Below are 121896 nucleotides of genomic sequence, written 5' to 3'. Positions count from 1 at the left end.
AACCCGAGAAAGAAAAATTGCTTCAGTGATTGAACGATGTGGAATCTTTAGTAAATCCAGATTGAGCAGGTGGAGTGTAGCCAAGAGTCTGGGGTTAATACCCCTACACTTACCAACAGTGCCATTGGGGTCTTTAATGACCTAATAATCCAGTACAACCCAATGGCGGGCACCTCCTACAACAGTGTCCTCTGTCAACATCCAGTGGCTTTGGATTGGAAATTCTGGCCCAGGGGGAGGAGCACCACCTACTGGTCCACCAGCACTACTTACAGCAATATCCTGATTTTCTTTAGAGCTCTATCCCAGCCCTGACCAGCAGTGCAGAAGGTAGAAACACATCTGTCTTGTCCTTCCCTTTCTAAACGCACGTTGGCCGGCTCTTAAAATGCTAGCCACCTTTTAAGTATTCTTCAAATTCAGCTCCTGACTTTGCTAAATCGCTTCCTGACTTTGCTAGTAAGAGAATAAGACTGACCAATGCTTTCCCAGTTTGGCTGTGCACTTTAGGGAGTCAAGTACTCTTCAGACAAATTAAGCGATCATTAACTTACAAATGTTCTCCATCTTTAGATGGTGTAGGTTTATGGATCAGATCAGATTTGGACTCTTATGAGACACAGCAAAAGAGACCCCTTATCATAAACTTTAGTGTGGGACCTTTTCTTTTGTGTACAAATCAATATTGAGTGAAAACAAAAAAAAACTTTTCAGTTTTAATTTATTTATAGAAGCCTTTTTTAAAACAAAACATATAAATGAACCTTTTAGCACAATACTTTTTTTGTGTTCATGCTCTGAGAATTATAACAAGGTTTACAAGCAAAATAAAGCATAACTTGATCCACTCTGACTTGCCCGCATCAAAGCTCTTTTTAAAATAGTGGAATATAAATTTGCATAGGTGAACAACTAAGGATAAAAATACAAAAATATAAAAAATGAACAAAATAATCAACATGCATACCACTCAATCTCTTGAACACAGATTGCAGAAGAGTCCTGGGACTAGCCCATTTCTTTCTCATAATAATGTTTATAAAGCAAAAGAAGCAATTATTATAAAGATTATATATAAAGAAAAACTACACATTTAGCTGAACTACTTCTCATCAGTGGTAACGCTTTGAACTTTGAACCTTCAGTAAAAAACAATATTATTGTAACTGTAATATTTTGAATAGAATCAGTGGTTATGTGATATAAAAGATTTTGATACCATGTATATGTACTGTGCTTGTATGGCTTGAGTGTGGGGTCTATGCATCAAGAACTTATTAGTATCATAATGTGCATACTCGGCATTTCATAGCTGATGAATTATAAACCACAACAAAAAAGTATTTAAAACAGCGAGGAAAAAAATCTCAACTATTTAAAACATGTTTTCACTAGATGTATGTGTAGCATTCTGTGGTTGATTTTTAAAAATAGAGTCTACCTAGAACAGCAGTATTGCTGTGACAATCCTGTGGGATTATGTGTACGCAGAACGTTGTAAAAAGTAGAAAACAGACCTATCAGGTTGCATTTCAAACTTTAATTCACTTCTAAGGGTGAATTAAGAACCAGTTCTGAAAAAGTACATCAATGTGCTTCAAAATGGTCGCTCTTGAAGGTAGTTATTGCTGTGGTAGAAACGCTGGAACCCAAAAGAAAATATGTGTTTTTTTTATTTTAACCATAAAAAAGTTATAGATCAAGCTTTGAAACCATTTCCTTTCCACTGGCACTTCACATGTAGAGTGAGAAAAACATTTAAAGGTAAGGCACTGTGGTGAAAGTACATCTTTGGCGTTTCTTGACCATTATCCTCACAGATTTTGTTTTTGGTTTAACGTTTAACAGTTTATCTGTCAGTCCATTCACTCTCAGAACTTGCCCACCATTGTTCCACTGTGCATCCCAAAGCCCGCATTGTAGTTTATGTAGTTAGTGAATGATGTTTGGTCTCCAGGGCGCCCGCCGGGGCCTGTGGTTTATAAATCGCTGTTGCAGTCGCGGCACAAGATCTCGTCGTTCTCCGGGAAGAAGCCTTTCCCCACAAGCGAGACGGAGCACCGCGAGCACGTGAAGCAGGTCTGGTGCCACTGCCGCTCCTCAAATGAGATGTATTTCCCCCCACCGAAACCTGGGGCAGGGGAAAAAAAAGGAACAGGAGCGCTTCAGGATCGAGCCGCAGAGCTGCATCGACGTGGAGGCAGTTAAGGAACTGGCGCGTTCCACGCAAGTGAATGTCAGGCCCTCAGATTTCCATTCGTTTGGACACTCCTTCTCACTTTCTTTGCACCCTGTCTGCACACCCTTTCTCTCTCTACCTCATTCCTGTTGTGTTCATTCTCCATCCATCCATTTTCTAACCGCCTCATACAGTTCAAGGTCTCGGGGGAGCTGGAGCCTATCCCAGCAAGCAACGGGTGCAAGGCGGGGCATGCTCTGGACAGGACTTCACTGCAGGGCACACACAGACACAAACCCCACACTCACACCAGAGCCACTTTTCCCAGAAGCCAATTAACCTACCAGTATGCTTTTGGACTGTGGGAAGAAACCTATACGACAATGGGGAAAACACTCGAGGAAATAAAAGGTTTTCAAGGCAAATTCTCACAATGGAAAATATGTATCCTTTGCCGACTGCAAGCCTTATGGCTCCTAAAGGTTGCATGCAAATTCACATGGCTATCTTGTATGTACTGGTAGTGACAACAGGGTGCCAGGGCATAGCTGGCTGGGCAGTAGGTACCTGTAATGGGTTTGGTGCAGGCCTCACACTTCTTGGCGTAGAGATTGCCGAAGCACTTGAGACAGAAGGGGCTGTCGTCACGAGAGGTGAAGTGCTGACCAGCCAGCTGGGCTTTGCAGCCGGTGCACACAAAGCATTCCTTGTGCCATGGCTCGTCCCGATAGGTCACTCCGCCTTTAGCTAGTGTCTGTGCAGGAAAAACAACGCAGTCATTTCTTTTCGAAAAGAAACCTGTATCTGCTTTTCAGTTCCGCCTTTTTTACATTGATGACTGTACGCTTAACCACAAATGCTTGGTTGATGAGTGTGTCTTCTGTCGTTAGTGGTTACAAAATGTGTCTTTCGTGGTCTGCAGTACTGTGTTGTTACAATGATGTACTGTGCATTGGTATATAATGATTTTATACCGATCTATCCTGATTTGAGTCTTGATTTTGCTAGTAGTTTTGACAGAGACTGTATTGAAGGAAGCAACACTTCTTTTTAAGAGGTTTTGACTGATAAACCTCCCCCATCTCTCATGAAATATGATCTTATGCAAATAATTGCTGAAGATCTCTCAGATGATAACTATTTTTAATTTCTCCAGGAGGCTGCTTGCCTAAGAAATATGTAGGGGCTTGCTACTTTGTTGTCTCTATGTGTAAAGCCTCAAATCTTCCTCAGAATGTCTGCTTCTCCCTAATCACCATGAAAATCAGGGAAAAAGGGGAGGGGTAATATGAAAATTAGTTATGTGTTTGCCTCACTTGGATTCTCTCTTATAAACCTTATGTGGATCTATATTAATATATAGTAATCTGTGTATGGTGTATGTTCCACCCCACCCATAAACAGAATCAGTGAATGAAATCTGTGTTTACATAAGTAACCAGGGTTTAGTTTCACGTAAATATCAAGGCGGTCTTGTCGGGACCATAGTTACACCAGCTTTTGCCCCATGCAAACTGCCCTAATGTCTCTAGTGCACATGACCCTATATTATTGTATGCTTAGCCAACATTCCATCAAATATCACTTCATAATGGGTTCAGACAGAAAGCACAGAGCCAAACTTTCACTTGTCAGATCCTATAAATCTCATCAGTAAGGGAAAAAATAATAATAACAACCATGACCAGCTGAAGTCCCTGTTGAACAGTGAACACCCTGAATGTATGCAGAACAAACCTCTCTGTTGCCAAGGAGCCTTTGGTGTACAGAACTGTCCTGCACTAGATCTGTCCCTTGGGTTCCATCCTTGCCCCTGTCACCAGTATGTTTTTTAAAAGCAACTGACATTTAAATGTTCAATAATATAGCAACCACTCCATTGAGGCAGTGGATGGTTCCAAATGGCCTTGCAGACCAAAAGAAAAGTCACAGCCATGAAAACGTTTAAGTTTTTGGGTGTGGATTACGTGGCCCTGTGGCCGCTGTCTCTATTCACATCTCGTTTGTCTCTCGGCCCGGGTCTTGCAGAGCCCCTGAAGGTTTCGTGTGATAAATAAATCACTGCTCCGTAAAAAGAACCTTGACCCAGGTGGTCTCTCAGATGATAACTATTTTTAATTTCTCCAGGGGGCTGCTTGCCTGACCCAGAAGGACCCAGAAGGCGGTCTGGCACATTTCTGATGAGCTTGGTTAATATGGAGCCCAGCCCAGAATAAACCAGAGCTTCTCACCAAGGGAGATGAGTGGTACCTGCAGGTGAGGAGTGACACAGTAATCTGCCTGTCTGCCCGTCTGCCTGTCTGTCTGTCTCTGGCGCAGCGTACCTGCTTACAGCGCGTGCACCGTGGGGCGAACTTGCTCTCGTAACAGGGCACGCAGTAGTAATCCTCTTTGTCCGGGATGAAAGCCTTCGAACCGATGGGCTGCTCGCAGCTGTGGCAGATGAAGCAGCTCTCGTGCCAGGTGTTGCCTCCGTACTCCAGCTTCCGCGTTCCTGAGGGAGAGGCGTGAGGGAGAGGTAGGTTGCAGCTGTGGGAGACCCACGTTTTTTTGTGACGAGATTTGATTTGAGACCCTGTATTTAAATGGGCTTAATTGTTCATATAGGTAGCTTTTAAAGACTGTGATTGCTGGTACCTTGCCATTCACAGCAGCAAAACATCGTTTCCTACAAAGGGGGAAACATGACTGATCCCCACCGCCGTAGTGATGACAGATGTGCTCACAGCTGTATTGTGTTGTAGTAGTTTCTGCTTGACATTGCACGGCTGATAGCAGCACTCCTCAGCACTGTGGTCATTCCAAAAGGCCAAATCTCACTTTGTTAAATACATTTCCTATTAACTTTTTAACTTATTACTGCATCCTCTGATTGGGAAGATTTAAAAGGACAAGATAAGACTGCAGCACTACCCACAGTACTTATACTGGAATACTGGTCTGTCTCTAGCCTCTGCTCCTGTGTAGCTGTTCACATTCTGATGTCTGTCAATGCACAAATACAGAATTATTAATCAATTGCTAGGATCATGCAGCACCTGCCACAATACGGCACTGCATCCATCTCTTTCCCTGTAGCTTTAGGTTGTTTTTTTGTTCCCCAACATGATGTGGCCTCCTTCTATGTCACACTCTCCAGCTTGTGTTACAAAGCCCCTTTGTGAAGGCTCATGCATTTCATATTTGTAATTAATCAGAGACCCATGTGGAATGCTTTTGAATTTAGATAAGTGCACTAGAACCCAGAGGAACTAAATACAGTAACATAGCTGACATAGAAATGGTTATGTTTTTTTTGATAGTCCTGGCTAAAACGTTAAGTTGCTGTTAGACTGCTTAAGACTAAACAGGATAAGTGGTGACCTTCTACCACTTATACTGTTTAGTCTTAAGCAGTCCAACAGGTCTGTTAAGAACTAAAAAGTCTTTCTTAAAGCATTAAGAATGCAATTGAAGGCTGAACACTTGCATTGAAAGAGCCAAAGCCAAAGGGTGGGTTATCACTGGCTGCTGGGGTTTGGGATTGACTGCAGTGCTAAAAGGATTTGCTCTTTACACTTTGAATTCCAGATCATGTTAAACCATTCTGAACTGCTGATCTAATTGGCATGAAGATGTGAATGCACCTGCGCTTTTCTGCTTGACAGAATTTCAGTGTCTTCATACCTTTTTCCACCTACACAAAAATGCAACTCCTCCTGTTTCCTAGAAAACGTAAAGAACTTACTGCAGTTTCGTACAAATGGGTGTGTGTAGCGATGAATCACTTTTGGTTTATGTGTGTGGAGTTAAAATTGCCCTAAGGATACATACAGAAGAAATCATTTGGTAAATTTTCACGAGCATGTGCACTTTCTACTTCTAGAAAAAAAAAAAGACAAACCTTCTACAAACTCCTATCGTACTGTTTAACAGTGTGCTGCTCAAATAGTTTATAGTGTAATCCACTGTCATCAGCTCCTGGCTGGCTACCAGAGGTAGGATTTAGCTGAGAGACAGTCATACAAGCAAACCAACAATTACTTTGTCACATCCAGCATGAGAAATGTTTATTAACTCTTCATCTCTCTCAGCACATGTAACTCCACAGCAACACTTCTTTTCCTAGCTCTTGTCAAGCCTAGCCTTGTCTGAGGTCTCGGATAAGTGGGGCTCTTTTAAAAGTATGGTGGCTTTAAAAGGAGATATCAATTAAAGACTGCACTGCTCAAATCAGTGACGTTCAGGAAGGGCCCCTGGCTCTGGTGTACAGTACATGCTAGCAGGGACAATACCATTAGTTGAAAGCCGCAGTGCACTAAACATTTACAAAAACATTTTTCTGGAGTGAAATAAATTGAAGGTTTATTTCACTCCAGAAAAGGTGTTTTAACAGATCAGATCGAAGGTGCATTTCTTGGGTTCTTTCATGTTCTGTGAGACTCCACATGCATGCCCTGCTGGTTCTACAAGCGTTCAGTAGGACTGAGATCGGAGAGCTGTTCTGGCCAGAAAAGGTGATGGAAATCAGTCTTAGGTGGCTCGAGGCAACAACACATTGTTACTAAGGGAGTCTATTCATTTGACTGGGAGTTTCCTAATATTTAAAGGGGGACTGCAAAGCTATTTTTATATTTCAGGGTTGCATCACAAAATTTCCAAGTATGTGCAGCGCCATAATGGTGTCTTTGTCTGTGATTCAGAAAGAAGCAACTAAACCTCCAGTGACTAGAAGAGGCTCTATCAAATTGTAAACCGGCAGGCTTGTGAATACATCTCTTTTAATCCAATAGAAATATTGCTCTTGACATTGAGATGGTTTTGCTGACAAAAACTATGTGCTTGTTATCTCTGCGTGCATATCACGTTATGGATATCATGCAGTGAAATATTTGCTGCACAACCTGTACTTATTTGCTTGCATATTGTATTACATTCATCATTACAGTGACTAGTGAGCAGGAAGGGCTGCATCACGTCACAATTCTCACAAACTCTCGGTCACACCCATGGGACAAAAATGGTGATCATACAGTACTTTTGCTTGATTCGGAATTGGGAAAACCTTGCGGTACCTTCAATTTATTTTGTTGCCAAGATCGAACAGATAATAAGATCTCATTATGCAGACCGTTACTCCAGTTAAGGGTGCAGTTTTAATTTGATGGAGAGCTCAGCAGCACAGGACACCGGCAGACCCTGGACTGACAAGAGCCAGGACCCGCGCTGGGAGGCCCTGCTATGAACAGGCGCGACGCACCTGGCATGACCGTCTTGTTGCAGGCGACGCACTTGGAGGAGAACTCGTTGCAGTAGCAGTCGTTGCACAGCAGCTCCTCCTCCTGGCTGGTGAAGGGCTCGTCGGCCAGCGAGCGGTCGCAGCGGAAGCAGCGGAAGCAGTGCTCGTGGTAATGCCGGTCCTCGTAGAACAGCTCCTGGGGGCGACAGAAGACGGAGCCGCTGAGCCGCCGGGTTTTCACGCAGCGCGGCGTGGCTGCCACTCGCCAGCCGCCTTTTTCAACCGTTCACAATACTCGTTTTCAACTGGTGTGCTGCGGGACCTTCTCAAATGGACCATTTCCCCTGTTTTGGGTCATGGAAATCAACGTGAAACAGACATTATACCATTTTAATGTTCAGCACTGTGCACTGTGTTGCACACCTCTCTAATAAGACCATGAGCACTTATGTAAATAAATGTGATGATCATGAGCAGTCATTCTCAGTGGAAAAAAGAGGGTATGCTGTGGAATTAAACTAGTTGTCCCATTAAAATCCATTTTGTTGCAGAAAAGGTTGGAAACTTATTCTATAATCCTGACGTTTTTTAATTATTCCACTATGCAATATACATTTCTGCATTGTTCATATTTTGCAGTTCATGGACTGTTTTGCATGTAAGCTACTGTGGCCTTAGCTAAAATAAAAAAAAAATGATAATCATGCAATCATAGCCTCTTTTCTGTACAAAAAGACCTTACCCAGATTCTGCATTTTTGTAACATGCAGTTCAAAACTTTTTGCTTCACGGCCAGCAAAATATCACCCATTGAAATGGCAGTAGTTCAGATCTAGCAATGCCGGTAAGGAAAAGAGAAAAGAAAATGATATTCTTCACCCTTCAACTTTGAGTGCTAGAAAGTGCTTCAAATCTGAAGTCAGAGAAAATGGAGGAAGTGTGGAGTGGGTCACAACAGCCTTGAAAAGCATCCTGTTATTGTGCCATTTATACTATAACCTTTAAAACTGTGTGCAAAACATGATTATTAAAATAAAAAAGAGCAGCGAGTGGAACCCGGATACAATGAATGACAATGGGAAATAAAACCTGTGAGACTATGGTAAACTGATACAGTTTAAATAACAGCTGTTTGTGCTTAAAACAATACGTGGTGCGGTTCATTCCAAAAAGGAACTTTTATTTCCAACACTGAGAGACTCAGTTCCCACATGCTCAGCTATGGAAACACTGGGCACATGAAAGAGCTCAAGAACAGCGTATGAAAAGGAGCACGCACTACAGTACAAAAATAACGACACACAAGCTCTCTGCGAATTATTGACACTTGTGGAGTCAGGCTGAATAAACCGCTGTTTGAATTGGCCACCATCTCTCAGACAATAAACATTGTGCTCTACGATCGCCCCTGCAGCACTGCCTGTCCCATTAGTGGAGTTGTTTTATTTCACAACACATGACCTAGACATATTATTTTTTCTTGAACCTTTAATGAGAAACTAATGCACTTGGTCAAGCACTGAATGGATCTCATTCCAAGATGTTACACAAAGTCTGCTGACAAGAAGCAGTTACAGCGTAGCAAAGACTTATCTTACACTGAACTGACTGCTCAATTTATCTTAATTGCCATAATGTGACCTCTGGGTTACCAAGAAGGCAAAACAGAAGAGAATTAGGGAAAACCAGCTCACTTCTGATCTGTGAAGAGAGGGGAGACTTATTTCACACAGTCAGTAATGAAAAAGAAATGAAATACTTTTGCCAAAGCTCAGTTATGTTGCTTTCTGACACGTTGTTGCAACTTGTCAAGTTGGACGTTGGTTTTAAACCACTCTCATCACTCATTAGAGTATCTATGTAGACAAGGGGACAAGGCCACTATACCAATTATCTGGCTTCATGACACCAAGGAGCTGGAATAATTCTGGCAGCCCAGGAGAGAGATGTTACTGTTACAGAAGTCTTCTGTTACATAAGAAAAGCTACCAGCAAAAGGAGGCCATCAGATTCTGTCTAAATACTCCACTTGGTATTATATATACTTGCTTTGGCTCCTTTCATCTGTATGCATAGATCCTGAAACCAGGAATCATTCCTGTTCTTCTTTGTACTCTAAACAATTTAATCTTTGTCGTGGTATGATGACCAAAACCTGAACAAGTCCTGATGACAATGTTTGCTGTGGATCTGTGGGATGAAACTGGTTGTGAAGATGATGAAGCTTCAGTCCTTTCTTACTGTCGAGAGGGGTACCAGGACGAGTGCAATCACTAACACTACCACATCTTAACATGGTCTAACAGATCAGAATAATAGCTGGGTGACCTGTAACCAGCACTCACCACCTCGAGTGCCCGTTTGGTTTTGCAACCTTTGGTCAAGGAATTTTGGTAAAACACATCAATGTAGTCCTTCCAGAGGGCTTGGGTGTGCGTCTTGACAACACATGAAACGAAATTTAATCTGAGCTCTTGTGTCACCAATTAGGAATCAATGCTGATAAAAAACTATTTTTGTAAAATACTATTTCTGAAGAGGCTGTTGAGGCAGCTACTGCCTCTTGGTACAGACAAGACTAACACAAGAGTTTGGTTCCAAAAACCATCCCACAGGCTGAATCTTCCGTCAGCCAAGATTCACTTTGAGCTATATACACATTATATACACATTTATCATTTTGTAACAAGATGGTAGTAGGTTCCTGTCTTGAAGATATTCTGTCATATAATGTGTGTTGTACACTGCAATAGAATGAAGAGAAGAGAAGGATTCAACAGAACCCATTAAACAGTGCTTAAGGAAGCACAATTTAATTCAATAATATACAGCCTTAAGTAGCTCCAAATTATTTATACGTATCAAAATTGTATACATAATTGTAAAGATTGACCCAAATCTTAATTTAGAAATAAATTTAGAGCATTTTTATGTAAAGTTCAATTTGCATAACCAGGGCAGTGTCAGTATAGGCAGAAGGACCAATGCTTTTCTTCTGCGTCATCAGTGCCCATAGCTCATACCAAACCTGAAGAAACACATCCAAAAACTTTGTTCCATTTCCATTCCGACATGAGATGTATAAACAGAATCACAAAATCCCGTTTAGCTCTATCAGCCCTAAGCCAGGGTCTTTAGTCTTGCCTGGGCACCCGGTATTGTTATGAACTGCAAAGGAACAGGTAGAGGTTTATTTCATGCTGAAAAGAAAAGTGGCACAACGTTTCGGCTGCAGAGGAACGCGGGGGCGGGCGTCTCACCCTGGCGTCGTGGCCGATCAGCTCCTTGCACTCATCGCAGGTGTTGGCGAACAGGCTGTCGTAGCAGGGGATGCAGTAGGGGTTGTCCTCCGCCTGGATGTACTTCCGGCCGTACAGTGACTCCTTGCAGTTGTCGCAGTCGAAACGCTCACTCATGGTGTCGTCCGAGTCCAAACCTGCTGGAACAAGTTCACCAGAAAGGGCTTGTTATTGGAGAGAATCGAGAGCAGGGAGTGGGAGTGAGATGTTGTGTTGACAGGGCCCGTTTCATCCTCATCTTAGTCTAGTCTACTTCGTCTCCACACTATTAAAACAACAAAAAAAACGCATTTACCACTTTTAATGTCACTTACTACTTACAATCCACTAGCGCACACACTACACATCCTGTAAATTATGAGATTGTAATATATTGAAATTCTATGCCTTGTAGAAAACATCTTGGTAGTGGTCTTAACTCAGTGTAGGTTTTGATTGCATTTTAATAAGATTTTGCAAAGTCTTTTTAATATGATATTGCACCGATGATGTCTTTTCTCTCTATAAAATACCACATTATGTATTTCTCCAGATAATATATTACACTTAAAAGTTGCTTGAACCAAGCTGCCAAACATCTAAATGAATAATAATCATTAACATCCATTACCACCAGTTGCCACAAAGGACATGAACTAAAAGTGACAGTGACAGTTCCATAAAGACAGAAAACAAATAGGTCAATAAAACCGGCATAAATACATGGATTGATATTACATTTTTTTAACAAGAACTTTTTTAAAAATAAAACTGCTATAAAATCTGTAGTGTTATCACGGCCTTTCTTCACTGTCTATTTTGCAGGTAATATTGCAACCCTGCTGAGACATTCTGTGGTGCCCTGGAATGACTTGGACATTCCAGCCTGAAGGTGGCAGTATTGCTGCTATATTTCAAAGTACTCACAGACGAAGTGAACTTTCGCTCTAGTTTGACAATTGTGTCTGATTTTCTAAACGTAACTACAAAAACCGAACTGAGGTTTTGTGCATACAGCAGTAGTGCTAGGCTCACTTCAGGAACAAATAAAGTTTTCAAATATTTTTTTTCTGAATTTCGTTTTAAGAAGGAAAGAGTTGGCTTTGTACTTAATTAAAAGCTTCTATAGTTGCTGTGCTCTGTTAAATCAGCTGGTATATTTTGTTTTTTCTGAAATAAAGTCAGAGAGGAAGTTTAGGAATATGCAGCAACAACAAAGGTCAGTTTTGTCTTTGATAGAAAATCTTGAAAATGTCCTGCCTAGAATATTCAACACCAAAATCAGGCATAAACAAGATTTGAAAACATCCTAGAATCTGGAGTTTATGGTGCATCAGTGATGAGTGCAAGTTATTTATACTATGGGATTAAAAATATAACTACTACGAAGATCCTTCAGTTCATTTCAATGATTCTTACTTCACACAATTCAGATATCCAACCTGCATCTCTTATACATTTACTGGAGATTTTAAAAAACACCTCATCTGGATGCAACTCGAAATATCAATGTGGATTAAGAGTGTGTTATGGGGACAAGGAGAACAGATCTACATCTGCATCATTCCACCTGAAAATATTTACAGTACTGACTAGCAGAAACAGACCACCTACTGAGAAATCCACCATGGCAGCCTAAGTATCAGTGCTAGGGTCCAAACACCATGGCCTCTCAAAGCTTTTCTTTACCATGCCTTCAGAGTGACACTCGCACATAAATAAAGAGTGCTGTGAGCCAATTCGGTTATATAACACTCTTTAAAGCACTGTTGGTTAAAAGGGAAAAAAAATCCCTCATTCAGGCACAACTCATTTTCCAATAAATAGAAAATCCGATAGAGAATTGTTTGACAGTGTTTCTCAACATGTTATATTAATTTTAAATCTAGTCGTAAGTAGTATGCGTGCTACTCGGATCTATTTCTTCTATCACTCCAGGGCATACAATCCATTGTACTGAAAGTTTAAATGTACAGTACACAGCTATATAAATAGCCAGTCAGAATAACATTTCCTTAAAGGATAGCATTTACATTTCCAGGCTTGTGTTAGAAAATGTGAACAAGAGGACGCAAGTGGGAGACAACTTGTTATCCAAAAGTGTGGAACAAGCTTCCCAGCTGGAGCTGATGCCCCCATTGCAGAAAAGGCTCAATGTTTAATTGCTAGTAGCTAACACAATCTATATGGGCTCCCGGCACTCATAACCTTTTCTTAAGACTGAGTTTATAATGGAACATGCAAGCCTTCTGATAGATTTACAATAGTAAGCACAGCGGTTGCTTTACTATCCATTTTCTAAACATGTCTAAACAACCATACATTATCCAATGCAGGGTCATGGGGGAGCCAGCGACTAACCCAGCCAGTAACAGGCAGAAGGCAGGATACTCGCTGGATAGGATGCCAGTCCATCGCAGGGCACAGATACCCACTCACTCTAGGGACAATCTTCCCAGAAGCCAACTAATCTACCAGTATGTCTTTGGACTGCGGGAGAAAGCCCAAACAAACATGTGAAGAACATAAAATCCCCATGCAGATAGCACCCCAGGTCTGGAATTGAACCAAGGGCCCTAGCACTGCCACCATGCTACCCTAAGTTACTTTACCATGCCAGGTAAATTTGGGCTTCTTGCTTGTCTGCAGTGCCAGTCATGTGGGCTTGATCCTGCCCTCCAACACCTCGTTATTATACAGTACATCTTCACTTCCCAGGCACTTCAGGCACAGAGTTTACACATTGACCTTTACAACTCAAATGGCTAAAGAACACCTTGAAAGAATAAAATTCATTTCATTTTAATTTGAATAATGATGACTTGTTTTTTTTTTTTACTTGTCACTCCCAAGAAAGGCACAACGGACTTTGGTTTATGAAGCACACAGTGTGAAGTGCCTGCAGCAAACAGACTCAATAACAGTTAAATTATACCTCTTACACATTGGTAGTTGGTTATGATTCTTTCAAGCAGCTTTCAAAAATAAATTTAAACATATTAGTTTCAAAAAGCAAAAAAAAGAAACTACCTCTGAAACCTTTGTTTACCCAGACATACTGATGGCACCATTAATGGAGGATCATTGACTACAAATAAGGTTATTCTAGCTGTCTGCCTTGGGCAATGGGGTTGAATTTCACTTTGCATCTTCTTGAGCAGAAGAAACCCGTCAGTAAGAATCCTAATTATAAGCTACAGTATGTACATACTTCAGACAGCCCTCAACCAAGTGTCCAGACACTGAGAAACAGCAGTGTTAGGCTGCATAAGCTACAGACTTGAAACAGAACCATGTACTTTTTCATGACAGACAAAACCCAGTTTCTTTAGGGCAGCCTTTCTGAATTCCATTTTCCCAGTAGCCATAATCATTCCAAGGTTTTTCTTTTATCTTTAAACTTGGAATTTCCAGTTATTAATAAATCCCCCTCACTGCTAATGCTCTGGTATCTGCATTTGAGGGAGTGATGACATGGGGCTTTGATTTGAAATGTGATAATAGATGTTATTTACTGTACACCTACGCACACTGGCTTTGTTAAGAGTACATGCAGCATTTTCCACACCACAAGAGACCCAGAAAAACACTCTGGCTCAGTGTCACCAGGTACCTCAGCACGGCGCAGGAATTCAGCCACAAGCACACTCAAGCCCACTTAACCCAACTGGCTGTCACGCAGATGTGCTGCTCAGGAAGTCTTGGTCACAGTCTGCTTATGGCAGCACCTACAGTATGACTTCATGGCGGCTTTTGGAGCCTTCTAGCTTCTACCCAATGGAAGATCGACAACAAGGCCCGAGTCTGTAATTAGCTACTGGCTGATGGGTTTTTACTTAATTCTGGCCTTAGACAGAATAACTACCACATACCAAAACCTTAAAACATAAAATTGTATTTTATGGTCTTTAATGGAAATCATTCCAGACTTAACAAACAAAAAATCTGGCAAACACAATCCTGAACTGCCGGAGATCTAATGGTTCAAGGGTTCACACATACAGAGAAATTTATTAGGCATACAAACTTATTAGGCTTTCAAACAAGAATATGGGGATTTTTAATGTTTTTTTTAAGTTTTACTAAAAGGTTTAAAAGGCCACAAGAACTCCTGGACAAAAGCTCTTGAAATGTCATAGGACTGTAGAGGCCTATGGGTTGTGTCCGAGTTTCACTGGGGTTGTCCACCATTTTGGATTCGTATAAAATTGATGAATTTTCATAGATAGAACACTTTAAAAATCAAAAATCTTTTTTGAACCCAATTAAGGTAGAGATCTGAAAGACAATCTCAGCCTCCGTGAGCCAGTGAAGTGCCTGATATCATAACATCCTGTATTGCTAACTGCTCCTCTCACACACAAACCTTGGAAACGGACTAGGCATCATTTTCGTTACAGTGCAATTACTATATAGTGAAATAGTGCAACTGCCTAAACTTGAGGAGGTTACCCGACTGCTAATGAGTTCTGAAAGCACTGCTGTCTTATGGGCTGCTGTACAAATTAACCCAAAATCTTGCATGTTTCATAGGATAAAAATCTGTTTCAGATATGCACCTCACATGTTGCAGTGATGCCTTTTACACCCGTAATGGGTCATAACCTGCTTGGCGAAATGCTCACCATAAAGCTAACTGCTCTTCTTGAATAATGATTTAACCAATTAAATCCAAACTCGATATGCATCATTGAAGTGACAATGCCATCACAACATGTCAAAATCAGACTGTGACAAACACAAGGATGGCCAACTGGTTGCTATTCTGTTTTCTGGTGGACATGTACCACAGATCAAACTGCTCCTGCAGAAACAATACTGATTTTATGAGAACTGGACCTATAGAAAAAGCATTTGACTGATTCATTCTAAGACTGGTGTTATTAAAGCTACAACAAAACTACATTACAAAGAAATGGGATTTTGGTGCGAACCGAGACCTTTTTTCTGTTGTCAATATGCGGGCAATATTGCAAACTGCTACTTTACTACAGTATTTCACGACCGTGGAACTTGCTCAGAAGTTTTTGAAACTGCATTTGGTTTTCTAGTCCGATTTTGGTTTCTGAATTCATGGTGCAACTGCAGAACATTAAATTACTGTATCAGCAGGGCAGTATTCTCCAGACACAGACTGACAGCTTTGATAGACGAATGAAACCTGCTGAAGCAGGAACTTAGTGCTTTGAAAAAAGAGACACTTTGAGGCAAGAAGCCTTACAGCAGCAAAAGGCAGGTTGCTCTGTGTCATGGATGAGTAAAGACTGAAAAATGACTCATTAACAGGTCCCGCCATATTTGTCATTTTTTTGGTGCAGGGAAGGAAGAAGATTCAACGAACATCCTCTGTCCTTCACAGTTCAGAATTTCCAAACACAGAACGTCTGTACGGCACAGCAGTTCATGAAATTACAAACGTGGCCTAAATGGTTAAATGGAGACGTTACAAAAAACAAAGGAAGAGAAAGCTTGGCAGACTTTACAGGCTGCGTAAATGGGCCTATGATTCCAAAGACTGTAAGAGTATATCAAGCTTCAGGTGCAGCTGAGAAAAAAATATTAGCACTGCCAAGGAGACAAAGAAGAATACTGCAACAGAAGCAAAGCATTTTTCTAGTGCTACAACAGTAAAAGAATGGCAAAAGAGGGAGTAACAGTTTATGAGATAATAGAGGACTAATAATTGATGGTTAACAAACTATTTTACAGAGTTTTATGAGAGACAATGTCGGTAACATGCCCCATGTCATAAAACATGATCCATCAAGATTGGATCTTTTGAACATAATTGACATTGTTCTAGGTTTTGGTCACCATATCACAAAGATGATAATACAGCCTTAGAAACAGTTACTTGGTAAAAAAAAAATGATTCCTGACAGAGGAGTGTCATATATGATCTGGAACAAAGAAAACCCAAGCTTATCAAACCCAAAGGGGTACAGACAGGGTCAACTCAGGGGACCGTTTCACATTCAGGAGCAAAATAAGAACACGGGGAACCTAAAGGGGAATTTATTTAGGACAGAGAACAGGAAACCCTGTTAAGAATTGTGGGTGTCTGGAATAGCCTTTCCAGTCAGGTACAAGCCCTGGGCACATGTGAGAAATGGCAGTTTGAAATTTTAGTTTCATTTTGCTACTGAACTACCAAACGAGCAAGATGAGCTCCAAGTGTCTCTTCTCATTTACATCCTTTCTTATTTTCCTAAACAACCCAATGAGGGCTGCACAGTGGTGCGGTGGTCAGCATTGCTGCCATCGCTGCCAATGCTGGGGCCCTGGGTTCAATTCCAGTCTTGGGGTGCTGTCTGTATGGAATTTGTATGTTCTCCCTGCATTTGCTGGGGTTTTCTCCCACAGTTAACTGACTTTTGGGAAAACTGACCCTGGTGTGTGAGTATGTGTGTTTATGTCTGTGTGTGCCCTGCGAAGGACTGGCATCCCATCCAGGGTGTATCCTGCCTTGCGCCTGTTGGTTGCTGGAATAGGCTCTGGCTCCCCTCCAACCCCGAATTGGTTGACATAGTTGCAAAACGCCTGGATGGATGATATCCTGATAATGAACATTACTACATTGAAATTGCATTTTGTTAAAATGCAAGCTAAAAGTATAGTAGTCATTTCAGGACACTATCCCTTTACCAATTAGCAAAAAGATTTTAGCAAGTACTGACTGGACCTGATTGGTCCCGATTGGACTGATTGGAAGCAAGTACTGAAAAGTACTGAAAAGACGCCACCTTGTCATGACAGAAGAACAGTACCTCAGAACAGAACAACATAGCAGTAACCTAAACACATGGTGCACGCTGGCTGATTTAAGTGCTGCTGACCAGAACCACAGAAATGGTCACAGACTGTGAAAAAAATCCCTCTTCAAATGTGGGTCATGCTCTGTTTCACATCAAAGGCCTGCTGCTTACTTTAGACGAGGAATCGCGCTCTTATTTTGAAAGTGTTCAAAGGGAGTGACTTGTAAAATTGTTTGCGAAGGGGCGGACACCGAAAACAAGTCCAATATGTTGGTTATAAAAGGACACTTTCCACCACATTGCATAATCAACAATAATCAGTACTGCTGTGTAGCTTCACAAATAAAGAAAGCTTATCACAATTTTCTTTAATATAAATAGGAAATATTAACCACCTATGATGTGTTCCAACAAATATGGAAAAAAAGCATTGGCACTGACAGATCCAAATGTAACTTATCTAATTTTTCCCACCCACTTAAGTCTTCAGTCACTCAGCCCACAATTCTCTGGCATTTGCCCTTTGACCCCAGGCAGAAGGTGATTTAGGAACACACTAAACATGGGTACTACTTGGCGTCACCAGTTCAAGGATTCTAGTCAACAACCACAAAGTGCAAGAAGGGTCAGCTATGGACTGGACCCAGCAGAGACGGTCGGTCCACTCATGAAAATAAGTATATAGTTCACTAAAACCCCCTTGATCATTCTTGATTAAAGAAACAGATTTACCTTACTGTATATTGGGTGACCAGCTAAACCGAATATTGATTTTTTTTTTCCTTTAAGGGAATAAGGGACACATTCTTCCACAAATGATGCCAAGCACTTGTAGTTTTCTTTAAGCATTCTTCTAGAAAGGGTTGAAAAGCTCAATGCTCATTGCCAAGAATCTTTTACTGTGAAGCTGTTTGGGGAAGTTAATTATGCTGAAGAACTACATACAGTTATTGTACTTACAACTGCTACAACTACAACTTACAACAGAGCAAAATGAACATCATTTAAATTGTATTTCTAGTCTGTGGCTGTGAGTCTGACAAAGTCACTACAAAAAAAAACATTGATACAAAAACGGAAAAGGCATCCTGCTGCGGTTGTCACAAGTATTTGGCTTTTAACACAATTTTGATTACAATTATGAATCAGAATTTTACATGTGTACCAGACAGTAAATATATTTAAATCTGAACTTATTTTGGAACCGATCATTTCTGAGGAAATTAAAAAAACTTTTAAGACTGCACAGAATGTCTTCTTGGTCGAATCTCTTAGAACACCCAGTTCATATACAGGACAGGCGTGTTAAGAAATGAGATGCTACTATTCATGTTTTGATGTCCGTGCTGCTGTGTTTATAATCACATGTTCTCAGCTCTCTATTGTGCTTACAACAGTATTTGGGCATGACAGATTTAAACACAGTGCTTGCCCTGGATTTAAATGTTAAAAGCTCAGTGTATACTTAACAAGACAGGTGTGCTTTGTAACCCTTCAGCTCAAGACAAGCATCTGTGCAGGAAAACTTGCACAGACTGCCTTTTTATTCTATAAACAAAGCTTGAATCAGCTGAAAACAAAATATTATGCTGCTAATATTACATAAACGTCTACATTTCTACAGGGACAACCTGACCAATTATTTTGCTTCAAAGGCAGATAAATTCAAACCTAAAAAGGCTTGAAAATTTTTCTGTCTGGAAAGAAAATGTATTTAAAACTTGAAGTGTCAAAATGAGGCAGTTTTATTGAGGTACCATTCTAAGTACTTTTCACCTTTTGATAGATTTACCTCATCCTTTACCATAAAGGCCAGTGGCACTTTGGTGAAAAAAACAGTAATGATGATTCACTCCCAAAGTCAATTCTTTCTCCTCCTCTTGAGAAAAACAGGAGTCCATTTCTGAGTGAATCGCTCCAGAGCGTTCTCCGCTGCACTAAGCTAATCTGGTATAATAAAAACCATGTGCAAATATTGTAACACAGTTTCCTGTTATGCAAACAATATAACCATCTCCCTCCCCTTACTGTATCATCAGTTTCACCAGGCTATAATCCAGCAGCCAAATGGAATATATTACACATCCAGAGTGTCCACCCTGATAGCACTCTCAGCTCTTTGCTGTGCAGTACAGCTGTTTCGCCGGCCAGACTCAAGGAAGGATCTGGCCTGAGATCACAGGCAGGCCTATTCTTATGGAGCTGGCCCTCCTGGAAACAGCACCTTTGTGAACAACAATGGTTTTCCTTTAAAAGCAACTCATAATCTGAGCCCAGCTGTATCAGAAGCTGGCCACCTGTGTCCACGTCTGGCTGAAAGACAGTCCATTGTGTCCTTTATTTAGCTAGCAAAGCTTTTATTAATTATCCAGTGGGTAAAGACACTACACATAGCAAAGACTTCAATTCCTTTGATTATAACGGAGTTACCAAACAAAAACATTTCTTCAGAGTGTTAACAGATGGGTTTCTGAAGTAAAGAAATGTTCAAATATTAATATGTTATATACTATATTTTATTATCTGCATCAAATATTGCTATACATTTCTCTCTGCAAAAGTTCAAGGTGCTCAAACACCTTGAATTACATTTTCCCCAGTTATCTTCAGAATTAATAGTTTACAATTATGTAAAACCTTCTTGCTTTACCATGGACTGATATATTTTACTGCTGGCCATGATGTTACTTGGTAGGAGTCTTACTACTAACTACTATTAATACCCGAGTAGTCCAACTAAGGCAGCAAAGAGCATTCAACCAACAATTTCCAAAATGACATTCAAAACATTTCCTCAAATATAAAAACGGTAACAGGAAACTATGTTCTCATGTGGTGAGCTGAAGTGCAGCTGAAATGAGCTGATTGTGGGAGAAATACTTCTGGACTCTTACCTTTGCTAAGGTACAGCACAACCCTTGACAACTGTAAGAGCATGAACCTACAGTGAGCCAGTCCACGCTTTCACAGCTAAGGGACGAGTTTCTCCTGCTTCTTTTTGCTCTCCTGCCAACTCAAACTGTCTCTACTGAGCAACCTGCTAATCTAGAAGCATGATCAAAACCAAGAACTTGAGTCTTAAATCAAAGCAAAAATAAACAAATCTAAACACTGCTGTAGTATAAATGTATTTCACATTGTGTTTAATGTTTCCTCTTAACTGGGCTGTTTTCAGGTTCAGAATCTTCAGGCCTGAGTCAACAACTGATTTATTTTAACATAGAACATCACACCAGGGCACTGAACCCTTCAAGTATATAATTTAAGAAAAGTAAAAGAAATCCTAGAAAAAACACACCTAGCACACGGGCTTAAAAGAAAAGTTGCCTGCATTTTTTCCCAGCTGCCCAAAAACATTTAATGCCGCATGCTCAAAATCTGAGTGGGGAACACAGTGGGAAAAATCTGATACTGTAATCGAAGAGTACACACATTCCTCAGAAGACAGCCCTCACAATCAGTCTTCTGTACTCGAGAGGCGGGGGGGCTGGCGTTTGTTTGAAGAAACAGCAGAAGAAGGTGTTGGAAAATATTGTTTTTTAGATACCACAGTCCCAGAAGAGGGTTATCAAAGGAAGTGGAAAGCAATTGCTCATGAAAGTCCAAACGACAGCAGCTTCCGCAGGGCTGCCAGGCACTGTGGCTGGACTTTTCGAGTTTCCTATGTACGTTTGCGAAAGGAAGACTATGACCGTGATGGTCTCTGCCATGAGTCAGACTTCTGTCAGCTGAACTCGCATGTTTCCACCCAGCTCCTGCTGTTTCTGACCTGGTGTTACCACTTTTCTGTTGAAGCCCAACTTGGAGGCCTAAGGTCCCCTCGAGGTTTTGCCCTTGGGGTCTCGAAGACGAACTCCGTCTGCATGTAGACTCCAAAAGAGATGTCAGGCCCCGCACTGAAGAAGACTCACTTCCACAGATGGTCATGCTCAAAGCTGCTCCATTTTGTGCTTCGAAGTTACTGTATAGTTGGAATATTTCCAAATTAAGGCTCCTCATTTTAATATTACTTTTCAGTTTTGAGTGTGGGGATCTGTGCGATGGCAGTGCTATGCATTAAAAACAGTGATCCCTTGAATCATCCTTGTATGTGGATGTTTTTCCCTTTGTGACGGCCTATGTTCTCCAAGTTTCCATACGTTAAACATTTGGATTTTTTCTGAAAGCGATTAATGTCCAAATGCACTCAATACAAAATTAAGAAATACCTATTCTAACTAATAGATGCTGTGTATGAATAAATGCACAACTGTAATGTAATTTAAGCTAATTTAAGCTGAAATACTTATAAATATGGCCACACGCCCACCCCCCATCCCTGCCCCCTCTGTGTAAAAAGCTCCAGATTCACACAGTGGCACACGCAGGTGGGATGTACAAAAGACAAGAGCAACAAAACCCACTGAAGAACCCACAGTAAAAAACCTGCACACAACTAAGAACAAAATGCTCAAAAGAGCCATTTCGCCAAATTCTATAGCCACACAGCACAAGTTTCCATGAGCCCTGCGGAATGTGGACATTCCAAAGGTGGAAGACCAGCTCAAACGCATAGTTACCTCACCACTGGAAATCAGTCTGAAATAGCCCGTGGCTTGAAGAACCTGGTGGTGGTGTGGGGTTTGTGGGTGGTCCAGAGGAAAAAGAAGGACAGTATACATTAACATGGCAGTATTTATTTACACCACGCCCAGTACCTAACCATTCCTGGGCTTCCACAGGAAACAGACATTAGACTGCACAAGTCCCCGCGAGTTCAGACCCACAGTGCATCGGCAGAACATATAGGTGCCCACCTGCAGCACATTTTCACTAGGAATGCTGGCAGTGGTCCACTGAAAGGAGAGATCTTTAATACTTGGGGTGAGCTTTCACATGCTGTAATTACGTATGACAAATCTGTGTATAGCAAACCTAAATTCTTTAGTACTTAATCTTAACCAGGATTACATTTAAATGCTAAGCAAACAGTCTGATTCTCAGAAAGCCTCTTCTGCCCTTTTTCATTGGTCCAAGACCAGGTTTGTTAACATGCAGTGAAAATCCTTTATGTAGAATGTCAATGTACCTACTGACTCTTCAGTGGGCTAAGACCTTTGTCTATTTTTGTATACAATGTGTTACATAAAGCAATCAAATAAAATAAAATATTACATAAATATTCTTCTAAAGGGGTAGTTATTAACTTTCACACATTGCAGTATGACATACTATTATTCATTGGAAAGAGCCATGCAATTCATAGCTATCCCAGTCGATAGTAGTGCCCTTAATCAGAATGAATGTGAATGAATGAAACTAAGCATCCAGGTGTTCTAGCAACTTTAACATAGAGAACACAACACTAAAAAAAATCTCTCTGTTTACCTCATATTCAGATCCACAAACACAGAGAGAGACTTGTGTTACAGTTTGGTCTTAGTGATATGTTAATGTAGTGTTATGTGATGTTACAATAGCTAAATGATGCATTTAGAGTTTTGCAGAGATGGGGACTAATGCGATTCACACATTACAACATGAAAGCAAGGCTACGTGCAGAGAAACAAAAGGTTTTCACCATAAACATTGTGGTTAATCATTCTATAGCATTCTGATCAAACTACCAAAACACCACCTTTAATAAACTATGACTCCTTAAAATCAAGTCAAGTCAAGTGAGTGGCATTTAAAGTACTAGTACTTTAGTCATTCACTGTGGTCAATAAAATTCTCTCCATAAATGACATATTAATGGCATCCATGATATGTTAATGTTCACTATAGTTGTTCAGTTATATTGCTATGATCATTTTTTTTACCGACATTCCTTGGTTAGGGAGAGTTTGAGCCTTTCTTTACCCAAATGGATTCCAGGGTATCTCCAAATGAAATCTGTGATACACATTCTCCTCTTTCCACTCTAGCCTCTCCCCTCTGAAAGAATATTGCTGTATTTATTTAGACCTCACTCACAGCACTGTTTGTTTTACAGCCATCACAGAGGGTTACACGTCTCTGTGGGACTATCAGAACAGGCTGGCTTCTTTCCAGATGTTTCCTTTTTATTTCTTAAGATCGCCCCTTTCTTAAAGACCTCCATGCTACAAAATTCTTCAACTTTGAAGTGCACAAGTCAAGCTGCGAAACTGCAAAGTTTTTTTTGTCCGTTTACCTTATACCTTTTAACAAAGTCATTCCCAACTGTCCACATTTTCACTACGTTTATACCAAACAGCCAAAGACCACATCTTACAACCTCCATTCTTTTCTTCCACACACAACAGAGGCACCATTAAACACAACCAAAGAATACAAAGTTCAGCAATGCCATCTTTTGCACTGTCCACACTAGTCACAGATCTGCTGGAGCATTGCTTTTTTTCCCAGAAAACCTTAGAAAAAGGAAATGACGGAGAATCTTCTGGGATATTATCACGTGCAAAACAGTACTAGGCAATTGTTAAACACAGCAGATGGATTATGTTTCAAATCTATGATGAGAAACACTTTACAGCCAACCTCAAAGATCTAGAAAAAACACAAAGACAGGCAGAAACAGATCTTAGTGAAGCACTCAAAGTAGACATACACTACGTCAGAACCTTCCTATTTATTTGCTCAGTGTGCCTGTCAACTCATTAAAGGACACCTTTGATTGCACAGAAGGATGTTAGGACATTCGTCTACAAATATAGCGTTGTGACCAGTTACATCAAATAAGTCAAAACACTGCCTCCTGTGAGAGATGACACTCAATGTCTCTAGAGTAACTTTAAAATGAGCGCTTAGAATCAATCAGAAAACTTTACTGCTTTTGATCTTGTGACAGTGCAGACATCACACTAACACAAACCAGGTGCTCTGCCCACCCTGATGGGGCGGGGTCTACTCCAGGCACACAATAAATGTACAGTTTAACGAGTGAAACATACACGGGGGCAGACTGTCAAGCCTATCATTCACATAAGCACATAAACAAGCTTTACTATGAAAGGAGCCTTGCTTCAAATGAAGATGTACATCTGCCTTAACACTTTAATTCATATCTTCTACAGGAAAGACACAGAGCCTTTATAATTTGCTCTGTTTGGGTTTAAAGAGTGCAGGCATGGCAGGAAAGCCCTTGGGTCTGTTCTTAAACTGCAGCTCATCTTTCAGGCCCGAGCTCTTTAAACACATGCCACTAGAGCCTCAGCCCGAGAAAGGACATGATCTGTTACACATCGTGCTGTGTTAAGGCCCTGCTCCTTCAAGGAAATTCAAGAAAGATGACTCAGGAATGCTATTGCATCTCTTTTCACAATATGCCAGAGTGCACAATGTAGACCAAGCAGTAAGAATGAAGAAATGGCCAGTCACATGGCCAAAAATGACCAGGCACCTCCTCTCTACAGCTATGAAAAACGTCAGTCCTGAAAAACAGCATTCAACACGCTGCAGACGATCACCATCATTCTTCACAATTCAGGCTCGCATACAAACAAGATCAAAAAGTGCAAATGGTTTGTGTACAAGAATTTGTTTTGGGAGTTTACAGGGCTGTAAAATGTGTCTAGTTTTAATGAAAACCCTCCCTGGTCCTTCTTATACTGGATTAAAATGGATAGGATGGTTTTGTAGATACATTTCACTTAAGGTCTGGAATTCCTAAAAAAAAAACCCTTCATATTGCCAGTACCTGGATAGTATTTCACTAGGCTCCAATCAAATATCTGACTGTGACAAAAGGAACATTTAGTTTTTAGTTTGTGCTGTTTAAAAGGAATTCATCTCCCTAAAGAATACTAAAAGTGGCTACAGTGGTCAAAAGCATCTCAGTTTAAAAAAAAAAAATCACTGTGACAGCTTGAAAGGTAAACAATAGCATTTTCCAATCCCAAACGCTTACTTAATCAACCAAAGGCCATTACTGCAATTGTCTCTTCACCACACAGTTTAAAAATGCTGGTTATCAGTGGTGGCAGACATAATAACCAAGATACTCAAAAGAGGCGGTGTGGCAAATCTGCAGTGTTGAACTGGCAATTATTTCTGGTTTAGTGCTGTAGCTGTAATGACAGCACTCATGCTGTGACCTCTGATAGCACATGGAGCTGTGGCTAGGTGTCCTAGCAGTTTAAAGCAAAGCAAAAAAAAAAACATAGCACGGCCTTTCAATTTAAAACACAGAAAACAATAATTACAGTCATCATCTCTCCCCACCGTGACCCCTCTTCTCTAATACAGACACACATCAGCACTCTCCATAACCCTCCCGGTTTAACCAGTAATTTATCAGGAATTGTTGACTAACACTATTATTTAAAAAGGAGCGAGGTCTTGCCTACACTTTGTGACCATCATACGTTACAATTTCACATCTGGTACACATTCCCAAAACTATGCAGTCAGCTTTGGCAGGCCAAAGGAGATTTGGAGAGGAGTCTGCATCCTAGGAAATGTGCAGAAGGAGCTTCGATTTGCTGTGCTGCAAGACTGGGCCTTGTCAGAGTTCAGAGTTTGTGCTTGCAGGAGGTCTCCTCTCCCCCTCAGGGATTTCCAGCCGCCGTTCGATTTCATTTGGAGTTTATTATTTGACCCAGAGCAAACAAACAGTAACCTAATCCCAAGAGCCAGCCAGCTTTAACTTTTCCCACTGATGCTGCTTAGATTTATTACCAAAAATGGCAATTTACATTATTGTCCTGATTTCAGATAGTTTCTGGACAGCACGTATTATTTGTTTTATAAAAAAAACGTTTGACAATATAAAAAAAAAACACTCCTTGCTTGCTATTGCCTTCTGGCTTTTTTTTTTTTTTGAGAGAGAGAAAGAACAGTAAATTCAATTTGGAAAATAATTCCAGAAAAGAACAAAGTACACAAGGTCAGTTATGGTGACGTTAGCAAACTTATCATCTGTCGCAACAAGGGCTACAAGAACAAATAAGAAACTGGATCTTCTCAGTGTAAAAAAATGCAACCTGAAGCACTGTATTAGGTAGTCTAGATCTGTGTGAAATCACATCAGTTCATTCCCTATTAAGCATTCACTGTAAACTCTATGAACACATGCTTTTTAATTTACCACTATGAAGAACCAAGTTACCTTTGAAAACAAGGTCTGCTACTCTTTTTTGAAACAAAAAAGCTTCAGTTAGACACAGAACATATGCAGCTGCTCTAGATCTGCCTTGCAGACCTAGTGGGTTTGGTCTTGAGCCAGATCTGGTCACACCTCCAGGTCCTGTCCTGCTTGCCTTACAGTTAATTGTGAACCCTGTTGACATGATCCAGTCAAGGTTTGGCTAGGCTTTTTAGAATGAAGCCACCACATTCCTAAAGACCAATGCCACTTGAGAGGATAGTCAGAGGAGGGTGGGCGAAAGGTTTTTGTACTAGATTTTCAGGTTGTTGCATGTGCGTCAGGAGTTCAGTTCAAGAGGACATTGCCTTTGTCTGTATGCTCACTCCAGTTTATGACACCAGCACCCTTTTTCCAGCTTGTGTTTCATCATATCGCTCCCTTGTCCCCCATAGTAGGGAGGTGGGCTCCCAATAGTCTTTTCCACTTGGCAGCCTGGCCCTTAGATAAAATAGTATCTCAAACTGCTCACCCAGCTTTGTGAATGCATGAGTGAAAGTAAGAAATGTTAGAAATTACACTTGAGAGGAGCCCATGAAGCCCATCTAGTTTGTTGTGTTGCTGGTTACTAACACACATATATATATCTACCCATTTATTGAAGGATGTCAGGGGATTCAACAAAATAGCTGAGCAGCTCATTGTAGACTTCCACAGGCCTCTGGGTGGAAAAAAAAAGCTTCTTATTCTTATTCTCTATTTTAAAAGCATTTCTCCAGTTTCCACATGCGTCCTCTGGTTCGTGATTCTGAAGAAATCCAATGGGTTAATTCATAGTCTCATAGTCTTCTCTATTCAAAACAAGATGTAGTTATTTTAGCCCTTAAGCCCTGAAATGTATCTGGTTGCTCTTCTCTGGACTGATTCCAGAGCAGCAATATATTGTTTAGATGTATTCGAAATTACGTACTGTAAAGTTTTAACATCTCAATTTATTTTTACTCAATTTTAAGTATATACTTTTAACTTTATATCCAAACTATCCTAGCCTTCTGTTTGCTTTTTTATTTTTCCCCACACTGTCTAGAAGATAAAAATGAAAAGAACAATCAACTTCTTCATACAACATTTCTTTCAGGTTTATGGTATTGCATTTTCTATCTATAGTTTGTTTTTGCTACCTGCACATAACACTGCATTTCTTAACATTAAATGACATTTATCAGATGTTTACCCAGAAGCTGAGGTCTATCTAAATATTGTTTCATTTATTTTCTTCTACAGTGTTTTGCTAAGTCTCCTGTATTGGTATCTTTTGCGTTTGACTAGATGAATCTAGAAAATTAATATAGTTTAGGGTATTTGTGGTCGCAACAGAGATCCCTGTGGTACTCCACTGTAAACTACTCCTGTGTATCCCTACATTCTGTCCATTAACCAGTTCTCAACCAGAAATGATGCACCATCATGTGAATCGCCAGCAATTTGAAAATTGTTCTGCGAGGAGAAACTTTAAGAGCCTTATGAAAATCGGAACATCTACCTTGCCCTATGCTGTTTGTATTATGAGAATGGGGGAAAGGGTTCCCCAGGGCAGCTCATGGCCATCTTCTTCAAAAGCAGTGCAGTGCAGACAGAACCTCTGAGAAAATCACTCATTTAGTCCAGTGTATTCCCAAGGGATTAGAAATTATTCCACACGAAAAGTGTTCTGTTTATACCAGTGTCATGTGTCTCAACATGAACACTAAGTAGAACATTTTTGTTGCAAGACAGCTTTTTGATTATGTCAGAAAAGGGGTTTTCGTGTTTGTACGTGCTTGCTTGTGACACACTGTTGCCTTTCTCCACTTACAAAAAAAAAATGTTCAACTCACAAAAGCTGAAGTAAAATTAACATTTTGTATGGGTGAGTCAGGACATAAAGGGACAAACTGGGAATTCAAATCTCTATTACCTGCCAAATACACAATTAAGACAAACCATCCAGATGAAACATGTTAAGTGGAATAAAGAAATCAAAGGAGGTTGTATTAATAATAAGAACACTTGTGCCCATTTCTAATGCTTCCGTATTTGAGAGTTTATACAAACTTTAATCCCCTAGAGTGAAGGCACAGCTATACAGACAGAAACAGTCCAGACCAAAGTGCTTCAGATCAAAGAACATTCTCTGTCCTTTGTGTCTCCATCAGCCCCCTCAGAATGAACACTTCTCTGCTCATTGCAAACGGCATCAGGGTCAGTGTCAGCAGGGCAGGTGAAGTGTGGGGTGTACCTACAGTAGCATTTTGAGTAAAATATTGGAAAGAGAAAAGGATTTAAATTTCTCATCTCTAATTCAATGGCCAACCATAAAGGGTGGGGTATCCCTCCAAATCCCAGTGCCTTTTATAAAATTTTCCCACTACCACTTGAGACCCTAGGAGCTCCTGCCCAGATCAGAGATGGACAATTCCACTCTTAAGGGTTAGAGGTTCATCTGCTTCCCATTGCACCTCTGATATTAAAGTACGTAATTGAGCTGATTATATGGATAAAAAGTCAAATCACCTATTTGTTAGCTTTTAATAAGTTTCAAATTGAAAAAGACTTGTTAAACTGGCAGGAATGCAGCTCTTGAGAAATGAGATTGCCCTCCCTTGGCCTAGATTTTGCTGAGGAGGTTACTGGATAAACCATTTGGAAACCTTAAACCAGAGGTCATGAATAGGCCACCTGTGGGCCCCTAGCAGGCCAAAAGTCATCGTGTGGAAGCCCAAAGCAGCTGGCAAAATCACATGTTTCAGGAGTTCATATCGCTCTCTGGTCAAGTTAAGAGGCAGTGTTGTATGTTGCTTCTGCACTAACACTAGTGTTGATAGGCTGAGGGAAAAGGAGATTTTAGATTATTCTGCGTTATTTCTACCAAAAAAGAGTTTGTAAAGGGACTGTAGAAAGTGGCCTGCACTGGCAAAATTTCAAGTGTGCAGGACCACTGCCCTAAACCACATCTCTTTTAATTCTCTAACTTACAGTTCAAGAGGGCAAGTGTAAAATCTGGCACCTGAACTGCATTTTCAAAAATGGATTGTATTCATAGCACATAATGAGATCATTATCCTTTTGTTGTTAATTACTACATTATGTTTGTATTGTAGGGCTGTCAGGCTGGAAAATTCTGACACTCCTATATAATTTAGTATATAAATATTTTGGAGATGCAGAGATATTCCCTAAAAGACCATGTACTGTACCTCGATCTTTAACATTCCTGATCTTTACAAATGGGAGTCATTGAGATTTAAAGAATATTCTAATTTAATTTTAAAAAGAACTTACAGTAACAGAAAAAAAACAACACCTTTCCTATTTGTGAGCCACACATTTCAAGATGTTCTTTTGCTTTAGTTTCAAAATAAATAAACCAACATATATACATATTTTATATATTATGTAGTCCAGGTCGGTAGCTGCGTCAGCATGAGTAGGCTGCAAAGGAACAAGTAATAGGTTTATTCCATACTGAAAAGAGAAGAAAGAAAACAAACCTACTTGTTCCTTTTATATATTATAGATGTTAGTAAATATAGCATAATTAAAAGGGAATTTCTAACAATTACGATCAATGTAAACATAATGAAAATACATTATTGATGCAAATGTGTTCCCTGCGCATAGAAAGGGTTAAAGGAAATTTTCCAGGAAACTTTGCCAATGAGGAGAGCTAAATTAAAAAGAAATGACAGTTTATGTCTGTTTAAACATATACGCGGCGTGATGACATCATCGCAATGAACAGCAAATGCTATCATGTTCCACATTACAGTTTGCAGACTAGCCATGTAATTGTAGCTTGCTATATAAAACCCCCCATAAAGTTCTCTGGGTTGAATTTCAGTAAAATCTTTAGTCAGCTGCCTTTGCACATTTTATTCAATCCGCTCCTCTTTATATTCAAACACGACTTACCATCATATATACTGTGAAACAATACATGCCCCAAAATCAAGGAAAATTAGACTTTGTGGAAAGACAGAATTATCTAGCAAAATTTTGGTCTCCTGATATTTTTACTTTGGTTCAGTCTAAGCTGATACGGCGGTGTCCCAAGAGCCAGACGCAACATTTTCCAACAGACACGCTGAGTCATGGGCAACTATTGTTTTGTCTGTCCCATTAAAGTACTTAAAGGTTATTTTTAAACAGGCTGGTATTTGTAGTATTAAGGCAAAAGGTGATAGATTTGTATTGGGTTCGGTTTAAAAGTGCTTAATTTAGGACAGCAGACTTTAGAGCCCACTGCAATCAAGCCTCGCTGTATGTATCAAAGGAGGTCTTTTAAACCTTGTTTTCAATCTCAAAAGACAGAGCTTAGGCTTCAAGATCAGCTAAGGGAAATTTAACATACTACATTAGAAGGTGGTCTGAGGTCTGAGAAGCATATGTTACTCATAAACATGATTAAAAAATGCCCAGGATCCCAGAGACCTCCAGTATACATGTACAATGTGCAGGTCTTCACTGAACCCATCCCGGTTATCTCAATGGCTGCAGCACCTGAACATAGTGCAGCTGGAACTCTTAAACTGCACTGCATGTACTTTCCAAACTGTACACGATGGCAACATTTGACTATCACTTTAACGGAAAATGTCCTGCCTGATAAGTTAGTTGACTCTCGCCTGGATAGCTGCTGACAGTGTTTTAAATAAAATTATGACACGGCTTCTGTTAAAAGACAAACTGATAAATGAATCAGGTGAGCTTTTCACCTCCCAGTCAAGTTGGAACAAGGTTATCTCTCTCTCTCCTTTTGTAAAGAAAAGGAGACTGCTAAATATTCCACAAAAGAAACCAAGGTACAGACAGACTGCATGAAGAAAGGCAATAAATTTGCAGACAACAGTGAGGGAAACTTTGAAGTCACGGCCTGGGGTATAAGAGGTATAATATGAGCCCGGACAAATACGTTTGAGGGGGGAGAAAGGATAAAGTTTCTCATCCCAACCACAATGGTCACTCTTAATAAAGAGAAAAGTATTCATGATCAGAATTTGCTGTCTGTCTCTCTGCTGTACACAGTTCTCCGTTTTCTATAGGAGAAATGCTGTTGCTGGTGCAAATAATGCATATTTATCTTTTTTGAACAGCAAATGTAACAAATTAACAAATATAGAATGCTCACACTATTGCACACATTATTAAGTACCCTTAGGACCAAACTCATTACAAACCCAGATATCTTCCACAAATTAGTACAGTATAAGACCCAAACAGTCATTTACTTTTGGGTAGGCCACAGACAATAACTCGCCATATAGTTGTGACAATAAAAGTAAGATAATACTGATATTTGGTTGAGATTTAGATAAGAAAGTTGACACTATCAAAGTTCAGGAGTTTTAATTAAGTTTAAAATCAGAATTTAACTGCCAGCTGCACTCCCTTCTGCATCAATCACATTTGTTTGCAGGCATGGGTCAAGGTCCACGATAATACTTTCCAGTATGCAGACCTTTATCTATTGTTAAGGCACTTATAGAGTAATTCGGATTAATACTACAGAACTACTGATCTGCACAACATGCACTGTCAAACCACTATTAGAATATGAGACGTACTTTCACTTGGCTGACATGAATATTGCTGCAGTTAACAAGGTGTGATAATCCACTGCAGTGCTTCTCAGATTGTGAGCTTGGGCCCACTGGTGTGCTGTGAAGAGGTCTCAGGTGTGTGTTGCAATCAGAAGCGATTAGGTCTTTCCAACACTGAACCAAAAATGGAACAGGTATATTCACTGCAAACTTGACATCTCATATTGAATTTGCAGTCGGAAATTTGAAGTCAAACATTTCTCATTAGCATTAGGGTCTATATTTCAATGCAAAATGTTATTTCTTGCAAAACTAGCACTGGCTGTTTTTAGACCTGGAGGGAATTTATATGAAAACACTGAAGTAAAATATTCAGAAATCATTGTGCATACTGCAAGTTTGAGACATTAAAAAGGTGCTGTGATCTGAAACACTTGGGAAGCACTGATTTAATATGACATCATTAGATGACAATTTTATTGTTGACTTTAAAAGTGTTTTGTGGAGGAATCCAAGAAACCAAAACAAACTTTGCTTTCCAGCAACCTTGAACTGTCCCATCCGTTTACCATTAATTACTTAACTGTTTTAGAAGCCCACTGCAAATTCCCAAAATTTCAAAAATAAGCCGATGCTTTTTCCTCGCACAATCCCCGTCTCTACCGGGAAACCACTCTGTCTCTTTCTGTCCTTGGCAGAGGATGCTTTTAAATTATGTAAAGAGGCAAATAAAGAGAGACCGCCAAATGGGAAACGACTGGAATGAGTAACTGTTTCAACTCGTTTCCAGTGGCTTTTAATTTCTTTTCCTTGACAACCCGTAAACAGCAGTGCACCACAATTTTAATTCTGTGGCCCCAGATCCTGTGGAGTTGACAACAATAACACAGAACTGGAACCCAGAGCAGCTTCAGGCCGAGTCGTGACCGAAAATTAGACGCACCTGAGCTGGGGCTTCACCACAGCTGGCCTGATTAAAGTCACGTGCGACTCATTAGGCCGGCTGTAAAACCTGCGAGGACTCCAACTGATCCTCAATAAGTGGCACATGTTAGTGCGGAGTCAGAAAAAGAAAAAAGCTTCCTGTGCAAAGTGTCACATTATGACAAGTGTTAAAGATTTTGCTGCTTTATCTGACGAGAATACTCGATTCTCCTCTTTAATTAGTTACAGTAACGACTTTCTTTTACTTCATCAGCGAGCAGGCAGTGACTGAGCAGGCTCTCATTTCCTGCTTGATTAAGGCCTACAGGCAGGGGTCGGTGATGAGGGGGCAGTCTAATTAACTCGTGCTGCGCATGTTCCTGTCCCTTACAACACAGGATATCTCAACATTGACCTCGACTTCATTTCCCTCATGACTGTCTCCCTCCCCCCACCAGGAGAAGAAGGGGATCTCTGGCTTCCTTTGCCCTGCCAAGTGGCATTTCATCCAGAAAAGGGAATTCAAGGATTTAAAGCAGAGAGGATTGAGGCTGTTCCTGTACAAAAGGAAGACGTGTGCACGAGAGAGGGCCTTTGAAGCAACAGAAGCTCTGCTGAGATAATGGCAGAAACAGCAGGAACTGTAAAAGCCTCCAAAATGCATAAATCCTTAAACAGATGGTAACCATGGTAAGACACCCCTTCCTGCTGGGAGGTAGAGCTTCTTGTGTTTGGACCCATTCTGCTGAAGGGAATATGACAGCAACAGAAAAACAAAAGGTCTAAAACTTCCTTTGATCGGCTCAACAGTTTAATCAACTTCCTCTCCATTGTTCTGCACTCATTATATTGAGATAATATCACTGCACATCTGTCACTCCTATAGTGGTTAACTGCACATGCACAAGATGCATGGTACTTCAGATCAGCAATGGCATTTGCGCTTTATTACTGAAATTAATATTTTTGTTTGGCTGAATAAGGAAGCAGCTAACTATCTTGAGCACAGATGGATGACTCCAGGCCTCAAGGGCCAGATCTTACTCAACAGAACCAGTTTGAAGAAGTAGTCCAATCACCTTTTTAAGGACAATTATCATTAATTAGAAACTATTGGATCTTGTGTTTCACTCAAAGACTGGTGAACTGGAGACTAGAGAACAACAATGTCTGGGGGGTTTTCTTCCCCATATAAAATTAAACGTCCTGTTCTGTTCATACAACATCTGGCTCAGGGCTGTCTTTCGCCTTATTGACAAAGTGCTTCAACATTTCTATGAATAATGGCAGAAATGTGAAGTTTCACAAGACCTAAACATATTTAATTACTTCTTGACTTCCATCTATAGAATCACCCAAGTCACAGCAGGTTTGATAGTTCGGCCCATCTAATCGTTTTGGTAGGTAGTAGCTAATGGATCCAAGGATCTCGTCCAGACATTTCTTGAAAGAAGCCAGGATATTGGCTTCAATAACGTGTGTATAGCTTGTTAGTCCCACAACCCTTTGCATAAAGAAATCTCCTGTTCTCAGATCACTGTCTTTAGCCCTACGCCTAGAAAGCCCCAATCCAGTAAGTTTTATAGATAAGCTTTAATCACCTTAGCCTGCAAACACTTGAAAGCTATCGACCAGTTATGCAAGTAATTTGCTCAGTTACAAGAAATAGACGAGTTCTGACAATTCTTTTGTGTTCATGTGTTGCAATTACAGAACAAAGCTGAAGAAAATTTAGACCTTCTATATGATCCCTAAAGTTCATAATTTAACAAAGCTCAATCTTCATTGCTCATATTGAAATTGTCTTTAGAAACTGATGGTTCCCTATAAAACCAGAAGAAGGGCTAAAGACCTCTGGTCCAATTAATCAGTAAGTCCCTTTTTCAACCTTATTCCTCTCTGCAGGGAGTTCTTCAGTTCCTGTCAGTCTCCCAGACTGATAAACGAGTTAGCGTGTTTGATTTGAAACCCTCCACTAGGCTACCAGGAAAGCCTGTCAGTGTTTGCTTTCTTGAATAACTGTGGTCAGGCTGCCTACACATGCAAAATTTAAACACAAACAAAAGCAACAAGAGGAACATAAAATTCAAACATAAAAGCACAAAGAGCAGACTTTATATATACAAATATATATAAAAGGTTGCAAGCCCACAAAGCCGTACTCATTCTATTCAACATAACCTAAAGCAGCTCATTAAGTTTACACGAAAAAACACTCCTGGAATCAGCTGGCTGGGGACACCTTTTTAAAACAATTCTTTGCACCAGGAAGCAAATGTCAGGCATTTAGTCAGAATACAAAACTTCAAAGACACCAATAAATCAAGTGTCAGGCTGTGCTCTTCAGTCTTCAATTCACAGAGACGCTAAACAGCACACCAGCCACTAAAGACAGGCCCATTACCTGAGAGAGAAACCCTGACTCAGAAGCACTCTGTAGTCAAAAGAAAAACTAGAATAACATTACTGTAGACAGAAATGAGTTCTCCATGTCCCCGCAGTGGTACAAGATTGTATTAGTACATCACAAAATGGAGAATACACACACCCTGTATAATGTACATTTTGTTATTGCTATTAAACTTTTTTGGACATTGGTCAACATTAATTATATTCAGATGAAATAGATCACAAGCGGTATTTGTTAGAAGATTTCAATTTTATCTAAATGAATTAAAATGCAGGCTTCAGAAAATAAAGTAAGCATTTTAAACAAATATTACAGTCTCTCGGCCCAGCAACACCATTAGAGATTATTTAAAGGTGTAATTGTAACATTACACCACTTAATTTGAAACAGGTGATATTAACACAGCAAGACATTCAGAATTTATCAGGAGTGCCTAGGTAACAGTAGATAGTGGACTGAATTATGCAGTTTCCCATTCAAACAAGTCTTTATCTATCTGGCTCCAGTGACAGGAAGCTGTGAATCATTCTCAGAGCTCCTTTCTAACAGGTGTTGTGGGTACTGACCCCGAACAGGCAGACAAACTGTTTAACCTCTTATGAGACATTAGTGCCCTACCTCAAGTGCTGATTTTAATAGGAAATGTGTTCTACAGTGCAACATAAAGATCTGTTCTAACAGGATTTCTTTTTAAAAATAAACATTGTTGGGTTGTTCTACTCTGTAATATTATACATTGTCCTTTGACAACATTGTTTCTTCATGCTCTAATTTAAAAAAAATTACCCTTTTTTATTTACCCAGAATATTTTTCCTTAAAAATAAAATGACTACTATCAATATTACTATCATTCGCAGAGGAATATTCCAGTTAATCATATCCCATCTACCTCGAAGGACCCCAAGGACATGGTTGTGAAATGGGTCTTTTTCAGCACTCTGAGGTAAAGGCCCTGACAAGAAGATGCTTTGTTGAAAAGCTCAACAAAGCAATGTATGAAATCTACAGTCGGTGGGAAGTCTATTTTATTTTCCAAACTGGAAAATTACATGACGCGAGTCAACTCTTTGAAATACCTCTCATGGCTCTTTAATACCAGCTCAAAACATTGTAATAAAGGCTTGGCTGTTGGGTTTTTAACCCAGTCTGAGGATCCATGTGACTTGTGCTGGCAGTAAAATTCCCCAGGTTTGTTCAGAGCTGGTGTGCAAGAGAGAGAAGACTTTACACAGGTCTCCAAAACCATAAAAGATCATTAAAATGTTTCCACTTACTGTTTAAAAGAAGGGATTCTTAAGAAGTGAAGTAATACCCCTTGTGTCACTGAGGCTGTTCAGTGGTTTGCCAACTTCTTTTAGGATTTGGCGTTTGAAGTATGAAGTGTTGTCCTTCTTTTAGAAGTACCGTTTACTTACTGTAAAGCAAAATGGAAGGGGTATAAAACAAGTTTGTGTAAATAAATTAGATTAGATCAGCTCATGTAGCAGGGAATGGATCAACATTGCTTCAGATCAGCCCAAGATCTAGATCAATTGTTTAGTGATAAAAGATCAGCTCTGGATGTTTATAAAGAAACATTACTTTCAACACCAAAAGTTCAGGAAAGCCATCATTAACTGAGCTGAAATCTCCTCATCTAATGTTGTGAAAGCATTTCAAAAGCATAACGTGTTTGGCATTTTTATCAAGAAAATGATCCACCCCCCAAAAAATGGATGAGGTGTGAATTAGTCCACACTGCCAGATTCCTGACATTGAAGGGTTTAGGGTCTTAGCATCATGTGATGTCTCAGGGGCTTCACATGATTCTTCCAGACGCACAACATCTCCACACTTGTTTTAAATTTTAGAAATGTGATGAAGGTTGGACTTGTAGCATACACAAAATGGCCACACTTGTTGTTAGCACTTTTCCCCAAGATGATTAATAGACATTTTCCACTGGCAATGATATGGCAAGTCACCGCACAATACTGTTTTTATAGCGCAGACAGAAGCGGCTATAGTTTTCTTTTTTTGTTTTCATCACGAAACAGAAATTCCAGGCCACCGCCGTCTCTCTGCTACAGGCCAAAGCAGTAGCTTTAACGGGCTATTTAATACGGCTTCGATGTTGTTAAATTCATCAGAACCTGCTGTGTTCGGTCTTAAGTATTTTCTAGTACCAAACCAACCCATCAATGATCTTTTGTATTTCTGTTGTGTTACAACCTGTGTCATCAGCATTGACTCATATTCACCAAAACATTACAAAATAATAAAACATAAATCACTAAGTTTTTCCCTTCTCATAGTGAGCTTCTAAATGTAACATTTCGCAACAAAACGGGAAACAAGTTTTGCTTTAAAAATCTGTAAGTAATTTGCCCTGCCAAATGCAATAGTTGTGTATGTGCTGACCTTCAAATAATTAAGCCCTGTATATTTTCTCAGTTTTAAAGGCATTTTAAAAGTAATTCCAAATAACTGCCATAAAATGAGCTAGAAAGAATATTAACCCTTTGAACCATATTATTTTTGTTCTTGTTTTAAAATTGATTTCTTTGAATTGAATAAACTGAGGTTGTTATATATATCAAACAAAAGGCTGCTAGTTTGTGCAGATGAACCTACTTCCCAAAATGGTGTTGTTTTGCAAGAACAATGGTTTGATTCTGTTTTCTCCCTGTGTAAAGGTCCGCTTTGTAGAAATAACTTCCTGCATAAATGTATGGATTCTAGTAAGAAGGTTGTGCCAACACTACAGACTCATTTGTCTGCTGTTCTGTTCTTATGACAGATGCAATGTTTGCAGTCGAGAGCGAGTCATTCAGCTCATCTCATACAACTGGTAGTTTAGTAGCTGAGAAGCCCATTTCAGACTTTCATTATTCTTTTGTATGAAGAATTGTCTCCCATTATCATTCCTAAATGAGAATGAGGATGAAGATTTCATTCTGCTTACTTTTTTATTGCTTTACCACATTGTCTTAACAAGGACATTAAAAAATCCACATAATAACCCGGGCAACACTTTCATGTGTAGCATCTTGATACACTTCATCCTTGTGGTAGGTGATAGGAGTAGTTGAAGGACATATATATCTTAATATATAAAATCTAAAGAGGGTGTACTTTCTCTTTCACATCACTGTATGCATAGTATATGGTTACAAACAACTTCCTGTTTAGTTCACTTTGCATTCATCAATGTTAAATTTCACTTGCCATGTGGCTGCACACATCATGATTGCCTATAGCTTTTTTTAATTCCCTTGCCAGCATTTCTTTTTGACAAACCCCATATTTTCATATCATCAGTTTATTTAACTAGTTTATGAACTCTAAACTCTTATTTGATATAGATCATGAAGATCTATTGGCCCAAAACAGATCCCTGGGGCACACCACTGCTTACATCTACCCAATTAGGTGCTGTTCCCCTCGGATACAGAGAAGAATAAGATTCCTGGTCATTAATCCAGTTCTAAATCCATTTGTATACATTACTTTGATTCCCATGGCTATTTTCATGAGAATGAATTATATTAGAGAGCTCACTCTCAGGAAGCTGAACACAGCATTCTAATAACATCCACACTGTACGAACACATTCTGCATATATTCTCTTTTTTTAATCATTACAACAGGAGTTGTAGTTTCAAACTCAAATGCCAAGCAGGTCTTTAACGTGAATATGGCTTTGTCAATGTAGAAGGCATGTGTGTGGTTGTGAGAGCTTCTGACTTTTGATCTTTCTGAGGTCTCATTAAGTTAATGGTTAAATGCAAAACAGGAACATTTATATCTTGGCTTGAAAGCATACCTCAATTATAAATCACTATTTTTTAGATCAAATTTTAGTTTTCATTGAAAACTACCAGTTACCAGAAAGCTCAAGCAGTGATGAAAACTAGAATCCTTTTTATGACCGCTTCATCCAATTCAGGGTTGCAGGGGAGCTGGAACCTTTCCCAGCAAGTAACAGTAGCAAAGCGGAGACTTCCTGGAAAGGACACCAGTCAATTGCAGGGCACATAAACACAAACACACACACTCTCACACGAGGGCCAATTTCGCCAGAAGCCAATTAACCTGCCAGCGTGTCTTTGGACGACGGGAGGAAACTGGCGCATCCGAGGGAAAACCACACCAACTTCGGGAGAACATTCACAATCCCTGCAGATAGCACCCCAGGAATTGAACCCAGGGCCGCGGTGTTGCGAGACAGCAATGCTAACCACTGGGCCACCACGCCGCCCGAGTTGCCAACATTTCCTGTGCAATTACAAGCTGTAGCACATCTGCCGTCGCTCTCTGTTTGTCATGTTAGACTTCTCGGGAACCACGTGATTTTGGCGGCTGCCTAATCGGAGGCAGTATCCGCAGGGGTGGGAAATCATGGCAGCTGGGAGACAATGTGGTTTTATTCTCTTCCCGTGAGAGCAGGAGCCAGTTATTATTTCCGTCAAAGAAAGCTGCAAGCGCAGCAACCTCTTTCCAGGAACTCGAAAAGGGCCTGCGAACTGACGAGCTGATAAATGGCTGGAGAAGTTAGACAAACAGAGTGACAGATAGGAATGACTCGACTAATCCCTCCAACCCCCCAAGCCCCCCCCCGCACCTTCAGGATTTTAGTCACTGGTGAAATGGCAGCAAGTGCCAAACGAACAATATACTGGAAAAAAACCCTCTTTACTAGGAATCAGGTGGTTTAACAGGAGAAAAGCGGCCATCTAAAGGAAAATGACTCGAGAGCAGCTCAGGTCAGCGCAACAATGACCTGCCAAGAGGGTTTCACAGGAAATTTAAGGGCACAAAAATGTGGAAGCTCTGCAGATGTGTACAGTACCACTTTCATTCCATCTGCTTTCCAAGTTCAGAAAGTACTTTGTTTTTCTCAAGATCACCCGTCTCGTTCAAGCCACTGCTGCCCGTCTCCACCTGATCTACTTTGCTGGGAATCGGGAGCCTTTGCTTGCATTTTAGCTTCATCGGTTATGGAAAATAATGTTTGGAAAGCTGTCGTCAGCGCAGTCCCAGCCGCCACGCTTTCTCCCCAAGTTTCCTGGATTCTCCCACTATGTGGAAGCATCACGGCCGTAAATCTGCAACATCTTCAAACGGTGACCACCGGCCTTTTATAGGCAGGGAACAGATCAGTTTTCCCATTTAAGGAATGAGCAGCAGTGAAAAGCAAATGTCGATTGAGGTCTTTAGTGAGCACTGTCAAACTTGGCTTCACTTTATAGATAATAAGTCTGGTTTACAGCTACACAATGTAAAAAGGCCCCTGTACTGCATCTTCATTTTGTTTTCCACATGAATGCAACACACATATTCTGTAATTTTCAAGACATGATTTGTCTTGAAGTTTCTGTCCAGCTCTTCTTCAAGAATTGTTTTACCACTCCACACGGTCCACTGTGGCCAGTTTTATTGTTTTGAAGTACTGTACATTTGCAGTTTCAAACTTGAGTGTTGCAAGATTTACTTCAATCTGAACACAGCATTCTAAAACATCTTTTCACCTTCCAGTTCTATCTTTTATGGCTTTTAAATTGGTGAAAGATGACATTGCTGGTTTTTTAAAATTCCAGTCTCTATACTGCTTAGTCCCATTGTTTCTCTAGTCAAAATATTACGCAGTTTATCAGGTGCATGATGTTAACAATGTACTGTAAGAGTGATCTCGAGACGATAGATTCATTTTTACACATTGCAGCACAAAAAAAGCAGAACACTTTGTTTAGTAAATTCACAATATCAGTTAAGAAATATAACTGAATATTTCAAAACATTTTGAAATATTTCGTTTATATTTAAGCAGCTTTCCAGAGAAGTTAATTAGGTACTAAAACAATTTGCTGACATCTTTTACATACTGTAACACTCTTTACTTGTTTAATTGCCATGCTTCAGCATTTTTAACGAGCCCAATGAAAAGAAAGGCATGCTTAATTGCTCACTACTTCCACCATGTAATGTCCAATTGATACAGTGTTTAGGTTAAAAAGAATGGCTGCTTGCATCTGAGCGGCCAATCAGTTTCCAAAGCCCCTCAGTCCAAGTTAACGAGCATGAGCTTCATTTTTTTCTAATTACTTGCAAGATCCGTTCTTCACACCGAGACCCATGCTCCATCTCCACCAACAGCAGCCATCTTTTTCTCTTCACCAGCAGCTTACCGATCCTACCGAAAACTCATCCTATTTTAGGTATTCCTTACCGCTGCTAGAAATAATAGAACAGTGGGGAAGCAGTGCACTTAAAGATGAATGCTTTTTTTTGTAACAGGTGATCAGTTAACAAGTTTATTTTTTCTTTGCTCCCATCTTTGCTATGCAAACTTTAAGTAATAAAACTGTATTTCCACCTCCCCTTCATCTTTCTGGAATGAAACCACTTGACAGCAGACATTCTCTGAAGAATATACATGTTGTTTTTTTTAATTCCAGACCTAAATTTAAAAGTTTGACAATTAGCTTACTCTCGCCAGGTTTTCATCAGCACAGAGCGGGTCTTGATGTTTTTCTCTCTGTACAAAAATGCACTCAATGGCAAGAATCTGCACATGCAATCAACATGTGGAACGCTGTGAATGCATAGCAAAGTCCAAACCTCAGGTTCATTCAAGGCTAACAGTACAAAGGGGAAAGGCCTCTCTAAAAAATGACAAAAGGTGGCAGCTTTTCAGTTATTTTCAATGAAACAACTGCTTTATTTGACTATAATTTGCATCAAATAGTGAATATATTTTCCCTTTTAATTTGACGTTTCAACAGAAAGAAGTTGGTAACACTTTGCTTGAACAGTCAAGTTTATATAAAGCTCTATTTAATGAGCTCTATTTTAGATAGAGGTCAATACTGTCAATACTTGTGACCGTACTCGCATCATGTCATACTGCTACTTCATTTATGCAGCTTAATTTCAGTCTAATTAGAGAGTACAGATTAGCTATAACAGAATGTAGCTAAGTGAATCTATAACATTTAATTGGAAGCTATTTTGAGACTGAAGGATCAGTCAGGAATCTTTAGAGTTCCACTCAGATAAGACTGTGAGCTGGCAACAACAGTAACCTGCCACCCCCTCCACACACACACATTCCCAGAAATCAGTGCACTGTGGCATGACAAAGCCCGCTAATGAACGAACTTGCACAACCGTTTGATGGATTTATAATCACATCCAAGTCTCACTCTTGCAGATGAGCAGATTTAACGGTGCTGTTATGGAACTGGCTGTTATTCTTGGCTCAAAACTAGGAAAACAGTAACGACTTGCCCTTCAACTGTAGCAGTCAGGCGCTGGATAAATATTGGAAGATAAAGTGCTCAGTCAGACAAAACGGAGAGTGATTTAGCTAGCGCTAGCCCCCCGAGCAGTAAAGTCACTGGAAACCACCACTCCTCTCTGGAAAAAATCTTCCAAAATTAAAAGATCACATCTTGTAAGGTTACTGTTTGAAATACATTTTGTCCTGAGGGCTTCCATTACAATGGATTTTTATTAAGAGAACACTGATGAAGCCAAAGAACTTAAAACAGCACATATCTTTGGTTTCAGGTTTATATTTTGTTTCTCTTACCATTACAGGGTATTTATTTGTAATATACAAATGGATTTCATTAAAAACTATCCTATACTGCTCCCCAGGCCATGGCTTAAATTAAGTTACATAGTTCCATGGATGGGATGATAGTCCAACAAAGGTGAACCCTCCAGCAATGCTGATTCACAGTTCTACAGCTGGGCTGACTCGTGCAAGGAGAGCAAAATGTATTGCTCGAGGATGAACAGCTGTGTGCACACTCTCAGACTTGAACACACAACTCCCTGACACTGGATACAGGGACCTAAACAAATCCTATACTGCCCTTATGATACTATGATGCATAGGGTTGGGGGCTTTTTACACAGGGAATAAGACCTGACAGGCTCGACCAACAAATTTCCAAAGTTCCACATTTAAACTAGTTTGCATGTGTTTTTGGTGTGTGATGACTGAAAGACAAGCAATCTTTGTTTCACATATTAGAATGGGAGAGGCGGCACAGCGGTCAGCATTGCTGCGGCCCTGGGTTCAATTACAGACTCGGGTATGCCATCTGCGTGGGATTCCTCCAGGTTCTCCGGTTTCCTCCCACTGTCCAAGGACATGCTGGTGGGTTAATTGTCTTTAGGGAAAATTGCTCCTGGTGTGAGTGTGAGCGTGTCTGTGTCCGTGTGTGCCCTGAGATGGACTCATCCAGGGTTTACCCTGTCTTCTATCTTATTTTGGTTGGAGTGGTTAGATATTGGATGGATGGGTAGGGTGGAGAAACTAAAGAAAATTGAAAAGGAAGGTACGTGGGGGAACAAAGGCCGAGAGGGAACTACAGGGGAAAACACAAAGGACCGAGTAATTAAGAGCTAAATCGTAAAGGTTCGCTTTACTAGAAACATTGGACGAGACAGACACTGCAAAACTAGCAGGGAAGTATGAGGTTATTAGAATCTTAGAAACATGGTTAACTGAAAATGTACCATGAGTGGAGACACTCTATTCTGGACAGACAGGAAAGAAAGAAGAGAGCGAGGTTGAGCACTGTGTATGAAAAGTATTCAGGCTAGGGGAATCAATATGGATTGTTTCAAGAGTCTATGTGGGTCAGACTAACGAAATTCCAAAGGTGTGGAGTTAGAAGCACATTATAAACCACCAAAGGAAAATGTTTAATAATTCAGCTCTGTATAATAAAATTAATTGTTATGCAAAATAAGAAGTGGGTTTTAATGGGATACTTCATCTTTCACCACAAGCCTGGATAAGACATACTGCAAAGCCAGCAGCAGAAACTGAAAAGGAAGACATGCTCAAAGACACCTTTCTTATCCAGTTAGCACCACCAAATGCTTACATGTTGTGTCAGGCAAGCAGAGGTGAGAGAATGTCAAGGGAAATGTGATCATAATTTGGCATGCTTTGAGTCCAAATCAAAGTTTACAATTTTGAGGAGAAGCAGGAATGGACAGATATATAATCTGTGGAAAACGGTGGCAAGGGTTTAGGCAGAGTCTACCTGAAGCACAGACAAAAAATTGTAAACCCAAAAAGTTGAACAAACCAATGATGGCAAATACAGTGAAAGAGAAAACAAAATGATAAACAATAGTGTACAGATACAGGATTTCAATAAAAGAAAACGTACAGTGAATTTCAAGCCCAAGTAAAGAAAAAGGATATTTTTACTTCTATAAGAGAAATTGAAAATTGAAAGAACTATTGCAATGGGGCAATGGATGCTAAAATAAGTTATTTCTGTACTACAATAGCAAAAGAATTGCCTAGGATGAAGTAAAATCTATTTGGGATTAAAATGGGAAAATAATAAGAGAACGAAAGGGAAATGATTTTGTAATCAATGAGTATTCCACTCACTCAGCTGTTTACTTAGCACGTCTCAGACAGTGGAAGGACAGCATTTGTAATAAACAGTAATGGCACTGAATAGGCAAAAGTGTTTCAGACACAAGAAGAAATCAAGATTGATAAATCTCCAGGGCCTGATTCTACAAATTCAGCTGTTCAATCAGTTCATTAATAATCAATCCACCCTTTATCTCTTTTGGGGAAAAAGCACCTGTTAAGTGACTCACATTATTGATAGGAAGTAAATATATGTCCAATCACGATTACTTAATTACAACTTAATTATCAAAGCCTCTTTAGCAACTGGTGCGGTATAATGCATCTCCTGTTACTATACAGTTGAAACTGTTATAGCCATGCATTTAATCATGTCAATAAATGTGTTTAAATCCCTCAACGTTTTCCACCTTGTATTTAACCATTTGTGATATGCTGTTTAGATCAATATAGCTTTCATGAACCGTTTCTATCTTGGGATGAATAAAAGTGTCATGAGTTATTGGCCAGCAGTAAACACAACTGGGATAGAAACTGATGAACAGCAACATATAATTTACAGAACAAAAAAAACTTCATTTGACATACACACTATATAAACCTACACACACATGCCTGTATGACGTAGGTGTTACTAACACCTCAGACACATAAAAATAGCTAGCCAGGCTGGAACAAACAGAACAGCCCCAAACCTTTGAATAGCAATGCTTCAACACATGGGCCATTGACTCCTACAAACCATGTTGATGTATGCATGATGTAAGAGTGTATTTGTATACTTTTAATTGGACTCAAAGAAGCACCAGGACTGCAAATCAGGTTAATATTACAAAAATCCCAAAGCTCAGAACAGGAAAAGGTGGAATACATCTGTTGTTACCCTTTCCAGGGTAACAATGCTGTCTCTGATCTAATAATACCATCAAACATAGCTGAAATAACAACCAGCAGAGAATTACAAGACATTTATCATCTGTTTCTCTTGCCCTTTGGAGTGGAAGGAGTGGATTGGATTTCGGCAGAGTTCATTCAAAGTTTCATGCTCTCGACCTTATCCCAGATTCAGCACTCTAGACCTTGTGAAGCTCAGTGAAATAAACAAAATAACAGCAAAGAACCTGGAAATTCAAATATATGATCCCAGTGTCCAGTTTCCAGATGACTTAAATCACTCTCAATCCAAATGGAACACCTGTAGAGGATCAAGCAGATCATCTTCTGACAGCTCTCAACTGCAAAAAGAACTGCACCGGAGGAGCCTGTGAGCACATATCTGAGCTCAATTTGTTAAAAATATTAAAGAAGCTTTTTCATTGTTCAAACTTCCATTGATTGGACACAAAGAGGTACACAATAATCTTGCCCTTAATGCGAAGCCATTTTAGTAGTAAAGTAGAAAAGCTTTAAACTGTAGTATACAGGAAAGTAGCTGGAAAAGAACTATGAGGAATCATAGTCAGGGTCTTGTTAGATCCCTGTTTCCCACTGGGGCCAATTCATAGACTGGGGCCAATTCAAAGCTGAACATGCAACAAGTTAAAATATGAAATTTATTCCCTTAATAGGCTAAAAATCCACAAACATGTCCACACATGTTATGCCTGTATCATACTCCGATACTGGGTCACATTGTTTGGGTATACCTCCATCACTCTATCCATGTATGATGGTGATATATTGTAATGTAAACTGTGAACTCAAGAACCAAGAACTGCAATGATGGCAATAACAGAGCCACAAAGATTTGTTTAAATTAAATACAATGTAAGTATGGTACCTCAAACATGCAGACAAAGGAAGCACCTATTTCCTTAGGCAAACATTAGAACATTAGTCATGGGAGTGGGTTACATCATGGTATTGCAGCTTTAAACAAGTTCAGCTCAGGATCAACTATTCTGGCTTTGATTACAGCACTTGAAGGCCATCCATGCAGTTTCTTGCAGTGCTAGGCCTGACAGAAATTCTGAAGTCACCACTGAATCAACCATCACCCTTTTTTGCATGGACTCATGGAAGGAGGTGAGGTAAGCTGATGCCAGGCCAGACAGACCACATCATGAGAAACAGCTGTTGCTGTTTCATGTCATCACAACCACTGAGGAGCCGCACAAGAAAAAAGGTGGAGGAGGAATTTAGGGGAGGAACATGAACAGCCAGCATATGGAGCAAATTATGAGCTGGACTGTCGCATCCCATCTTCTGTGGCACAGTGTAAGATCTGGAAACCCTGAGATGTCACCTACACCATGGTGTGGACTTCACAGAACACAAATTGTACTCCCTTTCTTGAATTCCTCTTTCTGAAATGAAGCTACAGGAGAGGTCCTGTGGAGGTTGAATAGGAGTTACACCCCTTCCCAGATCATGTTATAGCGCATGTTCTATAGCTGCCCTTCTTTATACTATAAAAATTCATCCATTTTCTAAACGCTTCAACCAACTTAGGATATAGCTGCTGCCTATCCCAGCAAGCAACGGGTGCAAAGCAGGATACACCCTGGATGGGACACCAGTCCATAACAATGCAGACGGACACAAACACACAAAAAACTCACACCAGGGCCAGTTTTCCCAGAAGCCAATTAACCTACTGGAATGTTTTTGGATTGTGGGAGGAAACATACAAACTTTTCTATATAGCACCCGGGGTACAGAATTGAATTTTGCGCTACGAGGCAGCTGTTCTAACTACTGCACCTCTATAGTGCCCTATCACTATAAAAATGTAAGAACTTATTTCAATGAGAGCAAAAGAGATGCCCCTTGCACTGACATGATGCTGGGCCAAATCTTCTTCATGCCAACAGCAAGTTGACGGTGGGGTGGCTCTGTGGCTAAGAATCTGGTTGGAAGGTTGCTGGTTCGTATCCTGCAGCCGGCAGAGGAGTCCTACCCCGTTGGGCCCCTGAGCAAGGCCCTTAACCCCAACTGCTCCAGGGGCGCCGTATAAATGGCTGACCCTGCGCTCCAACCTCAAGCTTCTCTCCCTGTCTGTGTGTCTGCGTGTCTCATGGAGAGCAAGTTGGGGTATGTGAAAAGACAAATTCCTAATACAAGAAACAGTATACGGCCAATAAAGAGAACTTATCTTATCTTAAGTCCTGCTTTGTGCACTTAGTAGGCAGCCACAAGCTGACTGTAAATAAACACTGGGCAGCCTGTCAACATTAATGTGTAACAGGCAAGAAAAGTTTTTTGATGCAGCCATTACCCCCAAAGCATAGCCAAAGGAAGATGAAAAGGCTGTATCCTTTTCTCTGTGAATCAACCTGCACACAGCCCTCTTGGTGCCAGATTCATTTTTATAGCCTTTCCCTGCAACAATGCAGGAGATATGACATTATTGTTTCACACTTTCTTCTGAGTACCTCCAGATCACAAACGAGGATTCTTTAGAGTAAGCTAGCGGTCTCAAGAAACAAATATAAAGGCTGCCTTAAATTAACACAGATTCCAAGCAAAAAGCTAATTAAGAGGTTTGCCTGAACTTTCCACTAAGAACAGAGAGATCAAAAGGGCTGGAATTTCAGAACCCCAGACTGAAACCCTACCATCCCAGAAATGGACTGGAAAGGACACCAGTTCACACACACAGACATGCACACGCACCAGGTCCAACTTCCCCAGAAGCCAATTAACCTACCAGTATGTCTTTGGACTGTGGGATGAAGCTGGAAAATTCAGAGAAAACCTGCGCCAACACAGGTAGAGAATACAAACTCCGCTCAGGCAGCACCCCAGTATTTGAAAGCAGGGCCCCAGTGTAATGCTAACCACTGTGCTACCTTGCCACTCTAATTATAATGTTCAAGAAGTGCAAATAAGCCTGAATATCTGACAGCTGAGTTCAAAAGAAACAGAGAGAACTTGAGTGAAGATGATGATGTCGGAGAACAAAGATAAGATGCAATACAAGTTCTTCCTGCTTTGCAGCTCACTCCTCAAGGACTGTGCATAGCAGATCGCATTCCCAGACACCGAGAAGACGTGCAATCACAAGATTTCTTTAGAGAGGTAGCCGTATGACTTTAGGCAACTTATTGCTTGCCTTGTGATCAGCACATTTTCCTGTAGCCCAAAAGCCTCCTTCACTGTCCTTGAGTTCAAGCAACTCTGCCATCATGAACTCTTTGTTGATGTTTGTTTTTGTTGTATTGTTGTGTTGGACCCCTGCTATATAAACAAAATTTCCCCAGGGAATAATAAACTCTAAAATGAATTTGATTTCTCAAGTCTGCATCTGGACACAAAATGTCATTAATTTATGAGTTTGTCTTCTCCAGCAGTGTGACTAAGTTGCTGCATTAAATACCCTTGCATTAATAAAGGGAAGGAGCTCAGACAGGTACATTGTTTGTCCAGGGGAAAAAAGTCAAAACAAAACCTTGTTATCCAAGTTATCCAAATATAATTCCAAGCCACCTGCTGAGCTCTTAAACAGCGTGCCAATTGGAAAGAATCTCTTATGTCCAGAACTCTGGCTGCCATCCAGCCATTGTGCTATACTATTCTTCACCAAGCTACAGAGCATTCATATATGTGATTGTGGTCAGGACTTGATGGAATCATGTGAGCTACTGTAGTGGGCTGAAAATAAAAAACCCTATTTTGGGTTTCAAATGTATGCATTCCATTATCAAAAAGGTACTCAACAATTGCTTTCCTATAGTACAGCACAAGAAAACCTGACACACCAAGATGAAATTCACATGAACGCAGAAACACAGAGTCACTTGCACCCATCTTAACAGAGAAGCATTTCATTTAGGGACTGTAGCCATAATTATTGAGAAGTGTACAATATAGCCACTGGACTTATGATCTTCTACCTTTGCGGACAAGTACAATGGATGAATCAGATCAACAATTGAAGGTTAATACATACTTTTACACATCTGGTGAAACTCAAATTGTTATGTTCCATATGTACAGTTGGTGAGATCCACATGGGTTTCATGTTCATTACACTAAATGTTATCTGTATCTGACAGTCCTCTGCTCTTTCCTTGGTCTAAGGTGCACAATACCGTTTCTTTCTTTCTACCTGTTTCCTTGTTTAAAACAGGAAGATGTTTGTGATTACTTAGGTCACAGAGGTTAAAGTGTAACTGCTGTTATGCTGTGCAGGATGTACCACTTCCAAAGAAAAAAAGGCTATTCTTCAGGGTTTAAAAGAGGAAGGCGCAAATTCCATCCCCACCAGTTGGAGAATGGCTTAATCATGACAGAAATAACCTCTTTTTCCTGCACTGGCCCCTCAGCCAGTTCAAACTCTGTCTGCTTTTCAGCCCTGGAGTCTAATTAGCAGTAAAGGAAAAAAAAATTCAGCCCAGAAAAAGCAATATTTCTTTCTACACATCACAGAAGACCAACAACATTCAGACACATTTTACATGTTTGTAAGGAGTGCAACTGAAACTAAATTACTCTCCTTTTTGACATGCCTCAAAGTAAAATCTCTTGGTTTAATGTAAACCGCAGGCATTGAGATTTTATTCACTGTTGGAGATTATCTTATAAAATAACATTTTTATGAGAGACATCACTAAGAGATGATCAGTGAAGTTTCAAAAAACAAATCAATCAAGGCACCAAGCTGTAGCAAAACTACAGTGTCCATCTCTAGGCTGTCAAATAATAGTACTTATTAATATTTAGCTATTTATATCCCAAAGGTGGGACTCATTGCGCCCAGTACGGGTCGGTTGCGCCCTTACACAACAGATCAGGTAGCGGAGAGGAAAAAAAGTGCTTAACCCATTGAATTAATTAGGGATTTTATGCACAAATCCAGGGGGTATTTAGTCGGCATATCTGGGACAGTACCCCTACTATAATGAACAGTGTCTTCTCCGAATTTTAAATTCAAACTTATAACTAAAACAAAGCAATGCTTAGTAAATACTTCATTCAAAACGTTCGTGACAGTCTACAATAGCAAAAAGCATTTTACACGAAATGCGTCCACGAAAGTCCCGCTTGGCACGTAAAACACAGAAGAGCAAAACCGTATCAGCGACTTTATCACCGTGACGGCGCGACAGCCGCACAGCGCCACCCTGCGGAACGCAGAAGCGAGTCAAGCAGACCTGCCGTGCGCACCCTGGGTCTGTAGCTCTTTGGTCGTTTCATCCGTTGTCTACGCAAGGTCCACTTGACGGAAGGGGCCCTGCCTGCCCTCCATCCACCTTTCATCATTTTATATTGGAGTCTTAACCTATTGTTTTAAAAATAAATACAGGCCGTGCGAATAGATGCTAACAGGACAAGAAGTGAAGTATTTTCTTTCCCGTCACAGAAAAAAAAATACACTCTTATGTACTACTATATTAAATACTATTTTTCCACCACCGAGAGCTGTTAACTGCAAAAACCAGCTCACAGCGCCTAACACCTTCGTAATTATAATCATCATCACCCGTATGAAAATGAATGGTTTGATATGTGAGCCGATAGCGTTGCGCCCCAGTCTAATGAATGGACCATTAAATTGGTTTTCCTCCTCATTCAACAGCAAGTCGTGCTTCTATAAAAGGAGCACCGCAGATGCTATGACATTTTTGTAATGATTTTATTTCGGCAGTTTGACCAAATAAAACAACTCTAAGATCAACACTCAGCCCACAATGCTCATGCCAAAATGATTCCAGTCAAAAAACGTTTCAAGTTTTTAGTGTTGTCGTTCTTCATAATTCTGGCGTTTGTCATCGACTGTTTTTCATTCTGTCGTCATTTTCTTTTCCATTCGAAGTGTTCGAAAGGTACTAACATTTTTTCTTCCCGAAAAAAAGTTGACGTTTCTACTTCTGGCCAATGCGCAAAGAGCTCCGTTTCGGATTACGATTACTTGTAATCAGGAAAATGGTAACCCAGTAGCAGTAACAGCGAACAAAAAAAAAACAGCTGTAGTTTTTAATTTAAAATTCGTAGAAAAATGACCCGTTAAACAGACTCGTTGACACTTACCCGGCACAACGTCAGAAGCCTCTGTCTTGCGCACTTGGTAGAGTGGAAAAGCTGCCTTCTTCCTTTCTATGGCTACTGCGTCTACAGGCATGAAACCGAGGACTTGCAACTCTCTCCAGCTGCAAGCTCTGCTCAGTCTGCTCTTGCTGACGATCAGAGAGAATGTGGCTCGTACACTCCAGAGGAAGTCTGACTCATAAGAGCCCGCCCCTGTTCCCAAACCTTTGACATGCAGCCAACGTAACACGAGCGTTATACAGACGAACTGCAATTGTACCCCGAGGCGAGAGATGTTAAAGGGGAAAACATCTTCGTAAGGCTTGAGGCAGGTATCTTGCCTGGGACAAGCGAACGACTCCTTCCAGATGGCATGGTCTTCATTGCTCACCGTCTGTTATCTCAAGAGATGTTGGTATAAAGACTCCAATGGTGAATTGTTGTGTATTTATTCAGAGACACTGGGTAAACGAGTTAACAACCTTTCTCTTAAACCGTTAATCTTAAATTTAGCGCTGTGGCAAGTTATTCGTTTTCATTTCTGGCACTCTGGAAACACTAAGGTTGTTTTAAAACTTTCAACGTGTGTGTAGATTTAATGTAAGGTTTTGAAACAGAATCACGTATTGCAAGATCACCAAAATAATATTTGTCTATATTTACTTTTGAAGTATTTTAATTGCTTTATTTTGGCATTATAAATGTTATGAAAATGGGCATGCAATGCATTTCATACAAGCTATTTGAAAGTGAATAATACAGTGACCAAAACTAGATTAAAGACATCACTTTTAGATTTTATTTTGCCACCTTTTAAAGTCAAGCTGTTATTGTCTGCCTGGGGTAAAGTTAACGATTCCGGCATCCTTGTTATTTTCACTGTGTTACAATTATAGTAGCAGTGAATGAAATCAATCGTTAACACCTTGACCTAAAGTATGTTGAAAAACAATGTCAACAGGATGAAAGTTGTTAGGGTAAGTTGAGGAAACTCTACAATTCATTCATGGTATTTACTGGTGACTTGTTTTCACCAGTGGAAAAAAATAACCTATACAGTAAGATGAGCTTTTCAAAGTATCACAGTTCTTATAAATCTGCAAGGAAGTGGAGCCACAGAATAGTTTTGAATGATTGCACATCTGTTTTGCATTTTACAGTGTGCGCCATGCACCTAGATCATAGTACCATTCCATGTGAGTTTAGACTTCCATGCATCCATTATCGGAAAGCAGCTTATCCCTGGATAGTGCCATGATAACCCTGAAGCTATCCTGGAAGTGTAGGGCAAAGGCTGGATTACACCCTGGATAGGACGCTAGTCCATCACAGGGAACATAGTGGCACAAACATACAGGGATAATCTGGTTGTGCCAGTTAACCAAGCCAGCATGCTTTAGAATGTGGGAGAAACCCACAGCACCTGGAGAAACGTCATGAAAACATGAGAACAACATGTAAACTCCACACAGAATGCCACACTTCGAGATTGTCTAAAATACGCAGTATAACTATGTTAAAGTGAATAGTACTATATTTGCTTGACCTAGTACAAATTCCTGCCCATGGTAGCAGACTCCATTAATCAGCTATGAAAATGAGTACCACAAATGTGTGATATAAAACTATAAGTTCCAGGTATATCCACATTGATGCAATCAGATCATGTCTGCAGTCATCTTCAATCTAGATGGAAATTGTCACAGTGTTAGTAAAAGCAAGTTTCTGGACAAAAATCTGACATTTGAGCTGTCACCTGCTAATACTTCCTGAGTAATCAGAATCAAATCACTTTTTTTTTTGCTAAGTATGTTGCATGTACAAGGAATTTGATCTGCTGTCTTGGTGCAAAAAACATAGAAGTAATTCTATTCTACTTATAACGAAGAGGATGATGCCACTTTCCATTTTCCAGTGTTATCAAATAGCCACCTATATATATTTAGTCATAGAATCCTGAAATCACATCAGCACACTTTTTGTGGTTAAATAAACCATAAAGTTTATCAGCAGTGTATGATGGGTAATGGGTAGGAAAAAAGATGTGACTCGGGCAGATCTAAGATTACACTTATACACATGGGAATCAACCAGTCAAAATCCATGCCATATATTTGGATTGCTTTTTTTAAAAGTCCAACCAGTTTGCTGTCCTATGACATCTCTTAGAAGCACAAAATAAATAGTGCAGGACATTCTTCTTATCAAAAGTGCTCCCAGGCCTTGTAATTAGAATTCTAATATTGCCCAAAGAAAGGAATTATATCAGGCTTAGCAAACAAATTGAAAGAAGAAATAGCCCTATTCATTACAACTTGCGGGATGAATTCTGAACCCATCTTGAGGCCAAGATTAAAATCTGACATCCAGTAATTTGTTCCTTTGTTATCTGCCAGTTGGTTCTTGGAAGAAAGTTCATGACCTTCCATTTAAGGAAGTGGAAGCTATATTATTAACTCCTGGTGAAAAAAATACTGTTGATGTAGCAAAACTAGCAAAAATGTGTTTTTGTCTTAATTTATATTTTACATATTAAGCATACATCAAAAACACATAATTGTGAGATATGTTTTTCATGAAAACGTGAAACTATCCTTTTTTAAACTGATAAATATTTCTGAAACTGGCCTTATTGCAGCTAATAATTGCACTACCACATAGCTCCACTTGTGAAAAGCTGAGAAAGTTAAGGGTTTGTAAAGGACTGTTGTCCTAGAGCTGTTATTCTCACTGAACTCACTGATTGACCTTAAAGATTTACCCAAAGAAAGTTTGTCATGGTGTATTTATACACATGTTCTGATTTATCCATTTTTTATGTTTTCTTATAGTCTTACCGCCTTTTCAATGCACATCACTAAGAACAGATTACATTTTAGATTGTAAATACAGAAAATAATGAATGACACTTCATGTATCTCACTTCTTCCTGCTGTCTTGTGCAATCTGTACTATTCTGATGGGTGTGTACATATATGCAATATTTTTTTGTTGGTGCTCCCTATGTATTGTGTGTTAGCTTGTTCTTATCTTCTAGAAGCACTTCGTGACTGTAAAATAAAGTCTTAAGGAGAAGGGTGGTGTCGCAGACTGATGTTGTAATTTGCAGTGAATGTAAAGTAAGCTCATGGTGACTGCAGGTCTATACCTGAAAAGCAAGGTCAAGGTGTGATATTACCATATAAACTAGGCTTTGCCAGGTTACATTTTAGAAGTGTAACTTTGAATAAAGTCTGGAGAATAATTTGCACATAAGCAGGATTGCTGAGCAACTCACAATATTACCAGCTGTTTTGTGTGGGGTTGTTAACCAGTGCCAGCGTGCTCCTATTGTCTTCTTGCAAGAGTGTTAGTCTTGGCTACATGCCATAAAATAACAAAAGAGATTGTAAATAGGTGTTTGATGAATTAATATGTGGTATTGAGAAGGAAATTATGTCACGCTCCTAAGATTACAGACAAAACTGCAAATAGGGAATGTACACAAGGGATGAAGAGGTGACACACAAGAATATAAGACATGTTGCAAATGAAGGAAGGCTGTTGGGTCCACATCCTGCTTATGTGCTCAGCAAATCCATCCATCCATTTTCTTCCCACTTTATCCCATACAGGTTTGCAGGGGAGCCAGAGCCTATCCCAGTAAGCAACAGGATACATTCTAGATGGGATGCCAGTCCATCACAAGGCACATACATTTACACCACAGGTGATCCTAGGGCTCCAGCACTACGAGGCAGCAATGCTAGCCACTATACCACTGTGACCACCCACTTAAACACTCTATAGGTTGTACTCAGTATACTTTCATAGTGAGCACCAGCTCAAAGTGCTTTGTCTCACATAGTGAGCTTGCATCGTACACTATAGCAAGTAGGAGGCATATTCTGCTTATGGTGTTAAACTAAACAAGAGGAGGTCAGGACATGAAGAGAAATATTTGTATTTTAGTGTGTTACAAATTACATTATCAGAAAAAAGAATTCAGGAGAAGATCAAGGCTTAAGCAGATGTTGCATCAAATCCTGCCCTTTCCTGAAATAATCCAGTTTACACAACATGTCCGTTTAACACAAATACTGATGAGTTGGGAAGGGTCCTACCTCCACCACCTGGGAAGCTTATTGGCTTCCATGCAAAATGCAAATCAAAAAGGTCAGCCCTGTTTTGAAGTTCAGATGAGCCTCACAAAAATGTCCTCAGCACTGCCATTGTGAGGTGATAAACTCATTTGTGTTGAAACTGCTTGGTCTTATCTGTTAGTCTTTACCATTGGCTATACAATGGAACTGGTCATTCAAGTGAGTCACACTGCATTGCTAACAAAAGCATTTTGTAGATACCATCAACAGCACACTTCTTGTTTACTTATGCGAACAGCTTGCACTTTGGATTTTGCAGTAAGACTGGAAAAGGGAGAAATAAAAATTCTTTTCCCGTTTGTGTTTAGAAATCTCTCTCTAAAGTAAACATTTGTTTGGAAAGACACTGCACCAGGACATTTAGATGCATGCTTTTATATGTATTATGTAATGTCTTCTGTCATGGCTATATGCTATGGAAAGGTAAGTGAAATTTTATCCTAAAGAGTAATTTATCTGGAAAGCATGGAAATACTAATACTGGAGCTCTCTGTTAAGACATAATAAAGAATTAAACAATGAAGAAAGAACAATGAGCTAAACAAGCACGTTGTGTCTGACAAACAAATGTCTTTTTCATTATGTTTTTTTTCTTTTAGATTCAAAGGCAAAGAGGTTATGCTGAAATTGCACAATGCACTAGCATAGCAAGGCCATTAGTAAGACAAGAGGGGATCAACAAGCTCACCCCCAACTTCAAAATTCAATCAAAGACACAAAGCCATGGTTGACTTTTTGTACTTACACTGAACGACACATAAAATAAAATAATTCAGAAAGGCTATGCGCTGCGGTTTATGAAATCTCTTTGCGAACAGGCGGAAGTGTTTTCTAAAAGCACATTTCTCAACACGTACAGACCGGGGCCAGTGCCAATGTGGAGACAGACATCATTTGCGAGCCTCAAGCCCCCCAGTCAAGAGCTATTGGAAACATCTGGCAGAGGAAAGACAATGTATCCTTCAGGAGCCCGGTTCGCGGAATGAGGCCCCACTGACATTCCTCTTGTCCGTATGCCACAAAATAATATACTGCAGCCCAGGAAATTAAAAGGCTTAGCTGAATCACAGGGTTATGTCGTTAGCATTGTTTTACACGATCAGTGAAGCTGGTCGATTGTCCTCTGTCAGCTATCCTCCTACCTCACTCCTTTAGCTTTCAGCATTTCATTTTTACCTGGCACACTTCACTGTAAATCGGGTGTCTCAAACTCATCCCCTGTAGGTCCTTGTCTTTTCTGTTTTTTGTTTCAACAAAATTTTGTTTTTGTTTGTTAGTTAGTTAAGCCAGCAGCTATATCATCCTGGAACTTGTAGCTGGAAGCCCACTGAAGCTCAGCAGGTGTAGAGTACCTGGATGGGAGACCTCCTGGGAAAGCTAAGGTTGCTGCTGGAAGAGGTGTTAGTGGGGCCAGCGGGGGGTGCTCACCCTGTGGTATGCGTGGGTCCTAATGTCTCAGTATAATAATGAGGACACTGCACTGTCCAAAAGATGCCATCCTTTGGATGAGATCTAAGTCCAGACTCTCTGTGGTCATTAAAAAATCCCAGGGCCTTATGTGACAGTATAGAGGTTGACTTGGTGCATGTGGCTCTTTTTGTGGCAGTTCCCTGTACCAAACCCTTGCAAATGTTGAGCCCTACTGTATAAATCCAATCCCTCATCCCTGCTGGAGGAAGTAAAAAGAGGCAAAGGAATGGCACAGGGCTACTAGGTAGGGCAAAATATGTTGGAGACCTGTTCCCCTGCAGTGGTGTGAAGGGCTAATGAGATCCTCTCCAAAATGCTAACATGGCCAATAGCTCAGGTGAATATGTTGGGGTCAATCATCTTATTCGACCCGTACAGATGAGAGAAGCATGTTGGAATGAAATCCTGCCCCAGAGCCAGCCTCTCTGGTATCAGCCATTCAATGATCATGAAAGCTCAACTACAGCTGGCCTGAAGAAGGAGCTGCTGAGGGCAGAGAAAGAGCACCATGATAGCCCTTCAGGACCTCTGCATGATTACAAGGGGCTCGTGCTGAGGACCATTGCTGGCACTGTCCAGAACTGGCTGACAGAATCCACTGTCTGCTGACTGTCTGCCCTAAATGTACATGAGCCTCCAAAGAGTACATGTACGGACATACATGATGTAAAGGAACAAGTAATAGGTTTATTCCATGCTGAAAAAAAAGAAGAAAGAAAACACAACGTTTCGGCCGTGCAGCCTTCTTCAGGTGTCACACTACAGTCAATCTCCATCACTTAGACTCCTCACTGAGAAACAAAAACCCATCAGGTATTGGGTAGGCAGACTGAAATTAGTGGAAGATGCAGTGCTTTTCATATTAATGGAAATATTTATTTTTCCTTTTACATCTACCAAGCAATGTTACTCTTTTGTATCTGGTTTAATTCTTCTATAGGCACTGATTGTTGTTTCCTCTTTGCAGTGTGGCCCTGAGGAGGATTATTGGCTTCATGAAAATGCATTTTACTTTCTCAGATAAATATTTGTGTTTAATTGTTAGCGATTTAGGTAGCATTAACAATTCAATGGGGAAGAGTGGGAGCATTGTTTGGGGCTCTGGGAAGCACTCCAACATTAGTTTGTGTGTTTGTAGTTGAATAAATCATTGTCTTTTAATCTATTGTCTATTTATTTCTCCACCACCAGATTCTTCACAGCAGAGTAGATGATGTGACCAGTGGATGTACCTTATTTGTCACCTTTCACAATTACCTTGTACAATTGTACTTGTACTCAAGCTGCTGTCAGTATGACTTTTACTAAGCTTCTATTAAACTCTTAACTTTTGCCCCCTCCTGAGCATAACAATATTTTTTACCATCTATATACAGATGTAATATATTGCCTCTGTAGAGCATGCCTGATCACTAAAGCATGTTATTTCCCTTAAGAAAGCAGATTATGCACTAGAGTCTTTTCAGTTCATATCCTGAACTGTGAACAGATCTTACATTCCTTAAATTCATGTTTGCATATTCTTTTCTCCTGCACAATGTATTCACTGACTACCAAATTGGCTCAATTTGGTTGAATGGTCTCTTCTTGTTTGTAACCATTCTTAAACTTAAAAAAAGTAGAAAATGATATTATCATAAATATATCAATCAAAAGATAAAGGCAAACAAATAAAATGTGAGTATAATGAGCTATATATATATAGCTATATATGAGCTATATTGTATATAATGGGCTGGTTTGCAGCAGTGTATGCTATAATGTTTCTTTAACATAAATGCTGATTTATATGTCACGGAAATAGTCTTTTTTAATCTACATGTGAGATAACAGACAGATTGTTGCCATTTAAAAAAACATGTTGGTACAATGACAGTATAGTTAAAGAAATGTTAGAAAGTTTTATAGTGGGGATTTTAATCACTTCTGATGCTACATATTACCTTTTGCTTTTAATATTGACAAAGTAAAAAATACACAAAAAGCAACCTCTACAATGTGCAAATGAATGAGAACTGTGGGTGGAGTGGGTTGTGTGGTGATCTCTTTCACAGGTTTTCTTATTCCCTCTGTGTGGGTGGGTTCTTCACAGGTATTTTCAGGTATTTGGGGGGTTCTAGTGGGAGGTTAATGTTGATGATGTCCAGAATCTGCATTATGGATTTTAATTCTGTGCCACTTTGGTAAAATTATCCACATTTCTTATTCCAAAAAAAAATGACATTCTGTCCATTACAAACTTTCAAAAAATTGAATGTAATGTCAGTTACACAATACTTGTAACAAAAATGTTGCTATTGTACTTCCTATATGTAATGAACATTATGTGTTCATGTATGTCGAATTCTCAATAAATCTTTGAGCAATGGAACAAACATGTATACCACATGTATAACACACCTGAAGAAGGCTCCACGGCCGAAACGTTGTGTTCTCTTTCTTCTTTTTTTCAGCATGGAATAAACCTATTACTTGTTCCTTTGCAAACATGTATACCACTGTTTGCACAGTACTAGCTGTTCATGTATTAGTTATGTAACTATTTGAGCACCCAAACAAGCAGGGTGTTACTTGTTTTTTATCATATCGAAATGGGTGGCAAATTCAAACAGTTTGCTGGCCTTTCTTGGGTGTTTTCAGCTAGGGCCTGTCTAACAAGCTGTTATACTCATTTGTGTGATAACAAAATCTACAAAGGAAGCAAATTATTGTAGGATTCCTAGCCCAACCCCTCCCTGTGACTCCTATCATCTACAAAATGTTTCTGTACAGGCGGGGGTTTATTTTCACTGTGATTTGAAATACAACCAGGGAAACTGATTGCTTGAACACTCTGCCAGTTTGATTTCTTGGGAAATTCTGGTCATGGCTGGGAAATGACATGGCTCTGACTCCCAATATATCTGGGCAATAGAGCATAACCTGCACTTCTAATAGTCCCTTTGCCTCCTAGAGAGACCCTTCTATATCACCTTGAACCAGGAGGCAAGAGGGATTAGACAAAGTCTGAAAATGATCAAAAATGTAAGCATAAGCACACAAATTGACAGAATAACTTTTGTCCTAATAAAAAAACAACACAACAAATCACCGAACTGACACATCAGTCTTATTATATATACAATTAACATTTTACAATGTGCCTCTGGCCCTGAGATGGACTGGCGTCTCATCCAGGGTGTAATGGATGGATGGAAAGATAGAACATGGCTGTGTTCTTCCTTTCTCAGAACAATAAAATAAACCAAGTGCACCAAGAGTGCTTAAGGATTTCAAGATGGCCATTTGTGCCACTCCTTAGGAGTGAATAGTAATAATGGTGAATAATAAAGTGGGACATGTATATATCTCACTTATCCAGCATTACAGTATCACCACTTAAACACATTGTGAGAGGTGTTGATGGGGTCTGTTAATTTAGCCTCAAACAAAAGTTACACTAAGATGCCATAAAGCTGACTTGCTTTAGCAGCCCCAGTGGCTTAACGCTACATAATAAAAGACAGGAACAACACCCACAAACAGGATCAACCAGACCAATGTCTGCTGCATATTAAAGGACAGAACCTAGAGCAAGACAAGAAGTAATTACATATCAAAGAACAGGACAAGCACTCAGATTGTGAAACAAACTTTCTTCTGACTGTATATAAGAGCTGGGAAACCCTTGCAGTTTGTCTGTTCTGTGGGGCAGACCCAGCATGCATTTTTGGACTTATTGAGCTCAATAAAACTGAATCTTCCCAAGACTGTGTCCTGCTCCTCTGATGAAGAATTTCCCACAACAAATAATTACTGACACTTATATAGGGCTTTTCTGGACACTCCACCTCAAGCACTTTACAATGTGTAGTCCCCACCTGGATGATGTGTCAGTACACTCACCACACACCAGCTATCAGTGGGGAGGAGAACAGAGTGATGAAGCCAATTCATCAGGGTCTCAGTTCCTCTTTAAGCTCTACCTACATTCCTTCTTTCTGACCTCTTTATGTAGGGCAGCCAGGCAGCTATCCAGCTTTTCCAAAAACAACAGATCTCTCACAATTCTTAAAGTTCTTTCAAAAAATGATCTGATGTCTGTGTGGGACTAAATGCCCCGGTATAGTGATAGGGACACTATACTGTACAAAATGCACACTCCTAAAGATGAGATATAAATCGGCCGTCAAAGCTTAAAAACTCTCTGTGGTCATTAAAATTCCCAGTAAGCTTCTCAAAAAGAGCAGAAGTCTTATCCTAGTGTCCTGACCAAATTTCCATCTTGAATCATGGTCACCTAATGTCATGCTCTCCTAATGATCCCAAATATGAATTGGCTTCATCATTCTGGTGGTTGCTTGTGGTGGAGGGGAGTCCCCATCACCTGTCAAGCTCTTTGAGTCCAATAAGAATAAGAATAAGAATAATATTGCAAGAACACACAGTGCTAGGATTACAATAAAAAGATTAAAAAAGGATATTGAGATTTTTCCGCGGCAAACTGTTTCTACTGACCTGTACTGAGTCCAGTAGAAGATCTGTGGGATCAACTTAGAAGATCCATCAAAAGGTGACGACCATGGCCAGCCAGCCATCTCGGTGCACCAGCACAAGAAGAATAGTGTAACATCTCACAGCAGTCTGCTGATCATGCATCAAAACCGTCATAGCTAATACTTTCATAATGATTTCTCATTTGTGATGTTTCTATTATATTAGTGTGTCAGTTTCTGGTTTAAATCCATTAGACTGGGGACATTTTGAGCATCAGTACATACTACCTCTTTCAGGGTTCTTTTATCTGGTTTCTGAAATATTTTTATGTTTTGGAAAGATTATCAACAGTACAAGTAGTTTGTGCATTGGCTTAATACACTCATGCACTGCACTAATATAGTTTAAATTCACCACTTTAATGTGACAACCCTTTCTCTCAGCTGTGGCATGCAAATAGAATCCTTTGATCATTAGATTTCTGTTTTTAGAAATGCCTCGAAAAGAGAGTCTTAATACTGCAGGGGGTGAGACGGCAGGCAGCATGAGTTTCCTGTAAATGAAACAAAAGTCAGCGCTTAGCATTCCAGAACAGCCTTGCCTGTTTTAAAGTGAAATCTGAGGAAGTGTCTGAGGCAGGGGAACTGCTTCTTACCCTTAGTGCGGGAGAAGAAAAGGCACTCATTATACTCTTAAAGTAATTAATATCGATGTTCCTAGAATGGATGAAACAGTGGTAGAATTCACTATACGACTACAAATGCAGTTTATTTTCATGCCTGCACATGTAAGTGACCTCTGCTTCACACAATACAAATAGTTCCCTCAGACCTTCACAGACTGCAATGTAGCACTGTTAACATTCAGAGGCAGATTGGACTCAAGGCAAGCAATGATCATGATCATACTGTCATCTGTAGAAAACATCATGTGCCCAGGTCCCAGTTTCCTGAAGAGCCTGACCCTGTTACTGTGCTAGTGTAAGTAGGTATTCCTGATCGAATCCAGAGGGGGATCCAGCAGGGTGTTAACAGGTGCACCAGGAACTCCTCACGTCCGACTTGTCAAAACTGTCAAAACATCCTGGACACCTCAATCCCTGTCTCCACCCCCCGACACATTTGGCAAAAAGCCGTGTGCTTGTGTTGGAAAAAAACAGAATGTCCTTATGCTTTAAAGCTATTATCATTTTTTTTCTGGAGGGACAGTTTTATTAATCTCTTCTAATGCAGCACCACACTGTACAGGACACCACATGATTTTCATTTTTATTTTAAGATGAGTACATTTACTTACATCTCCAGGAGAGTAATACATAAAGATTAAAAATGTGCTGAAATCAGTAGATTCACAGAGAAATTGAGGGCTAAGTTGGAATTTACAGTGGTTTATTCTAATACTGCATTAGGTAGTCTTTTGTGCTGCTGGGTGTATATGACATTATTCCACTGAAAGACATGATTCTGTGCCAGTGGAAAGCATCTACTTAATATTATGCCTGACATTAGATTTCAGTAATGATGCATTTAAATGGATCTTGTCATGTTAAGTGTGAGAAAACAGAAATTTTCCTTCTGCCATTAGGGTGAGTGCCCTATTCAGAGGATTTTATAAATTATAATCACATCATAGAACATCACAACAATGATTGAATGGAATAGCCTGCGGCCACTTCTCAGTTGGATAATGTTTATAAGCAGATACACATTAATCCTCTTGTTCCCTAAGTAGCTGGTGTGATCTGTACCACTCCTTATGTTTTTATGAATCATTTTCAGTGTTTAATCTCCTCACCTCCCACATTCAGTTCTGCTTTTGTTGTACTCTGGCTAACTTGTAATCTCCCTGCAAACACAGTGACAGATACACCAGGTGTAGCTAAAGACTCTATAGATCTCTATATAAATACTGTATCTGTAGGACTGGGAGCCAGTTGCTATAGGATAAAAAAAGACTATTAAATTTAAGAAAATACAATTCATTATTTATCAGATAGTTGAGATACAAATGTTAATGGATCAGCAGCATGCACAGGGAAACTTACTTAATTTGTTTTCATGATATTTATGAAATCTTCTGGGAATAATTCATATATCCAATCCACAGTTGAGACTAAATAATTTTTCCAATAGGGAATACTGCAAGCCCTGAAGTACTGTGGGCAAACAGGATAATTCTATCTGGAGAGAGATGGCTTGTCTTAATAAGCTTTCAACCATACTTGCCTGTTTAATGTCTGTTTCTTATATTTTGATATCTTATTCTCTTAATAGAAACACTTATAAGCTGTCTTGTGTGCAATCACAGACACTGAGATGCAGAGATACTCAGTATTGCCTCAGAAAGGGACTTCTTTTAGAGATCTAATCTAAATGGCATGCCATCCTTAGATCCTTGAATAAATTAAAGGGAACAGAAAATGTTTAGTCTTGAACAGAGAAGATTGCACAGGACCCTGATTTTAAATGTCAAAATCCTCAAAAGGGCACTGACCAAGTCAATTCAAGATCAAAAGTAACATAAGATCCACATAAGATCAGTGGAAATTCAGCATGGGACCATTCATAAAAATATAAGGACTTAAAAAACATTTGCAAATGACAGGGGGATATTTATTTCACTAGTTATTTTGATTTATAGTAATAAAATGTGTCTGATGAACTCATCCAGTTATTCTTGAAAGAAGCAATAGTACACATAACAATATGACTGGGTACGTTTTTCCAGACTCCTAAAATGCTTTGTATAAAGATGTGCCTCCTTTTTCAGTTTTAAATACACTTCTCTCATGTTTTTATTTCTGTCTTCTGCTAATTGATTCTGAAGAAATCATAGGGTTACCTATGGGTTGCCTTTGAGGTATGGGAATACTTGAATACTGCAACAAAAAGCCGATACAGCATTCCTCTGAGGCCACAAACGTATCTCGCTGATCTTCTCTGGACTGATTCCAGAACAGCAATATTGTTTTTGTAACACGATGACACAAATTGTGAAATATGCAATACTCTAAATGAGGTCTAAGAAGTTCATTGTAATCTGTAGTCCGGGCTCAGCCAGGCCCTTGTTGGAGGTGAAGCCTTGCTGGAGATTAGCCAGAAGGAGGAAAAGGGAAAATGGGAAGAATTTCCAACAGATGCAAGAACTTGAGTACTAAAGGATACAGACCTATAGTCTATGACAATAGTCTGCAAAGTCTTGGTCCTGGTGACCCACACACCTGCTGGTTTTCTTTCCATCCCACCTTCATTTGATATTTGAAGCCTTAATTGATCTAAGAAGTTGCTTCATATTCATTGGAATATTTGCAGTTTGTTTCTAGTCACAAACTGCAAATTTTTTGATTTTTTTGATTTCATTTCACTTACGAAATACTACGGTTAAAGCTCCAACACATTTAGGAGCTGAAAACAAACAGTTATGATTAAGTCACCAAAGGGTTTGACTGTGTAACTGAGGGCTCTACTGGAACAACAACTACCACAACGGGTCTGGGAGTCACACCAGGACCAGGATTTGGAACCACTGCTCCACAAGATACAAAAACAAATCTATTGGAGCAGTGGTACGTGCTGAAAAAAAGCACAGAGACATGAAGTTCATGCAGACTGCAAAGGGTGTAGCAATGGCAGGGGGAGATTAAGGTGCTTTCCACACAGATTCCCATAGACACAGTGCAGAAGAACTGGGTTCAGGAATTAAAGAATAAAGCACAGGGTGTTTTCAGCCTGCGCACCAGAGAAATGCTGGGTATTGGTCAAGAAGGCAGAAGTGTGTGGAACACCTTATAGGCAGATAATGAGCAGTGCAGAAGTCTCCATGTTGGAGAAAGAAATGGAGAAGAAATGTGGCTAGGCAAGATGGCCAAATCTCAGAGCTAGCAGAAAATGACCAAGCTGGAAATGCAGCAGCTTGGGGTTGTTGGAGGAAGAAGAAGGTATGGAATTGAATTTTAAATGTTTGTGAATTTCTTTTGCAGCCCTGTGAGGTTCACTAACTCCTCTAGTGGTACATTGGCTCTTTTTTCAGTCTACAGCCATTTTCAGGGAGGCCTGCCACAGTAGGGATCATATCTTTTGCAATGTTTGACAATATTAATGCCCTGATTGCACCTTTATCTCAGCAAAAATCAATACACCATCTGGTATCTCTTGGTTCCACAGTAATTGTAATCCTGTGATGTGACATGCTGAAGATGAAAGGCTGGTTGATCGCTTTATCTGCCTGCTTTGTTAACATGTAAGGAATGCTCCGACAGAATAGTCTGCAAACCTTTTTTTTGTGTGTGATGGCAATTTTCTCGTCTCTTTCTCTTCCAGAAAATCACTGTGAGTTGCATGAGGACAGCCAAGTTCTGGCTTTATCAGAATGGATTTCAGAAACATTAAAGACTTGTTTTTTTTTAAAAAAAATCCTTTTATTTGCACAAAGCATACAAAGGCATACACTTTTGCGGTGGAAACCCAGTGTACCAATATTTTTTAATGGTTACATCAGATAGCACCTCCCATCCCTCTGATAATCTCCGAAACTGTCATTTTGGAAATAACAAAACTTTTATCTGTTGCAGTTAACCAATCCTTCTGGCATCTATTATGTTCAGTTTAGTCATTGTTGTGTGCCAAAAACCATAGTGCACCATAGTACAATGTTTACAACTGATCATAATGCACTCTAATACAATAGAGATCATTTTCACTGATCTGACCCTGTGCTACTTTAGATCCAATAAGAGTAAGCATGCTCTCTACGTATAAATATGTGAAGAGTGGTTCCACACTGAGACACCCTGGTGTGAAACTGCCTCTAGAGAATAAAACCAGTATTGGAATTTGGCAAGACAGACAGATGGTTTTGGCATTCATGCCTAAACACCAAAACAACAATTTCATTATCTGTCATTATATCAGAACTCTGCACATGAAGCATTTCAGTTAATGACCTCATTCTTCATCTTAAACCTGAAAGTGGACACCCCAGCGGTAGTGGTCAGATGTTAGTAAGCTACAATGACAGTATGTTGAGTATCTGTAGGGTGGTTTCACACACTGGCATGAAAATTGTGCTATATACACTCGGATCTTCTCAGTGTCACAGTTCAGCAACGCATGGCTGGGATGTGACCATGTGGTCATTTTGTGTGCAGTTTGTTGATAAACAGTAATTACAGAGAGGAACCATCTGGCTTCTTTTTTATTTTTGTCCCAGAATCCAGATATCATTCCCAGAAGCTGGATTAAGTATCTTATTTAAATACATATTTAATATATATATTTTCCAGAATTACGGGAACATCAGCCAAAACAAAGAAAAGTCCAGACTGAACAGCATTACTGAGCTAACTTGTTTGGAAACAAAGCCCTGTCTGCAGCAAGCTCAACACATTCCTTCACCGAAACAAATCCAGTAGTGTTTTAAGAAATCTTATTTATTTAATTCATGTGATGCAGGATTCTTTTTCATATTGATTACAGTTCATTGATGCCTATCCAATGAGATGGGAGAGCACTGCTCTCATAATTGTTACCTTGTGGGTCCTGAAACAGATCCTTCCTTGTGGCAGTGTGACTACAAGAACCTGTGTACATAAACGTTGTGAGGTGTTCATCTAGCTGAGGTAGGTCCAACCCAATGTTTTACCCATTCCTCCCTTACTTGGTCTTTAACCTTTGCTCCTCTCTTCCTCGCTTGCTCTCAGTCTGTCTAGACCCTGAATTTATCTGGAGTGTTGACTGGCAGGTAGATGCTTTTTAGCCAGGGACATAGATATAACCACTATCCCCAAACATCTGACAAAATAACCGTCGACTCCAATAACTTAACTGTATATGAGATTTTTATCTCAAACCTAAGCAGATGACACCAATGACGTTACTGGTCTAAAACTCTCAGTGAAGACACTCTGTCTGGTCTCACTTGCTGATGTACAGAGAGAAGCAAACTCTCTGCAGGTCCTGCTCATCTGCCTTTCCTATGTGGATTGCGCAGTGCTCTGATCTGATCACTCCAGGCCTTTGCCTCATTAGTCCCTGTGAATTCCAGAAATACTACAGGTATATGTCTTCTAGAACCTCCTGGTATGGTGTTCTTTGATGCTCAGGTATAAGGTGAAGATCCACTCCGAGATCCACTCATGGTGGTTTAGAAAAAGGACAAGTTGACCTTGTTTGTATAACCCTAGTGATTCCCAATAGCAAAGTAAAAATCAACTTTGTTACCAAACCAGGGTCATCTCTGGAATTCCGGGCTCAGAGAAGTCATTCTAACTGAGTGTTGCTCAGTTGACATTATTCAGTATATTTAAATAAATATATTCCTTACACTTATATAGCGCTTGTCTGGACACTCCACTCAAATCGCTTTACAGGTAATGGGGACTCCACACCCCCACTGCCACTAATGTGCAGCATCCACCTGGATGATGCGACGGCAGCCATAGTGCACCAGAACGCTCACCACACATCAGCTAGTATCAGTGGGGAGGAGAGCAGAGTGATGAAGCCAGTTCACAGATTGGGATTATTTGGAGGCCACGACTGGTAAAGGCCAGTATGAAATTTGGACAGGACACCTGGTAACACACCTACTCTTTTTGAGAAACACCCTGGGATTTTTAATGACCACTGAGAGTCAGGACCACGGTTTTACATCTCATCCAAAGTGACCCCTTCACTATACTGGGCCATTAGGACCCATACAGACCACAGAGTGAGCGCCCCCTGCTGGCCCCACTAACACCTCTTCAAGCAGCAACCTTAGTTTTTCCCAGGAGGTCTCCCATCCAGGTACTGACCAGACCTGCTGAGCTTCAGTATATTTGACATGATGAGTTAGTGCCGTAATAGGAGGGTCACTGACTGACTTTCCTGTCCTACTGGGGGGCTTCAGTGCTAACCCTTCAGCATGGAAGTGTGGACATACCTGGAAGGTAAGTGTGGGAGGAGTGAGCATCCTGATCTATACCCAAGCAGTAGTTCTGCTATTGAAGTTCTGTGCTAGTCATGGATTGTCTATCCCAAACATTAGCTTCCACAGAGTGTGGGCTATAAATGTACCAGGAACCAGAAAATCGTGAGCCAAGACATCTTTGGCCAATGGTCAACGAACCACTTAGATGATATACACAGGTGTATCCGTGTACCTCAGGTCATATGAACTGGACACTCAGCAGAAGACGGGGTGGAGCAGTCAACTGATAGTGAACTGATGCACTGCACACTGGTCTGTTAAACAGAGCAAAGGAAAGTCACAAAGATGCAAAGTTCGGGTCAGGACAAACACCTGGCAGAGAGCAGTTAATATACACAAAAGCAGGGTGTTACACAAAAATAACAGAAATATTAGTTGTCAGGCTTGAAACTCTGAAGAAGGCACATATGAGAAAGACTTGTGTCTCTATAGCTTTTGAAAACAGAAGGAAGTTGTCATGTTTTGTAACTTTGTGCATTTCCTTAAATTTGTGTGAGAGTTGTTAAAGAGAAATTAAAAGTTTTGGATGTATTTATGCTGTCACATCATTTAAATCAGCGAGACTAGGATCTCAAACTCAGTGGGGTGGGGGGTGTGCATGGGTACATGGTTTGTCTGATCATTTAATTAGCTGCAAAGTTGTAAACCATCTAACCAGGCTCCATGCTTTATAGGTAAGTTTTTTAAACAAACTTTTATATTTTGTATAACCAAATGTAAAAAAATAGCAAAATCCTTTACTTATGTTTAGAAAAGAATTTGTTTAATAGAACAAAAAGCAGAAAAGACAGGTCACCACATCACAAAAATATATTGTCAATCTGAAATCAGTCCCGCAAAGTGTGACCAGGTATATTCTGAAAGTCAAAGGAATGACAATGGCAGGTTAAAAGTACTGACTCTTTATTCTTGAACAGAGAAGACTACGAGGAGACCTCAAGCATATGAAAACATTTATGACACTGACAAAGGCAACACTTTAGCATCAACAGTGAAATATGAACCAGACAACACGAGAGGAAACTACATGGAAGTGCTTTTATCACTGAGACCGGACAGCATTGTTTTACACAAAAGGTGTGAAGAATGCTAGCCTGAGTTATTTCAAGAAATGCCTGGATGGCGTCTACTGTTTTGTAACCTTTTTCTTGTGTTTGTTAGAGTAGTGATTAGGTCTCCGGACTCTCTAATTACAAAGCAGTAGGTTTAAATCTTGTGTGGGACTCTGCTGTTTCTTTGAGTAAAGTATTTCACCCAGATATAACAAAATAACTAGCTGTAAAAACGTGTATCAATGTAAGATGATTTGGATAAAAGCAAACTAATTAAATGTAAAAATTCTGTAAGAACTGTATAATTACGTTCAGCAAAGCAGTCGCGGGAACTAAGACGACAGCCCCACCTAGTGTTCACTGGTGGAACTTTCCTTCCAGATCGTTTTGGCTGTGGAGAATTATTCAGGTGTGAAAAAGGCTTTTAATTCTTTTACACTTGACACCTGAAGAAGGCTCCACAGCCGAAACGTTGTGTTTTGCTTGCCGAGTAGGCTGCGGCTTCCCGCGACACCGTATGGTAAATGACATGACATGAACAAATAAAAAGATAAAATAGTACAACTATGTTCAATTATGAAAAATATCAGAGAAAAGACCAGACTTTATAAAAAAAGAGATAGCATGGCGAATTGCAATGGAGGTGAAACGAAATAAAAAAGTTCTTACATTACTACAAAAGCAAAACTGTCAAGGATGAAGCATAATTTATTTGGGACATCAATATGAAACTGAAGACAATGATAGTGAAATGGCTGATGCACTAGATGAGTTTTTTACTCAGGTGTTCATTAAGTAAGAGGTCAGCAGAATGTCTCAGGCAGCAGAAGGACAAAATTCTGTATGAAACAGTATTAGCCTACAAGAAGAAGTGTTTCACGTCCTAGAAGCACTAGAAGTTTAATAAATCCCCCGGGCCTGATTTTAGTAAAGGAAACAAGAGGTGCTATGCGGTACTCTTTGATGCAACTCTTCAAACAATGACTCAAGACAGGACAAAAAGGGTGAGAAAAGTGAACCCAGTAATTATAGACCAATAAGTCTGACTTCTATTACATGTAAGGCTACAGAAAAAATGATAGGTACTAGTCTACAAGATTAATTATATGGAAATAATAACCTAAGAAATAATTAACATGGATTTAGAAAAGGGGGGTCTTGCTTAACCAAACAGTTCTTTGAACAAACAACAGCAGTAAAGAATACACAAATGGCACATTATATAGTTTATTGCAGATTTTCAGATGGCTTTTCATAAAGTTTGTCATAAACATAATTATCACTTTGCAGGTGGACAGCGTTCAGGGAAACGTGAATGTTTGGATTAAGAATTTATTATGAAATAAAAAGCAGCAGTTACAGATAAGGGGTAAATACTCAGACTGGAGTGATCTAATTACTTGAGTATCCCAGGGATCTGTACCAGGACCACTGTTCTTACACAAATGATTTGGAATTAGTAAACTTCAGAAGAAGCAATTAAAATTCAAAGAGTTTAAAATAAAATTCAAAGACTGGGCAAACTCTGGAAGATGACATTTAAAGTAAACAAGTGTAGGGTTTTGCAGGTAGCAAAAACAAACTAGAAGTACAAAACAGGAAATGTCAAGATAGAAGAGGCTACTTATGAAAAAAGACAGGTGTTTCTGTTGTCACATCATTTATATCTTCTTGACAGTATAGGGAAGCAATTAAAAAGACAAACAAAATGTTAGGATATATAATTAAATATTCTACGACACACGACGTAAATCTGGGGATGTTATGTGAAAATTCTATAATGTACCAGCAATAGCTCATTGAGTATATTGTGTACAATTTTGGTCAGACAGTTGTAGAAAAGATAGTGTACTCTGGAATGGAATTGGTCTGGAGTAGAGAAGAATTAGAGGGAACCTGATAAAAGTTTTCAGAATCCATAAAGGTCATGACAAAAGCAACCCAGCAACATCTACAGAAAGACCGGTGAAACAACATCAAGAACAGAAGACAAAAGTGGAAACTCAAGGGAAGTGCATTTATAACACAGAACAGGAGGCAAAAGGTTTTCACGAAAAGGCTGAATGAAATGTCAATTAAATACTAACAACTAAACGGACTACATGGGCTGAAGGGCTCGTCTCGTTTGTGAAGATTATTATGTTTTCTTTTCTTCTTTTGTTAATGATCTGTACAGTACAGTTCGTCGCTTCCTTGTCTAGCTTTATGAATCGCACAGCGTCCGCTAGGAAGCATTAATTTACCTAAAAACATATAGTGTGCTATCGTATTATTCACAATTGGCATATTCGCTCTAATTCTAACCGTTTTCAAAATATGTAACAGATACAAAAATATACAAAAGTCATGTTATATACAATTAAGTTGATATAGTAAAACCGTTTTGTTTTATATCTGTTTTTTTTTCAAATGATGTGTATCGAATCTTGTGCCTGGAAACCCGTAATAGCTCTTTACGCATTGGAGTCCCACGTGTTAACATAGCATCATAGAAAGGCCGGGGTGAAACGGTAGTGTACGTTTGACGGTGTGTTTTTGTACAGTATTCAATATGTCGTCTTTTAGAAAAGCTTTGAAATCCCACCAGCGGAATCACAAAGAGAGATCTCAGGTGAGAACACTTTTTTTTATTTTTAGAAGACGAAAGTGTAAAACAGAAGAAATTAAGTAGCTAAGTTGCTTCTTGGAATTGCAATATTCCTCATGGAATTGTTTGTTTTTTTCTCAGTAATGAATAATAAGAAACATTAAGAAGTGCTGTTTCTGAAATTGGTTACATTAGTAAGCTCCACTGTAAGAGCCAGGGGACATGTATAAGTAGATAACATTTATGCCCTGTCGTTTAATCTTGAAACGTAGCAAGACATAATGTAGTCTTCCCATGACTTTGACGCGGTTTTCCTCTATTAAAACCACTTAAATGATAGCTAATGTACCACTATCTCAGGCTTTAACACTGTAGTCAAATAGCTTCTCATTATCATTGCACTTAATTTTTCGACAGTGTGGTTAACTGTCAGTTTATAAATATTCCAGATCTAGTGTGGGAGTAGCATAAACTGTGGTTGCATTAAGGTATTTTTACTTATTCACTTACTTTCGCTTGTAATTAAGCGTTTTGTTTAGTGATCTAAATGTGGAATACGTCGTTTAGTCAACAAATACTGTGTTGTCTTAAAGATTAGACGTATTTTCAAAACGGACTTTGCACTTGTGTTAAACTATGCTGCCTAATTAATACGTATTTTAAGCTCGATTTAAGTTAATTTATACATTTTGTGTTTTTCTACCAGCCTAGTTTCAGAAAGCACTTGGGATTCTTGGAAAAGAAGAAGGATTACAAGCTGCGAGCTGAGTAAGTCGACGATTTTCATTAGTCCTCTGTATTATTATTGTCATTTTTTTATTAGTCTGTGATAACTCCAGAAAGGGGGCAGCAGTGTTGGTACTATCTTTTTGACTTGATTATATGCGAATTTGGCTATTTACGATGGTTCTGGGCACTTAATCCTCATGAATGTTGAAACCCTTCTGTATACGTTGTTTCATTCCAGTGTCTTTTTGGAGTATGAGGTTGAAGGGATGGGTCTGCTCTGGAAATGTGAAATTTGACTCATAATCAGTTGTCTGCGGTACTAGTCCGATGTATTTTCTTTGCATTTAAGTGACTACCACAAAAAGCAGAACACGCTTAATGCACTGCAGAAGAAGGCTCTCAATAAGAACCCTGATGAGTTCTACTTCAAGATGACGAGTACGCAACTACAGGTCAGTGTGGTCACCTGCTTTTAAAATGGAGTCGGGCAGTTATAGCACCAGGGTGTATTCACTGTATTCACTCAACAGTGTGTTTATTTTTCAGCACATAGTGCCCCTTTAAATATGCTTTTGTAAGATTATTATCCAATGGAAAACATAGTTAATTGCTAATCAAGGTGAGCTGCTTTTCACTGAACATCACACTTCGTTGTTAATAAATCCCAGGAGTCGGCCTAATTTTGAGACAGATTAGTTCTTTATTTTCTGTGGCAAAGGTGTAATAAATCGGAGGCAAACATGAACAGGCACATTTATTAACAGTGAACAATATGATCATCATCTCAAACTTGGGAGGGGGTTGCATTTTTCCTTTCAAAAAACCTCATTCGAATTGGAAGACTACTTTTATTATGCAGAAGACATGGAGCAGTCAGGATAGTCACTGGAACATTAAAGCTCAGATTCTCTTCTCTTCTGTCCCCACTTACCTCCTCAAGTGCAGGCCACCCTGCTGCATCATTCACACTCCCCAGCAGCCCTGCAGCTCTGCTGTGTCTTTGAACTCATAAGTTGTTTGTGTAGCCTTTGGTTAACCCTGTCTTTATTTGGTGGTGACTGGTTTGTCCTCAGGATGGAGTTCAAGTTCTGAGGCATCCTGAGGAGGAATTGACGGAGGAACAGAAGAAGGTGATGAGAACCCAGGACATGAAATATGTGGAGATGAAGAGGGTGGCAGAAGCCAAGGTACTGTGTCGCTTACTTGGTAATGCAGGAACCAGCTGACTGAAGGTTTAAATGCCTGGTCCTCTGTTATTGCCTCTGCAGTTGTACTTGCAGTTGTATTGAATATGGAACAGTGCTTAACGGTATGCACACAGCTTGGTATGTCAGAATCACTCTGGGGTCTTCGGAAGACAAATGTTGCTTGGATTTTTTTTAGTTTGTGATTTGAAACATGGCAAACTTGAGGCAGCACTGGTGTTCATGTTAAATAGTGCCATTGGTCCCTTTTAAAGATCCTGCTCTGGAATTTACTGGTCTGGCAAATAAATGCTCTACTAATAGACTAATAGGAATATTCCAATTATTTATATTCTTCCTACAATTATTCCTTCATGTTACCAAAGGATCTACAAGAAATAACCAAATGACCCATTTTCCAAAGCAAAAAGAGCAGAGTGACTTGTTTGGGATTTAAGTTGGCCATTAATACTGTGTTTAAAACATTTAACATCAGCATGCTGGTTTTTATCATAAATAATTGCAGTTAGGTAACATTTCAATCCTCACTCTTTCATTTTTGATTTCCAGAAAATTGAAAGATTGAAATCAGAGCTCCACCTACTGGATGCTGAAGGCAAAATGCAAAACAATCACACCTTCTTTGTAGACTCAAAAAAAGAAGGTATGTTCAGCAAGTATCTTTCTTGATTGAAAGACGCCCAAGGCTCACAAAAGGTTTTGTCAAGTGATGGCACTGCCTTGTGTTTTTCAGTTAAAGAGTTTGACTTGGCCAGCCATCTCAACACGGCACCAGAGCTCGTGGATCGAGTGTACAACAGGCCAACCACGGACATGCTACAGAAAAACATAATCAAGGGAGCCACACGGGCTGCAGATTTGAAGGTCAGACTGTACATAAGTATCTTAAGTTTATTCAATGTAATGCGGGTGTACCTGCTATAAAAAAGTATTTTTCCTTTTTTTTGGTTTATCTTTTGGGGCTTAATAAATCGTATTCAGTTGATCACAAAATATTTTTAGGTATTTTTGGTGTATTTCAGAATGTATATTTCAGTACAAGATGACAAAAGTGCTTTGCCTATTGATGGACATTTGCCTTTGTATTTCTTTTCTGCAGAAACTGGCCAGGCAGAGAAGACACCAGTACAAACTGCTGTCGGAGCGCATTGTCAGAGAGAAGAAGATGTTTGTGATAGCACAGAAGATTCAGACTCGCAAAGACCTGATGGTATGTACTATCTGGTGTACACAGAGCACAGCACTGCACTGTTTCAGCAGCGCTAGGTCATGCCATTGCTGGTGGAAGAATAACAGCGGTTCTCTTCTTAATTAAGAACACAAAAACAGGTATAAATGAGAAGAGGCTATTTGATCCCTCTTAACTCCTTTGGAAGTTAGAGGTTTGATAATTGATCTGACAGCCTCATCCAGTTGTTTCTTTAAAGAAGCTAAGATGATGGCTTGAACAACATGGCTGGCTAGCTTCATCTAGGGTAAGGTCCAGTGAATCAGTCCAATATTTATCTTTCAGCATCAAACAGATATGCCAGCAACAAGCTGTTTTTAAAATATAACCAGTAAATGTTAAAATACCAATAGAATATTGTGGTGTTGTGTGACTGAAAACTTTTTTTTTTACTGTCATTACATGAAACACTGACACAAACATTAGTGTTACACTTCAATGTGTCTTAGTGCGTTTAGAATATTGTGTTCAGTTTGATTTACCAAACTACATGAAAGATATTATAGCCTTACAGTTCAAAGTTCCTGGTCGCTTGGGATTGCATTATATAGACGTTAAAGAGGCTGAATTTCTTCAATTTGTAACAAAAAAGGAGATTTGAAACAAGTATATAGAATCTTATTGTTATAGATAGGTACAATGCAGGGGACTATTTCACACTTCTTTACTCAGAGAGTGGTGGGTGTTGGGAACAGACTTCGCAGCCAGATGGTTGACTCCTGATCTCTTGAGTTGCTGGAAGAAATGGCTTGGTGAAATTTTATGTTTGCTTAGCTTGTAAACATTTCAAAACATTTGCAAGCTTTCTGATATTATTTTGAAAAATTAACATTAACATTACTTTAGTAATACTCTAAATATGTTCACACTTTGTCTTGGCTCAAAAAAGTCATACTTAAAATGCCAGATTTCATCCCCATTAAACATTGTGATCCTGTCCATGATTATGTAAGCAAATAAGGTGCCCTACTCAAATTTTCAAAACAATTCCACTTACATGCATTTTTTATATTTTTCTTCAAATGGTTATTTTAGTTATGATAACTGAATAACTGAAACAACCTTAATCTGTCCACTTTAGCTTTTAGTTTTAAGTTGAAACTTTTCTGTTCAGTGGCATGGCATTTACCTCTTCTTTAAGGACGTATAAAAACCAGGATGTGTTTCAGGATACATTGTTTTGTATTGTGAGGAGGTGGAACAAAGTGAGTTGATTTTTTGCAATAAGGCAGCACAGAACAGAGCTCTTTATGATTTGATCTAACATTCAGAAATTATAAGGTGATTTGGTTTTTTTTCAGGACAAGACCAACAAAGTAAAGGTGAAGAATGAAACTGTAAATTCCCCAGCTATTTACAAATTCCAGGCTAAAAGGAAACGGTGAAAAGTCAAAATATGCAGCTTGTTGTAACAGCCAGAACACGCCAAGGGATGTACTGCCACGGGCTTTTACATTTAATATGAATGACCACAGTTTTGTATTTTGGCTCAGAAAGTTTCACATTTACCTTTGGTAATTGCGAGTCCATTTTCTGAAACAAATTTTGGAAGTCAGATTGGTGCCACTCAGGAAGTAAACTGTTTTGCATCATGATATTGTGATTTCAGAAATCTTGTTTTAAGTATTAGTAAATAAATAAAAGGATTTAAATATTTATGCTCAGCTTGTTGTACACTTCATTATATATCAGAAGTTTAAAATGGACTGAAAAATTGACACTCTGGGAGTGCAGTATGCGAGTTCATGTATACCTAAGGTGTTTCATACAGTTCGACCCAACTTCCTGCAGTACATGTGACTGGGTAACTTGTTCAATACTCCCACAATACTTTGTGTAAGAAAGTGCCAATTATTTTTTATTTTGTCTTTTGAAGTTGAATTTAATGTCCAGCGGTTTAAATTGCTCAGTGCATTATCAATATATGCATCTCTGCTCAAGATGAAAAAGTTCCAGTTATTTTAACCTGTCTGCAACAGACAGTTAATGAATTGTTGTAGTGATATCTTTTTTTTTGTAGCATGGTGATCACAATGACGTACAACACTAAACGAGGCTGTGTTAGGCCGTCTGCTGGTGTCTGTTTAGGAAGCCAAAGCTGTAGGAAACTAATGTCTTGATGAGCTGCAGCTCTGGTCCGTTCTATTTATTTGGCTAACCTCTTTCAAGAGGGACTGCTTGGGCTCTCTCAGACCACAGGGGAGAGAAAGGAACCAGCTTCGTCTTGAAACAGCAATGTGTGCTGTGGAGAACTTTCCCGAACCCATCCTGAACGAGTACGTGTGTGCCGCCGGAGACGCCGCTTGGCTGGATAGCCAAGGGAGAAAGTAGCAGCGTGTCTGCACAGTGAGCGCTGTGTGACAGAGGTCACTAGAAGACTTTGCTTGAGTGTGGTTGCAGCTACAGAGGTGTTTGAGATGCTGTCTGCCTGGGCTCCGTGAGAGAGCAATCAGTGAGAAGCAACACAATGGATAGCAGAGGCTGATGGAGTCTGTACTCAGCCGGAGCCTGTGAGTAGCTGGACAGCATGTGTGCTGAAGAGACACCAGAGAAGAGCTGGCTGGATGGGTGAAGGCTGTCAGTCATGGAGGCTTGGGAAGTGTTGCCAGTGTGTTTTGTTTGTAAGAGTGATTGATCTGTGGGAAGACAGAAGGTGGAGAAGACCAGCAGTCTTCTCCAGAAAAGAGAACAACGCGAGACCTTGGAGCCTGGAGGGGTTCCAAGGGCAAAGGGCGAATGACAGACCACGATAAGGGGATACTCTAGTAGGGTCGGAAATGGTATGGTATGCATGTGAAAGAAGGAAAACCATGTGCGTTACTTGTTTGGGGGTTGTGAAGTGTGTGGTGTAAGAAAAAACTGTTAGTGTGAGATGGAGTGATCGTCTGAGTCTGAAATGAACTCGGGCCTACCTGGGTAAAGAGGCCTGAAGAATGTATTGTAAAATTTAACATTTGTTTTAACAAATCATTTAAGATTTCATTTCCACACTATCATAAGAGCTTGAAAATTCAAAAATTCAACAGATACTGTTGCTTCCAATATTCATTTATTGTGTTTTTAATGCCTCTCGGGATATTTATGCAAATATTGTTTACTTTTTTATTGCTCCCCAACATTGTTGAGATAAATGATGTCAACATAGACACCTCAGTTCTTTCATGGGAAGCTGCTTTAAAGTCCCTGTTTTTCTTCTTATATTTATAGTTTGTTTCTCTTACCTGCATATAACATACACCTGGGAGATGGCATTTAGTATAGATGTTGGCCCAACAACGGAAAGTCCTGAAGGCAAGACATACCAAACATCATACTGGAAGTGAGCTGAGGAGCCACTATTAGGATGGATAGAGAAAGAACAACTTTTTCCTTTATTTTTAGGTCTACAGGACGTACCTTTTGTGATGTGAACTAGAGTTTATTTTCTTATCTGAACATTGGTCTCTACGGTTTCATTTAATTATTGCCATTGCTTTGATCTCTGAGATGTCATCACTGGATGTGAACTTGGGGGGGAATCAATTAAAAGCTCTTTTTCAGAGTGCAGCTTGAGACTTGCGGTTAGCATACGCTGGTCCATGTCATTAGTTAGCTGTGCTGGGTAACAGTTTCATCGTTTTAATTTATTGCTTTGTTTGCAGATTATAAATAAAACTGTGTGGGACACAAACACATCACTACCTATTAGTGTCTGCTATGTTGAAGTCATACTACTGAAATATCCATTTCATAATGCTCTCCTTCCCACTAATAGCTGATGTGTGGTGAGCGTTCTGGCGCACTATGGCTGCCATCGCAACATCCAGGTTGATGCTGCACATTGGTGGTGGTGGAGGGGAGTCCCCATTACCTGTAAAGCGCTTTGAGTGGAGTGTCCAGAAAAGCGCTATATAAGTGTAAGCAATTATTAATTATTATAATCTGTACACTTTTCTGATAATTTGATACCAAATCCTCAGAAATGTGATCCTACTTTCGGCACCATGCTTAACTGAGCATTCTGGACCTGAATTTAAATAATCTGGGTGGCAGTGCTAAAAAAAAACCCCATGCATCCATCTTCTAACTGCTTCTTCCAATTGAGGGTCACAGGAAAGCCAGAGCCTTCAGCACTAATCCACAACACACACAGACATGTACACGTTCACACCTGGGCCAGTTTTCCCAGTATGGTTTTGGATAGTGGGAAGAAACCCGCATGAACACACAGAGAAAGAACAAACTCTTCACAGACAGTGCCCTAGGAATTGAATCTAGGGTCCCCCTAAAAACCATGCCATTTCTTGTAAATGTGAAAAGTAACTCTATTGCTATATATTTAAAATCACTAGGTGGCAGCAGTGAATTTGCTCTGAGAAAAACTGCAGGTGGAGACCAGAATAAAAGTTTATACAGTAGTTTCATGAAAGACTGAAGGAATGAGAGTATAAGAGCATCAGAAAAGGATAGGAGAGTTATGGGGTTCAGTAGGTAGCAGATGGTAATATTTTTAAGAGGTGATGCTTTAGGAGCAAATCAAATTAATCTCGTGTAAACAGATTTCTTCAAGAGGTACAAACAGTTTAATAAATCAGTTAACAAACCAAGACCTTCAGTCCAGGTAGGAGTGCAATGGATTTGCAAGTGTGGGAAAATATATATGTACAGTATTATAAAGCCACTAGAGTGAAAAGAATGTCATACTGGAGATTAAAAGTTTCTGCAACATCAAAAAACAGCAAAGGGTAGGGGGCCCCGGAGATACAAAATGAGAAACATGATGAAGGGAAAATGGATGATGTTGAGCAAAGCAAAGATAGGAAGGTGCTACACAAATAGGTGAACATATTGATTATCACAGTTCTTTACTGGCACTGAGTGTGAAATATAGAAATATTTTGGTCAAAAGACCTTCATCGGGTTCTAAGTAACAAGTACACTCCATGTTTATATATATACCATATGACACCAGACACTAATTAATGAATTACTGACACGTAATTGCTAATTACACACTTCTCACCAAAACTACTGCTCAAAGGTAATTACATTTTTTAGTTATCGCTTAAAAATGTTGTATTCATCTGCTACAGTATACCAATGATCAAATATATATCTCTCTTCTATAAAATGATCAACATCACTGTAAACAAAAAAACAATTGTCGGTCACATCTCCTATTATCAGCTGCTACAGTATAATTGGTAAACTTCACAAATGTCACAAATGTCTTACCTAGTTCTGCCTGATGAAAAAGAAACATTCGGAATGATTAAACAGGACTGTGGATGATGTGAAGAAAGAAATGGGTATCCAGAATACACAGTCTGCTATATACTATGAAAGTGTTTTAAAGTGAATAAAATACATCACCTCAGCATTATAAAAAACTCTAATTCTGATTTTGAATCCATCATTTTGTCAAAAGGTAGTTTTAAGTGTTTAATAAATGTTCTCTAGACCCATATCTATTAACTCTGGAACAGGGCAGAAAAGACTGAAAATTAACCTTGAGCCAATATGGTCTTGAGGCACAAATCAGGTAAAATGAAGATAATGCTCTATTTCTGGTTGACATGGCTGTTAGCACAGCTGCCTTATAGCTCTTGGGTCAAAATGTAATTAATTCTGGACTGATCGTCATTCTGTGTGGAGTTTGCATGTTCCGTGCAAGCTTACATGAGTTTTCCCTGGGAGTTCAGGTCTCCTCCCACTTAAAAAGACAACCTGGATATACTAAGTTCTAGATTTTCCGTGTGTGTGCTCTGTAATGGATTGGCTTAGTATACTAGGATATAATCAAGCATTAAGCCTCAATTGCTCTCTATAAAAAGAACAAACAGAAACATGAAAAGTTTGAAAGAGACCAGAAGTTTGAAGACTGAAGGAAAGGTTTACACTGGATTACTTCAAATATGATAGATACAGTACTTCAAACTGATAGATAGGAAACATAAAAACAGTTCTTAATACAAATTTCGTCCTATTAAACATCTGAAAAAGAAACCCTATGTTGAAATAAAGAAACAACAAAAATCAAGCAGAACAATATCTTTCATCTGAAACACTGAAAAACATATTTTTGTCACAAAAGAAGATTGTCTTGTAACAACCACTCATTCTCAGCCTTTTTCAGAAACAAAATTGTTTTCTTTATAAATTAATGCAAAATGCTTTTAAGGGTCTCAGAATGAGACCGATCCTTTGAAAATCAGCTCTAAATTTAATCCTATTGTTAATATACCAACTCCAAACACTCTCACAAAGTAGTAAAAATGGGTATAAAAACACACTGAAAAAATATAACTGAAAACTCGGTCTGGCTAAATCGTAATCATCTACACATACATCTGTTTTCAGCAACTTACTCCTTACTTAATCCTCATACACACAATCACACTCAAACACTTATACACATAAATCGTATGTGACCCTACTCTCTCCAAACCAGGCTCTCAAACCAGGTTAATGCCCCAAACCACAATTTTATTTAGCAAACTCTGTTCTCTCAAACTAATTCAATTTGTAAGGGGGGCAAAGTGTCCCATACACTGCTCTCTGTTAATATGGAAGTCATATTAACATCCTACCTCTGTAAGGGCTGGAACTCTATCTGTAACAGTGACAGAGATCACAGTGTGACTGGGGCTCCTTTTAAAGCTCTCTGTTCCAGACTGGCAGTGAGATTAATATCTTGACTATATAAGGGCTGTGTGTTTGTAATTGGCACAGATAACTGATTTAGACAGGGTTATGCCTAACTTTGCTGACAAAATGTTAGGATACATCCAGGACAGGACACCAGTGAACCACAGGACACAGACATACCTAAATGCAGTCCATTTAAGGATTGCCAATTAACCTGGACAGCATGCCTTTAAACTGTGGCAGGAAATTGGAGCACCTGGAGAAAACCCAGGAGAGGTCACAGGGAGAAGATACTGTAATGCAGCAACACTAACTAATTATCCTAAACTATTTCACAAACTGCCTACAATTCACAAAACCTGCATTATTCCTCCTGGCCATCCCATGATATAGGGTTATTATTGCAATTCACTTTGCAATTTAATTTTTGTATCCATTCCCTACTGGCCAAATTGTCCCCATATTGATTTTTTACGTAGATTGAATGGCATGGGTTTTTGTTTCTGAGATTTCTCAGTACCTGGATGGTCTTTACTGTTTTTTAACCCAAGCTCTCAGTTATCACATTTGATATTTAATCATTTAATTAACTGCATAATTGTACTACTGATGATTGGACTCTCAAATAATTCAACACTTAAGAGACCTAATAATTGGTTTAATTTGGCGGTTTAATTGTTTTCATTCCATATGTAAAAGTCAGGTGTAAAAAAAACTTGTACTGATTCAAACCAAGCAGCCTGGTTCAGTTTAGGATCAGTTTAATTAAAGAGCTCAGCTGCAATGAAAACAAGCAACTATGGTTAGCATTGCTGCCTCACAGTTCTGGGACCCTGGGTTCGATTCTGGATCTGGGGTGCTGTCTGAACGGAGTCTGCATGTTCTCCCTGTGTTCACATGGGTTTCCTCTCACAGTTCAAAAAACATACAGGTAGCGTTACTGGCTGGTATGAATGCGTCTGCCCTGTGATGGACTGATGTCTGTGATGGACTGATGATCAGGGTATACCCTGCCTTCCACCTGTTGATTGTCAGGTTAGGCTCCAGCTCCCCTGCGACCCTGAATTGGATCAAGTGGCTCATGCTACATCAGTGCAGTAATCTCGTAAGTGCTGTCATTATTGTTAGAAAATTTATGTTAGAAAATGGATGGACGGATGTTTTAATACTACTTTAAAAGGCCTTATGATAAATCCTATATATTTCAGAGAAAAGGGTAATTTGTTTGTGTTAATAAGGTAATTTGTCTGAATAAAGCTAAATTGTTTAATTTATTTTAACAAAAAACACCAAGCCCTCTACGTTTGAAAGTCAGAGATGTATATTTGTATTATTTGATTGACAGGTTATCTAATTGAACATGCTCATTTTGTTCTGCTTAAAAATTCTCTTAAATAATCAGAAATTCAAATAAGTAATTATCAAAAATGATAACAATTGATAATGATTATCAAAAAGTATAATTCATTAGCAGGGCACCACCTATATTAGAGCAGTACCTATGTTTGAAAATAAATTTTAGATGCACAAAAGAAAAGTTGAGAAGTTCTAAAATCACCAACTCCACAAGAGTTTAAAGACGGGAAGCCCCCTTCAGAAATTGATGGTTATAGAAAACTGATATCCGGATCTTAAAGGAGAGGCAGGAGTACTAAGTCATGAAGTGTTTTGGACTTACACATGATCTAAATATAGTTATCATCTCAAGGGCTTCGTGACAGTATATTTTTTGATAATTTTATAGAAGAGAGTTTTATATTTGATCTTTTATAGAGTCAATGTATACAACCTGTTTTTAATTAATTATACACATTTGCAATTAATTACCTTTGAGTGGCACGTGGTGAGAAGTGTGTAATCATCAATTAAATGTCAGTAATTCATTAATTAGTATCTGGTGTCTTATGGAGTGTACTGTATATATAAGAAAAGGAGGGTGTTTCTTACAGCCTGATGGAGGTCTTTAGACTGAAGTATTGCCTTGTTTTGCACTCAGTTTCAGTGATGTGATACATTAGATTCTCATATATGTCAAATAAAGGCATAGTACAGTCAGTCAGTTGTTCATTAACTGGATAGGATTTCATTGATCTCAGGATGCCAGTTAGCAAAGTACTCGGTATTGCACACAGACCCAAAACAGGTAGAAGAAAACAGTGTAGAACTAAGCTTGAAAGAAAGTTCAAAACCACTTCATGATTGAACACACACCTGGCAGATGACATTTGGTGCAAAGTGTTACATGCAGGTAACAAAAACTATAAATATAATATGGAAAACAATGAGCTTGAAGAAGCTACCTGTGAAAGAGGTGTCAGGTGTCAATGTTGACACATCATTTTCATCTTCTAGGCAGTGTGGGAAAGCAATAAATAGACAAACATAACATTAGCATACTGTACAGTATATTGATCTAGATGCAGAATTTTAATCAAGAAATTTTAAAACTGTACATTGCAATAGTAAAACCTCATTTAAAACAGTGTAATATAAAATATAGTAGTGCTCTGGAATCAGTCTATGTACATTGCTAATCTTAAAGGAATGTCCTGCTGTGTCAAGTGAAAAAGAACATTTTAGTCTTGAATACAGAAGACGATGATGGGAGCTTTTCCAACCATTCAAAATCCTCAAAGTCATTGACAATCTGAACCAACTGGAATCAGCAGTGAAACTCGAACACAGGGCCACAGATAGGAGTGTGGTGCTGTAAGAAACTCCTTTAGGACAGATTAACTCACACACAGCACCTCAACTTCATTCTTCCAGGAGTGAATGTGAACAATGTAAAAAGTTACCCAGCCACAGTGCTGAAGCCGTTACCCATCTTCTTTCAAGAGACGACTCAATAAAACTCTCACATCACTTAGATACTAGCAGCCAAATAAGATGGATGGGCTGAATGCCCTATCATTTGTGACCTTTCTCAGACCTTTCTGTTGTGTTGACACAGCTATTTTTACCTGTAACTAGCATTGCAATGTATCATAAAATAACTGCTGTTTGACAAATACCTAAAAATGAAAATGTAAAATCTCACTGTTAAAGATTAATACACAATAAAAATTATCCTATATATAGAATTATTTACTTAAAACACAAAGTCTGCTCTCATTTAGAAGTCAGTGCTGTCATACTGGTTACACTGTGCAGATCCAGGTGAATGCACACTATCAAAGAGACTTATCCAGAATCCTTTTGCATCACATTTCATTTTTTCCTCACATGAAATGAAATGCTGATATCTGTCCTTCTTGCCTGACCTGTGCACACGGCAGCAATTATCAAAAAGCTATGACAGAAAATGAACATTGCTTTTTATATTCTACAGCAAATGTGAAAACAAAACATTTTTTCAATGTTGATGAATTAATTAGGACGCACAGCTCTTTATCTATTTTCTACAAAACATAAACGTCAGAAAAACGGGTAAGACCTTTAAAAATTTTAGGGCTATCCAGTCTACAAAAACAATTGTGAGATGCTTTATGTACCAGATTAATAGATTGTTAGTTATATTTCAAGGTCCTTCCCTTACAATATGGTATATCAAGTTCTTAGTTTTGTGTGTTTGAAGTGATGGGCCTGTTTATAAGAGATGAGTGTGCTGGCCTGCAGATAGGAAGCCGTCTCTACAGAGGTCTGGATGTGAAGGTGCTGTGCAGCGCGCTGTACAGATTGCAGTGCAATGATTGATCACTGTGGCAGGAGCATCATAATCACACCCAATCAATCTCTCTGAAGAGAGCCAGCACCGAGCTGGATCACGCTGCCCCCACTGCGCTACAGTGCCAAAGTGATGAGCACTCATCCGCCTCAGGAGACTGGCCTGGAAAGAGCATTTCATAAAATAAACCACAGGGAGGGACCGAGGCACAGCCTGGGGGACCTGGCCTGAACAAATACATATAATGTCATTAAAAGGTGGACAGCCTTGTGTTGTTAGGTCTTGGTCAATATACACTGAGACTCGGGGGATGAAGTGCTCACCCGGATAATAATTTGATGAAGAGTGTGGAATGGGAAATCAACAGCACAGTTGGGAAGTTTAGGAGATTAGATAGGAATTCTATTGTGGTTCCATGTTTTGTTTCTAAAATACAGAATTTTAAGAATGCTGAGGGGTTGAGATGTAGTAACATTTATTAGGATTATTGACACACACATATTTTAGCATATATGTGTGCACAAGTGTGGCTTATGGCCTTTAAATGATCAGCCTTGTTACAATGAATTGCATCCTCAGGTCTGCTTTGTGAAACACTAACAAGAATTGTGAATATCCCCAGGTATGTAAAGAAACTTTAACTGGCCTGCAAACTTTTCCACCTCTTTCTGGTCCTGTTTCCCTCCTTTCAAGCGCCGTACCACTGTTTGAATACATCTTTTTGTTTGATTTGGAAAAAATGTGCTCCCCTTACATGATTTAGATGTAGATAACACAGATTTGGGTCCAGCAGGGCAGAGGGTTACAGTCTGAGCACCAGTGAAGCAATCTCTCGGGATCTGTATGGGCAGCGAAACGCAGTGATGGCTGTGCTTCAGGCTGTCCTCTCACTGCGGCTCTGGAATTGCGTCAGGGATCTCAGGTTCAAGCCATCGGAGGTCAAGGAACGTCGGGAAACATTCCTGTTCCTAATGGCGGAAGACAAGCAGTCCACTGTTCTGCGTCAGAAAGCCTTTCTTCCAAAGAGCAGGGGCTGAATGGCTCCTAGATTTTAAGATACAACTGGTATTCAGTGGTATTGTTTCATCATTTCCTGCGTAGCCCTTTATTTTAAGATTCATTAAGAATGGCTGTCTTAGAGATGTGGGTGAAGATCCTGCTCGTGAGATTGACGCAGTTGGTACACAAGGTGACACTGAAATGCATAGCTTGAATGTTTTTGATGGTCGGAATTTTTGCATTTGTAAAAAAAAAATGTTAGAAAGCTTACCCTTTGCACACAAACTTCCTGAAGCTTTCAAAATGAAGAATGACTTATTTAGAATAATTCATAAGTAGAGTGGGTGATATTTTGTTTAATGATTTCCTTATAATTGAACATAAGATTTTATATAATTCCTATATACAGCAAACATAAGTACTGGCACCCTCATCTTTCAACAATAGTATTAATTAACTTAGTATCTGTACTAAATATTGTACTGCATTTATTTGACAATAATTCCTTTTATGCTTACTGCCAACTTCCCCATCCGATCAAGAGATAGATAGAAGTTCTAGTGAGCTAATTAAGACATGGGGCTTCAATTTGTATTTCTGGAGGATCGTGGAGTTACATACCTAATACAACAACACATATACAATGTCCTACCACACCTTAGACAATGATCTACATATATTCTTCCACAACTGCATGAGAACATTTCTCCTGACTTCTCAGTTTTTTTAAGTAACTTTTTTCAATTGACATAACCACTGCACTACACAGATGTGTACACAGAAGTAGGCAGCTTGCATTCATAGACTCTGCACTGTTATGCACAAGTACCGTCATGCAGTTTTCATTGTGAATTACCACAGCCAATTTTGTCATGAGCCCTGTTCATGTCACAGAGTGGTATCAGTCTGAGCTCAGACAGAATGACATGATGATGTGTACAATAATGACAGCACTAACGAGATTACTGCACTGATGTAGCATGAGCCACACATGATAGACATCCATCTATTTTCTTACAGTTTCATCCAATTCAGGGTTGTGGGAGAGGTATTCCAGCAAACAATGGGTGCAAGGCAGGGTACACCCTGGACAGGACACCATTTCATCATAGGGCACACACAGACACAAACACGCACACACCAGGGGCAATTTTCATAGAAGCCAATTAACCTGCCAGTATGTCTTTGGACTGTAGGAGGGAACCCACATGAACACAGGGAAAACATATGAACTCCACACATACAGCACCCCAGGCATCGAACCTAGGGCCCCAGTGCTAGGAGGCAGCAATGCTAATCACTGTGCCACAGTGCTGCCCGTTACATGACAGACACAGGGAAAAATAATAGAATTAATATTCTGTATGTTGCAAATGCTCTCCTGCATCATAATATTGCATGTTAGATTTGGCTGCTCATGTGCTCCATGTGTTGTGTTCCCTGACTGCAGGACCTTGCTGCACACTATGCATCAGAGTGGTTCAAGAAATTCAAATCGTGAAATGAAAAAAGATAGGGACTCATTTTGCTGTCCACAGAGGAAACCAGAAGTTATCAGCACTATTGCTTCTCTGCTTCATAGCTCACAGGAGCTGGTGTTCCAGTGCATGTGTACTGACAGTGCAGCACACTTACCCCCATGGACTAAAGGGGCAGACCTTTCAAGTCTCTGAATTTATTTAAAAGGCTAAGGATGACTCTAACCTCTGCAAAGTGGGGGGTGGGGAGGCAGAGTGCAGGGAGTGAGGGAGCTGAGAATAGGGAAGAGAACCTGGGCTTTACTTCAATGATGTTTCACTGCTGTTTGAAGTGGGGTTCCGGAATCTAGCGCTGAGGCATCTGAAGGAAAATCTTTAGCAGCTGACAGTTGTGCAGGGCTTGATGGGGCCTGCATGCCTTTGTACGTTTGAGAACAGATCACAGAGCTCTCCTAAATTGCCACTAATGAGCCGCAGTCGGGATAGCAAGAGGCACTTGAATTGATTAAATTTGCATGGAGTCTAAATCACCATCTTACCCCCGGTAGACTGCAGTCCCATCAGACTATGGAGCTGCAGGAGTTTGGAAGTCATGTCAGGGGTAGCCTCTAAGGCTGTCAGTCCATCCCTTTCCTTAGATACTTAAATGCTGCACCTGCTCTCATTTATGTATCTGCACCCTCACTCCCTTCACACCCGAAACAACAGTTGCGAACAAGAGAAGACCACTGAGCCCCTTCAGCTCAATTACTTTTTCACCAGCTGGTTGGTTCAAGGATCTCATCTGGTTCTTGAAAGAATTTCGCTTCAGTAGCCTGACTGGGGAATCACTGTTGATTCTGAAGTCCCCTGGGCTGACTTTGTCAGTGTCTTCGATGATTTTGACTACTTGAGCCAGGTGCCCCTCATAGTCTTCTCTGTTCAACATTAAAGAGATTCAGTACTTTTATCTGGTCAGTGTCAATTGTCAATGTTGTCAGTTCTTTAAAGAACTGCAGTATATATTTTTTTGTATTTTGGTAACCCTAACTGAGGAAAGTGTTCTAGATGAGGCCTTTCTATTGAATTGTACCATTTCAAAATAACATTTCTTGATTTGAATTTTATGCTTTTATTTATATATGATATCCTAGCATTCTGTTTGTCTTTTTATTGCTTTCCCACATTGTCTAGATGACATAAATGATGTATCAATATAAACACATGCTGTACGTCTTTCTCATTTATAGCCTCTTCCTATTTTGTTCTTATAGTTCATGCACTGGCTACCTGCATACAACAACCTGCACTTGCCTTCATTAAATAGCATCTGCCAGGTTTTCGCCAATCCTGGAATTTATCTCAGTCACCAGTGATCTTATATTCTTTTCCATAAGACACACAATTCAAATACAGATTAAAGCTATAATTTTTATTTAAGTAGCATAGTGTAAGCAGTATAATCTTATTTATTAGATGTTAATAAAAGCAGAACTACAAGTCATTATCATTAATCATTACCAGGATGGGTCCACTGTGTAATTTACACATTACTAGACATAGTAAGAACTTACCCATGTTTCTGGGGACTCCTTGGATAGGTAGGTCCTCCAAGAGTTCTTGGATCCCTGAGAGAAAAAGTTTGAGTATTGTTTTCTCATCCTTAGATGTCAGTTGGCTGTTAAAAAGAAGAAAAGAAGAATTTCAAATATTAATACTTGAGGTTAGATTTTCATTTTTATATAATACAGTATATCCCTATCTAATTTGCTCCAGATCACAGTTCTGAAGGGATTATTATTTTGCAGAAATGTCACTTTGGGGACACAAAAGAACATTGATCGTTGATCCAAAGATTTCAGCCAGCCATTTTGTGAGAAAAACCAGGATATCAGCTTCAACAACATTGCTTGGCAGCTTATTCCACACTCCCACAAACCTTTGAATAAAGTGGCTCCTGTTTTCTGTTCTAAATGCACGTCCCCCTCAGTTTCTACTTGTGTCCCAAAATTCAGCACTATAGGAAACCCAGAAACCAAAGTGGATGTCATTCTGGGAGTTCCACACACAAACCTAAGAACTCTTGGCCACATAATGCCTCAGATTTGAAGTTCTCAACCACAACATACCTGATTTTAGTTCTCAGGACAGCTGGAATGACAAGTGACATCAAACACTGAAAACAAAAATAAAGTACATTGTCCCATACAAGCGCAGAGGGGTGCCCAACACCCTTCTTTACGGGCACAAGAGGACTGAGGGACAGTTTAAAGTAGCTAATCAAACCTGTCCTGCATGCCTCAGGGAGCTGGGAAAAAACCAAGTACCCAGAAAATCGCACATGTGCAGAGAGAGAAGATTCCAACTCTAAACAAATATGCAACCAGGGCTAATTGCAAAGGATATGAATATACATTTTCCAAATTTGCCAATGGGTATCCAGATGACTGAAATGGAATCTTTCTCCTGACACTGCTTCTCAGCATTTTTGTTGAAAGAAGCTTGTGCATTCTTCTCTGGGCAGGTACTATACAGTCAGTTTGACCTCCTTAACATTCCCTCATAAATGTAATTAGTGAAACAGTTCCTCACTTCTCCACTTGATCTGATGTGTAGTAGAGCTGCTGGTGCAGAATGGCTACCATATTACCCAGTTGTGTTCCACATGTTAGTGGTGGATAAAATGTCCTCTCCTATATGCTTTGAGATCCATTGAGATGCGAAGTTGTTATAGTAAACCAGGAATTGCTATTCCAGATGCTCTGGTTTCCTCCCACAGTCCAAAAAACATATTGGTAGATTAATTGTCATCTGGGAAAACTGGTCCTGGTGTGACTGTGTGGGTGTCTGGCTGCCCGGTAATGGACTGGTGTCCCATCCAGGGTGTACCCTACCTTGGGCCTGATGGTTGCTGGGATAGGCTCTGTCTTCCCCCCATGATTCTGAATTGAAAGATGTGGTTATAAAATGGAATAACAGAAATAAAAACGTACAAAAGCAGCAGAGTCTGGTACTCTTGACAAAATTAGGATGCACTTCCAGAATGGAGGTACATTCTACATGATCTCATATGTGTAAGTGCTGTAATTGTGCTGTCCTGTGTTTTCCCTCTGACTCCTTGCTTCTAAAGTCATGGCACCAGCACAGCTCCCCCCTTCCTTTGGCATTTATCCACTGTGGCAGAGTTTCAAACATGTGGGATGAAACAGGAGTGTCTGTAGCCCAGGCAGCTTGAAAAAGTTCAGTCTAACTATTGTGCTAATGCTTTAAAACTGCGTTGTTGATTACAGCAATCAGATAGTTCCAGTAATCAAAGTTCCAAAGTCTTGATGAGCCACTGATTGTAATGCAATTCCTGGGCACAGTTTAACTTCACCAACTATTAAAACCCATGCATAAAATACTCATCAATTAAGTTTTGATAGTTATGTTGAAAATAACCCTTTACTTGCAAAAAATAGAGCATGTCACAATCATTTAGACAGATATCTAGATAGATAACCTTCTTCAAGTTTCACCCATCAACAAAAGATACATGAGACATGAGATTGAAAACATGAGACAGTAAAATTCAATTGGAATACCGAACAGCTTCCTGTACAAAATACCAAGTATTCAAACAAAGAAGAAAGCAAAAGATAACATGAAGCATACAAAAACAGATTTATTTAACATGTTTAGCAAAACACATTCATCAGATACAAAATCCAAACACAATAAAAAACAACTAGTTGTAAAAAAGGCCCATCAGTCAAGGGAAGAAAGAAATTTCCGATATTTAAAGTCAACCTGACAGTGCCAAGATCCTTTTAATCATTTCAAGCTGGTGAACTGCATCACAAAAGGTAAATTCAACTTGTATCCCAGATGGTACTAACACTTTAACTACTAACTACTAACACAACAGATATACAGATAAACATTTAATGTAAACAGCTCATTTTGGTTTTGTGACATTTAACAACAACAGTCTGGCCTGACACTAGAGAAAATTTCTTTGTCTTGCACTGACCTTCAGTCCCTTGAGATAGGGATAATGCCAAACCAACAAACATGTTTCAGAAAAATTTCAAAACATATTTTCATCTTGATACACAAAATGCATAATTATCATCAGTACCAGGATTAATCACACTCAGAAAATAATTTATGGCAACAGTAATTGCAAATGTCTGTACAATGCTTTTGACTAAAACAATACCAAGGAAGAGACATAGAGCTTCTTAAAGCTCACATGTCTTACCAGCATACAGATTCAACATACGGTCACATTCAAGACCTATTTATCTCATCTGGTCTATTTAGTAGACAGAAGATGTTTGATCCTAGGATGTCTTCCAGTTGGTTCTTGAAAGAATCTAGAATATCGTCTGGGCAGCTTGTGCCATGCTCCTACAGCCCTTTGTGTAAGTGCCTTGAGCAAGCAATCAATATATGAATCTAAGTCAAGTTCTACATGCAGCTTGAACACAGGAAGATCTATCACCAGGGATGTGTATCTGGTACACTGAGTGTGGGAGGAAAACGGAGCACCCAGAGGAGAACAGGAAGATCATATGAACTCCACACACAGAGCACCCCAGGAATTGAACCCACTAACTACTGTGCCACCATGGATGTAAATATGGACCAAGTGAAGCTCAGAGGAGCACTCTGTGGAAAGGTAACTCAAAGTAATTAAATTACGAAAGGAGGGTATAATTTAATATTCCTAAAAATAACTACTAGGGTTTCCTATGTTTAGAAAATACAATGGGGAAAAAAAATCTGACTCCAACAGCTTACTGCACTACAGACTCAGAAACAGGTCTTGTGAGATATTAGCAGTTGGAGGATGGCTAGTTTTGGGTCAATTTCACATCGCAGACCCTGTATGGCACATGTTCTCCTGCTTGTTCTCCTCCACAGGAGACCCCTCTCCTCCCAGCCCTGGCCATCACTCTCACTCACTGTATTTCCTCGAGCTGGTTGCTGAGCTCTCCTTGTGTGCCAAGACTCTGGCTTAAAGCATCCATCACTTGATTGATTATTGTGGGTTGGACATTGCACACAACAGGGAAGAGCGCAGAAGTACAGAGGACTATCCTGATCCATATGAAAAATTTTGATCTGGCACAGTGGTACGTTTTCTTTTGATCTTTTTATTTGTACACAATACCTTACTTTGCTATTTTTAAGAAGACAAACAAAAACGTCTTTCTTAAAAAGATACTACAAGAAGCTGTTTACCTTATTGTAGTACTGTACTGTATGTCCAGGAGGTAGAAATGCCATCTTAGAGGTGGGTCATTGCCTGGCAGAAGAACTCACTGGGTTTGCCAATGATGGCGAAGCACTGTCTAAATCAGGGAATACACAACAACTATTATATATTCTGACAACACATAATAATCAGATTATAGTGTTTTTCTACAATTGCTATAGCATTTGAGCTTTATTTTGAATTTCTAGTAAATGTAAATAATCAGTCTGCTGTATTAGGAAGCTTCAGTATAATTTTGTAGGGTAAATGTCCACTATATCTACACTACACCTTTAAACAGCCCTTTGGCCAGCTGGGAATTTTAGTGTTTTAGGGTTAAAATGTATAGTATAGAGTTTTTGTAGTGGTGCCAAAACTGTGGCACTAATAGTTCATGTTTTGTATATTATATCTAGAATAAAACAAAATGATCTTGATTTTTAGGAAATAAATGTGAAAGTCGAACAATTTTAAATAAGGGGACATCTGTGGAGAGGAGCCATAAAATGATTGTATTTTACTGCTAAATATATTTGGAATTATGAGGAATTTTATCTGAAATCTATCTACACAGGGGAGCAAAAACTGAAAGTCATTCTTCCACTTAACTGCCTGAGTTGCTTTAAGTTTTAAACTCTTTTTACAATTGTTTATATTAAAATAGTGAGTGTTAGCATTAAAGCAAAATATTTAATTGTACGTTTGACAGTTGGGGATCAAGGAAACTGAAATCCCTTGCTTTTTGAAATAAAAGATTGTGTGTCTTTGAAAACCACAACCCAGGAATTGTATTCCTGCATGAATGGATCATAATTCAGCCCAGCAGTAACCCTGCTATTGCGTTCTGGGGAAACTCTCATTTATTATGCTGTGCCATTAGCTGAAGCAGACGGCAGGGCGTTTATTAGGAGCCCAAGTTGAGTTCTGTTTTGGCTGCCTCATCAGCATCACTGAACCATGTCCCTATGAGGGTTGATACAAATTAATTAACCTAATTAAAAGCTCTGATTGCAGAGATGATTGGGGTAGCGCTGGCAGCCACTGCATATTTATAACGAGCTAGAAGGTGTGGGAGCTTCGCCAAGCGATATGCATCTCTAATGAGCTCACTCTGCTGGAGCTGGGATCAAATCACATTTAAATTATTAGTGCTACTGGTATTATTTTTAGACTTCTGTTCAGTTTATTCTCCATGCTTGGCCAGCTTTCTTTAAATCATACAGTTCAATAACAGTGGGGCACCTTCTGCATGCATCACACTGGATTGATTTACGTTTTTTTTTCCTCAAATTTTGCTGAAGGAGACCCACAACTTGAGAAAAGAAAGGAAAGATTTGGCAAACATTCTTCCTCTCCTCCACTGTTGAAATATCAGCATCTGTGAAACCACGTCAACTTCACAACCACCAAAACATAATTGCTCCGCGGTTAGTATTAAAGGTTCATCCACCTTTTCCTCTCAGAACCATAAACCAGGATTTTTCATGCATTCCCCAAAATGGGCAGGGTATTCGATGACATGTTTATAATAAATGAAAAGAGCAGGTGTTTAAGTTGACACAGCATTTTTATTTTCGAGATAATGGAAGTGTATAAAGCAAATAGAATGTTAGTCAAATATATAGAATTGAAATCAATGGATGTTATGTTAAAAATATGCGATGCACTCGTAAAATATAATTTAGGATTTTGTAAACAGTTTTGATTCATGCCGCAAAATTGATAATGCTACTATGAAGTCAAAATACAGAAGAGAGCAGATATGTTTAAAGAAATGTCCTGCACTAATGAACTAATACAGCTGAATCTTTTGTGTCATGAGCCAAAAATACAGCAAGAGGATCTAATTCAGCTGTTCAGGATCATATACACCATCAACAAAATCATATCAATGGACAGAATCAACAAGGAAACACAAATTAGAGAAACACACAGTGGAAACTGCATTTAAAACCAAGAACAGGAGGCACAGACTAGTGGAATTCTTGGACAAGCTATCCACTTTGTTGTCAAAGCTGATACCCTGGTTTATTTCAGGAATTGGTGGGATGAATCAATCAACCAGTTGCTAAATACTAAATGGGCTAGATTAACTAAACGGCCCCTTTGATACTTATTTGTACCCTTTATATCGTTCGTTTAATCCATTTTCTTATATTGTACCTTAAGTGAGAAGGGCATTGTTGTAATAATTCCAGATTATCTTTATTTTTCTTTAATGAACAAAGCTCCTGCTCAGTGGACTACTGACCACTCTCATAAAACTTTAAATATGAATATTTACCACTCCGTGGTCTTTGGACTATGTTTGCTTTATTGCATTACATCTCAATCTTTAATGAGTCATCAAGTGTACCATTCACCCAGGCCTCGCAATTTCTTTAGTTATCCATGTTTCCCAAGGCTGTTTACCCATCCATCAGTCCCTAATCCTCTAACCAGACATATTATCTCTTTTCTCTCTTTCTTCATATTCATATTATTAGCATTGACCACTGATCATTAACTCACTTTAATACCACCTCTAAACCTGCTGAATGCAGTAGGCCTGGACCACCAAAAACTGCTCTTTCCTCACCTACAGAAATCTCAAGCTGCTTCTTCAGATGAAAACTCACAGAGATCTTGCAAAGCTGTCTCCAGCCTGTCTTTCCCCATGCCACCGATAGAACCGAGAGCATTTGTGACAATAGAAAAACAAGAGCACGCTGAGATGTAGATTCAGGATGGTGGGTACTTGGGCAGGCAGCAGGGAGAGGCTCACTCACTAACTACTGTAGATTCATCTCATGATCCTAGTCTATTGCACCGCTAATTTGAAAGTTGTGGTTAACAATCTTCAGTTTGGTTTCATTCATTCTGCTTTTCTTCCATTAAAGGCCCTGTGGACAGATCAGATTGCAAATAAGTGAATTTAAAATGGCAGCTGTCAAGGCACTAAGCCTTCTAATGCACCTAGCTTCAACCACAGTTTTACAGGTGAAAGCGTAGCACTGAATTACACAAGTGTTGTGCAAGTATTGCATTGATGAAACAATATGGAAAAGGCTTTGCAAAGCTCTGAAGACACCTGCAGGAAAGAAAAAGGAAAACGAGCATTTCTTTCTAACAACGACACAGTCAAACGATTTCTGATAAGTTTAAAATGACTATGATGAATAACCACTCAGAGCGAACCTTAACAAAGAGAAAAAGAGAAGAATGTATCGATCCAATTTGTTATACCTTTAAAATGGCCCTTCTTCTGGGCTGCAAAAACTGATAAGCTCGCTCTGTCAGGCTAAGGAACATTTTGCTTAAGACTTCATCTCTCATCCGGCGGTCACACTTTTTGGTTAATTAAGGTGAAACCAATACCGACGAAAGCCGATTCTATCTGAAGTGTGATCTGAAGAGATACAATCCTTCAGCTGGGCTGTTTTATTGTTATGTTGGAAAAACAGCTGTAACAGCCAATATCAGATCTTTATAAGCACTCATTAATATTTATGGAAATAGCACTGAGTGAGGTGGGAGTGATGTTTGTCCTCTAAGAAGAGATGAAAGGAGAATACACCTCATGAAGTGCAGCAGAGCATGATTGGGGGAAATTCGGAAATGATGTACATGGGCAGACAGCGGCCATGCACTCTCACATTCACATTTAAAACCCACATGAAGGTATTGTCATTGAGCAACGGGGAATGCTTTGGTCTGACTGTGCTGTTGACCCTCCAGAACCCCCTCCCAAAAAGTGTTAATTTCCAAACTTGAGATTATGATCTCACAAACTTCTTCTGTTATCTGCAGTGCAGGGGTCCACAATCTAATTCACAAGTCTAGCAGCTTTTCAATGTATCTTTAAATCCTGACAGCTTGAGATCGGCTGGGAAGACGTTAAACTGATACACCCATTTTTGTGGGGGCGTGGGGAAGCCGGAGACGATGTCGGCGAGCAATGGGCACAGGGCAGGGCGCAAGGAGAGGATACACTCCAGTCCATCGCAGGGCAGACAGGCACACACTCACACCTAGGGCCAGTTTTCCCAGAAGCCAATTAACATAACAGTATGCTTTTGGACTCTGGGAGGAAACCCATGCAAATAGGGGGAGAACATAAAAACTCTACACAGATGGCACCAAAGATCCCCCCCCCCCCCAAACTGATATATTTAAAGCTTAATTCATCTACCCTAACCTTCTTCCTCAGCTCTTCACTTATCACTGGCTGATTCTCTGCTTTGCTCTGATCCCAGTTAAGGTTCTGCTCCCTGTATCCCTCGGTCCCTCTTCTTACATCCCCTCTTGGCCTCTCTTCTCATCTTCTTCTTGTCACTGTCATTCTTTCTCTCACTTCTCCTGCCTCTTGTGTTGATCGTTCTCTTTCCTGCCACACCTGTGGAAGATCCAGGCATCCCAAAACATCAGGCCAACACCCTCTTCGAATCACAAGACCTGCCCCTTTGACACTCTTCATTTGGATTGCATGATTTCTTGGAATCGGAATTTCTGTGTCATGTATTACTTCTGTACTTTTAGAACTTGGTATTTGATTTGGTTTGATTTATAGTTTTATTAGAGCATAAGATATTATGTGAATGAGAGGAGGCCACTGGGCCAGTCTTGCTTGTTTGGTTGGGAACTAAATTAAATTAAAATTTGATTGAATTTTGAATGAATTTGGCCCTTTTTTAAATGAGCTGAGTATGTGGGCCTTGACCTCCTGGTTGGTTCTTTTATGTAATGTTTATGTTTATTGTAAAGTTTATTTGTGCCGTTTGAATGTTTTTGTATGTGTGTCAAACAAAGTCACTTCGATACAAAACAAATTTCTTAGAAATCAGACAATTAAGTATTATTACATATACAGAAAGTCAAACCCAGAACAGAATCCAGGTAAGCTGAGCATCGGAAAAGGACTGTAGCTTTATAAATGCGGAAACATTTTTCCTATTTACGTTATCCATCTCTAAGAAATTTCTCATTTGCTCTTTGGAATATCAAAAAAGGTTCACATTTGTTTGGTATATATTTTCAGGAATGATTTTTGTTCATATCTTTAATAAGAAACAGACTCCTTTTTCCTACATGGTATGGGTTGATTTCTGTTTTGTTTCTCCTGGTCTATATATTGGCCCTGCCCTGGCACTCACAAACCTGTAAATAACCGCCCATAGTAGGAGTAGACATTGTGAGTTTGTACATTATTGTAAATAAACATTTGTTTGTGTTGTTAAGATTGCTGCCTGGGTGCTTTTTATGTTACCTCACTGGGTCAAAAAACAAAGGAACCACTTGTCTATAATTTTCTATTATTCCACGACAAATTTGGTATGTCTAATTGTTACATTTTAGAACTTATCAGGACCTGATTCTAGTTTAACTTCATTTATTCAATTATTCACATTCCCTAGCTTATTACAACACTGATATAGTATTCTGATTCTTCTGTATGCAAATTTATGTTGCAAAATACTTTCAGCAATACCTGGGAAAGTATAACCATTCATTTTAGAACCTTGCTACTCCTCTTGTTGTTTCACCTTACAGTGTTTGCTCAAAACCCTTTTGTTTGCATTCCATCTTTGGCAAATACACGCTCTGTTTCAAATTATCCACTATGACTTGCTTTTTACCTAAAATTGTATAGTAGTGTTGAATCTCTATTTATCCTTTATCAGAGAACTACTTATACTGGCAAGGATCACACCAATCATAGAGTATTCTGGCAGGATAAGGTATGGTGCAAGACTGAAAGCAGTTCTCTCCCCATATCCATAGCAGGGCCAAAGGGAGATGAAGAACCTATGGAAAGACTTAAAAAACTGCTTTCCATAAGCCATTCCACATCAACTGGAGAGAGCTTGAGCTAATCTGCCAGCAGCAACTGGCAAAAATATCACCAGACTGGTGTGTAAAGTTGGTCAAGAGCTACCCAGAAAGACTTGTGGCTTTAATTGTTGCCAGTGCCTCCACCAAATATTCACATATGTGACTACTTATGTAGTCAACACGTATTCGTTTTTTTTCTCTGTAGTTTTGGCAGACGTTTACTATATCTTAATAAAACGGGACTCCATAGCAAAGATCTAAATAGTTTTGCAAGGCACTGTATTTGTTCAGGGCTCAGTTATGGTGGGGGATGGAAAGTATTCTTCTTGTTAAGGTTATTGATAAGGTTACATCACTGATGTAAATGCTGATTAACAATATAATCCACCCACTCATACAGTTCCTGTAACCTATTTATCTATAGAGGGTCACAGTGAGCTGGAAACGAGCCTGGCCAGCACAAACCACAAGGTCAGGCTATATCCTGGGTGAAATGTCTGAAGTGATACTGTGATTGGCTTTTAACCTGGTGGGCTATTTTCTGGAACTCGACTCGATTTCAGCTATCAGTGGTACCGTGACCTCACCAGAATGATTTTGTACACTCACTCCTCTGATAAAAAAAAAAAACAAGAATTTGTTTCCAGACAAGAAAAGTATTCAGAAGATGAGCTTTTCTCTCAGTAAAATGAGATTTGAAAAAGCACGCAGGTTTAATAATCAATGTTCCCAACATTAGATGATAAATACCCAACACAAAAGCAGTTATTGTGGTTTCAGTGAGAGGGAAAAACAACAGTACTTTATGACTTAATATTTGACGCAACCTTTTACATACCTTCCTTGTACACAATAGAACCCTGTTTTGGGAAGCGGGACAAAAAGTGACAACAGTATTTGAAAAATGCATCTGTAAGACTGAGGGTTAACATTTTCATTTTCTTCTTTGTCGAGTAAATAAATGTCCCAAAAAATGGACAATAATGTTTTTATGAAACTCTAAATTCTGAGCTCAAATACCCTTTGTAGTGTACTAATAGACAACACGTGTCCCGCGTTGAACTTCTGTAGCCTTTCCGAAGAAAAGAAAGGAGCAGCATTGAGTTAAAGACCAGCTGTTACACTGTCCACTTTGTTCTCAAGGACAGCGGGAGTTTAAAGAATAAATTATTGAGAGACGCTGCCCGTGCCAGTTTAGCTTGCGCTGCCCCAATGAACTTGCCCGGAGAGATAATGTTTCCTTCTAATCTGCTGTCGTCCACCTACGTAAGGGCTCAGTGAATAATTTCTCCAAACAAGTCTCCTTTCTTACGGACTCTGGCTGGTGAAAATGCCCCTCTTCTTTCACGGTGTAATTGTTGCGTGTAATGCATGATAATAGAGCAAGCTGTATTCCAACCCACACTCTGTGGTTTAGAGCAAGAGAACGCACGAGCTGACTTACAAAGCTGAGTGTTTCTCCTTAAGCACAACTGCGCACGCAGAATTCAAAGCGAGGTCTTTTCTCTTAATTCTTTACCAGCAAGACAATAATGGATTTGCCCTACCTTGCTTTGTTTTATTCTTGACTTTTTGGGGTCTGAATTTTAATTGGATGTAATAAAAGAGTCCTTATTCTTCGGGGAATAGTGTGCACACCATTAGTGCATTATTTTTATGTGTGCAAATTATGCTGACTTTAAATAAAACATTTATCTTCAGGCCAGGAAAGTAATTGTAGTAGTACTGTAAAAACTACAGTATGTCTGACATGGAGCAATAAAATCAGATTTGTAATGATGTGCACTTTTCTTTATGGTTCTTGGAATGAAATCTAAGCAAAACAAGTAAAAGCTGAAGACCAAATGGAATAGGAACACTGTTACATATTATTTATAATAAAATAATTAAGTAAAAAAACATATGGTATAAAGCAGTTTGGCAAATGACATGACATGACAATAAATTAAAAATCATAAAGCACACAAGATTCTTTGCTGTTATTCTTCTCTTCTGAGTTTGTCCTTCTAAGACATTTCACTCCGTAACAATACTGTGGTGATCAAACCTGTGTGTTCTACGGAGACATTTGCTCCGGGTGTTTTGAAAGCAGTTGAAATAAAACTCCAAAGGTACAAATCTAGTAAGAGACAATGATGTGAGACTGGAAAACTGAAACAAATATATTAATGTACCTTTTGTCACCTGCCACGTTATTTGTGTTTTGATTTTGAATATACTGAAGTGTTTATTTCCGAATGTTACATACATAGCAGTTGCTACAACACATGCATTTGTTTGGAGCTGAAATTAGCTGCTTATTAGGTTTTCAGTTCGTGGCTTGGGTTGACCACTGTTTTAACAAGTGTTACCCTAAGCAAGTTAGTGTCATCTGCCATCCTTAGAATGAGATGTAAAATATAATTTAATTTTATTTTATATAGGTTAGAAATCATGGTCCAAGAAATCAGCCATATTTCCCAAAGAATTATGCTATTATGTGAGAACTATATGCCCTAAAACCTCTGCCTAATGTCACTCTAATAATCTCTAAAAACATTCCTCCATATACATTCTTCAGAGGCACTGAAGATGTCTTCTGACAGCACTGAAAGGACAGAGGCTTGTACTGACACATTGACAGGACATGAGGCATCACATGCATTGTAGCAAATGTGGAAATCCATTTTGAAATATATTTTATGAATATTTTGCCACCCTTTCTTAAATACATATTAGTGCATAAAGTTTATTGGTATCAAAGGCACCTATGAAAATAATGGTACTTTACAGTTTCTTGTTTAATCAAAACCAATTTTTTCTTACAAAATCAAAAGGGTTTTGTGAGATGCAATGGTTTTGTGAAGCTGGAAAAAAAATCAATTAATATATGAATCTTTAGATGGCATGGTGGCACAGTGGTTAGCATTGCTACCTCACAGTTTTGTTACCCTGTCTTCAAGTATTTATATGTCACCCACCCCAAGATCCCCACAGAGCATCTGAATGATCCAACAAGACTACTGGAAGACTATTCTCTAGACAGATGAGTCAGTGGTTGAACTTATGTGGCCACAAAGTGAATGTTTTATGTGGTGAAAATGAAACACTGCTTTCCGTCAAAAGAAACTTATCCCAACTTTCAAGCATATTGGAAAGATAATCAAGGTGCTTTGCTGCATCATCCTGATAGCTTGGCATCGTTGAAGGAACCATGAATTTGGTGTTGTGTGAGCAAGGTCTGGAGTACAATTTCATACCATCTCATTGTTAGCAAGTTGAATCCAAAGTGAAATGTGGAGCAAGAGTGTCCCTAAACATACAAGGAGACCTACAACACAATGTCTCAAGAAGAAAGTTAGCATTTTACCAAGGATTCGTCAAGACCTGAAATGAGCAAATGAAACTCTCAAATATCACTGACTTGAAGCAGTTCTGTAAGAAAGAAAGGAGCAAAATAAAAACTGATGTAGCTGAAATCATTGCTGCTCCAGGAGGTGCCACTAGTTACTGAATCTCAGGATTTAGATACTTATTCACAAGAGGATATTTACTGTCGGATCATTTTGAAAATGTTCCAGATACATCTTATGTCTTCGTGTTATAATGTTGAACATGTTACCTCAATTGTTTGATGAAGATGTTTGTGAAGATCTAATTATGTTAATAATAGAGGAGAATTTGACAACATAATGTGTTTAGAAAACTTTTTTCTCAGAGTGCCTGACTCTGTAATTCTGAATGTAATCCATCAGAAACCATGGTTTTACAAGATCTCTAAACATTCTGCTGACACATAACTCAATTTGTTTCTTAATACAGCCTTATTTATTACGGTGTTAACTGGAGAACTTTGCCCCTTAGCTTTGCTCAGTCCATAGGCCATTATGGCTTACACCTGCTTTATTTGTCAGTTCAGAGTGAACAGAGAGAATAACCTTAACCAGTTATTATTTCTCTTGTAAAAACATTTAAGATTGTAATAATAGTTTTTAACTATTGTCGTTTTGAGACCCTATGAAAGAAAACATGTCGATCTTCTGTTACTGGAACCCAGACTCCTTTTAAAAACAATCTTCAAAAATTAATCTTCTATCTTCTGACCCAGATTGCTCTTGATACTGTGGGTGTTACAAATATGAAACCACCTTCTAGTGGATGTTTTTCCCAGCTTTGGTGCTAGTCTTATTAATGATACCACAACTGTTGTCGGAAAACTACTGGCTCTCATCTGTCTATGAAGAACTACCTGAACGGCATTGGGAGGCAGGATGAAAACAGGTCGGCATGTTTTTCATTGCAGCTTGTTTTATGGCACTCTTGATCATCTTTTCTTAATCTTGAACAGTTCTTCTTAATGCAACATAAAATCATTTGGACAGTCCATAAAAAAAAGTTTTGTTTATCTGGCAACTGAACTTAAAGCTACTATAACGTACCGAGTTTCCTTCTTATTCCTTCTCGCTATATGGTATTAATGTTTAAATATGCCTTTGCTGCATTTCAGACTCACCAAATTTAGGGGATTGTCTGAATAATGGCAAAGGCCAACAGCAAGAATGGCAACATGCCTCCTTTGTTCCCAGCTGAAGCAGTTCCTTCTCCCTCCTGGCTCCTCGCCAAATTCCTTTGCACCCACATGGCCTTCATTATATATGTCAATCATTTCCTGTCTTTTTTTCACCCTCCCTACTCCACTGCCTAAGGACTATGAAGGGCTGAGCTACTTCATCCATTTCGGCCATTTTCATTAAGAGCCGAGAGGAGGAAAACATTTGGAATACAAACCAGCTTCGTTGCACTGCTCACCATGTGCTTGGGAGAGCAAAACAAATGAGCCAGCTCTGTCTCAGCACGACCGTGTTCCTGAGTACAGCTCTAGTTTGTACTGCCATTTTCCCTCCTCCATGCAGCATTGTGAACACAGCTGTACAGGTGACAGGGTGTCTCTGCTGATGAGCACAAGGAGACGAAAAGAAATGTCAAGAAGATAAACTCTTACTATCGACTCTTGTTCAATAGTATGTCTCCTTTTTTAAGAGTATGTTACATTTAATAAAGATATCATGCACAACATCAGTGAGACAAATCCAACTGAAATAATCCTGTTCATTACAGAAAAAAAGGCTTTTTCTTAAGGCATTCTAAATTTGTAATGAATTATAGCATTTATCTGTTATTTCATTATCCAGAAGCTGGGTGTGGATGTGCTGGATGTGCACACAAGTCAATTAGCATTGCCTAGAAGGAAGGATGAGGAAAATATTTACTCAAAATAAAAGTATTCAAAGCCAATGTGCTAGTTAGGAGTGGATTTTTGTCTGACTGTAATACATTTTTTAAATTAAAAGATTAACTTAGCTGAAAGACAGAGCTGGGATTAATTTTGTGAGATGGGAATATACCCATCCCATAGCAGAGTAGCATCATGGCATTCCTTTTCTCTTCTGACACTCGGCTGAGTATAATTAGCAAGTGCATGCTTCTGTACATCATCCTGGGAATGGAATGGGACTTTCAAGATGGCATTAAATATGCAGCCTTTTGCAACAAGGAATACGCTTAAAAATAAACCAGAGCCTAGAGTACTGGTTTACCGCATTCTGTATTTGTCAACAACTTATTGCTTGTATGTATGGACAAATGTTGTATGACTTTCAAAATATCTTGCAGCCTTTTCTTAAACACCTAGTTTTGATTTGACCTTCGTGTTTCGGTCCCAATCCTTTTAATGAAAAAAAATGTTGTTACTGTAGTGTCCTAATCCTTTTATTTTGTGTTTTCCATCGTGAATGCTCTTAAACTTAATTTCCAGGTATGTCCCAAGGTCTGTGAATTGTTACAGGTCATAAAGAAGCCTCTTGAGCTGACTTGGTCATCTGTAGAACACCTGCATCAGGTGAGCACATGACCTTGTCTGTTCCAAGCTAAAACTGATTCAGTTTCCTTATGGAGTCTTGAGTATGACATTCCTTTCAGTCCAGGGGAAAAAAATAACAAAAACAATTTATTTGGGATTTGGATCCAACACCTCTTGTACCCTGAATGAAAAAAGTATACCTGAAGACAAAGAAGCCAGTTATGATTGAGGGTGTTTAAGAACAGCAGGCACCCATTAGTGGCCTATCTTTGATGAAATGGAAAATTAGGTCAGTTTCTTTTTAATATCTTCTTAGCGTAGTGTTTAAGGAAAAAAAAGTTAGAGTTGAGAAACAAAAAAGACTTTGAAGGCATAATCGTACATAATATATGCTTTGTGTGTCTGAACTTCTTTGCTGGCCTGAAACTGACATGCTACATTTCTGTACAATGCTAGGTCAATAAGCAAAATTCTACTGACCCAAACAATTGATGTTGGGCCAGTTTTACTTTCTGGCTGTCTGGGGTGGGCCATATGGCTCCTGCTTATGTCATGTTCCTTGTATGTTAATGAATACGAATTACCGACCCACTGATGCAACTGTGTCTTCTCTCTATGGAGCCATGTTTATTATCTCTCAGTCCTTCTAATTTACGTGTTTGTTTTCTTGAACCATCTTGTTTAGCTGAAAGAGAGATACACATCTTCCAAGCAAGAGCTATTGTTAATTTACGAGCACCTCTGCCAGGCCTGCTTGCTTCTGGAGAACAGCTGCCCCTTATTTAAGTGTGAATGTTAAGCCAACTTAAACATTTGTCACAAGCTTCCAAAATGGGTGTAAGGGCTATGCGGTGGTGCAGTGGTTAGCCTTGCAGCTCTGAGCCCCTGGGTTCAATTTCTGGGGTCCTATCTATGTGGAGTATATATGTTCTCCCCATCTTCACAGGAGTTCCTCCAGGTGCTCCAGTTTCCTCCCAAAGTCTGAAGACATGCTGATAGGTTAAATGGCTTGTGGGAAAATTGCCCCTGCTGTCAGTGTATGTATGCTTGTGCCTGTGTGTGCCCTGCTATGGACTGGCAGCCTATTCAGGGTATATCCTTCCTTGCACCCATTATTTGCCAGGATAGGCTCTGGCTCCCTCACAACCCTAAATTGAATAAAGCAGTTAGAAAATGAACAGATGGATAATGTTACTGAATGTGCGATTGCAAGTGAGTACAATCAAACACAAACAAAACATCCCTTGACACATAAATATCTGCATCATAAAGCATATTTGGTGTCTTTGACAAACATCCATGGGCTTCCTATTATGTCTGATACCTCACTGAGCTGGTAACAGAGAAAGACAAATCCTTTGGGATAATTGGGAATTTAAAAGAGATTGTAAAATGGCAGAACTTGATATGTTCTTTTAAAACGCTCTAGATTGAAAAAATACAAACTGCCCGGCCTATTTTCAGATTCACCGACTCAGCTGTAGGAAGGAGCAGTGACCAGCGCAATATCCATAGTGTTACAGCACGCATTATTGTGCTGAAAAGGTGGGAGCAAATTGAAAGCGTGGTGGATGTCTAATCTATCATTTACATTATAAAATCCTGATGTCACAATATATGTGGCAAATTTAAAACAAACATCTCACTACAATTAACTGGATTCAGAAAATCCCAAGATCTGAACGGAGAAGGATATCCGGCATAAACTTCAACAAGTGAAAGACCTATAGAATAAAGCTGTATCAAATGCAAGAGGAATCACCATTCCGAAATGTCACAATGTTTATAAAAGGCATTTTCATGAACGTCAGTTCTGCCTCTTTCTTTTACAATAGACTAATCTTTGGAACACTGGGGACACCAACATAAGTGTCTGTAAACATAAAATGTACTCCTGTTTTAGAACAACACATTTTGAAACTTAGAACATAGAGATCAGCTTATCATTTTACTGTCAAATCCCAACAATGAAAAAACACATTTGTTTTAACTTAAAAGTAGGGCACAGAATATACTTCTATACTATTATGTATACTATACTGTTACTTGTAAATGCTTTGATATTTTGAGAACTACTGTTTTGTAGATCTCAAACGGGAAAGAGAAAAACGTTCAATTAAATAAAACAAATTCTATTTTGCATTACCTTTAACAGAATAAACTCTGGTTTATTCTAAATATGTTTATTTATACTATAACCAAGAACATTGAATAAGCTCATTTATGGGTTGTCATTGATAGCTAAGTGCATTTAAGCAACAGGCAGGAGCCTTTTTGATTAGCCTCAGTAGAAAACAATACAAATGCCACGCAAAAAAAAAATCTATCTGGCCCTTTCAAAGGGCTGGCATTGTTTTCTATTCATACTGTCTTTTTGACTATTTAAATGTCATTAATTCAGTCACTCCAGTGCGTAGGACATAGTCATCTGAAATGTTTTCCCAAACAGCTTTGGAGACTAAAGAAGAGTCATTCATAGAGTTGCTTGAGGACATCTGTATAATGCAATCATAAACATCAGGGCACTCACCAGACTGAAACGTCTTTGTGCAGCTTCAGGATGCCAGTGAGAATGCAGCACAAAAAGAACAGAGAGAGGGGAAAAGAGAGAGAATGGTAACAGAAATCACTTCATCTATGCAAAACCAAACATGGCTTGCCTCCGCGGATATTCCTTTGTGCCTTTGGGATGAATCCCCAGTCTCCAATGCTGACATGCAAGGAGGAATCCTCATATCGAGATCCACAGGTTGAAATCTGACTGAACATGCTAAACCCAGCAGGTCACTGAGTTTCACCCTTTCACTGTGACATCTATCGCACCACTTGAGTTTGTCAGCATGAAAAGTGACCTTTTGTAAAGAACTCATTCTTTCAAACAGGCTCTGAAATATATTTTGCCGTTGTTTTGGGGAAGGTGTAAGCTCTAATTTGCTCAAACACACATTCTGCAAAACATAATACAGCACAATACAAAACATGAATCAAAATGAAACTATTGTAGAATATTTTATCGTGCTTATGAGCACACATCTTAGTGTTCTATCCTTTTAAAGACATCATTTCCATATCACAATAAAGTAAAAGGACCTACTGTATTATTTCCTCAGAAGAATGCTGCTTGATTGTAATTTAGAACAGTACATCTGCAGAAGAGATCTCACTCTTATAAGGAGGAGAACATGAATGTGTTTTTTATAATTGTTTGGAATATTGGTAGCATTCATTAGAGAAAGCATGCCAAACTCATGTTTCATTTGTATAAAAACAGTATTGTGGCCAGACAAAAAGCACTGAATATATTAACAAGTGACAAATTAGATATGCATTACAACAAAGATATGATGATTATTATTATTATTAAGATTATGTTTCGCCCTTTATCTTTTTAAACCCTGTTTTCCAGAGTTCACTGCTACACATATTCCTGGTAACCATACTGTAGTTGGATGGACAGGAGGCAGTGGCTCCATGATTTAAGCTAACAATGAGTAGGAGAAACGACCAATGTTATTGTTAGTGTAATGTAATGTGCTTGTTTTTTCAGTGAATAGCACATACATATGTAATACAGCAGGGGACGTTTACAATCCACTCATTGTCTCTGTGTTACACAGCTTGAGGAAACAATGGTTATTTTCAATGCTAAATCCACTAAGTGCACAATCCTAAGGAAAGATTGACTTAGCAGTTAATTCAAAGAAATTGGAGCTGCTCGTGCATTCAGATGACGATTTTGAGGCACTTTCCTTGCTTTTTCAGGACTTCGCTCTGAGTAGAGTTTGCTTTTGCAAATCAGAAAAACACATTTTTTTTCCTTCATATTTCCGCAGGTTGAGGGGTTGATTGTCAGAGAAAGATGGAGAAACAGGGAAAAAGACACCCATTCAGAGATAATAAGAGAGACAGAGAGAGTGGTGTCGGAATGCAAGGTACAAGGAGATCACATGCAAGTCTGAATAAATGGAGAGGAGGAAACAGCTTAGCTTTGAAAATTAGAAGGATAATGGTAAGGGAGGATGTGAGGGGCTCCCCTTAAAATCAGCTGGCTCCTCGACTCCTTGATGTCAGGATCAGAAGAGCACTGGTGTGCATGAGATTGTGCTGGGATCTGTTACCTTACATTGTTAGCACAGAGCAAAGAGATCAAACGAGAGGTAATGGCAGCTATTACTTTGACATCTACAGCTTCGGATGGCATGTGGCAAAAACACGAATTATGACAATGCTGATGCACTCATATTTTTTTATATTGCTGCACTGTTTATCTTATTTTACAATAAATGAGTTATCGCAATCCTTTTAGGAATGCTGAAAGGCAGATATACCTGTGTTGTTTTATCTTACTCGTTGTTATTTAACTGTGTGGAATGCACTGTGAAAAAAACAAAACATCTGTTGAATTCTCGGCCTGTGATGAATTAGATTTTAGGAAGCAAAATTGCTAAAGTGACAAACCACACAGTGCAAGCCTTCTTGGAACGAAAGTGAAAATGATTATTGCATTGACAGAGATGTCAGCAGGAGACTGATGTTGACAGGTTGTAGATTTTGACCACGTCAGTGATAAATGTGCCATTCCCTCCTCAATCTGCCTGAGGTCTTAGTTTACAGGACCAGGTGCTGCTGGAGAGAGAAGCATGCTTTTCCTAATGAATGGCTCTTATTTGTTGCTTACAGAAAAGCGGCTGTGTTTGAACATTTTGCAGGAGGACAAAACTGTACGTTTTAAAAAAAAAGCAAGCACGAGGTGTAAGAATAATTATTTTTTCAGCATCTTATTTTCAGGTGTTTCTTCATATCTGTGGAGTACAAGTCAAAATTTTCTAACAAATGTAAAGTATCTATCTGTCCAGATAAAAGAAGTATTGAATTAAAATTCTTTATTCAATTTCCTCTTTGACAAAGCAGTATTAACCCCCCTAGTGTAATGTCACAGGAGACACAAATGCACCTTCATAGCTGGGCTTAACAGATGTTCCAGTGTGTGTTGCTATGTGATGTAGCACTGACCAGATCCACAGTATGTTGTGTATACTTCAACACTAGATGTCACTGTGGACACGTAACTATTGAGCCAGCCTGGCACGTGGCCACAAGAATCTCTTTTGAAGAAGTTTTGCTGGAAATTTACAGCTCTCACTAATAAAGTACCCGGCATTAACTCACGCAAAGAATTAACAGCCATCTCTGAACTGGCACGCATCCAGATCTCAATCACGTCACGATGCTCTTGAGAGAGCTTGCAGCTCACATCTTTCAGACCCTGCTTCTAGAGAACTAGAAAACCTTGTTTCTGTGGTCAGTGCCATACGTCTGCAGGTGGCAAATATATATTGGCTGAAAGAGTGAAATTTGAAATTTCCAAGAGAGATTTGAGTTTAATCAAACACCTTGGATCATTAACAAGAGCTCTGTGTGTGAAAAGCCTTGCTCAAGGGTAAAACAGCAGCATTTCACATGGGGTTGTGACTCTCCATCTGCACTCTGGGGCCCTGATCACTGCTCCACACTGGTACTCCACCCCACTAAAGGACAATAACCACAACTAAATACCAGCACTCAATGTAGGGAAGCATGCTGGGTTTCAATTCTTATGCAGTGTACTTTAAGTAAATAATTATTTCAGCCAGTGCCACTGAATGTCATAATACTATCTGCTGTCCTATTAACCATGGCAGCCAGGAACCCAAAAACCAACTGTGAGAATTGGACACAGAGCTAAACGAAATGACCACATGTGCAAAAAAAAAACACGTGCAAAAAAGACTATGTTCTATAGACACATAGTTGGCTCAGACATAGACATGAGCAAATTGAAGAAAAAAAGGTATATAAATTCAACATGTCTAATTTTGCAGATTAAATAGAACCATCTCTCCATATTTTCTGTACCCTGCTCTCTGGCTAACAGAGTAAAAACCCAATTTGTGAAGGCCCCCTTTCATTTATGACACTTGCAGGGCTATCAAGAGCCTTGGGCCACCATTTAATTGCTGAGACCTATCCATACATGGGTACATGGGTACCAATTACTCTGAATGTGTACTGGTCCCATGGCTCATCTCTCCAGCTGTGATTCCTCTAGGTGACGCAGCTGGAAGGAACACTAATACACAGCAATCAATGAGGATCACTGCAGCCTGGTGTTCCAAATCAAACCACTGTGGCAAAGCAAACCCCAGAAACCTTTGAAGATGTTCAGTGGCCTGAGGAATCATCTCGGTGTCATTATTCCACCCAAATACCCACAACAGTTGCCCAGGTTCTTAATTGCATAATCCATGCTAATAATCTCTCACAGGCCAACTCCCCTAGTTATCAAGGTGCACAGTTTTAGAGGAAAAAGCCAGTTGGTCTCTCCACGAGGATAATGCACATTAGTGTCCAGACACCACAGGCTTCTTTAAGCCCCAATCATGACTGTTGGCTCTTTCCAATTTCTTTACCCTGCTGAGCTCTGTACGAGAGAAAGAATTCATGCTGAATTACACAATGTCTAGGACAAGGGTGATCACGCTTTCACCAAGTGAAAAAAATGGACAGATGGAGAATGACTCTTGTTTACAACTAATTGGACGAGCCAGAGTTCTAAACAGCAGTTTAATTAAGAAGCAGACAGGAGAACGTGATGAAAAGAAAACAACTAAAAACTATGCCTTTGACATGAATACGAGTTTTGGCTATTTCATCCCTCTTTCCCAATTCCCCTTTTACGAGTTGCAAAAGTAAAACACACCAGGAAATATTAACTGAATATTGACTGGCTTCTTAAAATAACGTACCTGTTTTAATTACCTGATGATTGAAGCATGAGCTTAAAGAAAGAGAGAAACAATTCATTTGATTAAGTGTTGGGAGCCTTTCTCCATTCACATTTAGAAACTTAAAATGAAAAGCAGACGATTTTCAATAGATAGCAATAGATTAATTGGGTAGGGCTGCATGCCCTACACTCTTTTCATTCTCAGAGGTAGAAACAAATAGGATGCTAGGGCAAACATATCATTGCCAGCAGTTGATAAATTATTCTAAATCCATAGCTAAACATGAACAAAGACTTGACATTTCTTCAAAAGGTTTTTTTAAAACACATTTGTTAATACATATGATGTACTATGTATTCTGTACATAAACACTTCTTAGTAAATAGAAAACAACCACTGTCAGTACCAAACAGGACACCCCCTTTAAAGCTGTGTCAAGTTTACCCAGCACACAGCACATAACAGTATCCCTCTCTCTCTCTCTCTCTGTGGGGAGAATTGATCTTGTACCCTGTGGAATTCTGCACAGATAATAGGCTATTTGGCTTTGCTTTGACACCACACACTTCTGGCCTCGCTCGTCCCCCTGCCTTCCCTGGATGTGAGGCTGATTTTTTATTCAACAAGATCAGCAGGTAGATGGGAGGTGTTTTTTTAAATCAAGTGGCTAGAAATTCATGACTACAGGCAAGTCAGTAACTCAGATCAGTCTCATGTTATCGCATGGCAACTTTCAGGCTGCTGTGTCACTGCAAACTGCTGTTGTTTGTAATGGACAGGCTAGCGGTGAGGACGCTTTCACATAGAGAGAACAAATGGGAGAAGGGATGTTTTTTTTCCATTCTGTTTTATCTTCAATTCTTACATGGAGCAGGCTGAAATATGCAGATGTATAACCTTTTTTGAAACCTGTTTCTGGTTCTCTGTGTCTGACTAGCTCAACTTCTGCCTTTCTTCAGGACAAATCCTGTGAAACACAGATGGGAGTTGTTGAGTTTCAGTCCTTTCTCATTCCCAATACTTTTTGCTCTGTACTTTGTCATCACACCTGCATTCTGATACTTGAAAGAAATGGCCTGATGTGTTTAATTTAATATTTTAAACATGGATATCAAACAAAATCTGAAAAAAATGTAAGGGCAATCAGGGTAAATCTCCATTATGAAACACAGTCAAAATGAAAACATTACAAAGTTAGTGTCAGACATGATTGGAGCACTTAAACAATCCTGGCCGTGTTGATGCATAGACCTGATCAGCCTTTGGACAGACGGCTGTGATATGTTGTAATACTTTTCCTTCACAATTACAGTAGAGGACAAAGGCTGGCTCACCGTGGTTATCTCATGGAGACAGCATTGGCAAATTAGTCCAAGTGACATTCTACCGGAGAAAAGGGTCTAGGGAACAAAATGGTCTTGCCATTTTTTCTTGAAGTTGTATTGTTATAAATCTAGCATTGTGTACTTTTGCATTGTCATGTTGGGAAATCAATACTTACAGATTGGCATGCATGAACAAAAAGACACGTTGGCTCAAGGACTTTGTCAATATGCTACCGAGTGCTAAGGTTGCCCTCACACATAGTCTTGTGTTAAAGGAGATTCCACCCTACATCATTGCACTTTCATCATTCCACTGATTAGCTTGAAGAACATGACAGACAGCATAACACTCACTCCACACATGTTGTCCTTCCATATGCTTATCAGGGGAATATCTTCCACTACACTCTGCCAAAACTTTTGATGTTCCCTGGCCTTTAAAAGGTGGTGGATTGGTCTTTCAGCTGACAACGTTACCCCTGAATGGCTTTCAATCATTTACATGCAGACAGCAAGCTACGGTTGTTCTTCATGGGTTATTTCCTCCTGGAATACCTTACGCTGTAGTCACGGCAACTTAAAATTGATTACATAGATGGATTGGACTGATATGATGGTTCTGGGCTGGTGTGGTGACCCTCTGCTTTCCATGACATGGCCTGTCCTTCACAGAGCTGTTTCTCTGGACAAGCCAGCTGATAGTTGAAGACAAACATTTCATTCTCCAGGCAGTTTCTCTCCAGGCAGTACCAGGAGAACTTCACGCAGGTAGCAATCAGGCAATTTTCATTACTCACTCTAGACATTGTCCTATACTTTGCTGTTCTTATAAATTCTTAATGAAGATGTTTAGGACATTTGAACTCAGCTCAAATACCGAACACTGAGCACATGGTGTGTTTAGGAAGTCAGTTGATTTGAGTAACGTTTTCTGTTATTCCAAGGAACAGCGCTATCAACAAAAACCAAAAACACCTAGGTGCGACTTTCCCAGAAGCCAGTTAACCTACCAGTATGTCTTTGAACTGTGGGAGGAAATCGGAGTACACAGAGGAAACCCACTCAAACAAGGGGAGAACACTCAGACAGTGCCCCAGGTACAGAAGTAAATTTTGAAAGGCCTTTGACAGAGTTCCTCATAAAAGATTAATTCTCAATTCACATAGTGAAGGTATTCTAGATAATGCACATGTATTAATCTAGAACAATGGTTATTGGGAATGGAAAGAAAACTAAGGGTAGAGTTAAGGAATACATCCTCAAATTGAGGGCAATGTAAATAGTGGAGTACCGCAGAGATCTATTTTAGGATCATTTCTTCTGAATTTATATTAGTAAAGATTCGAATTTGATGATTGTGATTCTATCAGTTAGCAGTTAGTTTGCAGAAGCTCTTTGCAGATAATAGGAAGATTTAAAAAATCTGTACACATTGCTCAGGAAATTCAACAAGATATATCTAAAATTCAAGAACAGGCTGACACCTAGCAAATTATATTTATTATAAATGTCTAGAGTATTACATGCAAAATGAATAGAAAGAAAAATATAGGTAAGATGGGAATCACAGAGCTTTAAAAAATCTGCAGAGCTATTACAGTAAGTGTCTATGTGGATGCATCTTAATCTTCTAGAGAAAGTTGAAACAGAATAAAAACAAACAAAAAATTAAGATTTGCAGTTATATGTATAAGATTATAAGATTTAAATTGATTGATGTATAATAAAATTATATAAAATTTTAATTTTGTACTAAAATATTTTAAATTTTAAAATATTGTGTAGAATTGTGGGCACTGCATTAAAAACAAGATATGGCTGCTCTGGAATCAAGCTGGCAAGTGATTGCATACTTGCATACCTTCTGTGAAAGTAAATCTCCTTGATTTGGTCTTGGAACTCTGAGGGATAAAATTAATACTACATAACTTTAAAATTTCAATGTAGGTCAAAATTACAAAAACCTAGATTGATACTCTGTCAACTTCAGGTTTTTTTTTTTGTATGAAAAGCAACAATCCTAAACAAAGAATTGAACAAAGAGAACTGTTCACCTACTAGCTTTGCTTGAGGAATAAAACATATGTAATTTTTAGGTGGGTAGCTGCGTCAGCATGCGTAGGCTGCAAAGGAACAAGTAATAGGTTTATGCCATGCTGAAAAGAGAAGAAAGAAAACAATGTTTCGGCTGTGGACCTGAAGAAGGCTCCACGGCCGAAACATTGTGTTTTCTTTCTTCTTTTTTCAGCATGGAATAAACCTATTACTTGTTCCATATGTAATTTTTTACAGCTCAGATCCCAGTTCAACAGTTATGTAACAATTCTCTTTACTTTATTAATGTCCTTTGAGTGAAAAAGGAATTAAATGTGTCTTCGTTAACATATTTTGTAACACCACTTTTATATGAATTATTTTAAAGCACTTTTGTCTTTAATATTTCATAAAATATTCAAATGCATAGATACTGTAATACACCTTCAATTTAGAACAGTTTATGGTATTAAATGACTGTGACATCAATCTGTTTAACATATGGTTAACAGACAGTTCTCATGCAATTCAAACACATGCCAATATTACACTGAGACAAGTGGAAATAATGAGGAATTATTTAAAAATTATCTGGAGACACCTATACAGAGGGTAGTGGGAGTCTGGGCTAGCCAGCCATATAGTTGATGCTAATATCCCAGTTTCTTTCAAGAAACAGCTGGAGGTGTTGTTAGCAAGATAATTGTTTAGCATCCACACAGCCCAATTGACAGTTGTAGTTTGGAATCTTTCTTTTGTTCTTATCATGCATCAGACGAGAAGGTTATTTTAAATTTGTTCGACTTTGCGCAAAAGCATTTTTCTACATCCGTTGTGTATCACTTACAGTATCGCCCACAGCTAATTAAACATGAAGAGTTCGTTCTGCTGGATTCCAAATGATTTGCCTACTGGTGACTTGTGTTTCGAAGTGAACAACATGACTCTGCTTAGCTGTACATTTACTGCTGTGTTTATATAAACCGTACACAAAGACAGAAGCTGCTTTCTTGAAAAACATGTATTCTAATCAGTCCTGTCCAGAGCGCAGTCGAACACTTGAGCAGGATTTGGTATCGGAGATAGCTTTTAGTGTTTAAATGAAAGCATGCACTGCTTAAAAAAGAAAAAGAAAAAGAAAGAAAGTCATTGAGCTGCCAAGAATGTGCTGTATGACCTTTCCTTATTTAAAAATCAAAAGGGTGTCTGTGGTGCACACACCAGCCTGCTCTGCGACACAGGGTGTCGGAGAGCTATAATCTATAGCCCCCTAAGTGACCTCTGTAAGCAGAAGGAAATCTGGGAGCCAGGAGCCCTGAATGTCAGTCTCATCAGTTGCTGGCCCAAACTGCAATGCGTTGTGACCCATAATGATTTATGTGGCACTGGCACAATTGATGAGAGCCAAGCCTTGGGGACAGTTAAATGGTAGTTTTGACATCAGTGAAAGCAGAGGTTAAAGGTGATCAATAACAAGGGTTTCATGCTTAATTGATCTTTCCTCACTCCTTGTTTCTGGGCCCGGCCTTCTCCGCTCCTCCATGCACTAGCCTCGGCAATTAACAGCGCCACATTCGCTGAGGCCAGCTGGTAACCAAATGCCATAGCTATTGATTGGAAGCTCTGAGTTAATTGGCACGCGCTGGATGAATAATGCATCCCCATTTCGGCCGCTATAAAGACCCCCAAAGCCATTTTTAACTTCACAGTACTCGAATACCCATGTATACAAACAGGTATTTCTCTTGCAGATTATACAAAATGTGTGTTTATATAAAGAAATAAGCACACAACTAGGGAAAAGTCAGAAGACAAGCATGCTGTAAATCTGTGTTACACACATACAGTGCAATGAAACATTTATTTTAAAATACATCTTTAAAGGAAATAAACCATTCTTCTAAAGTTCTTTTAACATAACCTACTAGTAATATAGGATGACAAGCTGTCCTTAATGTCAGTTTTAGCTTTTTGTACATACTCATAAAAAATAAACATTTTGGTTGCCGTTTATCCATTAGATTTATTGCATCATTTGCTCATTTGTTCACTCATCTGCTGCAGTGGACTAGCATCCTGTCCAGGGTGTACCCACCTTGTGCCTGTTGCTTGGCAGGATAGGCTTCTGCTCTGCTGAGACATGTATTGAATAAAACAGTTAGAAAATGGATGGATTGATGTTCACCCATTTGCATTTTATACCAGAGAGTAAAACAATAAATATGTTTAACATTTTGAAGTCATATTCTGTTCTGTTTAGTTCTACATTACATATTAGCAGTATTAACATGGGTTCACATTTCATTTTTGTAGTGAATTTGCCATTATTTTCCTCTCAAAAATTTTCCTTTTCTATGGACCAGATTAGACCCTCATCTTACATAAGCTGTGGCCAATTCAATTAGCAGTATTTGTATGATTTCAAGAGGGTTAAAACCTCTTTTTAAAAGGTTAATTCACACAAAAATAGATACAGTACAAATTTACATCCAAACCCTAGGTAGAGAGAGCTGTTACCAGATGCTCGAGTGAACTCAGATACTGAGTAAAGCAGTCAAAATTACAGCAGAAACCGTACATTTCCAAACTGAGACTGTAGTATCCTTTTTGTTGCTTTGGCACACCGCCAAGAGAGGGGGGGGGGGTTCAGCCTGCACAAAGCAGCAGGGCACTGAACCAGTTTCCCCAACTTTTTTGAGCGTTTCAGTGCAAGTCTAAGTCAGGAATAATTGGGTTTGGCGCTGCACAGAGGTGGGGGGAGAGACAGGGCCTTTGTGTGCGTCACATCCACTTCTGTCAAACAGTACAATTTAGTGTTGAAAATCCGCAGCTCTCTGCGTGGTCAAAGGTTTACTGCATTTGAAATTTCCTCCTCTTTGCAGCTTTATTACATCTCTGGTGTTACTCAGGCAGATGTGCTCCTGCATCATTAGGATCAGACATCCAGGTGAAAGATGCTGTAGGAATCTGACTTGTTCCTGAGGAAATGTCTCTGGTCATAACCTTTGTGTGGTCACGTTGACTCATAAACCATGGTTGTGGAATCCAAATACTAGCTGCTATGGGAAAGAAAGAAGATATCCTGGGTCTTTCTTGCCTCTATTGACAGCTGGTCTTTCAGTTTGAACACTGGTATGTAGCACAAATGTAACAAATTGGCCCTAGTGTAAGTGTGAGTCTGTGTGTTCCCTGTGATAGACTGGCGTCCCATCCAGGGTGTACCTTGCCTTGTGCCCGTTGCTTATAGAAATAGGTTTTGGCTCCCCTGCAACCCTGAACTGGAAGAAGTAGTTAAGAAATGGATGGATGGAGAACCTAATTGTGGGGGTAACTGTAGCATTACTCTTTTACATTTTATTGATTACCTCATGATCCAAGGCTCAATATTTGGGAAACATTTTCCTTGTCAGGTCACAAGCAGCTTATGCTTGAATTCTGCCAAGCCATTTCATAAAGAATCTCATAGGCTCAACAATGTGGTTTGGCAGGTGGTCCCAAATTCCTACAAATCTACAGTACGTACACATGGTATATATCTACCTTTTCTGCCCTAAATGACGCCAAGCATAAAATCCATATATATCTTTTTAAGGGTGGTCATAGAAAGAGTTGTGTCTTTTTAAATGGGTACGTGGTGAAATCTGGTGGTAGATTTGAATCAAAGTGCATCTTTACAAATGTAGGAATGTGCACTGGATCTTCTAATGCAACAGGCCTCCAGGGATGATTATACTTTCCCTATTTGGTATTGCTGAAAATGTTTAGTAAAGTAAATTTGAATCTATTACTACTACTACTACTACTACTACTACTACTACTACTACTACTACTACTACTACTACTACTACTACTGATTCTGGTGTTAACTCTGTTGTTTACACCACTTATGCTCAAGTGTCCTTCTTAACATAAAGCATCTGGCTCCTGTTCACACAAATCTGTATCAATCTGTCCTGTAGCACAGTTAGATAACTTGTTTTTTTACACATGGAAATAATCAGCTTGGCCTCTCTCCTAAAAAATAAAAATATGCAGCTTTAGAAAAATTTACTTTGTGTAACATTTTTGGTCCAAACAAAATAATTATTTTTCTGCTCTTGGTTTACTTGCTTAGTAAAGGTTTCATGGTGGCAGCTCAATCTTCTGAAGGTAAATGAATATAGAGCCAATTTATTGAGAGAATGATAAATAAATGTCTCCCTTAGGGGTATCTGGCATCATCTTTGTTGCTATGTGCAATATGCTTGTTTCCTGAAAATGATCATATTAATTAAATGCTGGGATTGCTGTAAGATTAATAATTCAAAATTCAACAAAATGCTCATATAGTTTTAAGTATATGCAATTCATAGTCTGAAGCATGTGATTCCAAATTATTGCTGGATACGGTTATTATACCTTTTAAGTGCTTTTTTCCGAACATTACAATGCAAAATTTAATTAAACCAATCCTTCACAGAGAGTAAATTGTTATAAATAATACATAAGCACTGACTTGTAATCTGTAAGGAGAGCAGGGGTTTTAACAAAGAGAATAATACTACTGGAAAGTCTGAATGAAAAGACTTAAAATACAATTTTAGGGGGAATTAAGGTGTAAACTGTGATTACTATTTGGACTGGTTACTCTTGAAAAGTGCTTCTGGAGCTATAGGTGTGTCTAAATGAGGAATATTCATTAGTGTTTCCGTCCATGAACTTCAAATAGTCAGGATAAAATCTGAAAGCAGTTTGTCAAGGTGCGTGATCACATTTGTCAAAGACTCACACCACGTATTGACATTATTTTATTTTAATTCAGTCTTACAATTGGGTCCATTCTTCCCTATAAAAGTAACAGTAGCTGAAAGCTGCATTTAAAAATACAGAAGAGGAACAGACATGCCATTAATTTAATTAAGATATTTTCATAGCATGCGAACCTCACATGAACGACTTTAAGACGTATTTTATAATGGGATTTGTCATCTGATTAGTAGACTTTGAGGAACCATAAAGCAACAATGATTGGAGTGAGTATAATTTGAGTAGTGCTGATGTTTATTCATCGAAACCGTCTCTATGATTGATTCACTTAACAATCACAGCTTAGTAAACCCTCATTAAACACTGACACAAACACAATGACAGGCTCTTGTTTCTTCTATTTACCTCAGCCAGAATGCAAAGTCATTGCCAAAACACAAGACAAAAACAAACCAAGATCTAAAAAGCTTAATAAAGGTAAATCAGTGAATACATTATTTACAGATTCTTTTTAAAATTTAGGAGCTTTTTTATTTCTGAAAAATACAACAACAAGCCATTCTTTTTTTGCAGACAAAACTTCCTTGTAGTAAACTGGAAGAAATCGTGATAAAAATATTTTATATGAAATATTTTGTATTAATCACACCTACACATTTTACAAACTAAAAATTGCTTATTGCTTTAGTATTCTTCCAAAACATATATTACACAAATGACATATTCCTCAAATAAACGGTTTTGACTTTAGGAAATAACTACGGTATGGTGGGGTTTAGTAGGGCCGGGAATTTCTGTCTGACCCTCCATTTAAGTTGCTCTTCTCTAATGCCTTGCAGTGTTTTACAGTTCTGTGGTCATGTAGTTGTTTGAGGTTATCATGTTAACATATTTCAGGTGTCTAGACGGTGTCCGGCGAAAAAATAAAAAGTGTGGATGTGTTAATCATCTAACTCAGTATTATCACGAGTGTGTGATATCAAAAATTATGTTTATACTTAATAATTTTGTGATTAACAATATACGTAGTAAGATGGCTCGTATGGGGTGCCTGAAAGGTATGGATGTTATTCCAACTCTACTTTTTGGTATTTCTATTAATATGTCGACTTTTTTCTCAAGGTTGTGGATTTCTTCCGCTCAGGAGTGTCCACATTTCTAATCGCTGAACCTAGCTTCGTGAGTTGTTACAATTCTTCTTCTCTCCTGGAAAGCACGCACCAGGTGACAGCACGGTGTATGGGCAAAACTGGAGCGGTTTATGAGTAAATAACGACATGAAAAAGCCTTCGGAACACAGCTTACCTCGATACAATTCACAGAACCACCTCTATGCTATCTGCGTCATCCATGTTTTATCCTCGTTTTTTTTAAGCTATGATAATTAATGTCCGATAAAACTAATATGCAATTTCTTTGGAAGTTTATTCCCCAAAGGCCGGCACTTTGCAGGCAGGTGAACTAAACCGCCGAGACAGCTCACTTGACAACTAGCTGAGCCTGATCCAGAAGAAAACAAGCTGGTTATTAGCTCTAGTGGCCCACCTGGTTTAAAGTGCCTGGCAATGGAAATGCTTTTGAAGCCCCGTGATGTGCTTCCACTAGATGGTCCGAAACCTCGTTTCGACTGCATACTAAAAAGGAGACTTCAAGGCTCTTTAATGAGTCTTCCTCATGAGTTGGTGGCTTCTGCAGAATGCTACCGCGCCGTCTAAAGTATTTGTGTCCATCTCTAATTACTAGGTGAATCGTGTTGTCCTTGAAAGCAGTG

The 121896-nt window shown here is 39.2% G+C and overlaps 2 protein-coding genes across 5 annotated transcripts; one reads left to right on the top strand and one right to left on the bottom strand.

The window, feature by feature from the left end:
* Positions 1-707: 707 nt before the first annotated feature.
* fhl3a (four and a half LIM domains 3a) lies at positions 708-51926 on the bottom strand. 4 transcript variants are annotated; one of them, XM_088932432.1, is made up of 7 exons: positions 51757-51922; positions 36665-36804; positions 10658-10833; positions 7419-7593; positions 4504-4673; positions 2747-2933; positions 708-2131 (listed from the first exon to the last, which is right to left on the bottom strand). In XM_088932432.1, the coding sequence occupies exons 3-7, from the start codon at positions 10811-10813 to the stop codon at positions 1980-1982; spliced, it is 840 nt and encodes a 279-aa protein (XP_088788558.1). In that variant the 5' UTR covers positions 10814-10833; positions 36665-36804; positions 51757-51922; the 3' UTR covers positions 708-1979. The 4 variants fall into 4 exon arrangements, with proteins under 4 accessions (XP_088788558.1, XP_088788559.1, XP_088788556.1 ...); XM_088932433.1 differs by having other exon boundaries at positions 10658-10836; positions 51757-51895; XM_088932430.1 differs by lacking the exon at positions 36665-36804 and having other exon boundaries at positions 10658-10836; positions 51757-51926.
* A 20410-nt stretch (positions 51927-72336) lies between these two features.
* utp11 (UTP11 small subunit processome component) lies at positions 72337-77267 on the top strand. The gene is made up of 8 exons (XM_088932481.1): positions 72337-72473; positions 73156-73217; positions 73528-73630; positions 74252-74365; positions 74933-75026; positions 75117-75247; positions 75483-75593; positions 76913-77267. The coding sequence occupies exons 1-8, from the start codon at positions 72414-72416 to the stop codon at positions 76994-76996; spliced, it is 759 nt and encodes a 252-aa protein (XP_088788607.1). The 5' UTR covers positions 72337-72413; the 3' UTR covers positions 76997-77267.
* The last annotated feature ends 44629 nt before the right edge of the window (positions 77268-121896 follow it).

Source organism: Atractosteus spatula, chromosome 14 (assembly GCF_055471065.1).
Source record: "Atractosteus spatula isolate fAtrSpa1 chromosome 14, fAtrSpa1.hap1, whole genome shotgun sequence".
NCBI lineage: Eukaryota > Metazoa > Chordata > Actinopteri > Semionotiformes > Lepisosteidae > Atractosteus > Atractosteus spatula.
This window is presented reverse-complemented; position numbering and strand designations above follow the sequence as displayed.

Bases quoted from the DNA above. Each gene is read 5' to 3' on its own strand.
- fhl3a (XM_088932430.1), bottom strand. From the start codon at position 51,847: ATGCCTGTAGACGCAGTAGCCATAGAAAGGAAGAAGGCAGCTTTTCCA. The intron at 10,837-51,756 runs GTAAGTGTCAAC...AACTTGTTCCAG, and splicing joins GGCTTCTGACGTTGTGCCGG to CAGGTTTGGACTCGGACGAC. The intron at 4,674-7,418 runs GTGCGTCGCGCC...CCTCTCCCTCAG, and splicing joins CAACAAGACGGTCATGCCAG to GAACGCGGAAGCTGGAGTAC.
- utp11 (XM_088932481.1), top strand. From the start codon at position 72,414: ATGTCGTCTTTTAGAAAAGCTTTGAAATCCCACCAGCGGAATCACAAA. The intron at 72,474-73,155 runs GTGAGAACACTT...TTTTTCTACCAG, and splicing joins ATCACAAAGAGAGATCTCAG to CCTAGTTTCAGAAAGCACTT. The intron at 75,027-75,116 runs GTATGTTCAGCA...TGTGTTTTTCAG, and splicing joins TGTAGACTCAAAAAAAGAAG to TTAAAGAGTTTGACTTGGCC.